General features: G+C 41.6%; 3 protein-coding genes across 6 annotated transcripts; 1 reads left to right on the top strand and 2 right to left on the bottom strand.

The window, feature by feature from the left end:
* Nucleotides 1-11237: 11237 nt before the first annotated feature.
* Nucleotides 11238-26568, bottom strand: RSPH14 (radial spoke head 14 homolog). Its single transcript, XM_078595361.1, has 6 exons — nucleotides 26123-26568; nucleotides 24164-24266; nucleotides 23719-23837; nucleotides 15981-16206; nucleotides 13774-13910; nucleotides 11238-11728 (listed from the first exon to the last, which is right to left on the bottom strand). The coding sequence occupies exons 1-6, from the start codon at nucleotides 26322-26324 to the stop codon at nucleotides 11490-11492; spliced, it is 1026 nt and encodes a 341-aa protein (XP_078451487.1). The 5' UTR covers nucleotides 26325-26568; the 3' UTR covers nucleotides 11238-11489.
* A 1669-nt stretch (nucleotides 26569-28237) lies between these two features.
* Nucleotides 28238-62698, top strand: STK36 (serine/threonine kinase 36). 4 transcript variants are annotated; one of them, XM_078595360.1, is made up of 31 exons: nucleotides 28238-28308; nucleotides 30367-30596; nucleotides 30812-30952; nucleotides 31629-31706; nucleotides 31807-31937; nucleotides 32370-32619; nucleotides 32756-32849; nucleotides 39087-39253; nucleotides 39364-39566; nucleotides 39884-40022; nucleotides 41465-41608; nucleotides 42219-42398; nucleotides 42739-42836; nucleotides 43199-43304; nucleotides 43528-43675; nucleotides 44523-44629; nucleotides 45164-45271; nucleotides 48096-48194; nucleotides 48989-49083; nucleotides 50077-50140; nucleotides 50481-50591; nucleotides 50934-51008; nucleotides 51307-51478; nucleotides 52444-52588; nucleotides 53242-53413; nucleotides 53738-53949; nucleotides 54555-54633; nucleotides 55525-55812; nucleotides 56363-56563; nucleotides 57180-57351; nucleotides 58973-62698. In XM_078595360.1, exons 2-30 carry the CDS (start codon nucleotides 30513-30515, stop codon nucleotides 57336-57338), a joined length of 4050 nt encoding a protein of 1349 aa, XP_078451486.1. In that variant the 5' UTR covers nucleotides 28238-28308; nucleotides 30367-30512; the 3' UTR covers nucleotides 57339-57351; nucleotides 58973-62698. The 4 variants fall into 4 exon arrangements, with proteins under 4 accessions (XP_078451486.1, XP_078451483.1, XP_078451484.1 ...); XM_078595357.1 differs by having other exon boundaries at nucleotides 39361-39566; XM_078595358.1 differs by having other exon boundaries at nucleotides 28254-28436; nucleotides 30411-30596; nucleotides 39361-39566.
* Nucleotides 62699-68529: 5831 nt separating this feature from the next.
* Nucleotides 68530-97322, bottom strand: ERCC6L (ERCC excision repair 6 like, spindle assembly checkpoint helicase). The gene is made up of 33 exons (XM_078595356.1): nucleotides 97148-97322; nucleotides 96211-96298; nucleotides 95957-96079; nucleotides 95351-95538; nucleotides 94924-95049; nucleotides 94599-94761; nucleotides 93554-93682; nucleotides 92986-93078; nucleotides 92328-92515; nucleotides 91875-91992; nucleotides 91286-91407; nucleotides 90713-90788; nucleotides 89114-89239; nucleotides 87228-87341; nucleotides 86859-86995; nucleotides 85145-85246; nucleotides 83927-84075; nucleotides 82282-82379; nucleotides 80811-80967; nucleotides 80237-80352; nucleotides 79785-79854; nucleotides 79329-79406; nucleotides 78931-79162; nucleotides 78752-78835; nucleotides 78022-78085; nucleotides 77791-77880; nucleotides 77357-77438; nucleotides 76750-77229; nucleotides 75935-76163; nucleotides 75549-75641; nucleotides 74425-74488; nucleotides 71661-71838; nucleotides 68530-70424 (listed from the first exon to the last, which is right to left on the bottom strand). The coding sequence occupies exons 1-33, from the start codon at nucleotides 97165-97167 to the stop codon at nucleotides 70420-70422; spliced, it is 4182 nt and encodes a 1393-aa protein (XP_078451482.1). The 5' UTR covers nucleotides 97168-97322; the 3' UTR covers nucleotides 68530-70419.
* Nucleotides 97323-121896: the final 24574 nt, after the last annotated feature.

Here is a 121896-nt window from a genome sequence, read left to right as displayed (position 1 = left end):
TGTGGACCAATCAGTTTCAAAGACAATGCATATATTATCAGAGTATGTTTTTTGTTTGCATTCTGACCACAAGTATTGTGGTTAATGCAGACATGATTCCTTGTAAAAGGTTTCAGTTTGGGGGGAAAACCTATTTACATATTTTGGTACTGGCAAAGGAGTTCCCATGATGATTCATTGATTATTTTAAATGCATGATAGTTGCAAGTGCAACTTACTTTCTAAGCCACTTCGTTGTAAATATTGAGTAAAAGTATACATGGATGATTTTTTTCCCTCATGTATCCAGGGATATGAGCAAAAAAATACGTGTCATGCAGAGTGCTTACGAAGATTGGATGTGCATTGCACCTGTATTCATGAGTGTCAGTGTGACAAATGTCTCCAATTGACAGCTGTCACAAGAATCATCTCTGTGCACTGTGCAGTCAATTTCACACCATAAGGACATATATTCAAATATTTAATTACTCAAGGAAGTAATTTAGCATATGCCTGCTGCTGATATCACTACTCTGAATGTGTTTTTTTGTAATGATGTAAGAAAATAAATTATTGAATATCTATTCAAAATCCCATTAACTATAGTTTAATGGAATAAGTTTATTTGGCTTTTTTTCCATTGAATGAAAATAATCTGTTGAGTGTATAAATTACACTGTGTAACAATTTTTTTTTTATCCTGGGTAGTCAGTGTTATGCCCTCATTGCTTATGCCTCAAAAGTACATAAAATGGCTATTATTCCCCACAAACTTTGCTTTGTGACCAGGACAGTGATATTTTGAAATTGACCTATTTTCAATGAGAAAACGGGCGAATTTGTGTATTTTCGTTCACATAAAGTCAGAAAAAAAACATATTAATATAAATTTACATGTACCCAGGAACAAAAATTGTGTTACACAGTGTTACGTATGAATCTACTCAACCATGAGGGTGTAATATGATTAAGGGCATCTTCCAAGATTTTTACAACTAATTACATATAGTGTTACTATATCCAAAATTAATATGAAAATCGTACTACTAATAGTTATTCGAATGGTCACGCAGATATGTGGTGGTACTGACCTGTTGTAAATAATGGGCATGAGCTTCGATATTTTGCTCACAATGAAATAGTCTGCTCAAATGTACATACCACCATAATACATATGGGAATACAAATGTTTGCTTAAGAAAATGGAGAAAAAAATATATGGCCTGTTTTGTACGGTTAAGGAAACAAAATATGATATACGTAAGCAAGGAAAATAAAAAAATAAATACTTTCCAAAAAAGAGCAGCAGTAGCACCCATTTATTTTGATTGACAGCATATTGAAGCATGCTTTTTTTTGCAACAAGGCTTTCCACACAACAAGCTAAGTGTGACCACATTTAGACACGGTCCAGAGGTTCAAATCGTGGTGGAATTAGTTTATTGGCACTTTTGTGGCCTCGGCTCCACTGTGTCATCCCAGATTTACACAGAAAAATAAACAAAATTGTGCAGTTGAGTAAATTTACAACAAAAAAGGATTTTTATATTCTTAGGTTTTTTCGGTAAAGTCACGTAGGTAAAACATCAAAATTAATGAAAATAAAATAAAATAAAAACAAAAACAAAAATCACGACGTTTCGGAGGCAACACAAGTCTCCGTCATCAGGTGGGACCGTCACAGCCGAATTAGCTCACAGCCGAATTAGCTGCAGCTAATTCGGCTGTGACGGTCCCACCTGATGACGGAGACTTGTGTTGCCTCCGAAACGTCGTGATTTTTGTTTTTGTTTTTAGTTTATTTTATTTTCATTAATTTTGATGTTTTACCTACGTGACTTTACCGAAAAAACCTAAGAATATGATTCCTTGCAGTCACAAAAGCTTCAAATCTAGAAAAAAAAAAGAAAAAAAAAGGATTTGCTCGGCAGCGAGGTCTTATCCAAACCATTTTAAATCTCATGAAATTCTAGCAGAGACCTATGAACCTCTACAATTGAAAACTTACACATAACTGCTTAAATATTGATGGAAATGTAAAGTGGTCTTTTACACATATAATGGTAAATAAAAAATATTCACACGACAGAGTGACTCCAGTAACAAAATGAGGTGTTTAGTGTCAGGGAGATATTGATGCATTGCGTTGTCGCATTTATGTTATACCCGCTTGGTTTAAGAAATCTACTCCCAGTTTAGTATCATGTCAGGCAAGGTAAAAAAATATATTTTTCTATACAAGTTAGGCAGCCTTTGCAGTGTTAGGCCAGAGATTGGAAAAGGTGTTGAAATCATTTCCTTCAGCATACCTATTTGGCATGGGACTCGACCGCTATGTGCGTGCCACCTTTGTCACACCTAAGACACATCGCAAATATCGATTGTAATGCCCGACTAGTTGGCAAAAGGGTAGGGCGATGGATGGAAACTGGAATATATGTTCTCTTGAGATTTCATTTCGGCATGTTGTATTATCCAAGCCCAAAGTGTTTGTGGTCATCTGAGTGAATTGAATTTTGATTTAAACATATTTTTTGTCACGTGTTTTATGTATACCGTTCGATAAATAATGGGGCGGCACAGTGGTTACCATACTGCACTATTAAACTGGCGATCTCAGTTAAATTCTCAGCAGCGACTAACATCAGTGTCAAGTTGTATCTGAACTGGTTCTGAGCACTCCTCTTAACCACCAACTCGCACTGGCCAGCGTGATGAACTGTGGTCGAAGGATCCTCATGACAAACGTGATGTAGGGAGGCCTTCTATTGGAAGTGGATTGACAAAGGGCTGTAAATTAATAACACTCCATACAATCTTCTTGGTTCTTTCGGTAAAGTCACGTAGAAGGGAAGTAATAAAATAATAAAAAAAATAATACAAAATGTTTCATTTATATTATTTTAGTACTTCCCTTCTACGTGACTTTACCGAAAGAACCAAGAAGATGAATCCCTGCAGTCACGAAAGCTTTAAATCGAAACTCCATACAATGTATACAATGTATTATTTATATAACATATTGTCATCTCACACAAAATTCGAAACGAATTTACACGTTATAATTTAGCTTTAACATAGTTAAGTTTGACTGAGACACAATTGGGGTGACTTAGAAATGCAGCTCCACTGACTATGTAACTTGTTAAGTCATACATTACGGACACTAAATCACTGCGCTGTAACTATCTACAAGAGGCAGACACAATGTTTTGAGAATGAGATATGAATATTGCACGTGGAATGAATGTGTTCATAATTACCCATTATCTGTTATTTTACAAAGCTTATCGTTTAAAGTTCAACCGGACGTGTAAATTAACCTCAGAGGCATAAACTTATAACACAATTGTATGCTATTGCATTGATTTACCAAAACAACATCTATCCACGGTATTTTGCGGCAATTTAATACTTTTGTCATTTCCCCCACAAATGTATCCCAATTTTGCTATCAGTGTCACGTTACGAGATGAAAGAATCCATTCAGAGTTCTTCCAGGGCAATGCATCCCGGATGTGTCAGAGAATGGCCCATGCAAGTGCAAGAGATACTACATCTGAAATTCCTTCAAGTGACCTCGGGACTACACAGTAGAGGCAAGCAATTGCCAACCTGCTCTGCATATCAGAGTAATGTTCGTAACATGATAGACAAAACAATAGTTTGACATTCAAACCGAATGTGGCCAAATTCGGCATAGATCCTAAATATTTTAAGTGGTGATGATTGTTTTGGTGTGTGCAGTTATTGGCAACAGGACCGAGACCATCAACTCACACCACCTGAGAACCTGGCTTAATTACAAGGGACAGCCTAGATTTGAATCAAAGATCTCAGGATTGCCAGCTCATCATTCTGACTTCTAAGCCACCCAGCCACCGCAGCAGTGTGGCAGTTTAAATCTGTTCCTTAAAGCAATTGTGTGATTCACCTCTGAAACCATGTTTATCCAGTACCAGAACAAGTGCAGCCATCTCAGACTCTAAAGACCCAGTCATGTGCAGACCCGCATTGGATAAAGATAATTCCCAACACGCACCACCCATCGTGACACGGATATAGTACCAACATGAATAGAAAATCACACGACGTTGACTTTCAACTTAGTTTTGCTCATTAACGAGGTTTTAAAACTCACACGTCACATAACGAGACAACCCGAGGTATTTTCCCTGTAAAATAATGTTTATATTTGGGTTTCTTTAACATTAACAACACTGCAGTGTTCTTGTTGATCCAGGAAAGCCTCATTGAGGCTTAGACAAAAAATGTTGTCCAGGAAGGTCATGCATTGGGATGTCTTATGCATATTACATGCACTTCTCAAATGAGTATGCGGCAGTGCTGCCCTGAAGGCGCCAATGAGTCTCATGCATCTGGTGTGAGCTTTCACGCATTTGCGGCTTTTTCCTGTGCTCTCGTGCTAACGCACGGAACTCGCACACGCTTATCCCAATACAAGAGAAAACTGGTCCACACCTGGATCTGAGATACCCGAAAGTGCAAGCTGCAGGCGAATGACAGCGACCCATCTGCTCTTGACAGCTGGCCGATCGGATCCATGAGACCAAAACACCCTCCCCTGTACCCTCGCTGCCGTCCTTTCAATCAACTCTCACGCAGCGATGGACAACCAGTCGCTCCCACCGTCCACTCCTCTCTCTCTTCATCCGTTTGCCATCTCACAACTTAAGCGCTCTGCCCTGAGCCCGGGTTAAAGGTCAGGTAAAGGTACAGCCCCTGCAATTGCTGCTCACACCACTTCTCGAGATACCCTCGAGAGTAAGGGCTCAACAACCAAAGTAACACGAGGAGACATTTTTTTCGAATTCGGTACAGAAATCAATATTTCAAGGGCCGCAATGCAACGTGAACACATGCGCACAGATGTCTCGGAAGAAATGTGAGTACCCACACTTGACCGCACCACGCGCGACTTGACATTCAACTAACTCTGGCGCACCTGTTGATGCTGCTGGGTACACGGAGGCAGGGTGATATTAAGAGACGGACCCATTGCTTCAACTGCCGCACCCAGGGATCGAACCGGAGACCTCTGGATTGCAACGTCCGGTGTGTTGACAATGAACACCACGGCAGCACCCTCGAGCTAGGAGTAGAAATGCAAAACTCCCATGACGTGGCCATTCACTGCACATAACAACCAATGTGTTGACTTCACATATACATCTAGTAGTACTACATTTATCTACCCTGGAGGGATGGTGGATACAGTCGACTTCTCCCCCAGCCCCCTCCCTAATCGTGGATGATGAAATACTTACGTCCAAAATTGTGCATTATTACTGAAATGCCATGGGATCAGTTATGTGGTATGCATAAAATATTAATTGGGTGGTTTCAAGTTATTACTTAAAAAATCCAGATATTGCAGTATTTAAAAATCATCGTGTATATATATTTTTTATTTACAGCCGTTTTTATGATCTACTTGTTAAATTGCTCATTTTATATGCAGCATTAATTACAGTGACACTATCTGGTTGAATGAGATACGAGCACGCCTTGCAGGTGACATTAAAGAGAAAGGATTTCAGTTCCAGTCTCATCTTGCTCCTGTCAGCACACTGCAGTGTCATCAAGCTTAGTGGGAAAAATGTAGACGTATGAACCAAGCAAGCATCCTCGAGTAAATGACTTGAATACATTGAGGCTATACTGGCATGCAATTGAGGCCAACTGTTATGAAGATGTCTTGTTTCCAGATAACAGTAATAGGTAAGGACTATATCAGAAGTCTATATATTTGTTTGTTTAAATCACGAGTATTCCGCATGCACAAAATGGCTTGCATCGCAAAGGCAATCTGGTATTGAATGATAGTTTGAGATATATTTTAGACTGTACAAAATGTACAGATGGAAAATAAAAATTATCCACACCTTTGTCATTACCACTGCCTAAAATAAAAACATATTCAACACGCAGTAATAGGACACTATTTTGGAGAGCTGTTCTTTCTTTTCCAGTTGTAAGATAGTGATGATGGAAAAGGTAGATTTTTTTTCACTCTGTGCCAATATACCACTTTCGGTTAAATTAAGATGGAATATAATTATTATTATTTAAGATCAAACAAATTATGACACTTTATATTTTTGTTATGTTGTGCTTTATTGTTTAAGACAGATTTAAAATAGCACCACTTTTGAAATGTTTTCTGGCTTTTTCTCATATACTACGGCTTCAGTAGCATTCTAAGTCAAGCATGATTAGAATAATACATTTAAATAATTTTTTAAAAATGAATTAAACTTATATATAGTAAAAAATAGTTGCTGACTTTACCGAAAAAACCAAGAAGATGAATCCCTGCAGTCACGAAAGCTTTAAATCGAAATTGGAAGGGTGCTTCCGATGATATAAAATTATCCTTGATACAGGATCTATATCTATTTATATCATAATGGAGTAATTAAAATACTCAATTTTATTATTATGATTACAATACTGGGAGAATGGGGTATACATTATGCCAAATTTGAAATAACCCACAAATTACTTCACTGGGCTAACAGTCCTTGGCAAAAATCTCCCACAGATTACACCCGTCTGTGAAACATAGCGCCTACATGACAGCCTTGTGCTACGAGAACGGCATGGATAGCCGGTAGTACATATTGTTGTGTTTATTGTTGCTACTCAACTTGTAAATAAATCAAATCAAAGACAAAGGGCACTATTCACAAGTTTCTAGAGGGCCCTAGAGATCTGGCAGCTCGCTCCTTTCTGGCATGAATCAGCCAAACACAGGTGCAAGGGTGTGAATTGGGATTATATCCACCAGGTGAATGTAAGCCGAATTCATGTATTGGCTAGAACTGCCGGCAGAAGGTGATGCAGAATTCGTTTGTGATCTACCAGCCAAGGTGGGTGTGGAAAGGGCATGGCAAAGGGCATGTAATAGCTGTGCCTAATTTACATCTCCCAAGTTAAAGCTGTTGGATTTAAAATATATATAAAAGGTCACTACGCGAAAAGGCGCTTTACCTGACAGAATGATTCAACTTTAATGTAGTCGCAATTTACATCCTGGAAATCCTCCAGCCGTTAGCTAGAGGATTTGTAGCTTGAATAGCAGGCAAGGTGTAACTCACTATTCAGTAGCAAAGTGGTAGAGTTAGGGTTTATGTGATAGAGGAAAAAAGGCACAAACGCATAGAGCACACGGTGATAGCTGAGAGGAAGAAAGGCTGCGGGAGAAAACACAGACAATGAGGTAGAAGCGGAGAGACAACAGCAATCATACTACTTTTCAGATCTCATCAAGCCAGACTAAGGCACAATTAAAATGCACAAGAGCAGGAAAAACACTCCTTTGAAATTTTGTGTCCAAAAAGTCCTGACACTCTTTGAAGCTTTCCAGGTTAAATATATGGCACTATTGTGCTTTATTAGTGTCACGCGAGACTACGGTGGATGTGACAATATAAAGCCTTGTTAGCACAAGCCCTGCGCCATTGGATGTTCCATGCCCCACCTTAATGCGCTCGTTTTGGCACTGGGATGTGCCGATGTCCACGACCCCATTGGCTGAAACTCCTTTTGAGAATCTCAGGTGGATCTGTCAAGGTTGCTCCAAATTGAAGGCCGTAAATAGGAATGAGTAGGCCACGTTTTTTACAGATCCTCCAAAGATCCACCAAACGATGTGAATCGCATCCAATTCGAAAAACGATGGAGACGCACCCATCTCGATGAATGACCATGAGCCATTGTTGGAAATTCCACATTCCCATGGTGGGGGTCAGTCCCCCATTTGGAAAATCACTGTTCACTTCCCAAAGAGGGATGGTGGGCTAAGGAAACCCCTGAGTGGGATTTGTACTCACAGATTTCCAATTCAGAGTTAGGTCCTCCAACCTCATTACCACCCAGCCATGTAACAAGAATAATGATTTATTTTTTAGTTCAGGGTCAATAAGTGGAAATCCAAGGACCACTCTCGCATCACCACCACGCTCTCACACGCATGCATGCATGCAAACACTCACACCACCAACTCACGCACAAAAGAGCATACACAGACGCAGTTTCAAAAAACATTGGGGAGCAAGATTACCACATTCTGGTTGTGCCTGTTTCCTCCCAACTTCCATCGGTGTTTGCAATCCCCTGTGTCACTCTTGCTCCCCAGGGGTGTTTTGGTCCTGGGCCATGACAATATCACTGTCACTTGTCCTGGTTTTCCCAGGATAATTCTGTTTTTGAGGTAGCTGTGCTGGGAAGTCTTCCCGGGGATATTAAAAGTGCCGGTTTTTTGTTAGTTGCCGAATAATACATTACTCAAGACAATGTAATTACATTTAAATGTGGCTCTCCCTCTCGTTTTTGTGATATTCCTCTTTCGCATGATACGTGCTGTATTTTTGGGGCAACCCGAGCTGGCAACCAAAGTTTCCCTTGGGGCTCACTAACGCAGTACCATGGGTACCCAAGGACTCCTATTTGGTCTCGTTGGTGCTGGACTCTGGCACCCCTGGACTTCCCTGGAATTCGATAGGCCTCGATGATTCTGGATTTGGGACTGGTATTGCACCCTGACCCTAATTTCCCCTGGGACTCGTTGATTATCGGCCCCGGCAATCCAGATGTCCCTGTGGCCTCCTCTGGGCCTCATTTGTGGGTTGTTTGACCCTGCATCGTACCCTGTGTTGCCGTGCGTCCCCACTCTCACACCGCATCCCCTTGGCCAGATAGCACATTGTTTTTTTCCCCCATGCTTCCCTCGTTTGTTCCATGGTTTCTGTCCACAGTTGGTGTCCCTTCTGCTTTGTGCAGTCTCGAGTTTCAGTTACATTTGGAGTCTTAATGACAATTGTTGTCGTTGCTGTAGCTGTTATAGCTTTATTTATTTTTCGATTTAAAGCTTTCGTGACTGCAGGGATTCATCTTCTTGGTTCTTTCGGTAAAGTCACGTAGAAGGGAAGTAATAAAATAATAAAAATAAGACATAATAAAATAAAATAATTCTCGCGACGTTTCGGCTACAACGCAAGCAGCCGTCTTCAGGTGAAGAATGAGACACTACCAAGCAATTTTATTTTATGTTTTATTTTTTTATTACTTCCCTTCTACGTGACTTTACCGAAAGAACCAAGAAGATGAGCTTTATTTATGTTAACATTTGTGTAGCTTACACTCCCCAGAAGACCACCATCTGCGTCTAGAAGAGATGCTTCTCGCACTGCAAAATGTTATTTTATTACAAACGTCATTAAAGTGTTAAGACAGCCTTATAAGATTAAGCTATGCCTCCAATTCAGTTCATCTTGTAATTTGCACACAATTCCCCCATCAAATATACACGCCAAAAGGAGAAATCCCTTACTACATATATTCGAGTGAGTAAACATAAATATATATATATACAGTACAATGGCCGCTGTATTTTAGAGGCTTCAATGAGAATTCGAAAAATGCTATTTTGGTTCTTCTAAGGCTTTTTAAAAAATAAAAAATGTCACCGTGGTATTCATTTTTCATGCCTGATGCAATTTTAAACAGTATTACAATAATACAACCTAAACCGCGAATGAATAATGTACTTTTTACGCCCAAAATACCTAAAAATGTATGTCATGTAACATGTCACAGCATTCCTTCAAGCAATGAATAGCATTGAGCTATTGACTCAATATTAAACATCGAAAGATGAGGTAGCTGGGTGGCTCAGGAAGGCGAATGTCCATGTCAGAGTTATGACCTAATATGTATGGGAAGCAAACCCTGCGTACTTACTCGAGCTAGTATTACCTTGAATGGTTTGAGCCCATCTAACGATGATTGCTCCAAAATACTCCTCTAATACCGTCACAATAACTCAGGAGGAAATACTCACCCTCACAGTTGATATATAGTGGATGTAGACTTTTTGAAGATTGTGCTCACATTTTTTTTTTTGGGGGGGGGGGGGGGTAATTCCCTAGAGTGTGGCACAATTCTGTTGCTATAGGAAGTTCTGGAATGGATTTATAGTCACTTGCTATGGAAAAAAACTGGATGGAAAAAAACCCTTACCTCAGAACAATAATTCCCAAAACAACGTTGTACCTGCCATGCTGACACAGGTGAGAACAGCAAATTGTCCTTTTACCTTAAGGTCACACTTATATTGTGATTTGTCGACCATACTTTTACAACAGTTGAATGCATGGTTTGTACGAGTCGTTTTGTAATCCTTATATGCAATATATAATTTGGCTGTTATTAGTGATTGTTAACAGATGTCTGTGAGACAATACTCAATTAGTTATAGTCATATTGCCAACTTAGATTTAATTCTGTTTTCCATGAGTAGTTTAATGTTTGAGAGTTCGTTAAATATGTCTATAGAGTTTAAACACGAAACATTAACACACGTGCCAATTAAATCAATGAAGTACTGTAGGCATATTATCACATGAATGGTGGGTTCGGAGGAATCAAAATAAAACGCATCAAAGTACTGTGTTGTTTAATTTTATCCCAAGAGGGAGCACCATGCTTTGGACACTGATAGCCTTGGGCTGGCTTAAGGCAAGCCAAAAAAATGTATTTTCAATCTCCAACTGCCCTATCCTTTTTTTCTGAAAACACTAGAAAATAGCAAATAGCATTTCAATAAATAATATAAAGTTATAGTAAAGCTGCAGGTGGTGCATTAAAAAAAAACAGCAACGTTGAAAGCTACTGCATATATCAGTAATTTATAATACAGCTCTACATGGCTTGTGGATATTTCGCTGAATCGATTAAAGCATTGCTTTTTCACAAGCAATGCAGCAGATGGCTTGCTGAAGCGATGTGCTCCCATGCATCCGATATGCAACTCACATACAGCATTTCTGTAAGAGTTCGCAAGATTTCCGAAGTGCTCATCCTGGCTATCATTTCATGCAGAGAGAGCAAAGTCCTTGCATAGGAATGAGCAGTCCAAAGAGCCAATGAAAATCTGCAGTTCCTTCTTGGCCCAAACATGATTATTTTTACTGTCCTCCACAATCTCCACTATAGCCAAGCAATTTCCTCTGGTCGTCATGGCTGGGTGAGTCATTGAAAAAAATAAAGCTCGTGCAGACTGCTGATGAGGCAATTAGTATAAAAGCATTTCTGACTGCATTGACTGCTGTGTTGAGCGTGAATCGCTGAAGGCAAGCAGACTCTTTATGCCTCAAATTGTGACATTAAATGATATGCATTTTTGTACTCTGATCTTCAGTTGCATCCAATAAATAATGCAAACGACTGGGTAATTCCTGTACATTTTAATGTAGCCATAGGTTGAACGGAACACTTGTCAAAAAATGTAAGTAAACAAACCAGAACCCCATTTTTTTTACATGAAAAAAAAAAGAGTTGTAACTGACTTGCACCGAAAAAAAATCACGCAATGTTCTGAACCCTTAAGAATTTCAACGCAAGATTTTTTTTCTTCACAAACCAAAGCTAAATTTAACATCACAAATGAAAACGAAGGACCCGTGGCGCCATCATGGCGCCAGCTAAGGCCTCCAGGTGATGACTCGAAGAGCAATGTCGACCGCGTTCGCCACGGCAGCACTCGCGTCGCTCCGGCACCCTCCCAGCAAGGACACGCTGGGGAGCAGAGCCTCGCGTCCCTCTGGGGCCTCTGCCAGGGCCGTGATGGCTTTGATGGCGTTGAGACGCACCTCACTTCGTCCATCTGTCACCAGTTCCACAAGTGGATGCACTGCTTCGGCCCCCAGGGCTGCATACTTGCCTGTAACAACACAATGTGTCAGTCAAGCCAGTCACCTAGCGTCCGGATCAGAAACGTGAGTGTAGAAGTAGTATCTCTCTTGAATCTTAATCGCAAAAGAGAAGAGTCATACTGTTGTGTATTATCGCAATAATTTAATGTGAGTAAAAAAAGACGGTGTTGTCTATCAAACTGTGGCACCACTCGCTTGCTGTATCTATATTTGCTCTTGTTTTAATCCCAACTGATCATCTTTATACTTTATAATCCTACCCTATTCCACCAATCCAAATACAAAAAAATATGTTGTGTAATATTTTGTATGCAATTTTAAATAAAATGGCAAAAAAAATCTAAATTAAGTGGCATATGAGGTCTGGCATTTATGTACCATTAATGTAAATGATGATGTATTATTGTTGTGGATGTTCACAAAGGGCAAATTACAGTTGTACACATGCAGTGTGTATATTTTGGAATTGGCAAGATGGGAGGCAATTATACACATATGGTACCACATCTGCACTTTTGTGTAGCTGCCAGTTTTTGTTGAATATTATCCGTATTAAAGTAGTGTCAGTTGACATGTTCCATTTTTTTTCAATCTAATAGTACTGCATTGTTTTTATTGAAACAACCATATGTTACACTGTTTAAGTGTTATCAGATTGAAACATATATGTACGCCAATTACACATTCAAGCATGCAGGGCAGAGACCACTGATACCAATACCATGTATCATAATTTACTGATTAGATAATTTAGTACTTACACAATATTTCCAAATTTATCAGATTTACCCATATCTATGTGACAAGCTCGAAATAAAAATGGAGCCTTGATTAGCAGCAGTGGTGTGTGGCATAAGGTCTTTGAAACCTGCTTCCTCAATAACAACACTAAACCGCAAGCTGTTTCACATGCAAACTAAAACTAAACTAATTTTATTTTACCAGGTAAGGCCCACTGAGCTATATAGCCCTTTTTCAGAAGCGACCTGGCCACAAATCACTAGTCAACGTGGTGGATTATTGCATGGAAATGTATAGTCGCCAAATACTCTAAACACTCTCAAAGCATGTTCCTAAATGTGGAAGGAAAAACCGGAGGACCCAGAGAAAAATCCACACGGCCACGGGGAGAACATGCAAACTCCAAATATACAGGCATCAGGGTTGGGATCGAACCCACAACCTCCTGCAGTACCAAAATATAATAATAGGTTTTTACCCCTTTTTTCTGGCAACAAAACTGAAACCTTTTTACAAGGAAAGGCAAAGGAGTACTGGCAAAGGTAAATTATTACCCCGAGCCCTCATTACTCTGATAGTGCGTTGTCTTTGAGTCGTACGCCTTTTGGTGTCATCTGGTCGAACACCGTATGAGACTAGGCTCTAAGGAAAGCTGTCTCCGGTGTGGACTAATCAATTGCAAGGACAATGCATACATTATCAGAGTGTGGGTTTTGTTTGCATTCTGACCGCAGGTATTGTGGTTAATGTAAACATGATTCCTTGTAAAAAAAGGTTTCAGTTTTGTTGCCAGAAAAAAGGGGGGGAAAAACCTATTATTATGAAATGTATATGCTTTACAATGTCACATTTTAACCGTCACAAATGCACCCTCACCAATTAAACTCCCACAACTAATTCAGTATGTGCCTGGTAGGATTGTCACTCTGTATAGACGTCGCCAAATCCAACTATTTCACACAATTTGTGCTTCATTATTGTCTAGTAACAAATACGTGCACGATGTAAACTGTTCTTTTTTGTCTGCCTATACCTCAGTTCCCAGTGATTTGGATATGCAACGTCGTACTGTACAGCATATACTGTATAAGTATACACATAACACAAATGTATTTTTTGTTTAGAACCAATGGCAGCCACGTCAATTTTGGAATTGCAATCATAATAAGGAACTGGGGATTTCAAGGCAGTGCCACTGAATAGCTGAACCAAAAATCGGATGAGGAAATTAAGAGCACAAATTGCATCGGTGCAATGACAATTTTAAAGAGAGATGTGTCACTAGCAAAACAAGGAATGAGAAATATGTCACCTTGAGTTGTGACAGCTATGCTCATGATAGCACCAGCTGCATTTCCCCTCACATCAGTCGAAGAGTCAGATAGAAGTCCAACGAGGATGGGCACCAATTGTTTATCACAAGCTTGGTTCTTGCCTTCTAGAGATACTCTGCGAAATACAGACAGCAATAGTTAAATATTGCTATTTCATATCCAGATACAGTATTTCATCGGTATTGCTTTGTTAATGATAGAGAGTAAAATGCATTACATATGATATCTACATAGTAATTTGAAAGACTGCAAACAAATAATCCAGAATTCACCCAATCTCATCAGATTTCAGCAGCTAAGCAGGTCTGAACGACGCATAACAGGTGTTATAGGTGATGAAATGTGGATCTGCATGGTGGACAGCAGAGAGAGAACAGTGCAGCTAAATGCATTGTTGTACTGTACTTCTGTGCTCTCCGCCTTCACGAACCCTCACTGCCCAGTGTGATGAAGTATGGTAAATTATCCCCGTAGCCCTTTTCCAAAGGCCTTTTTCCAAAGGGTTATACTTGTGTACATATATATTTCCATTTTGTACCCCAAAAAAAATTACCCTGCCAACACCAGACATCGGCCACTGCATAGAGTGAACAATGTGTATGTTTCCAATATACTCTCATTAGTAGGTGTTTAATTTATAATATTAATACAAATGTTCATTACGGCTGCTTCTGTCTACTTTGCCCTGTTTGATTTTATTCTAATTGTGCTGTTGGTATTATGTCATGAGGCAAGGTATCCATTCAGATATCTCGCAAAGTAATGCATTATTCTGTGTTATAGAACAACCCATTGAAGCTGCCATCAGAGAACTACTTCTGAGATCCTTTAAAAAGACCTTTATATCCCCATTAGTTGCACTAAAGATTCATTGCAATGGCAGTGAAATTGAGGGGGAAAAAACTTCCTTGCGCCAGAATTTATTTTGCAAAATTACGTGAAAATCCCAATTTTATATTACAATTTTTTTGTTTTCGTGCAATCATTGGTAACTGGATGAGCCCATCAATTCGCTACACTTGAAAACCCGGTTTAATCACAGGTAGCTGTGTAGATTGGATTCCGCGATCTCCTCATTGCCAGTTCAGTGCTCGAAGCACTAACCCACTCGATCACATCACGGCTGATTCTTACCCATAGCTGAGACGCGTAACTTAGAGTTATAAAACTATTTTATCTCAAAATCTACTTCGCAATACGTATTAAATACTGTATGTCATCAATTCCGAAAAAGACCATTGTGTGTATCTCACGAAAACAATTCCTAATGGAACTAAAGGAGACCAGATATAAATTGAAAAACTGTCCATGAACCTCAGTGGGTTACCACTTTTTTGATTAAATCACATTTACACATCATAACACAAGTATGAAATATTTATGGTTGAAATGCAGCATTATCATTTCTCTTTTGTGTACTGATATAGTGTATATATCCATGCACCTTTCCGCCTATGCATCATTGATCTTCCAACCATGTGTTGCTGGATTTGCAGCTATTTCTGCTTTGCAAAAGTCTATTTTTGTACTGCTCCTGTACTCCTGACAAGTTCTTTGTAAAATCGTCTATGACTTGGCTGTAACCAACAAACATGAAATCTATTAGATGAGGTGAACTCAAGTTTATGTTGTGCTTGTCCAGACTGAGTTTCAGAACGCATATTGCAACAGTTCCCGGACGTGGGTGTTAGCATCTCAATTGTAAATTCATTCGTAATTGTTATCTTTACCAATTTAGTGCCCATTACAATCATTTTTATAGAAAAAAAAACATTTTACGATGTTCACACACCACACCAGGTACTCATTTGAGTCTACCGAGGGGAGGCACCTGGTGTTGGCCGTGAGCAGGAATTGAACTGGGGTCGCTGGGTTCGCAGACGCGGTGCCCTTACCGTTAGAAAATATATATACACACAGACACACGTGCATGCAAAGGGTTTAAATGCAATTTTTCGATTTAAAGCTTTCGTGACTGCAGGGATTCATCTTCTTGGTTCTTTCGGTAAAGTCACGTAGAAGGGAAGTAATAAAATAATAAAAATAAAACACTATAAAATAATTCTCACGACGTTTCGGCCACAACGCAAGCAGCCGTCTTCAGGTGAAGACCAGGTCTGTCGGGGAGACAGCGTCTGAAATGCACTCAATGTAATATATAACACCGTTGTTGCACAGCACTTACGTAATGTTCATCGTAGCACGGGCTGCTTTGGCACGTATCCGCTCAGACTCATGAAGAAGCAATGTGAGGAGCACATCTACGGCACCGACTTCAAGCGCTTGCTTCGTATCCACGGCCAAGCAGAAGTCCAGCGTGTCCAGAATTAGCTCGCAGATTTCATTCAACTCCGAGCGCAATTTTTTAACCAAACAAGGCACCAACCCAGCTTCAACTATGCCAAGCGCGCCTGTTAACAACAACAAAAGATGTCTTCATTAACCGACATGTGGGGTTGCACTTACCTCCATCTAGACCTTGTCTGAGAGGGGAGTAGAGACCCATTACAATAATTCATTTATATTTTATAGTGCATCTACAAGAGCAGCATTAGTTCTTGAGTTCTATATTGTGCAGCATGTCAATTATTCTCCAGGAATGACAAGATAGCTTAATTATAGGCAGTGTATATCTGCCACAGTTTCACATTAATCTGTGCCTTAAAACGAAACTAATTTAAGCAATTGAAAAACTAACATTTAATTTTCGTAAATGTTTAAAGATACACTATTTCATTGTTTTGTTTTATAACACGATACGTGACCGACGCTGCAGAATCCAATGAGGCCCGTCCACTGTTAATTATCTCAAAATCGTGCACAATCAATTGCAGCCGCTCCATAACATTACACTGCATGAATAGGGTTCTCAAGTTTTTTTCGTGACAGACTTCATAAAAATGAGTCTCATATCTACCGTCGCATGAGGTTTACTTTACTGGGTGTTTTTTTTAAAGCCTCAAGGGAAACAATGAAACAAAGAATACTGAGAATATATATATTTTTTGTGTTTCTCCATTACTGTTGGGCTTGGCGACAGCATGTTTTCTCGAGCCTCTGAGGCCTAAAACTTGTTGAAATAAGCACATTTCACCTCAGTCCTGCTGATGTCTTAAATATACATTGCCTTATGTGCACAATCCTACAGAAGGACGTTGATCATCCTGCTGTGTACGCTTCCTTCTTTACCTTTAATTTTATTTATGTTTTGCAATAATAGGTAGGCCATCGTACATTGGTGTCATGGTCAAATTCATAGAGGGGGAGGAAAAGAAAGCAGTCTTATTCCTGACTGGAATTTGCTGTAGGGACTCTTGTGGTAAAACATTCTGTAACCTAGTGTAGCATCCTCGTCTATACAGTAACTGCAGTGAAAAAGGAACTTTTTTGAAAAAATTTAAGGAGCGATAAAAACACACCCAAAGCTGGAAATTGTAACGTTTCAAGAATCCACGTAAATAAACTCAACTGAATCCGCGTGTAAATGTTGATGCTGACAATATACACCGCTTAAATCCCCATATATGCAGCAAATGTCACTTTGCAAAGTCAATCATAAATTAAGGAAATGTGACGTGTTAATAGTTCTTCATATACAATGGATGACAAATATAATAGGTGTCTATGATAGCTTGGCAAGTGCCTTACAAATGCTGACACATTAATTGACAGACTCCTTTTCTTTAGATCTCAATATGTAATCCTAGAATTGTATTGCGGGAATCTATAAGATGGTAGTTTTTAGATTAGAAACGTGAAGTGAAATATCTCTGCACGCAATTTTCTGCCATTAAATTGTATATGCTGCAAGCAAAGTAGGAAACATTTTCGAGCTTGCCAAGTGGTCCTATCGAATTGACTTGTCTCTATTTTGCGCTTCAGAGCCAGAGGCACCGGCAAGACTTCAGGCTTGCCGCACACGTGGATACCAGCGGCTCAAGCAAGGGGTACGGTGGAAGAGAAAGATGGTGACTGTCCACAGTATAGCCAAGAATTGTGCCGCCACAGACCCGTCATCGTTTCCAATGGCACAGACTCGGTTATAAACATCATGTACGCCAAAGGCTCGCTGTGGAATTTTTGTACAACCTTAGAATTCCACGTGGCAGACTGCGCTCATAGGAGGCGAAGAGAGAACAAAGGGGAGACCTTGCCTGGTCTGCCGGCCATTATGACAGGACTGCGCAATGACCTTGCAGTCAGGACAGCTTTCAGCGCTCCGGTGAATATCATTTGGACAAAAGCTGACTACCTCAAAGACCTTTGACTGTATTGGTGCATTAGTGTATATTCCTCAAGTTCATTGACATTCTTGAGCCCATATAACCACGGATATAGTGGAGAACAACAATGTTCACTTGCAAAGAGTTGATGTTCACAGCATTAAAAAAAAATGTGTTTAAAGGTCAATCGTGAATTACCTTCTTGGGCAGCTCAGAGGCGGTTATGTAAGCATTATGAAAAAAAATAGGATATATATTTCCATTCTAGATTTGAAGCTTTCGTGACTGCAAGGAATCATATTCTTAGGTTTTTTCGGTAAAGTCACGTAGGTAAAACATCAAAATTAATGAAAATAAAATAAAATAAAACAAAAATCACGACGTTTCGGAGGCAACACAAGTCTCCGTCATCAGGTGGGGCCGTCACAGCCAGATTAGCGCGTAATAACGTGATGCAGCTAATCTGGCTGTGACGGCCCCACCTGATGACGGAGACTTGTGTTGCCTCCGAAACGTCGTGATTTTTGTTTTATTTTATTTTATTTTCATTAATTTTGATGTTTTACCTACGTGACTTTACCGAAAAAACCTAAGAATATATATTTCCACACTGCCGTATGTAAAGCATTTGAAGCCCAGAATGTTTGCTTGGTAAGCACAGGCAGAATTAATCAATTAATAATAAGCATGCGTAAGCTGAGAATTAAGGTCTCGACTACTCAACACAAACACCCTTACCATGGCTAACCTTATGACAATTGAAAAATGTACTTCAAATGGGGCGCGGAAAAACGTGAGAAACTCAGGGTGGCTAAGATAACAACTGTTATCAGTCTTTTGTCTACTGCGCCCAAGCATGAAGAGCAGATCAATGTCGACTGGATTGTATATGAGAGTAGGCATTGAGCTTCTTGGTTTAAATCTACATTTCTCAAAACCCATGAGCATAAAAGGCCACTCAAAGAGGTGAAACCCTTTCTTCATGAACATGTCATAGTAATGGAAACGGAACAATTGTTCAACGACTTACGTTGTAGCTTCCTGCAGTGCAGGCAGGCTGTGCAAACTTGATTTCATATTATTCAATAATAACAGTTTAATTAAATATGCATGATATCAATACAATGTAAATAATTATGCCTAAAAAGACAATTCACAGTGTGTGTACATAACTACCCGGTGCAATTGATTATGTAATTATGCATACATGCATTTAAATATTGTTAGCAGGTGTAGTTGATGATTGCAGTTTATCTATATATATATAAAAAAGGGAAATTTGTGAATGTGTGTCTGTTAGAAATATTTAGTACACTTCCCGACATGCAACAAACTTTAAATTTGGCATGTGGGTAGTTTCCAGACTGCACACAATGCAAAAAGTATGAAAATTTACTTTTGTATTTTGGGAGGGGGGGGGGGCGCAATAATGGATATATTTTGCACAAGTGAGCGGTGACGTCACATCTATGATGTCACCCGCATGCGGCAGCGTCACGCAGTGTGCCTGCTGACGTCACGCACCCCCCCCCCACCCTCCGCGTAGGCCGTGTATTAATCCAAGACAAGAATCCAAGTCTCGGGCGAAGCCGAGTAGTAAAGCTAGTTATAAATATATTAAGATTGGTATTGGCCGAACAGCTTTTCAGATACTCTTTCCTATCTGAAGTTGATTTGTTTATTTTCTCTTAAGATGAATAACTCTAACCCAGTGCTCCAGGGGAGTCATTTTTAAATTGCAAGCAACGCTTGCAGTATATTTGATATATTTGAGTGAATTGTATTAAAACATGCAAATAACATGTCACAGTCCAGCCTCTGGTATTTTGCAAATGTTTATCATTAAATAAGCTCGCGGAGGAAAAAAAAATACGCAGGATTTTGTTGTTGTTGTGTTAACATCTAAGTAAATGCATATCAATTACAGCATAAGTGTAACATCTAAGTAAATGCATATCAATTACAGCATAAGTGTACTCTTTGCCATTGTAATAGCGACTGCAGTCTGGTTGCTAAGCTATCAGAAGCATATACGGTACACAATTATGTAATCAAGTATGCCTGAAATATCACGATAACAAACACCCTAACATATATTATTGTCCAATATACTAACCCAACGTGCTTCACAAACAAAGAAATATGAGTTTGTTTGCGAGTGTTCAAAATATATACACCAAGTGAAATGTCATAACCATGCTTGAACATAAATTTTACATGCAGTCAAACTCCATTAATCCGCGGCAATGTGGGGGGGGGGGGGGGACCTCCCCATAGATCTTGTAACTAACTAAACTATATATTCAAAATATCCATACGGTCTGATTTATCTGAAATTATTGCAAATATTTGCAGATCGACATTTCTTTTATACACAATTCACAAATAAGAGGAAGGAGCCATGAACAGGTGCGACATTCAGCCTATTCTAAAACACAGCAGAGTTAAAAGAGACTTGTGGTGGAGTCGTAAGCGTACTGGATCACGTAAATTAGTATGCTGTTGATCAGTAAAAATGGGGGGGGGGGCGAAAAGCTTTAATTTCCCAAAGGGTAATGCAATTTTTGGCGCTATAATAAAAGCATGAATATACACGAAGAAAATAAATACGATCTAAAATTTTGTGATGATACAGTCATTATAAAACCAATGGAAATAAACTACAGGAAATTATAGAAGACATTAATAAACGAAGCTACAAAGTGTGGCTCAAGGTAAGTATGAGCTGCAAAAAGCCAAAAATCTGTTGGAGGAATGCAACTGGACAACACACGGGAGTATGTTTACCGAGGGCAGTTGTTAAGAACGGATGAGAATCAAAATAATATCAAGGCATGGCCGAGAGCAGGCTGGAGATTTTTTTTTACTTAAATGCAGCATACCAATTCACAACGATCGATCACCATCCCTTCTAAAGTTGTGTCTTGCCCAAGCCCTTTTTATAACATAGTATACCACATATATGACAATAAACAGCTTCTGTTATGAGCAAAGTTAACGTTTATTGACGAGCTAACACATACTTTTTCCATCTTTTTCACCGTATATTGTTTCTCAATGGTAATTTCTATGCATATGTTTAGGTTGTTACAGATACAGGTACAAGTATTGTATGGGAATTTAATTAAAAGTGTAGCAAATAGTTAATAGACTTGGTATAATATAAGATTGCAATGTAAATTCTGCAATCAGGATTGGGTTTTTTTCAGCAAAGCTCTCATGTAAATTGTCTTCATGAAAAACTACCGGCGCATGGGTTATTTAAAACAGTTTCGTATTAGCATGTTGTAGTTAGGACACGAATGATAATGTTGGAATGGTTTAATAATAAATAAGCAATACGGATATGGTTGTATTCATCCATTCTTTTCCCAGTCTGCTATAATCCAATTTGTATTCTCCGTTAAATTAAAATGTTCAGTTAATATTTACTTAAATAAATTAACATCCCCATCTCATTTCTAAATATCAATTCTCTTTTATTGCAGAACGCTCTAATTCAACCGAATTTTTTATGGCATTTCAGCACATTGTGAGCATCTGTTACTATAGTTGGTATAATCACGATACTGGTGGAGTTTCAACCACAATGCAAAAGTGAGTTTTTAAATAAACATTACAGGCAAATGTATCATGGAAGAATTGGAGAAAATGTTGTACAAGGCAATAAAATGCACGCTTGTTTGCGCAATGAGAAAAGGTGTAATGTGTGTGAGCATGAGCCTATTCCCTCTAGTAACCAAACTGCCCTCTTGGCTGACATTTTACTTCTCTTGCTCACCTATTTTAAATCACGCTCTTTTATTGCCATGCTGACTCCTAACTTCCAGACCTTTGAACTTATGTTGGGAGAAAACCTTCATTAAAATGACCATGAGACCAAAAGTCCTTGAAACGTGATGGTTTTCTTCCGATAGCATTCACAAAGGTGGTAACGCCCAGGTAGGTGACCCATAGGATTTTATGTAGCATATGCGCTGCCTCTGCCTAAAATCAGAGTGAATTATTGATCTTCTAAATGTTCAGTGCAATATTATTGACTGACCAACAGAGCTATATCATCTTCAGCATGACCAATGGCAGCCTGCAGCATGATTATAGCATCCAGCCGATGAAGTCCCACTGCCTGGAGCTCCATAACAATGTAAAACTGCCACACATTCTGTTCCGAATCCTCTACAGTGGCCTTCCCTGTCACCATAACATCCACAACTATTTCATGCCTCTAAAAAGATATAATCTGTGAGATTTGAAAATTTTAATATGTGATATATTTAAATAAATTTCATATAAAACACAATAACATTTCTGAACGAGGACCCTACACTACGTGTCCCATTACCTCTTCTGTCCGGTCACATGCCCTCTCGGGTTCACCCAGACTATTTCGTCCTTCCATGCCCCCTCTCTGCATTCGCCAGAGCCATGTCCCTCATGGACTCTTCTTGGTGCCCCAGCACACGCCGCTGACAGAAAGGACCATTTACACCCTGGTTCTCCATGGAACTGCAACTGACACCACGCGCCGTAGTGACCCCACATATGTCACTAGACACAACAATTAAGAATTGCAATACGTGCATGACTGAATTTGATTTCCTCTTACAAAAATACACTATCATTGCTTCATAGAGGATTTACTTTTATTCCCAAGTTTGCTTGGAATTTACTTTCCTAGCAAAATCAATCCTAAGATTCATTGTTTTGTTAATGTGAGATTTACTTTCCGGTCATGAAATGCTCCAAAATTATTTTTCATTTACTTTCATGGGAAAATTTATTTTGCTGTCATAACTGCACCGATTACTTTGTACTTGCTCTCATGCCCAGGTTTTACTTAGAATTGACTTTCCCATCATACACTCTCCCTGACATTAATTTGTAGTTACCTTATGCAACTATTTACTTGTAATTAAATGCCACACGTGGGAACTGGGGTGAGACTTTTTTTCCCCAACTATTTTCGTATTATTAGATTAGTCAAGTAATATAAGCAAAAATTAGTATAGCAAATTACTTTACTCATCCAATAGCTCAACTCTAATTATAACACTTGGAATATAGGCATCTGTGGGACCATAGTGAATCCTTTCACTTTGTAGTATTGACAGATTCAGTGCTAACCCTTGAAAATGCATGGCAGAGATAATGCAAAGTATGTCCATAACAGCGATGACGACACCCTATCACGGATGTCCACAAGCAAGGTTGCCCCTTTCAACTTAAATTATTAACCTCATAGTCAACTTGACTTCACAGGTCTGTGGTGACATATAATTTACCAGGTACTTGAAATCCCTTTATGAGTATAAGCAGCACACACACCATTGTGTTACATCAGTAAATATTCATCAGCAGCAATGCTGAATGTCTCTAGATAACAGGCGCATCATGGATAAGTGGATAATTCACAACCCTGTACATGGATTGCCGTTATATAAATAAGCTATGTATTGTAAGAACACATACAATCATTCAATATTGCTCTGTAGGGCCTGGAATATTTAATAAATTATGTAATAAAGCACGTGTCAGGTTTAATATGTACATAAATATGTATATATTATTTAAAAATAATATATATTTGAAAAATATTGACTCAACAAACAGAAGGAAGGTTTAATTAAGCTTAAGAGTGTTCGCAAGTGTGTATGCATGCATGTGCATACAGAGTGCTGTATTGTGTAGTAATTTCAGTACCGTGAGGAATTTCAGACAGCATTTCCAGGGTCTTGTGGGTATTTAATCGACAGATGTCTACATCATCGTCAAAGAGGTGAGACAGCGGCAAAATCAAATCCATGGACAAAAACATTGTCCTGTTAGAAGCATAAGAATGGACAAAAAGACATGTTAAACATTACAAACTTGGTAAATATTGGTTAATCATTTTCATCCATTGTTTTTATGCAGGACAAAAAAGCATACATTACATGGTGTTCATAATCTGTTTACACGTTGCAATTATAGAATGAGTCTAACCATAGTAATATGTTGTCTTTCTACAAATTGAATTAATCAGTGCAACGAAGAACTTAGTTGGGCCCCTACCGAGATTTTAATTCACAGCCTTCACACTGTGAGCCACACACTCAAACCAATATTCCACCCAGCTAAATATTTTATCTATATGATGCAAATTTACCTGGCAATGCTGTGCGAGACCATAATGGATAGGGCCTCTGTCGCCTTACAACGAACTGTGGCATCTTCGTCAACCAGCAGTGACCTCAGACACTCTAGACAACCTGTAAACGTAACATATTCATTCCCACCACAGCAAAAACACAGGTTAATGGTTTAGCTTTCTATTTCCACATACGGCACCGCTGTGTGGGGAACATTAAGAGTGTGTTTGATGCAGGTTTTGTTCACGTTGATGTTCTGAGAGCAAATGAGGCTGCACTCTGATGGCTTTCTCGTGAAAGTGTCTGTTGCTTTTTATTCAGTGTTTCCATTACCTTGGCCTACAACGTCTTCCTGCTGCTCAGCCTATTTACCCCCTCTAAGGCTGACCTTCTCTGGCTCATTATATGAGCACTTTAATGTCTCGTCTGTCCAACAAACTCTTTCGTATAAGACGTTTTAAACTTGGTTGTTTTGAAACAGACAGAAGAGAGCATATAGGCAAGGGCATGTTCTCCTGCACCATATTGTTCAGGTAGCAGTGATGGATAGTGCTGGTGTTTTTGTAAAAAAATAAGAATACAATATATTGAGAGAAAAAAATGTGGATCCTTAAAAGTTATGTTTGGGATAAAGCATGACATACAACATGTACTTGACCACGCTGGTCAATAGCAATAGCGAAGTTTATACAGGTACCGTGATAAATTTTGATTTAAAGCTTTCGTGACTGCAGGGATTAATATTCTTGGTTCTTTTGGTAAAGTCACGTAGAAGGGAAATAATAAAATAATAATAATAATACAAAAATTCCCTTCTACGTGACTTTACCGAAAGAACCAAGAATATAGGTACTGTGATAACGTCCATGCTGTCAGTGGTGGCTTAAATGTAACTTTCAGAACATAAAAATCTGTGTCCACGCACGATGAAACCATGCCTCTACAGTTTACACCCTTTCATGTGTAATTTCAAACCTCAGTCAGCCTTCACTCCATATAACTAAATGCAATAGTAACATTTGGTGAGTCTCACACAAGTGCATCATCAAAACGTGGCAGCTCTATAGTTTCGATTTAAAGCTTTCGTGACTGCAGGGATTCATCTTCTTGGTTCTTTCGGTAAAGTCACGTAGAAGGGAAGTAATAAAATAATAATTTTATTATGTTTTATTTTTATTATTTTATTACTTCCCTTCTACGTGACTTTACCGAAAGAACCAAGAAGAAGCTCTATAGTTGCCGGTGTCTCGTTGGCGATATACCATATTATGCGTTGACCTATGACCTCTAGATCTTCAGCAGCCATAGTCATTCCAGTCATGGATGAATTCCTCCCCCAAGCCGTCACCAACACCCACCTAGCACCTTCACGCGAGCTGATTTCATAGGTTACTCCATCTCCATCTTCACCTAACCTCTGTCAGTACAACACTAACCCTACCTCGAACCCTTACAGGCTCATTAATGGGAAACAAAATAAACCATCAGACATAGCTCCTTCCCACATCTCTCTCCAGATAAAAAGTGTCAAGGAGAGCCGACACAAGGTTGCAGGGGGTTCGTCTTTTATTCCTTTCCTCCCATCCACACCTGTCCCCAGCCGTCCCAATCTCGTTCCTGTCCGTTCTCTCCCTGATATCTCCTCACCTGCTCCTCCCCCTCCTCCTGTCACCGTCCCACTCCCCCTCCTATTGGTGGTAATCCACCCCTACAAAAGTATGCTTTACACATACCATGTGCCACACCGCCTTCTGGAAGTGTATCTTTTATGCAGCAAACGTTGATTTAATAATACAAACTGTGGATCGATATTGACAATCATCATCTCGTCAGCAAAATCAGAGTTACTTAAAGTCACTGCTGATGAAATTCCCCATGTGTCAAGGCAATGTCTATTCGAAGATGGGTCTGAGTTCGACGCAAACCTATAAAATACTGGCAGGTCCAATCACCCGCGAGGAGTAGGAGGCTCTTACCGACACGCACCGCCTCGTAAGCCATCTCTGGCTCGTGCACCAAGTCGCACAGGGCCATGAGGGCTCGCTGCCGGGTCAGCAGCTCGGGCCCCTGCAACTCCCTGCACAGCCTGGGCAGCGCCCTGTCCCCGAAGGCCAAGGTGGCCTTGGTCGGGTCCACGTCCGGTGGCATCTGAACGGATGACCTCGTGTATAAAGCCATATTGCTAGAAGCTCGCACACACACACACACGCGGACCCAAACTTTGCACTCTACTTATGGACGTTTTGTGAATTTAATTTAGCAACCGTGGACGGGGATCGTATACTTTTAAAGTCTGTATATATATAAAAAGTAATATACCATTAAAAGAACGATAAGAACGACAAGAACGACAAAGATTGACAGCTCTGCCCCCAGCGTCACGTTCACGTGCGTCTGTTCGGCTTCGCGTTGTTTACGCTCCGTTGCGATGGCAACCGAGGGGTCCTGGCCAAGGGTGGGGGTCGTGGTTTGGGGGGGGGTCCTTGAGCTCTCTTTCCCGCCCCCTCCCCTTGACCCCCAACGAATCAGCATTGAGCACCCCCCACAGCCCCTCCCCTCCCCCAACGAACCCCTCCCCTCCCCCACACTACAACCCCTCCCCTCTACGGTGCTTAGGTGCCTTCCGCGATGCCTGATTCACTCAAGGAAACATTTATGTTTTTATAAAGTGCTTAAGGGACCGCTGCCGGTTGCGTAAACAACTTGAGCTGAATTTAACACGTAGGCTTTAGCGACAAATGTTATTAACAATAAATCCAACGATAAAAAAAAGTTTTTATTGTAAAAGTTTTCATTTTATGAACTTAAGTTGAAATGGCTCTTACTTTACACTGATTTGTAGTGGAACATCCGAATGGATGATTTCACTTAAAGTTGTCTTATGCAACCCAACCCCTGGCCCTCATCCTGCAAGTGAATTGATTATGGCTCATGAATGATGATGACAGGGGACTGCAGAGTGCAAGCTCGGAATGAATACTGAAGCTCACCACATCTGTCATAAAAAATATATAAATATACTATAAGTAAGCATTTTAAGCGGTAACTCCTCCTCGGAGTAAACGTTGACATAGGTGGAGACACCGTAGTTGAAAATATATACAGAAAAAAACCCATCTTGCCATTGGCTTGACATGGAAAAGTGTTGAGGTCAAATCAAACTGCCGCCTGAGGACGGCTACTTGCGTTGTGGCCGAAACGTCGTGAGAATTGTTTTATTATGTTTTATTTTTACTATTTTATTACTTCCCTTCTACGTGACTTTACCGAAAGAACCAAGAAGATGGTGCTAAGGCATTGTTTAATTTGTGTAAAGTATGATCCAGTTAAGTCAAAACTCAAAACCATGGTCAGTAATAACAATGCTGGAATACTACTACTGTACCATAAAGGGAAATGTATAAAGGTGTCAGTTTTTTATACTCTTAGTTCTTTCGGTAAAGTCACGTAGGTAAAAAATGAAATAAAAATAAATAAAAATAAAATAATATAACATTTGTCAGTTTTTGTACCAGATAAAAGGATAAAAACCTATTACTATATTTTGATACTGGTAAATGCTTACCCCGAGCTCTTAATACTCTGATAGTGCGCTATTTTTGAGTAGTACGCCTTTTGGCGTCATCTGGTCCAACACCAGTGGAGACTAGGCTCTAAGAAAAGCTGTCTCTGGTGTGAACCAATCAATTTCAAGTACAGTGCATATCATTATCAGAATTGTTTATTTTTTGTTTGCATTTTGACTGCTTGTGTTGTGGTCAATGCAAACATGACTCCTTGTAAAAAAGGTGCCAGTTTTGTTGCCAGATAAAAGAGTAAAAAACAATTCGCATATTTTGTTACTGGCAAATGAGGTTCCAATGGTGTATATTATCAGAGTTGTTTATTTTTGTTTGCATTTTGACTGCTTGTGTTGTGATTATTGCAAACATGATCCCTTGTATAAAGGTGTCAGTTTTGTACCAGATACAAGGGTAAAACCCTATTACAATAACAACAATGGTTCAAGATGCAAGTTACAATTAATTTATCATTTTTATTAAAAATAAAAAAAATCTTGACAGGCGCTCCTCGGACACCTATGGTTTTGGCGGCGATTCTTCGCCATTGGCGCGTGGGGGGAGGGGAAGGAAACTCGCGGCCGCCGCTTCGGAGAGCATCGGTGAACATCTCTTCCCCGCTAACCCCTAACATAACCCCTCAGCGCTGCCACACACACACATTTGTACATTACACTGCTAATTAACACCGTTAGAAGAGAAGTCGCGCTGATGATTGTGATCGCGAGAGGTGTGTGGTGGGGTGATTCGCGCTGCGTTTGTCTCGCCGGTGTCGTTCTCGCGCCTCGAGTGGTCACCAACACCCCCCCCCAGCCTATCGCTACGATAATTATCGAGCCTCGTGCCATTAACAGCGATATCTTTGGGAGAAGGGGGGACGGCAAAAGTTGCCTTCGGTTCTGTACTCGTGAGGCGATAGCCGCGAGGACGACGCGGCTTCCAGTTCTTGCCCCCGAGTCGTAGCAAATGTGACATTGAACCCTGAGGCTTGTGAACGTGTCTTGAACTCTCACAGGAGGGTCATCAAGGTGCCTCGATGTGTGTGTGTGGCCTGTGGTCATCAGGCAATGGGGACGTACTAATTACGAAGGTGCTTTGGTCTGTTTCTGCGAGCCTTGCACAACGAAGCGGAGCTCTCTAAAGGTGTCTTGACTGCGTTATTATATCAGATGTGTGAATATAGTGTGTCGTCTATAGAGAGAGTGTGTGTATGGCCACATGTTGTGTACGTATAGATTCCATGTACGAACGTTTTATTATAAACGAGGCCCCAAGCTTTCGGTAAAGTCACGTAGAAGGGAAATAATCAAATTTTCTTGCTGTGGATTTCACACCTGATGACGATTACTTGTGTTGCAGTCGAAACGTCGTGAAAATTTTTATTGTTTTATATTATTTTATTGAGGCCCCAAGCTGTCGCCCATACGAACTCTGCTGCTGCCGTTGATGGCCCTCTTAGCGTTGTCTAGACGACCGTGGTTTGAGTCTCATAGCCCACGTGCAACAATTTTGCACGGTGTGGCGTTTGCAAGCCGTGTTAAATCAAGCGGTTACTGACAACAACATTATTGTATTATCGCATGCATATTAGCCTAAGGATACGTGCACAAATCCACGCGATTTGGAGAATGTCGCCCGGTAAATGTGTACAAAAAAATCAAGGGAAAAAATGTAAACTGCTGTATACGATCCCGATTTAATCAGCTGTACTGGATTGATCTAATACTGCTGTGTGTAGCACAGCACGATATCGTGCTGTGGTTCGAGTGTTCGGCTGACAAATGTCGCCCATCACAATCTCTCCTTGCGCCTTTGTCAACCATTCTGAGTGTCACCACAATAACGCTTTGAAGGAGAAATGTACAGCATTCGCAAGGATACATGGTGCAGATTTAGTAAACGAATAAAGATATTGCACATACTTCACACAAGAAAACGGTTTTAGTTTCATTTGTCAAATATAATACGAAGGCTTTCGGTCATGTCAGACGAATGAGGGTTTTATGACACACCATTTGCATTTACTTCAGTTTAATTGATTAGGTATAGCCCTGTGAGCCATGGGGCACTTGACTCGGGTGCAACCGCAACAAACAAAACATGAACAAAGAACATCTTAAAGTGACGACGCGCAACAGAAACATCCAGGAAAAAACAGTAAAATCTTCCAGAAAAAAGCACCGTATATCAGCGCTGTGTGCAAAAATCCCAATGGGACGCAAGTCTAATAATAACCATAAGACAATTTAGATGAAGTTAGGCTAACTCCGTACTTCAACAAACATGGCTTAACCATGCGTTTTCGAAATCACAAAAATAAAGCTATAAAAACAATGTAACGGTGATCATAGGAACTGTGATTCAAATTTAACAATAAACGATATACATAACGTGCACGACCAAACTTTGCTGCTATAGCTGGCAGCATGAGTCACTCCATAACAGCAGGAGTATCGGCAGGAGCATCAACACTTCTCAATGCACCTTTCAAGTTCACTTGTGCGATCTAAACTAAATAATCAACTACGATGTATCTCTCAACTTTATTACAACGTATACAAGTTAAATATAACTGGAAAAGTTATCAAGTTAATTGATACTCAAAATCACATCGGTGGCTGTCTTTTAAAATCATAAATGAGCTTTGTTGATCCCTGCAGGCACTGTTCATGCAGGCACGGGTACTGTGATGTCTCATCTTCAGAAAGCAAACTTCCTTCGCGCAATCGTGTGAAGTACATCACAGCGGCACCTTTTCAAGAACAGCAGTAATTCACAAACCTGGGAGCACTTCTGGCCAAGGACCATGGAAAAGTACCACGTGCTGGAGATGATTGGAGAGGGATCATTTGGGAAGGTTTACAAGGGAAGAAAAAGATATACTGGCCAAGTAAGTAATTTTGAATGACCCAGGGTTATAATTATGAATCAAACATGGCGTTTGTTTCAGATAGAAAAAAACCTGAACTGCATTTTAACAATTTACAACAAAGTTTATGCTTTTCTCTGACCTTGAATTCCAGTTTGTCACGCAACACATTTGATTTATAACGTTTCAAGCTGTGTAGTATTTGATCAGTAAGGCAAACACTCTTAATATTTCAGGTTGTAGCCCTCAAGTTCATCCCAAAGGTTGGTCGCTCAGACAAGGAGCTGAGAAACCTGCGTCGAGAAATTGATATCATGCGAGGCCTTCAACATCCGAACATCGTCCAGATGCTGGACAGCTTTGAGACTGATAAGGAGGTAAATGCAGTGGAACCCACTTTTTGTCTTGATAATAACAGAAACGATTCACCACTAGTGTTCAAGACAGTGTTTTTAAATGGGATATGTGATAATTGTTTGCACAAATGGCTGTGTTTATACTACTTTAGAACTAATCAGAAAAGTTGAAACCAAATAAATTTAGTTTTTGACCAAATCCCAACAACAAAAGTGCAATTTTGGTCAAAGTGTTTATTTCGCCGTTGTGCAGAGACTAGATAATAATCTGGGTATATCTCAAACATTGCTTTGGATACAAAATTAGAATTTAAAACAAGTGCATAATTGCATTTTCACACTGGGTGTGCATTTGCTTCTTTGTGCCAGCATTATGCAACCAACATCTGTGCTTTACAAATAAATTAGCAACCAGTGGTTTTTGTTTTAAGGTTAGATTTTTGTAATTAGTTTTTCTCGTTCATACTGGAGGAAGTGGTGATTGACACCTTGGCTTTTTATAAACGCTTTTTGTTGCTGCTGTAAAAGTGGCTTCTTACAATTGTCATGAAAAATACCTGATCGATGTATAGCAGTGCATTTTTTTATGAAGTAGATGTGTATTACAAAAAAACTGCCACAACACAAGTATGTGATGGTTGTGTGACAGAGACCGAAAAAGTTGTGATTGTACATTGGCATGGTATGTTTCCTGTAGGTGGTGGTTGTAACGGATTATGCAGAAGGAGAGCTATTTCAGATCTTGGAAGATGATGGAAACCTTCCTGAAGAGCAGGTAATATCAGTGTCGTAATGCTAATATCACGGGAATTATGTATTGGCACTGCACATTGGTTATGGTCTCGATGACCTAATGATACAAGTTAATTTTGCAGGTCCGTGAGATTGCATGTCAGCTGGTCTCTGCATTATATTATCTACACTCTCATCGCATCCTTCATCGGGACATGAAGCCTCAAAACATACTGCTCGGAAAAGGAGGGGTTGTCAAGCTCTGTGATTTTGGGTCAGTATTAAAACTTTCACTACATTTATGTGGCCATCTGTGTTTCTAGAATATATACTTTTGACTATTACTGTACATTTATGTATACAGTCTAGCATTTTGTTTAAAGTTTAGTTTTTGACATATTAAACGTACAGGTCTTTACAGACAGCATATATTACTCGTAATGACAAAGGCAAATAACACTTTAGAATACTTTTATAAAAAGTGATCCATGTCAGTCAGAATATCAATCGGGATGAAAGGCATGATACACACACACCGCCTCACTGTTTCCTTGGTGCTTACCTGATTTATTGCAGAAGGGCTTAAGAGACTCGGAGTCTCAAGAGTGCTCATGGATCATTTATGGCATCTGAGCAATTTTTTTGGAGAGGTCTGACATGTTATTGAAAAAAGATTTCATCTTACCTGTTTCTGCTGTTTTGGCAGGTTTGCCCGGGCCATGAGCATCAATACCCTTGTACTGACCTCCATTAAAGGAACGCCATTGTACATGTCTCCTGAGTTGGTGGAGGAGAAGCCATATGACCATACAGCTGACCTTTGGTCCATGGGTTGTATCCTCTACGAGCTCTTTGTTGGCACGCCACCATTCTACACCAACAGCATTTTTCAACTGGTCAGCCTCATCATCAAAGATCCTGTCAAGTGGCCTAAGAACATGAGCGCAGAGTTCAGGGTAAGTTATTTTTTACTCTAAAATCATGTTTTGAATGAATCTGGGCACTGTGGTATAGAGGGCACATGTTGCTAAAAAACATTGGCGTGCTTTAATAGCATTGGTTTTACAATATTCACTTAAATGTTTGTTTCAGAACTTCTTGCAAGGATTGCTGACAAAGGAACCGAAATTACGTCTTTCCTGGCCAGCACTCCTTCACCACCCATTTGTGGCTGGAAAAGTTATTGGTATGGTTGCTGCTTACATTTTTTGCGAATAAGATGAGGGACTTGTTTATTGTGAAGTAAATTAAACATTTCCTAATACTTTAGTTGAACAGTTTGAGATGAGCAATAATTAAACTTCGGTCAGAAATAACCGCAAAGCCTTATTATATGTTGCAGGGACAGGAATCGGTAACTGCATGCATTGTGATGTGTGTGATGTCCCTTTCTCTATTTGCATGTAACTCACCCTGCTTTGCCATACGGTACAGAATGAATGCTGCATGCAATATACTGCATGCAAAACATAATATCAAGGTCAATTACAAGTGGTGGAGATGGTCTCATAGTGCCAAGTCATGCTTTAGAAAACATTCTGTATAATAAGAGCCAAATCTGTATGTTTGTATGCAAGTGTTGGTCTTTGTCTGGAAAAAATATCCTATATCACTCCACCATATTAACTGAATGAGGTGCTCTATGATCTATAGATTCAGCAAGTTAGTTGTATTATAAAACGCTATTACCTTTTCCATCATAAGTCGACTTATTGGCCCCAATACTACTTATCCACTCTGCCATTTTTAAGAGTGCGGCATATGATGTAATCCCCACAACCACATTTCAAAATCATACAAACCGATAGGTGTGTTCCATTGGGAAGAGGTGATTGTGCTTATGGGGAGCTATTGAAAATCAACTAGCTTGCTACTATATTAGTTTAAACTGGTAAGTCTGACGAGGGTTCAGGCGAGTGTCACGCCACCCCGTCCATAGGAGAGGCTGCCCACAAGTAATACATAATATCATACATAATACATGCGATATGATGTAGGAAACTGGTCAACTCATTGGTCTAAGAATTGTAAATACTGCATAGAAAACACTGTAGAGGTATTTAATTAACTAAAATATATATACTTAAAACTGCATTTGAATTTTCTATTCACGTAATTGCTATTAGTGTTGTCATATAACTTGGGGAATTTTCTCCAAATACATATATTTTGAATTGATTATAAACTCGGGCCCATACCTCAAAGAGCGGGTCTGGCAGTTCACCAGCTTTGGTGCAAGTGTAGTGTATGTCAACTGAGGCGCACACACACTGTTGTTGGAGGCAACGCGTTTATTAAACAATTCACTATACACCGGATTCTGTTGCTAAGTGTGGCTAACTTCCCTATGCTGCTCACTATGTGTGTTAACTAGCTTGATCCCTGAACGAGCCCTGAATCCCCCTCCCTTGCTGTATCAAGGACGGCGCCCCCGCTTCCGGCCACGTGTCCTTAACTCCTCCAATCGAGGACACCGCTTCAGGTCACGTGCGCTTGACTCCTCCAATCGGGCACCGCTTCCGGCCACGTGCCCTTAGCTCGTCCAATCGGGGCACCCGGCACTCCTCTAGCACTGGCTGGCGCGACCCACAGAGACATCTGACTGAGTCTCTACATTACCCCCCCCCCCCCCTTTACAAAATTTCAGCCGACCCGGCTGTGAAACCCCAAATGGAAAGAGCAGAGGAGAAAAATTTCCAACAACCCAAAAAAAAACCTCCTAGTCTCACAGCCAATTTCACAGCAAGGCGCGGCCTCCAATGTAACGTGAACGGTAAGTGTAACAATAACCCCGACCGACGCGCCCCAACGACACAAAACAAGAGCCATGAGATAAAGAAGAAGGGACGGCAATCTCAAGGGGTGATCAATCCCCCCCGGCAGCCAGTCCTGTCCCACCGCCATACACATGCCTTCCCCCCCCCCCCCACGAGCACAGGATGGGGCCGGGTCCGCCCCCGGCTTCCCCCCGGCTCGCGAGCGAGACTGCCAACCGATGGTGTGCGTGAATGGCGGCGTGCTGGCGAGAGTTAACGAAAGCGGCCAGTTTTCAAGCGCGTGTGACAAGGCTGGCCCGAGGCCCAAGGCCCGAGGCCCGCGGCCCCTCTCCAGGTGGCGAAGGAAGAGGCCGCTCGACCAGAGAGGAAAGACCCGACAATGGTTGTCCGCCCCTGACTTGCGCCGAAACCGGCAACAAGTTCGGCGGCTCCCCAGACCTCAGTAGCTGGGACCCTGAGGGAGAAGAGGCGAAGCATCTCTGAGGCATCGTTCCTGTGGACGCACGCCCCGGCTCGTCGGGCACACCGGACACACAGCCCCCAGGGATTTGAGATGATGAATGAGCTTTGTCCGGCGGACAAAACGGTTTGAGGCGCGACGCATGAACAAACTAGCGCCTTCGACCGAATTGTATGCGGACGCTTTGTGGGCTTTTTACCTCGACGATCTCCACAGGCCCCCGCCATGGTTTGTAGAGCTTAGGGGACATCCCTACGGGAACCTGGGGCCAATGAAGCCACGCTCTATCCCCAACTGCCCATTTGGTCCCAGTCTCCCAGGCACCCACCTGCCGCTCGTTGGCAGCTTGCTTCAAGGCCGAGTTCCAATGGGAGGCCTCCCTAGCCTCCGATAGGCGCTCTAGGGGAACCCGTACGGAGTTGGGAAGTTTCTTTTGAGCCAGATCCGGATTTAGCTGTGTGTCAATGGGCGAATCTTTCTCCCTTCCATACATAAGAAAAAAAGGCGAGTAGCCTGTGGACGCATGGGGGGAAAATCTATATGCGGCCAGGACCCCTGGAACATGCAAGTCCTAGTCGGTCTGTTCGTTAACCTGATGGCATAGCATGGATGTGAACGTCCTATGTAGGCGCTCCACCATGCCATCGGTCTGCGGATTATAGGGTGAGGTGCGGATCTTTTTAGTGCCCAATAGGTCACACACCTCCTTAAGTAGTTTTGACGAAACATTTCTGCCCTGGTCCGTAAGGAGTCGTTCTGGAGCCCCCTTATTCAGAACGTACCCGTGGAGAAAGGCATCCGTAATGATGGCTGCCGACTGGTCCGGCACCGGCCAGGCCATCGCCCACCAAGAAAGATACACTACCCCCACGAGCAGATACTTGTTACCCCGCTGGTTGGCGGGAAACAGACCCAGCATATCGAGCGCGACGAGTTCATTCATCCACGATACATGAATGGATTGGAGAGAGGGGCATGCCAATTTCGGCACATGCAGTGCATCCTCTAAGCACATTTTGGACGTCCGCCGTCATGCGGGGCCATAAGAAATTCAGGCGGTGGGTGGACAGGGTTTTTGCGACCCCTGAAATGCGTAAGACGTCCATGCGTTGCCTAAGCCAACCTCCCCCGCAGGATGGTGCAAACTACGACGTTATACTTTAGTAATTATGCGTCCCAGCGCATGAGGAGGCCCCCTCTCAGAATGACTGTGGCTAACGGTCGTCAATTGTCACCCTCTGCGGAGTCACGAACCCGGCGTCTGATGGCTAACAATGAGGCGTCCTCGGCCTGGAGTCACCCCCACTCGGAGTTGGAGAGACCGAGCGTGTGGTCACATGTGTCAGCTGTGTCCGTGTGCGTGACATCGGCCGCAGCGACGATCTCTCGGGGCGGAGCTGAATTGGCGGGTTTGCACTGTCCCGCCCCCGATGTACACGCGCACTCTTCACCGGTTGGCAGACGTGACAATGCGTCAGCATTCGAGTGGCGGACGCCCTTTCTATACGAGACTTCAAATGCATAGTCCTGAAAGACCTCGAGCCAATGGGACAGCTGGCCGGACGGCTGCTCAACACGCAGTGTGTACTGCAAGGCTGCGTGGTCTGATCGCACCTGGAATTTCCACCCATAGAGGTGTAATGGGTTCCGGAGACACTTGTAGAGGTAACTTCTTTATTACAATACAACACTCCATTCAGTCCTCATTACAGCCTAGGTACACAGCTTAGATACACTACTCGGGCTACGCTCTGGTCCTCCGGCTACAACTACCCTAGGGGAGGCTATCTAACCCGACTGAGCCAAGGTGCGGGTCTGGACTCTGGCTTCCTCGCCCTTACAAGGACGTAGAGCCGGGAGTTCCAGAGTCCCACCACTGGCCCTCACAGCGTCCCTGCCCTTACAAGAACAAGCGGGACGAGGGGGTCCAGGGTCCTAAGATGGCTGGTCTTGGGTCTTGAGCTACAACTGGCCCTGATCGGCCAGGGAGCTGCCCTTTTATGCCTTGTCCCCCACGAGGGGTGGGGTTGTGTGCGCCCCCAGATATCCCACAGAGCACACACAGCCCCCCCCCCCCGTTGGTGGCGCCAAGGGGCTTAAGCGTCTGGGTTGCCTGGGATCCTAGCGCCTGGCGCCGACGGCTTATCTGCCTAGGGTCCCAGAGCCCCCAGCAGCCCCTCCCCTCTTATGTCACTACAGAGGTATGGCCGGTACTGCTGAACAAATAAACAATCGCCAGAAACTCATGGCGCGTAACGCGATAGTGTTGCTCGGCCGTAGAAAACACCCTACTGCCGTATGCGACCACACGCTTTACTCCGTCCAACATCTGTGACAAAATGGCGCCAATACCAGTATTGCCAGCGTCAGTCTCAAGGACGAAAGGCAAAGAAAAATTGGGGTACCAAAGGGGAGGCGCGTTGACCAGGCTTTTGCGCAGCGCGGCAAACGCGGCCTCCTCCGCCCCCCACCGAAATTTCTGGCTTATGGCCGTGAGGACATGGAGCGGCTTTGCGATCGTGGCGAACCCGGGGATGAAGCGTCGGTAATAAGAGGCAAACCCGACAAAACTACGTACCTCACCCGCCGACTTGGGGGTTGGCCACATGCGAACGCACGCAGTTTTGTCAGGGTCCGTCGAAATCCCGGATTTGACGACGATATGGCCTAGGTATTTGACCGATCTCTGCAGGTATTTGACCGATCTCTGCAGCACTTCTGCGGCTTAAACTTCAAGTTAGCAGCCCGAATTTGGGGAAAACAGCCTGCCACCTCTGAAGGTGCTCTTCGAACGTGCGTCCAAACACGATGACATCGTTGAGATAAATCAAACACGCATTCCATTGTAGGCCCGCTAGCACTAGCTCCATCAGCCGTTGGAATGTGATTGGGGCTGAGTGCAATCCTATCGGGAGCCGATCGAACTCAAAAAGACCCTGGAGCGTGTGCAATGCAGTCTTTGGCCAAGAGCTGTCATCTATGGGCAACTGCCAAAATCCCGACATCAAATCCAGCGTGGAGAAAAACCGCGCCCCTGACAACGCGTCTAACGAGTCATCCGTCCGCGGGAGCGGGTACACATCCGCCACAGAGACTTTGTTGAGTCTACGGAAGTCCACGCAGAACCTCAAACTACCGTCCTGTTTCTTTACAAGAACGATGGGCGCACCCCATGGACTGTTGGAGGGAGCGATAATGTCTGCGGCCAGTATTTCATCCACCGCGCAGCGCACATGGTCCTTCTCCGCGGGACTCAGGCGGTACGGGTTTTGACGAATAGGGCCCGAATTTCCCGTGTCAATGTGATGGTGCAATAAAGGCGTGCAGCCAATGTCGAATTTGGATTTACTAAATACATCGCCAAATTCCGATAAGAGCGCACGCAGCTCGAGCCTCTGTGTTTCAGACAGGTCCTTGCTCTCGGAACAGAGCGTGTTTACCCATGCCTCGTCAACGTCCTCACCCTGCCCCGCAGCCGCTGAAACACCTATATTCCCACCGTTTTTATAAACGTCACCTGCGGCCGACGCATGAGCTAAGACAGTGCCCTCTTGAATCACCGACGTGTCTGGACCGACATTCAGGACCTGAATAAAAGGTTGCAACCAAAGTCTGCGCATAAACCAAATTTTGTGTGTGAAACCGCCCTGGTGGAGGGAACCATCAACAACCCGTGCGAAGCCGTTTTGCAATCTAGGTGCTTTTTAAACCGCAAGGGGATCAGCATCTGCGCCCCGGAGAGAAATTTAACCGTTTGGTTTGCCATGGCAGGGACCGAAACGTTCACTGTGCGAAACAAAGTTGGTGATGACAAGAAAGCCATGCGGCGGCCCGACGGCAACTTAATGCAGCCCTGATCCACGAGGATTTTGCATGGATCCTTGCTCCACATATTTCTTTTAAGGCAACTTATACATCCAGTGGGCTGCATACAGCTCTATAAAGAAGTCGCATGCACTTATCATACCACACAGCATCTTGCATGCAGCTCGTACCTCATCGTACTGCATGGTCTAACAAAGAATTTATAATAATTTCAGTGGCAATTGCTCACCTAAGTTCAAGGTTATCCATTCAATATTATTTTATTCTCCACTACCACCATAAAGTATCCCTTATGAGTGTGGAATTGAGTATATGCTTAATGTGACAAACATTTTCTTACTAAAGTTTGATCAAATTGCAGTGTTGGATGACGTCTCTGCCGAGGAAACAAATCCACTGACGGAGGACCTCAGCCCTGAACTTCAGGCACAAAAAGAAAAACAGGCAGCAGAACTGGCACCTACCAGTGGGCAGTCAAAGATTCTACGCAAGGCACGGCAAAAGATGGCAGAAGTAGCAAAGAACAAGGTGGTTAAATTAGGATGCATTTCTCAACCCAAATGGTTACTTTTGAAAAATGTTATCATTTCAAGAAATTGATGGTTACACTTATTTTTTCTTTTCAATGCTAATAGCAGGAAAAAGATAATCAATGTGGAAACGCACCTCAAAGACAACGAGGTGTTTTGGAGGAAAAGGCTTCTTCACACAGTGCATTAGCCTCTAAACATAAATCAATGGCCAAACAAGCTGTAAGTTCTGCTGCCACTTTAGCTGTGAAGCAGGTTGGTGATGCAAGAAAGGATGATTGGCAAATGGAAAATAGGCCACCCACACCAAAGTAAGTGCACACATTGGTATTCTTTTGAGAAGTTTTGTTTCCAGAATAAATATTTATTTTTGGTTAACATTTTGAATCATCAGCAGTGTTTAAACGATTTAAAAACAATTCTAGTGTGCTTGCCAAAAGTGAAATCCAGACAAATTCATTTATATTCAACAGTCATTATGCTTTGCAGTTTCAAATGTAAAATCTTGTTATTTTTAACTTGCAAATTTGCAAAGATATCTCTGTTTGAAAGATGATCATGCAAAAAAGTGTAATATCTGTTTTCAAAGATAGTCATGTAAAAAGTATGAATCGCTTTTTTTTTCTAGGGTAGATCGAATTGGTGCTGATTACGCAAAAGAATTTCCAGAGGTGGAGGTCGGAAGCCGTACCCTAACGCGGCAGAACCCCAGCGCCGTGCCAGGACGTGCCAACGGAAGCATCGACAATGTAGACCTTGACAATGAGGTACACGGTTACAAGCAGAGCTTTGTTACACTTGCTTTTTTTTTCCTTATTCGTAATGCAAACATTTATTGAGAATTTTACATAATGTGCATCTCCATAGCATAACCTATTAAACACGTACAAGTTATATTTGTTTGTGTAGTAGGCCTAACATATTACACCAATGCACTTGTAGAAGAGTAGTGTGATGACGTCATGTCATGGGCGCTGTAAGGAGACACCTTCGAGAACAGGGGCGGGTCCGAGTGAAGGGGAGGAGCCGCCCGAGGGGTACTTAAGGGGGACCCCGTGACGAAGGCGTGGTCGTTGTGGGAGCCCGGAGTGTGAGTCGGCTGAAGGAGGTCTCTCCCGCTCGTGACCGGACGGTGTTGGCTGAACCGCCGTCCGGGGTCGACGAGTGGGAGAACCGAAGAGATAGCCGAGAGTAGGGCTCGAAGGAGTCTGTGAGAATCGGCTGAGAGTGAGTGGGGCTCTTCTTTCCTCGGCCGGGCGGTGTTGAATGAACCCCCGTCCCGGCCCGAGTGAGAGAGTCAAAGGGATAGCCGAGGTTAGGACGAGTTGAGCTTGGGGTTCCATGGGAAGGACCGAGTATAGAGAACACCTACCCCTGGTGTGAGCCGAGTGTTTAAACTGTGTTAATAAACGGCGAAAGCCCTTATAAGAAGTTCCGTCTCCGCGTGGTTATACGACGCAACACACTTATATGTTATACAATTAATACATTAATTTATGGATTCAAAATAAACATAAGGTTGTCTTGTGCCAATCCATCGGCCACAAACACAGCACTTGTCCTTCACAATGTTGTGCAAAATCACGAATATTGGGACCATTTAGAGCTTTGTTTTAAATTAAGCTATGACATTATTGCTTTGTGTGCACAGACTTGTAGTTGTGGTACTATACCAATTGGCAAAAATCATGTTCAGTCCACTTTCGTTTTTTTCTCACATACATATTAATCAGTGTGCTGAGTCCTGGTTGATGGTAATTGAATTTGATTGGGCCCAGTGTGAAACACCTTGAATATATTGTTTTTGGACGGCTGGATGGCTCAAAATAACATTGACCCCATTGAGGTAATGTTTGTAAGGACCTATTATGACCCCTACTATGTTGACATTGGAGTATGTTAATAATGCCATAGGCATCACAGTTTAATATGACCATTTTAAATAGTGAAACATCCTACATCCATGTGAACAAGTCAGTGGTGTAATATTATTCAATAACATTGAATCACACTTTATGTGATTCATACGTTAAAGCTATGTTTTTATTTGGATTGCACGGTTTTGCTTTACACAATACAGATATGAGCTTAATAAGCAAAGACCTAGAAAGTGGATATTCCACTACATTTTTTAAATTTCTTCACACAGTCTCTTGTATCTTATTGTCTTCTTGGACAAAGGTGCTTATAATAATTACTGTTTTCGCAGGAGATGGACAGCGATGACGAGTGGCAGCATTTCATTGAAGCGACGGATCCTACCAACCTACAGTTGACCACTCCCATGACACTTTTGTCAGATGCTGAGTTTTTGACTCGCATTCGAGCCAGGCTGAGAGACTCATCCACTCAGGTAATTTAACACGTTCCTTCGGAGTGGGCAGGTAGGAACTTGGTTGGACAGCGCATTTGTGCGATTCGTGTCATGCGGCGCAAGCTGCGTGGGGCGGCGCGTCACGTGGTGCTGAGTCCGCCCGAAGCGCTCTATGAAATACAAATCGAGGGCGTGGCTATGCACGACAGACAGACAGACAAATAATCCCTGGTGGGCAGTGTGGAACTGTAAACACGTGTATTAGTTTGTTGAGCTGTTATTTATTTGTGTTAGCTCTGTTCATAATAGTAACATTACATTATTATTTAGTTCCATATATGTGCTTTTGTTTTCAAGCGTCTATGCAGATCATATCTGTCACGTTTTACTTCAAAAAATATTTAGAAATATTGGATACATACAGATGGTGATTTTACTACTAACATATAAACAATATATTTACTGTACTAATTTCACTATGCCCTTACCTTTGTTTATTACATCATGTTAGCATCAACAATGCATTACAATTAGAATATCAGCATGAATCTCAGTATGCAATAACGAGGTAACGGCGTATTAGGCAGTAGATATAAACGTGCATAAATTAATTTTGTATTTTTTATTATTTGTGCTGGCTTGTGTTCAGGTTTTAGATGGTATGCTGGAGGGAGCATCCAGACTGCGTCCTGTGCTCCATGTCATTACAAACCTGTTAGCCACTAAGTGTGACTCAGAGCTGCTGTACACATTCTGTTGCTCTCTCGAGCTTCCACATCACTCCCTCATGCTGCTGGAGCAGATCTTGGCCAGTACAAGTGTGCGACAAGTACATAATGCATCTTCACTTTCAGCTTTTACGTAACTCGCTATGCAGTCGTGATGGACGGCATGATGCTATTTTCGTAAATCCCAGAGAAATTGATGCCTTCATTGACCCTGTGATTATATGAACTAATTTCATGATTAGATGCCTGCTGCTCTTGCAACAATGTCATATCCTATCCCTAAACAATTACGATGTTTAAATACAGTGTTTACGTGAACAATCTAAACTCTTGCAACATCCAAGAAATAAATTGCCGTTTTATGCATGCAGTATTAAAAGAGCATTATGCGTGTGTTGTATTTGTGCATTTGTTCATGTATGGTTTTCTATCATCTTCCAGCAACCCTGGTGTCTAGCTGTCCTGTTAGACCTAATCGCATTACTCATTGCTTACTTTGCCAGTGATTTCAACACTAATCCAAATATATGTTCAGAGAGGTAAGCCGTTTAAAAAAATATCATATCACTTCAACCTTTTTTGCAACATGTCATTTGGAAGGAACTCCATTTATTGTAAACTGTTTGTGGCGTAATTTTTTTTTAAATCGAAACGTAATTTTTACTTTAGTATTGTTTTTTGTTAATCATGTATTTGTTGGAGACTCAAAGTACTATTAAAGTATCTTTAAAGTATGTTAAATGCTTTGTTGATAATACGAATACTATTTTTGTATGTCTTATTTTCGATTTGTCAAGGAGAAAGATTTTCTCTCGCTAATTTTGCACATTTAAAGCTGTATTTGCAATCGTTAACTTGTTTTGTTTTCCCTCAACCTCCGTGATATCCTCTTATGTTGCAGTTATGAGAGATTTGGAAAGTCTGCTGAAGAGTACATTAAAATATTGCAGAAGCTGATGAATCAGTCTATCGACACTGATCTTCGCCTCACAGAACAAGCCATGCTAGTACGAATATTTCTACTCTGTAATTGTATATGATATATGCCTTTTCTTTGCTGTCACATAGATTTAAAGGCATCTATATTGACTTTCTCTATAATTATTCTCTTGACTCAATTGAAGACTCAAGGGCATAGGGTATAGGCTAATACAATGCAGGTAATTCAGTAAGTAAAATTGCCCGTCTAATTCTGAAACCTTTGTTGATTTTTTTTCTCCCTACACATAGTGCCTGGTGTACCTGTGCGAGGGTATGGATGCAAACTCATCACCCGTGTCTGCAGATTTTTACTCCAGTTTGCTTTCCAACAACTCCGCTCTCATTCAGATTCTGCTGTATGGTACTCGAACTCAACCAGTTGTGCAGAAAAAAATAGGTTTGCCATTTTACACAGATATAATATATACACAAACATATACGCATTCCAAAGAATCGCAAACCAACTCTCCAATAAACAGCAGTTTGAATGCTAAATATTATTAGTATTTTACAATGCAACCACTTCATTAAAAACGTTTTAAACCAAATATTGAAAAATACCATTGTTGTTGTAGGATTAATATTTGAATAAAAATTTGTATATTGCCTACTTTCACAGCACAAGTTGACACAGTGGCAGTAAGAATGCATTTGTTATTAAATGCGAGGGGTATTATTAAAATATAAGGCATACACAAACATAAATGCTTTGTATTCTCATTACATGAAAAAATTACTTAACTGGTTATTCATTAGAATGTGGTTATCTGGCTTTTTTCAGCAAGGCCGCTATCCTTTTCTGTGCACTTGTGTTAACAGTGTGACCACAGGTAGAATTGCATCACTGTGAAAGGGTTCACGAGCATCGCAATCATTTGTGAACAACATTCGAAATTCAGTGTAATTTGCAAATGCTATTCTTCTCGGCTATCCTTCAAAGGGTCAATCAGATTAATAATCTGAGGTTGCCAGATTTAAACTAGTAGCGAGCGAGGGCAGCACACCCACGTATGACCTGGTATTGTTGTGGTCTGACATTGTCATGTTGAAAAGAGGGTTTTTGCCATTTGTTTCACGACATGACATTGCGATGAATGAATATCTAACATTTTATTTCTGTTCAATAAAAAGTCATGTAAGGAAAAAAGTAGGATGAATTGCTTTCAGGGCAACGTATATTACAGTAGTATTGATACGTGTCTTGGCTACGTTGTGGTGACGTGATAAATTGTCTGCACCCGCAGTTTCCCATGCTCGATTGGACCAGGTTTCTGGAGCCTTTATGGCTGTTATGGCAGCTTTGCTGAACTTTCCGCTTAAAAACCAACCATGTTGTGTGGCCAAGACCAAGGTAGGGCATTCCTTCGAAATTCCCTTGTACAATGTGCTGCTTTAGATTGATAGGTTGCAACATTCTTTGTTGTATTTAATGGATATAGATGTGTGGTTTTTTGGCAAATAATGTTTTTATTACGCAACTATTCTGAATGGCTTAAAAAATGGATAACAGTGACTTGGAAAGAATTGGTGAAGGATACAAATGCAATATATGTTTAATGGCTATGAATTTAGTTACAATCGAAACCTATTATTTTAGTAAATTATATATCAAACCCTATTAACCATCTTATTTTTTAAATCAACCTTTTAAATAAATGCTGTCCAAAATGAAACATTTGTATTGCATATGTCGATGGCAATAGAGGCAACGTGGTCTTATAATGGTTTCCGTTTATAATTCATCCTATATGAGCCCTGTAATAATCAATCAATGCTGTCAGAGTCTTTTTTTCCCTTCTAGAATTTGCATGTCATTGTATTTCAGTCACTTATATAGGCTGCCTGAGCAATGTTTATGCATGTATTTTTCTATCTCCTTTAACAGGTGGTAGAATTTATTGTGGAGAGCCTGATGGAGCCAACACAGCATCACCTGATAGAGGGCTTGGTGAATGACCTCAGCCATCCTCTGAAGGCCTCAAATGCTCTACGGGTTAGTGCAATCCCAAACTGCCAGCATTGTAATTGCTCTTTTGATAAATACCCTCTAAAGTACAATTCCACCCAGGGTGATAGACCCAGAGAGAGGATGTTAGATTTCCATATGATTTGTATGAGATGGAAATTGGATTTATCACATGCTAATGTTGAATTTAGGACATTATTTAATATCAAATTATTTGTTTCATTCACAGACAATTATTTTTACGTAGGATATGGTTATTTTAAGATGACTTCTGGATATCCTTCTGTTCATTTTGTGTGAAAAAGACACTTGTTTTTCTCTCCATTTTCTATCGGTGTCCATTATATATATCACTATGTAACACAATTTTTGTTCCTCCGTAGTAAGTGTTATTTCCTAATTGCTTATGCCTAAAAAAGTATAGAAAATGGCTATTATTCCCCACAAACTTTGCTTTCGTGACCAGGACAGTGATATTTAGAAATTTGCCTATTTTCAGTGAGAAAACGGGTGAATGTGTGTTTTCGTTCACATAAAGTCAGAAAAAAAAAACATATGAATCAAAATTTACATGTATATTTATACTAAAGTAATACAAAAATGACTACAAAAGATTTAGAAGTGAGTAGTTTTTCGAGATTTACGATTACACTGAAAATCAATTTCACGAATCAGCCCCCAAATGTAGTCTCCCATCATGTTCTCATTATACTGTCCTTGGTAGCGGCGTTAAAAGTCCAGTATATCCTGGTGGAAGTGCTGGCCTTGCTCCTCCGAGTACGCTCCCATGATCTTCTTGAATTCATCAAGATGGGCATCAAGGATATGGACTTTGAGGGACATCCTACAGCCCAATGTTCTTCACCAGAGTCTCAACCAGCTCCACGTAGTTTTCGACCTTGTGATTGCCCAGGAAGCCAAGAACCACTACGACAAAGCTGTTCCAAGCAGCTTTCTCCTTACTAGTGAGCTTCTTGGGGAATTCATTGCACTTATCTGTGGTCCGACGAAGACACCGGCTTTGACCTTTGCCTCAGACAGCTTAGGGAAGAAGTCTTGAAGGTACTTGAAGGCTGCCGACTGCTTATCTACAGCTCTGAAAAATTGTTTCATGAGGCTCAATTTGATGTGCAGTGGTGGCATCAGCACCTTCCAGGGGTCCACCAGTGGCTCCCACATTACGTTGTTACTCCCCACAGAGAACTCGGTCCGCTGTGGCCAGTTCCCGCCTGTGGTAGTGCGCCTTGGTGTCCCTGCTGTCCCAAAGGCAAAGATAGCAGGGAAACTTGGTTAAACCGCCTTGGAGACCCATCAGAAATTCCACCATTTTTAAGTCTCCACTGATCTCCCAGCCGTACTCGTCATACTTCAAGGTGTCCAGCAATGTCTTGATGCTGTTGTAATCCTCTTTGAGGTGCACTGAGTGAGCCAGGGGAAGAGACGGGTACTTGCTACCATTATGGAGCAGCACGGCTTTGAGACTCCTGGGTGAGCTGTCAATGAAGAGGCGCCAATCGTTCTGGTTACAGGCGATTCCGATTGCCTCTAACAGACTGGTCACATTGTGGCAGAAGCAGAGCCCATCTTGACTGGTGAAGAAGTTGCAAAAAGGTTGGTAACACTTCCTCTGATCTGCGACTTGCACACTTTCATCCAACAAGTTCCGCTGCTTGAGCCTATACATCAAAAGCTCGGCATTGGACTTGGTGAGACCAAGATCTCTGATCAAGTCGTTGAGGTATTTTTGGTTGGGGTAGTATAGGTTTGTCTCCTCAGCTCCACCTCTGATATTGTCATCTGGATCTACAACGTCTTCCTCGCTCTCTGACTTGCTGCTCTCTTCTAAAGACGGCTGCTCTCTCTCCGGAGGAGTGGGTACGGGGAGCTCATGGCAGTGTGGCACTGGGGCCATGGATGAAGGAAGGTCCGGATACGTGATAGCAGGTGCATTCTTGCCAGTTCGACGTTTGTAAGAGTCCACCATGCAGAAGTTAGCAGTTGCTTGAGTGGTCAGTGGGATCCCACCAAATTCTTAGGATAGCGAACTTCATGGCTCTCTTTTCCCCTCTGTACCATCCTACAAAAATACATTTATTTCACCCATGACTGATGTGTAAGAGATTCTCACAATATTTTTTATATATGATATATTTTTTCAATAACATTGAAAACTCTAAAACATTTGAATATTTAAAACTTTTACAATTTAAAACGTTTTTACAAATTTTAAAACATTAAATTCCGAGTAACAATTTTACCTTCCCAGAGTTTTTTTGCATTGCTCGCAGGTGAAATTGTGCCCAGGGTTTATCTTGATCCCTGACAAGCATGCCGAAATATGCCTTGTCGGCCTCACACATCTTAGCAGCTGCTTCCACAGAGTCCTTTTTCGCTCTTGTCTTGATAAATTGGCCGCAGACATAGCAAAATGCGTCTGTCGGATGCTTGCAGCCTCTTGATGCCATCTCAGAAAAATGCAGATATTTATCTACTTGGGCAGCTGGAACTAAACTGAGTTGGTGGGCTTAAGGCCCCTGTATTTATACTACTATTTATATTACTGGAAAGTTCTAAAATGTTCTCGAAGTTACTCCAAGTTTACTCAGCACTGAATCTATCTGGAATGTTCTGGAAAATAGGTAAATTTCAAAATATCGATTTCCTGGTCACAAAAGCAAAGTTTGTGGGGTATTATAGCCATTTTCTGTACTTTTGAGGCATAAGCAATTAGGAAATAACAATTACTACCCGGGAACAATTTTTTTTAATTGTTACACAGTGAATTATTAGATCATAATACAGTTTGTAGGAGAATGTGTTACATTTATATTTTATGATCTCTCTTCCTTAGGTGCTGTACTCTTGCTGTCAAATGAGTGGATCCATGTGTAAAGTGCTGGCTGATACACCCAAATTCTTCATTTCCACATTGCATATTCTGCAAGGAAAGGTACCCTTAAACAGCTGAGTTCCTTTGATAATTTTAGACTCTCTTTGTTTAAAAATACTCGATTATTTATAACTTGGAAATGTTTTTATGTAATACAGTAGTACCCTGATTTACATCCCTCACTTTTACATCATTTCACAAATACTTCGTCACTTTATTAATACCACTACCCTATTTGTGTCGCTTCAACCCACACTTACGTCGCTGACAGCATCGTCCTTCCTCGTATCTGTCGCCTCAGCCTTCGCCTCCCACCTACCTTGTAAATTGCTCTGATTTATGTAATTTCGATATTCGTCATACCTGTCAGGAACGCATCCCCAATGTATTTGACTTCTATGTACAGTTAAAAACGTACACTTTGTTCTTTTTTAGATCTGTCATGGTGGTCGGTAATTTTTAAATATAATTTGTATAACAAACTGTATTTGTAAACACTCGTTAATTGGCCAATAGCACATTCTATAAATAACCGCAATGCTTGTGCAGTTGTTGATGCTTGCTCACCGCGTGACTGCCTTCCTGTTTGCCTGTGGTTCCTCTTGCCTCTTGAGTCGTTTTCTCTATTCGAGAATGAGTGAATTTTGTGTGCGTAATAATCTCATATTGTGATATCAATATAAAATTACCTCTACATGTTAACAGATGAGGGCTGAGCGAGAGATAATAGCTCTTTTGAATTTCCTTTTTATTGCTTTTGACTTTAAATATTTGGCCGACAGATTTATTTTACAATTGTATTGGGTTTGTCTTCATTTTGCCCTTGTACAAATATGAATAATTGCTGTGCACAGATGGAACTGACCGACATTGTTAGCAGCCAGGCGTTTGAGCTGGTGCTGCATCTGTTCACTGTGCTGCTCGTACAGCTGGGCCAAGTTCCCCCAGAGTAAGTACCGCTGTGTAGAGGTTCCCAAACTCTGTGTGTGGCAAGCCAATTACTTGGTGCATTGCAAGCACAGTGGTTGAGCGTGGCAAAAAAATATTCTGTAACAGAGCACAAGTGACTGCCAGAATAAGAGCTGACAAGATGGCAGGCAAATCCTTGGAATGCCTTGTAGTATAATTTGTATTCATAATAAAGGCTTTTGGGTTAGATCGCGTTCTTTATTAATGTGTCGTAACCCTCCACCACCCGACACGGCCAAACAGTAAAAAATGTGACACGTTTGCAAAGGACAAAATAATTCACTTCTTTAGCCCACCGGTGTGTTGAAGAGCGAATCAACATCATTTAAAATTTGAGTACGACGTTTCACTGGTAATTACATCCAGCTTCATCGGGCGATTTGCCAGAATGGTGAGGCTCTCCTCTTGCTCCCGGTCTTAAATAGAGCAGCAGCAGCAGGGTCACGTCATCATTTAATTCAATAAGGTGCAGTGATTTGAGGCGGGGAGGGTATTGTAATGATATAGATTGGTAATCATTCAATTGTTATTCATTGGTATTTGTATCATTGCACATTATTATTAGTATTATAATTTTAGTGTGCTGAAAATTCACTATAATGTGATTAAAAGAAAAAAAATACAATTTAGTCATGCTAGTTAAGCATTGAGGCAGTAATGTCTGCATTATTGCATTGGGACCAAAGCTACACAAATGTTAAGCATGTTGGTGCTCAATCATAAGCTTATTGTTTGCGATGTCATCAACAATTAAAGCTACCTTTCTCTATTAAATGTTGATATTGCATAGTATTTAGTAATTTTCTAAATGCTTGCAGTTATCGTGTGCATTAAGATCAATGCAAACTGGTGTAAGTGGTTTTGTATGCTGGCAACAGTGAATAAAATTGGGGGCAATTTATATCTCACTGCATAACCATTGATGTGAAATAAACCAATTGTTGTTTTTAAATCACTGTTGGTTGATTTTTAGGCTGGAAGAAATGGCGAAATATATTGGGTCAATATTTGTTGATTCACAATTGATCACCCACATTGTAAGAAACATTTAATTTCTCATTCTTTTAACAATGCAATGATAATACAACATTAAAGTAAATGAAATATTGTAACATTTTTGGATTATTCTTTAAAACTATAATTTATTTTACATTGGAACTTTTTCCCACGTATTTTGGTTTTGTCTTAAATGTGTAGGAATGTGTAACAATTTTGAAAGTGCCTAACATTTTATCTTACAAAATACATTGGTTTTCTTTTTAAAATAACTTTTAGAGTCATACATTCTCTGTTACTGGTTTGTTTCTTGCGTACGTAGGAATACATTACGTGGATGTATTTTAAAACCACAACACCGTGGTATGCTACATTTGACAGTGTGCCACAGGAATTCTAATTTCCCAGATGACAAGCCTGGGCTCAGCTGCAGAAGTCAACTTTGAGGATTTACTCAACTCTTCCAAGGCTGCTCTAACCAGCCACATTGAGGTACACGGTGGGATTTGAGATCAATCTCCTACATATTTATGTGCAGCTCACAAGTCATTTATTATACTTTTGGTATCCTGGTAATTCTGAAGGAGCGCATGGTGGAGTTAGTAGATATGTTGCTTTTTGATTGTGAATATTATAATGTATTATAATGCACAAGCTTAACATTGGACAAAACTAACGTTTATGAGGTTGGAATTTATTATTTTAAGAAGTTAATAATCCACTCTACATTAAAAATGAATGCTTTTAAAAAGAAAGTTTTTTGGCCAGGAAACAATATTGCTTACACTACTTAAAGTCGGACAGATGTATAAACTAAAAGTTCATTTCTTTCAGCTTTTTATACGGTTCCCGTACGGATTTGGAATCTGCGACGGCCTCCTCCAGCTCCTCTTGCAGTTCCTTTGTGAGGTAAAAAATGACCGAGGGCGTTACAAAAAGAGTGCATGCCTTTGCTTCGCTTGGCAAACTACCACACATTTTTGGCGCAATCAGTCTGGCTATATATGTGTTGTTAGGTTTCCCTTGAAAGTGTATGCCAAATATTGAATGTATAATATATCATTGGGAGAGTTCTATTATCCAGCCATATTTTTCTTCTCTTTTTTTTGAAAGAGAGAAAGTAATCTGTAATAGTTTATACATGTGTGATATCTGATTCTGAAAATTGTTTAGCAATTCAGTGTTTTTTTTACGCATTTTGTTCCAGGGTGAGAGGGAGTTGGTGCAGGGCTTTGCGGAAACTGAAGTGTGGAATCTGATGTGGCACCAATTGGCAGTCGGTCTGCATCTCTCAGTGTGTGGCCCTGTGATGGAAGGTGACACTCCACGATCAGATGCCCCAGGCTTGGCTCCTGACTGGACCCTCATCTCTCCTATCGGTATGCAATGGTACTAACCTTAATGCATTGTATTATATTTCTGCCAATGACCATATCACCTGGAATTGCATCCATTCTCTTCAGATTTCAGAAGCCAAGCGCAGTTAAACCTTGATAGTGCTTGGATGGTGGGACCACCACACACACACAGAGGTTGTCATAGGCTACTGCGTGGCTATGTAGTGGTCAGCATAGGGCAGTGCAGCAAAGGCTGTACTCTTGTCCTTCCACATCTGTGTTCCCCAACTTCAACCTGCACTCATCAGCATGTTGTAGTATGGTTGAATATTGTCCACAATCCTGGCTGTTTTTGTTTACCTTATTGTGTCTTGAGGGAGGAAATTTTACATGCCTAATATGCAGAGCTACTATTTGTATTCTGTCATTGAGAAAAAGATGAATTTCAGAGATGTTAAAGTACACATACCAAAACCTGGTTGTAAACATGTATCCATATAACTAGATTGTATGTTTCCAAAAGGTTTTCTCCTTTTTTGGAAATATATTTTAGTAGAATTTTATAGCGGAGAAAATAAATAACTATTTTAAACAGAATCAAACACTGGATGCCGTTACAGCTATATACCATAATGTATATGTTTAGTGCTCAGATTAAAGTACTTTTTAAATATGAATAACTAATTTGGTAGGCATTCTTTGCCATGCTCTTCTCCATATATTAAATTAATATTTGTATAAATGGACACTTTCTAAAAAAATTCTGCCATCTAAAAAAAAATCTATGTTTAATATCTTGCAAGGTTTGTTTCATACCAGTTAGGAAAATTATGAAAAAGTATCTACCCATTGTGTCAAAATTCTGAAATAAATGTTATTTTGTTTAGTCTTTGTTCTTTCATGGAAATATGCATATTTTTCATTTTTTTTTCATCTCGGTGAATATGCAGACATGCCCGGGTTTCTCAATAATCTTGCATTTACCAGTGTTAACTTCTGCCATTCAGGAACACTGGCCTTGTTGAATTTGGCACAGTTTGTTTTTGCTCAAGAGCCACAGCACTGCATTATCCTGCTCTCTCGGTCCAATTCTGTGGTGGCGGCCGTACTGCTCAAGCTTCTTACTCAGGATTTCCTTATTCATCTCAACAGGTACGTGTTATACCACTTAGCTTGCCAATGCAAATTTTATCACCTCTGCCTCATCCCCAAGTTGTTTTAGGATACAGATTATGTATTACATCATATTAAGGCTATGGTGAGTAAACAGGATTTATTATAATTTCATTAAGTAGCATATATAATTTACATGTAATTGCACATCATCAATTCATATGTGCTCACGTGTTTAATTGAGCCACGTGCCTCGATATCCATTAGGTATATAACCACGTGACTTGCCACCGTTTGAGGTTACAATTCCATGCAATTATAAAAACAAAAATGTCATATTAATTTTTTGGTGTTTTATATCACCTTTGTATAGTTTGTTTTCCCCATCAGCCTAAATGTGAAATGTTAACATTATTTTGTGGTTCCACGCATGTATTCATTTTAACACATTTCAATCAATTAATCAATCACTGCTCCATGCCTAACAGTCATGTCAGACCTCACCTGCAAATTGCATTTCAAATTTAACTGCAGATGTAGGCTTGGCACAGCAGAAGGTACTTTGCAGATTTAAAAAACATGTTTAAGGTGCATTAGCATACTCTCACACAGCAGACCATGCAATCCTCTGGCTTAATATGTGAAATTAATGACCGAACGAAACAGCTGTTTCTCCATATTTGTCTCTTCAGCCAAGAAGTAAAGGACCAATACGATCTGAGTTTGAGCTCACTTGTTGGATCAGTGGTGCTGCTCACCTGCCAAATCCTCTGTTTCCCTTTTGCAATGGACGTGGAAGACGCAATGCTCACGGATGTTCTGACCATGCTGCATGACACACAAATTCTAACCCGCCTGATGCAGGTACATCATTCACATCACATTAGGTCTTGCATATTTTTCGGTGACTTTTTTAAGCTTCCATTGTTGCCATTGTTTTTTGAGAAAAATATTATTTTGTGTATGTATTTTCTTACCTTACAATTGCGAATGTAATTACAAAATAATCTTAGCCAAAATCGTGGGAATATAATTCATTTGTAAGTTGCGTTTATTTTTAAAGCACAGCATTTACAAACAGCAGCCGATGCTTGTTGATTGCATATTTGGAAGAGTTTCTTCAACTTAATTTTTTTACTATAATCACCATAAGGCATTTCATGTAATCAAATCTTGTAACCATTGCAGGTGTGCGTGCACCAGCTGTCGGATAAGCAATTGGAGGTTCCTCTAGGACTAGTATCTCGACTTGTGCTCAGTAATGCTGGATTTTTGACAGAGTTTGTGAGGTTAATGAGTGAACAGGAGACTGCAAAATATTTGTCTCGCCTTCTGGCATCGCCTTCTTGCCCTCCTGCCACGCTTGTTGACGTCCTCTCAATATTCAGTCATGTTGCACGGTAAGGGCACACTCATTAGAAACCCACAAAAGTACCGACTTGAAAACGTGTACATTTTTGTACACCACTAAACGACTTTTTTAAATTGGGCAAAAAACATCCCTTTGCAGTAAGAGTAACTTTTTTTGACAGTATACACTGGCACAGAGCAAACATGCTTTCTCTTTGATTACTATTTAAAATCATGACAAATACCAAACGGAAATCTCCTGGAGTATTTTTTTATCACAATTTTTGCAAATGTTTTATTGATGGGTTTAGTTTGCATTATTTTATTTTTGAGTGAACGAATATGAGGTAGTCGATTTGAGACTAACTGTTGACGTTACTAAAAAAAAATTATTTTCTGACCTGAGGTAATGCTTTTATGTTTTTATAAATGGTTTGGGAAATGTGTAGTATATTTTTAGCCTACATGTAAATCTTATACATATTTTATCTGTTTATAGGGAGGTAAAGTTACCACTTTTGAGTTACAGTATTTATTATGATTGCATAACAAAAGGTAGAGCAAACATTGGTTTAAATAGTTGCATATCAGTGATGATTTTTACGTGGGTATTTAGAAGGGTTCTGTAATCCTTGTCTGCAATGTCTTTTAACAGAACAACACCGGAGTGTGTTGACCGGCTCCTTAAATTGTTTTCTGGAAATGAATTGTCTACTGGTTCTTTGTCACAAATGGTAAGAAAACATGAAGCTTAACAAACTCAATATAAACTTAATGCAGTAAATTTACAGGAAATAAAATTATTCCAGCACTGTCGTAATATATATCTGTGATTGTTAAAACAAATAACGTATTTAACAATTATGTGCAGATGATAATATATCACTTTGAGGTAAAAACATATCAATGACACTCATATGCATGTGGTGTTTAGGTAATTGTTGGTTCATTGCAGTTCTTGATATTTGATGAACATGGCATTTGGTGGATTGCGCTGCCATATGTAATTGCATTTTTACACAGTCTGAGGATTATTTTTCAGAAGGGTGCAGCCTGTGATATTTGGCTCTGCCTTTACACAGATGGGTCTTTATATACCGTCTCTTACAGGCAACCCACCACTTATGCCCGCTGGTGTCTTACACAACCATACTCCGTGTAATCCACCAACTGCATGTCCTGAATCACAGATTTGTACCATATATAAGTTTATCTTTTTGAGAAGGCTATTGTCAAATATGCCTTGGCTTTGTGTAAATCTAAATTCCCAGGTGTGAATTATGTTCACTCTTCTGTGCATCATAATGGCACAATGAGAAATGTCTTAAAACCTCCCATCTCTGCCCACCCAGCAGTATAAATGGGTACACCACAGATCCTCAATCTGCAGGTTGCGTATGGTGGAGTAGTGCATGTTTACTCCCAACTTCATCCAAGACGTTTGGCCAGCGGTGAAGCATAGGCCAAAGTACTCTCTGATGGGGAAGCTCCTGGAGGCATTTCCACCACCAGGGTTGTAAACAAGCAATTACAAGGCAGGGGCCTGAGCAAGCAATGTACCTTGCACTCTGTGCATACATCATCATGCGGGGACTGTAAGAGGTTGTCACCGAATGGCTGTTTAGTCTGGTTTCAGCTTGCTGCTCCGCGTGCTGAGCCACGAGAGGAGCACAGTGCGTGCACAAGCATGCGGCCTCGTTGGTAACCTGCTGCGCCACTCTGCGGCGCCGTGTGGGAGCCTGGCGGTGGGCGGCAGTGAGGTTCTGTCACAGCTCACGGCTTGTCTGGCGGACGGCGAGGATGGAGTGCGGCGCTCGGCCAGCCTGGCACTGGGGAATGCTGCTTACCACGGAGCAGGGCTGGATGCGTCAGCTCTGGCTCCAACTGTGCCCCACATCACCAGACTGCTGCAGGTGGTTCGGCAAGACTTAAAAATATCACATCTTTGAGCCTTGTGATAGCCCATTATATGTCATGTTACTATAAATCCCGTAGACAGCACACATAACTAACAATGTGTATTTGGCATAATTACCACCGAATCACGACAGACAGAACGATTTAGCTTGCTGCCATTAAACAAAGAAAACTGAAGGGCTTTTAGGCATGTGAATAGAGCCAGCAAAACTATTCAAAACCCATCCTCTAAGGCATCATTGAGGGGAATATAAAATATCACACCCGAGCCTGACTTGGATTCAGCATACAGGAGAATGGATGGGCTTTTAAACCACGACGGAGGTTGAAGGCAAGATGGAGAGAGATCACCACCACAGTTGCTTATACAGTGTCCCAACAACCTTGTCGTTATTCTGTTCATGGGAAATCGATGGATGGATGGATGGACAGACATTAGATATCATCGGGACATAATATAGCTAAGGCCTCTCTAACACTGCATATTTTAATATCTGTAAACGAAAGCAAAAGCTAACGTCCATGTCCACTGTGTGACGGTGCGAGGACCCCCTGGTGAGGATACGTTGCAATGCTGCAGCTGCGCTGGGGAATCTGGGAGCCGTGGAGGGACTGCGCGAACAGCTGGTGTCCTGCCGGGCGCCCCAGCAGTTGGTGTCGCTGGCCTGTGATGACGTCCACCTATCTGTGCGGGAGGCTGCTCTCGTCGCGTTGCGCAGCATGAGCAGAAGCCAGAAGCTCCGAGAGGTCTGTTTTCAAGAACCGTTTTCAGATTGTGGAAATTTTTCTTTAGCCGGAGTTATTTATTCTTCTTTGCCGTTTCCAATGACAATTACTGACTTATGTTTAAATATAGAAGAGGGTCCACCAATTGAGAAAACGTGCCTGGCCAGTAAAGCCTTGAATAATATTGCGTGTACAGAAATTACAGGCATGTAACCTCTGCGTTTCAGTTTTCATCATTGATGAGGGTGGTAAAGTAGTGTAGGTTTTTTTACTTTGTTTAGAGTCTGAAATGTATCTCTTTACATAAATTGTATCTCTTTACCAACTCTTGCTGACCATTGTGGTGAAGTATAGTCAGACAACCCCCATGGCTAACACAGCATCGGGAGGCCTTCATCTAGCAGTGGGCTCTCAATTATTATTAGGAATAGTATATTCAATAACCTAAAAATACATCAAACGTATCCCATAGAACAGGTAAGAACTCTACACAAATCCTGGATTGATAAATCTAAAGTTTACAGATTTGTGATGTGTAAAATTGCAAGTCACTTTAATATGGGCCATACTTAAATATGAATCGCCAATTGTTTGTGTGTTTTGATACCAAATGTAACTGCACGTGCATTTACTGTAGGTGCTGGTGAACATAAAAGCTCAAGACAAACTTTCTGCATCCATGGGCAGCATGCGGCCCATTACCAGGGCACCGGCTAGTGGCTTTGTCGCTGACCAAAGCAGTGCTCTCGCAGTATCGCATCACTGTGTCAAACTCATCCACGTACTGCAAGCCTGAAGGAGACTCTTAAGTAAGTGTTCATAACTTGAGATTATACCGGTGACATCACAATCTATGACTTCCAAGGTTCCTCTAATTACATTAACTCATGACAAAACATGCAACATTCACGAATGGAACGTCATCAATTCTTACGCACTTGATGCAATACGTGTATCGTGAGCTTAAGCATTTATATTCGTTGATGAATCAATGCACATTTCCATCCTAAATAGAAATGATGGTGGTGATGGTTGCAGTGATGGTAGCATCCGATATTAGGAAGCCACTGGAGTGATGCATTTTTAAATCTAGATAGAAAACTCATTTGTTAAGAACTGATTTTTGTGTTCAGTTTGTCCTTTCCCTGCACTTCCTATTAGCACAGTTGGCTACGTGCAGTGTAAAATACATTCAACATACATAAGTTATGGTGGGTGTGATAATGATAGTTTTTACTTAAAACTTTCGTGACTGCAGGAATTCATATTCTTGTTTCTTTCGATAAAGTCACGTAGATAGAAAATAGAATAAAATAATAAAAATTATAAAAAAATTAATAATAAAAGCAAAAAACCCAAGACGTTTTGATCACAACACAAGCAGTCTTTATTTTCTATCTACGTGACTACCAAAAGAACCAAGAATATAATGGTAAAGGTGAACATGGTGGTGTTGGTAATCACAGTGGCGGCTGTCATGGTAATGGAATGTTTATAGTGGCAATGGCAGTTGTGAAAGTAAGAGTCATTCTAATGGTGAAAGTACTGATAGTGATGATGGCAGTGGTCCTGATTATGACTGATAGTGGTGGTGATGATTGTGACAGTGTTCTAATAATAGTGGTGATATTTTTGGCATTGATACTCATGTTGGTTGTTGCTTTTGTGGTGACCATTACCATAAGTGTGGTGATTATAGTGCAAGCAAATCATGTTTATGATAATGGTGATGAACTTAGCGATGATTGTGATATAGTGGTGACAATGAAGTCGGAGGTGATAGTAATAGTGATACAAAAATATGACTAAGCGCACTCAGAATGGGATGTCCACTTATCTATATGTACGGTTCGTATACATTGTCTTGGACATTGCCTTAAAGCAATGGTTGCCCATGCAAAATGGCTGTCAAAAATATCACAGAAAATTTGAGCTGCTGCATTGGCACGGGTGTTCATGCACGGATCAAACAATACAACTCGCCACATTCTGCCCAACACCTCTGGTCAGCTTGCCTCGCGGACATATCACATGTCAGGTGTCAACTCTGATTTAAGGTAGAAACGAGCCTCGGACGAGCTGCGTAGTCTTCATCCCACAGGGTTGAATACACACATATATATATGTGTCTTGCATTTAGTTAAATCACTTAGACTGCTGAGCATAAAGCAAACCGTTTAGTTGTGTTGTTGTTGTGGAACTCGTAAATACATCAACATGCAGGATACACTTGCCCCCACCTCCTTACACATTTGAATGTTTTGTATAGCATATACACATCATTATACTTACTGTATATACAAGTACGAGCTCTAATCAAAGAGTTTATGTAATTGCTTTATTACAATTAAAGACATAATGAGCTTCGTGTTGTCACTGACCTTCGGTAATGCATACTCCTCCTCTCTCTGCAATTTTGTGTGCACACAGATTCAAGTAATTCAAGCAAGGCAATCGCACAAGTAGGATCTGTCTGTGCATTAAGCGCCTTGTCAGTTAGAATGTACAAGGAACAATGATGCAACATGAAATGTGTGTTAAATGGGGTAGTTGTCATCCAAACCCCTAAACCAAGTTAATTCACAGCTTACGCAGTGAACGTGCTTCACAAAACTCGCCGTGGAAGGAACTCGTGTTGAAGACGAGGACATTAAAGCCAATGTGATGGGGCAAATAAAAGACATTTTAACTTCCAGGACGGCCTTCAGAACCTATACGATTGCTGGCAATGATGTACTGATCTAGAAGGAAACCATTTCTTGGGAGACCCATTTTAGAAACTCAGCCAAATTCCTATGGATGTAAGACTTTCCACAAAAGTTTGACCAGACCCTTTTATATTGTATTGAAAAGTTGTTTTGTGCAGATGTTATGGTGGGCTAGGTGAACTGAGTATTTCGTATTTACATAAATATGGTATTTCCCCAAGAATTGTCAGTTCCCACACAACCTTCTAAAATGAACACAGGATAGCGCTTTCCTTCCTCCTGGCCTGTGCCAACGTGCAGATAATTGTACATCAAAAAGATACAGGCATTCTTCATCGCACACCTCCCCCCTGAGATTGACAACAAATAACTTGAGCTTTATCTTTAATACACTGCCATACAGGAAGACTAAGAAACAAGTGTTACAACAGTTGGCAAAAGCACTTGAAATATGGAATCAACAAACCACTAACAGAATCAATTCACATCTTCAACCACACAAGTGTCTGAGAAGTAAATAACGAATAGCACAGTACATGAGCATGGCACAAAAGCGAATAAAGAATGTCATTGTAACCAACCACAAATGTCGAGTGTTAAGATAACATGTGGCTGGTGAGATTGTGTTCACAAAGGAGAAGTATGGCTATCTAGGTTCCAACGCTGATAGCATCATGAGCATGCCCTTCGGGGCGTCGCAGTCCCCACGAGCCGCCACCAGGCAATCCTATCCTGCGCTAGCCGCCACCGAATGCAAGCCAAGGCTGTAGTGTCGAAGATCGGCCTCAATCGTGCGTGTCCATGTCAGCTGTGGTCTGCCTCGTGGGCGCCTTCAGTCCCATGGTGGGCCATCGCGCACAAGGCTCTGGCGTCATCTGTTGGGCAATATGTTTGAGGAACCTAAGTCTTCTGGCTCTTAACCGTTGCATGCGCTGGCGGGCATCCTGTGTGAAGGCGGACCTCGGTATTGGTAATGTGTTCACTGAAGTGGATGTACCGTCGCAGGCACCACTGGTCGAAGGCATCCAGCTTCCTCATTTTTTTTTAAGTATCAGAGAGACTCGCTCGGGAATCGTTTGAGTCTGATACTGATGGTTGCGATAACTGGGCAATGATCTGTCGGACTCCAAGCTCCAGTAAACTCTGCAATTTAGCATAGCTTGCCATCTGGAGTTAATCTCTAAAGTGCCAGAGACTGCATTGAAATCTCTGAGGTACATAATGAGGTCCGGTCGTTTTGTTAAGTTTACAGACTGTTCCAGAGACTGGTAGGAATGGAATTTGATGTCAGGTGCTTCGTTCATTGGTGCGTATGCCACGGCAATGAATAAATCGCCTAGGGTTGTGCCTGATTCTAGCCATCAGTAGCCATTCTAATAGGGCTGACTTGGCTGTCGGATCAAGGGCAATAGCCACCCCAGCAAGTAGAGGGAGAACCATCAGAAGGCTCCGACCACAGGATGGTGGTTTCCTCCAGTGGTTTCACCAGCGCCACACCAACGTACCTCCTGGAGGTCCATGATATGGATTTTCACCCTCTCAAGTTATTTGACGTGTGTGTGTGTGTTGCACCTGGTTGGCAGAGGGTTGTGATGTCCCAGGTGCCGATGCGAGATGGTTTGCGTAGTTTGAGGTTTTCGTTCATGTCCACCGTAGCACACTTGTCACAGCTGGCCGGTGAAAAAACCAGGCTGCATGCTCCTTATTAACCCACGCGACGAACAATGTGGTATGAATACGTACTTGGTAGTGTCACTCATGGGGAATTCTTGGCAGTTATATTCCCCTGGTCTCTTGCCAGGAGGCCAGGGTAGTTAGCTGGGAGACTTCATGTTGGGTTTTCTTGAGCCTACTACCCAGCTGCTCCTTGAACATCAGAGCAGAGGGAGCTGTTGCTGAGCGTCAGGACATGTCCACACGCCGGTGGGCCCAGCACACTGCACCTACGGGGACAGCATCTGCTCCTTGACCAGTTATATCACCGGACGTTCGCATGTACAGACTCGGTGATGATCAGGGGGGACTGCGAGAAGGTGCCTGTGCACACATTTGGCAGCGGGAGACTCGTGAGAAGCATCACGTCCCCCCCCCCCCACTCTCTGTTGGAAAACATCTGAAAAAGTTACATGAATACATTGGCTGCTTTAAGATTATCCAGGTTCATTACTTGAGAATTAATTTAGAAAATGATTTTAAAACGGCTCAAACTAAAATTAAGCGACAGAGAAGTAACGCGATGGCTTTAGAAACGGTCTCAGTTGGTGTCTAATGTGACGAGCTTGGGAGTGTTGTATTTTTGGTTTAATTCTCTGCAGATCGGCGTGAACTTCCAGGAGAAATTTAGGAGCCTATCTTCAATTAAGATGACTTGGGTAAACTGAATTGAAATGTTTTTTTCTTCCTGGCCTGTATAGGTATAATGCATGTGCATGGTTTTAAAGATACGCTGGTTTTAACCTGTGAAGCTTTACCAATATAGATTTTGTAGAAAAATGTATTTGCAATGAGTCTTGGTGTCCAGGAGGGCGTGGGTTCGATCCCAACCCCGACGTCTGCATGTGGTCGTGTTAACTTTTCTCCAGGTCCTCCGGTTTTTCTCTCCACATTTAGACACGTGCGTTTAGAGTATTTGGCTGCTATACATTTCCACATGATAAGCCACTTCGTTGAGCTATCATTTGTGGCCAGGTCGCTTCTGAAAAAGCGCCATCTGTGGGCCTTAACTATTTTAGCTCGTGGTTTTATCTACAAAATGGCTTCACAGTGGACTCAAAGGCAATTTCATACCTCTGCTACTCTGGCAATATGATCTAATTATGCAAATTGGTCCATAATTTCAATTTACACCAACTTGTTTCATCTTGGACTGTGGATGTTTGGTCCTCATCTGTTTAAAGATCTTCCAACATGTATGTTTTATGATGGAGGTGTAGACCAGTTATGTCAGAGCAGCACTCTAGAGCTCCCTCTAGTGGAGGCCCGCCTGCCAGCAGTGGCATGAGCAGTAATGCCAGGACTGCATCTTTACGTTTTTACCTTAGATCTTTTTTTAAATGTTCATGTCAACTTCCTTCACCTGGGTTAAGATACAATACTATAACGTGTGATGTCTTAAGGGCTAGTACTTGATATTTTCAAATTGATATGTTTTTATGTTGCAAGGCAGCATTAATAATAAACGTGGTGACTTGTGTGATATTTTAAAATATCTTAAGATCTGTAATTTCCATACACATCAACTGATGCAATGGTTCACAGTGCCAGACAGAGCAAATGAGGTTATCAGTTGAAGCAAAATAAATTATCGCAACACCATATGTGCAAACATTCTCCTACATACAGTATATATTTTTTGCTCGTGAGGTTTGTGGGAAAAAATTAATATTGCCAATGTTTTGCATTGAATGTTGTACATTACATGCTGATTTTAATAAATATTAAATACCAATATGAATGGTCAACATTTTTTTGCCATTTTTATATTATTTGGTGAAAACTGAAAGCGTGTTTTCTGTGGCATTGCTTAAAACAGATTAAAGCATTTTTGTTTCTCCCTTCATCTGCAACGAATCAATACCTCTGAGGAATCCATGCCGATTCCACAAACACATGTCATTTTTCTTCAATATATTTCGTGATTATATACCCCGGAGTTTGCAATGTATACCAGTGTGAACTCACGGGAAATTTCACTGGAGGCATTTTATGAAACCGGCCAACTGGCCTCTGCAACAAGTATTAAACATTTCTGCAAAAATATTGTCACCAAGATTAGACTAAAGCTAAGACTCCTTGGAGTATTGGAATGCTTTCACTTTAAAGATCGCGAAGTACTAATTCAGACATTTAAAGAGTACATTTCATATATATTATTACGTGGCACTTGCTATGAAACAAACGTAATACACAAAGTAGGCACCCCGCTCCGTCCTATCGTCTCCACCATTAACTCACCCACCTACAAACTGGCCCGATTTCTTTCTGAGACCCTGCTCCCTTTCACGGGCAAGTCCACCTCAGCTGTACTTAACTCAGCTCACTTGGCTTCTCTAATCAAGGACATCTCACTGTCTCCAGATGATTTGCTTGTCAGTTTCGATGTAGTCTCTATGTTCACCAATGTACCTGTATCTGGCACCATTGCAATCATTGAAGACTTGATCCAACAAGGACTGAATTCAGATGTACCAACTTTGGTAAGGCACTGCCTTACCAACACATACTTCACCTGGAATGGTACATTCTACAAACAAAATGAGGGTACCCCAATGGGTTCTCCCTTATCGCCAGTGATAGCGAATATTTTCATGGAGAAATTTGAGACAGATGCCATCCAGACATCCACCCTACGTCCTTCCTTGTGGAAGAGATACGTGGATGACACGTTCGTCATCTGGCCACATGGCCTGCCAGCACTGAACCAATTTTTCAACCACATCAATTCCATACACCCGTCTATCAAATTCACAATGGAAGTGAAAAAGGACGGCAAGCTACCATTCCTGGATGTTTTGATCGAGAAGAGACCTGATGGCTCGTTGGGACATTCGGTCTACAGGAAAGCCACCCACACGGATGCCTATCTAAAGCCTGACTCCCACCACCATCCAGCCCAGAATTCCCTAATCAAAACACTACACCATAGGGCCCGTTGCATCTCCGACCAGCACCACCTAGCCAGTGAGTTGGAGCACGTACATCAAGCCCTCAGGATGAACAGATACTCTGACCAATCCGCAGATCTGAGACACGGTAGGACCAATCCCTCTACCATTGTCGATCATTGTTTTAACGCTGTGGGCTCACACGAAATTGATTTTTCCAACACGGAGGTACTCTGTAAACCTACCGGCTACCTTCAGAGATTTGTTCATAAAGCCATGGAGATATATCAACACAGACACAACTTCAACCGAGGAAGGGGACAAACTGAGCAATCATTGGAAGGACGTTATTAACCGGGTAAAGTCTTAACGGACTGTGATGTTTTCATCCTACCTGCCGATGTCAGCTGTTATTTCCGACTCTGTGTCTCTCTCTCTATGCCTCTCTCTTAGATCTCTCATGTTCACATGTCCTTTGCATTGCACTCTCATGCCTTTGATTGCACTCTCATGCTCACATGTCCTTTGGATTGCACTCTCATACTAAGCCCTTTGGATTGCACCCATTATTCGCGATGGACACGTTCCCGAGATGTTCGTAATTAGCACATTTCGCAGGTGATATTGGCCTTTTTAATTGCCTTCATAAATACATTATAATAAACATCTAATCTCTTTCTCTCTCGATACAGTCGTGTAGAGTTCCTGATGTGATTTGTGAAAAACGATGGAATGCTGTACAGTACTGTAATTAATATTAAAAAACTGGGTTCATGCAATATTCATGTGTACATTGCATTTATCTGCCTACTGCATTCAATTAATGTGGTTGTGCACACTATGAGGGAGCGGCCGATTCAAAACTTTAGTGTGTACACTTTTATCATTGGTCACATCCCTTATGTACATTCGAAGTGCAAATTAATTTATATTCATTGAAGTACAACAGTGATAGCAGAATGGCCATATGAAAGATAATGTTTGCATGCAATATCTAATCTTTCTAGAAACCGCAGTGGGATCTAATTCCCAAAATTTCCCCGTTTTTGCTCTATATGTAAATGGACGCCATACACGCCGCCACATTCACAATCAATCACAGCTCAATGATGCAATTAGGCAAGAAACAATATATCATGTAGTCATTTGCAATCCACTGCTTGATGATGTATGCCTTCCCACACAACGAGTGTTTTTTTTTTCCCACCATACTTTTCACCATGCGAGTCAACGTGAGTCGATGAAGGGGAGGTGCGGAGCAAGCAGTGTCAGTTCAGATGTAACTCGCCACTGATATTAGCCGTGGCTGGTAATTGAACTTGGGTATCTGGCCGGGGTTCACATCGCATTGTGCTAACCACTGTGCCACCGCTCCACCCGAAGGAGACAACAATGAACGATTCAACTACTGTAGCTTGCTCACCAAATAATAATTGCATTCATTAAACAAATGTTTTGTACATAATACTGTATAGAGCATCGAAATGTTACATTTCAGACAGGTTTGGAATGAACCTTTTACGATACTTGATTCAATGACCATCAAAAGATTTAAGTAAATATAAGTGCGTGGCTATTATTGATCCGCATTTTCCCATGCACCACATGAAAGAACGCATCGCTCTGGATGCTAAATCCAAAGCCTTGCCTTGTCAAGAAAGAAGAGTGGCAGAGTGCCACTGAGACATTTTCAGCTTTACAAGGCAGCAGTCGTGCATCGACGAACACCAAGCCACTTTCAGCACCGCTAACAATGCCAGAGCACCTCTTCCAGCTTCAGTGGGACGACGGCACCGAACAATCCACCCAGAATGTGCACTATTGGCTAAACAGTCAACATTTGCTGGGTTTTATCAACGTGACAAAAGGGGGTAAATGCTTGCAGGACCAGACACAAGAAGCAATCAATAAGCCATTTGGCTATCAGGACGTACGTTGTTGTTGGTTCTTAGTCCATCAAATGAACCCAGAATCTGTGGGAACTGGAGTGCTTTTTACCTTTGTGATTCTACCACCGCGTTATAGAATTGTATATATACACAGACATGAGGAATACATGGTAGAAAATATATGCAGGTTAATGGCACAATTTAATCGGTTCAGAAAATTGGGTTTGGGCAGCAAATGTCGCAAGATGTGATGACCAATGGCAAATAATAATAAAGGAGTGGCAGCCGAGGAATGAAACACATCCAAGAGGCCGTATACTGCAGATATAGAGCAATAAAACCAGTTAATGTGCAGATGCCAAGTGGATCATTACATCACAGGACTGTAGTGGTGGCTTGGGGAGGCCTTTATCCAGCAGTGGATATATCATGGCTAATGATGTATACTATTAAGACATATTCTTAGGTTTTTTTCGGTAAAGTCACGTAGGTAAAAAATTAAAATTAATTATTTTTACTTTTATTAATTTTATTTTTGTACCTACGTGACTTTACCGAAAAAAACCGAAGAATATGAATCCTTGCAGTCACGAAAGCTTCAAATCTAGAACTATTAAGACATATTTAAACTGTTTAACACGTAGGCTTTCGCGACCAATGTCATCCATGAGGTTTTTTGGTTAGATCGCGTAAATATGTTTTTCGCGTGGTCACCATATCTATGCCTCTAAGGAACGAAACAGTAAGACTTCTTCACAAATCTGGCTGTCGCCTGATGAAGCTAGTTGTAATTACTGGCGAAACGTCGTACTCAGATTCTAAATGTTGTGGCTTGGCTCTCCAACACACCGGTGCTGTACTAGTGACGAATTGGCATGTTGTTTACGTGACAACCCTTACTAGTTGGCTGTATCGGGTGGTGGCGGGTTTTAACGCATTTATATATTTACGCGATCTAACCCAAAAACCTCTACTATGGATATTTAAACCGACTTTAATTTGCACATTGCAACACTCATTTTTAAATATGCACGACTCAAAATGGAACCCAACTTTATTATCAGATTTTTAAAATGCATGCAAAAACATTTCGAAATATGAACGGCTTATTAATCTTTTCTATTTTAAATCTTAAACTGCATACTCTCTGGTTATTTCGGTAAAGTCACGTAGATAGATTATTTGGATGGATTCCTGCAGTCACGAAAGCTTCAAATCAAGACTTGAACTGCATGTCCATAACGTTCAAAGATAAACCATGTATATCTAAGATGACTGACAGTATCATCCTCAATGACAAAAAGGAAATGTGCGGCCCTGAAGGGTTTTTTGGCCGACGATTCCACGCGATACAGCCCGCTTGGAAGAAGCATGTCCATTACGTTACCCCATCACACAGGAGCTGCCGATCGACTCTGCTGCACACATTTACACTGCTGGGTGGACATGCATTAAGAAACCTTCCCAGTTTCAACTGCTACGCCAGTAGATTGAACCAGTGACCTCTGGATTCCAAGTGCAGCGTGCTAACTATAAGACAACAGCGGCATCATCATGGGGACCTCCTTTGCCAATACCAAAATATGATAATAGGGTTTTCCCCTTTTGCTTGTGGTCAGAATGCAAACAAAAAACACACTGATAATATGCATTGTCCTTGAAACTAATTGAGCCTCGTCTCAAACGGTGTTATACCAGAGGACGCCTTTTTGGCGTCAAAGGACGCCTTTTGGCGTCCTCTGGTCTAACACCGTTCGTCTCTGGTGTGGACCAATCAGTTTCAAGGACAATGCACATATTATCAAAGTACAATTTTTGTTTGAATTCTGACCACAAGCATTGTGGTTAATGCAGACAAGATTCCTTGTAAAAGGTTTCAGTTTGGTGTTTTAACATTTTAACGTTTTGTTGCCAGAAAAAAAAACCTATAAACAGCAGCATCCTTTTATCCCGAGTGATCCTCAAAATAAAATCCCAATTTCTATTGTCATTCCACAAGGCAAAAGTTCACTTAATTTGACATGATCAAAGGCAATTGCTATATAAATCCCATTTTAAATATAGAAATGTCAAAAAGAAAGCTCTACATTTACTTATACGTTGCTTCCTGACTTTTTTACGTTATATTCTGTTACTATGTATTTGTATTTATTAGTTCGAATATATTGCAAACATTTTTAACTACGCACGCTGGGCAGAGTATGACCAGCCAGCAAAATCTTTTTTCTAAATTTGGTAGACAACCATAAATGGACTTTTTTTTATGTAACTACCACTCGTATGGACAAATTTATAACAAAGCACGCCTCCAAGTGCCGAAACAAATTCTAGCAGAACCCGTTTTGAAAATGCATCGCTTTGTTCATCATTGGACGTATTCAATTTGTTTTCCAAAATTACTTTCTGGAAAATGTGTGTATTTTAGTCTCTGGTGTCAGCGCCCGTGTAGTTGATTAGATTCTCTTAACGCAATTCCTCACAGCAGAAGCTTTAGTCTGCACGCAAGCCAAATGCGTTTAATCAATTACACGAGTGTTGTTCCTTGAGCAACCGTTGGACATGCTCGATGGAGGATTTGATCATTTGAACGTAACACCGTAGACTCGCTTCAACCAGAATGCTGTACCTGCAACTGAAAAATTGTTCTAGAAAACCACGGAGCTTGGTTTGTTCAAGGGTTTTAAACATTTGATTTTATTGTTCAATAGCAATTACCACGATTGAAGGTTACGATCGATTCATGCGATTGTTTAAAAAGTGTAGGATAAATAGTAATTCAGGCAATGTAATTAAAATGTTGTTTTTATTTAAACTGTGATGCCACCTCTAATCCATTTGACAGTCCGTAGTGGGTGCTCGAGCGACAGTTCATACAGGCGTAACATTAATTGAACAATTTTGATGTGTTGCGTTTCGGTATTTACACAAAGTTAGTAATTTTACAGCCTCCTGACTGAAGGTGAAATTATTCAAAACACTCCACCCCCCACTGCCCTTACCTATAGTGCAAATTACTTGTTGGGCCATTCCAAGCGCTCACACATCCTTGGGATGAAATTAGCCAGCCTCCAAAAGGGGGTGTTCTACAGAAAGGTGGATGCTGCCAGATCCCATACAAAACGTGCCGCGGAGGGGGGGGTGGTGCAGGAAATCCGCGGACTCCATTCCCGAACTTTATGCATCTGGGTTTAAAGCAGGAGACGAAAGTGGGTTCGCCACCCCACCAAGGAAGTATGTATTTGTACATGGGCGGGTGTAAATAACTTACAAAACATAAAACCTGGGAGCGTGGGGGGTAAGGTCGGGGTACTCCAACATTTATTAACGGGACACCCTCAAAATAACAGCTTCGCGGTTCAATCACTATCTCAATCCAAAATTTCTTCGCAAAACCACAATCAAGGGCAATGTGTTGCACACCTCTTGAGGACAAGGCAATAAGCATGGTGCTTACATCTGCAACTCAAAATAATCGTGAGTCGTGCATATTATCCATAAGTGTTTTTTTTTGGTTAGAACGCATAAATATAAGTTTTTGTTTAACCCACTACCCCACGATCTAACCCGAAAACCTGGGACCCATATGGAAACTGTCAGTTCTCCAGTATTAATTCTACAAATGACTGCCTTAAAAATGCATGATTTCACGTACATTTATTTGTGCAATTGGACATAATCGTGCGTTACTTTGCATTGGGAATATCTTTACGGGAATGAGAACATGTTTTGTGTGCTTGTATCGATGAATGCGTGCTAGCGGGGGGGGGGGGGAATATTTGAATGCAATTGTGCATGCGTCTGTCCTTGCGATAGTGCACGTGTCCGTGCGCGTGAGAAGTGTGGGCCCTGAGTAATGACAGACTTAAGGCTGGTCCCAATCTCACCCCCCCCCCCCACCAAAGTTCTCCTAACTTAGGCAGTTTGTTTTATTGCTCCCCTCGGTAAATCAGTTAGGCCAAGTGTTAGCTTACACAATTTTGTCAATTGCACAAATCGTTTTGTACTAAAACCACAGGGTTATGTTATGCTACATTCAGTCGGATGTAACACCCCTTTTCTGCACACGCCTCTGCCTCGTTGTAACCTTGCCAGAGGATTAAGCAGTAATGAATAGAAAACGGTATATTCTACTTTGAGCGAAGGAATTTTGATTAAGTTTTGCCACTGTTTGGTTTGCTGCACTAAATGTGTTGGTACATCAGTATTTTCTCTTCATTGCTTCACAATGCCAAGTATGTGCTGCCTTGGTCCTGCTCTTTTTTTTACTCACCGTCATGCGTTAATTTCTGTAAGTTTTGCAATAAAGGAGAATACAATCTTCATAATAAAAGGCCAACATGCCAGTGCCGAGTTTCAATAAATGCACACCGTTGTGGCCAACTTCTTACAGTGGAAAGTTGCCAAACGAAACTCGACAAAGTCGTCAGACCTTTCACTACAAAATAACTAAGTAATGTAGTAAACTGAACATCATCAAGAAGAGTAATTGGACGCAACGTCGCTTTTAATTACCCCAAATTGTGACCTCTAAACAGCAAGTATACTTAATCGTTTAGTGCAGGGGGGAATAATTCCACGCATAAGTTAAGAAATGAAATGTGTAACATGCTGACATCCGTTGAACAATCAGCAGAGCTATCGTCGTCTTTTTCTGCAACCTCCACCTGTTCCTCTCGCTAGCCTGAAACACAGATAAACAAACAGTTGGTTAACCATTACAGCTTTATATTCTTGCTTCTTTCGGTAAAGTCACGTAGAAGGGAAAGTTTTAAATAAAAATTAATTCCAGCTTTGTTATGTTGTGATGGCGACATCTTATAACAAGACGAGGCAACCTCTGCCAGCAGGGGCACGTGTGATTTTGTGTTTAATTCTCTGCAAACAGCAGCTAATCCTACAAGGAATAATTCTAACATTCTATTTGTATTACACCAGGCACCATCACACCGACACACAGGTACAACATTCCTCTTATAACAGTGAAATATTAATTCACACACTTTTAATGGGAAAACGTTAAATGAAGTGAAAACATTTTGAGACTCATTACTTGCTGGGTTTATTCCACAAAGTGGAAATAAGCACTCATTAAAAGTAGAAGAAATCCAGCAAGTCATGTGTTACCTTGTGCAGTTTGTGAAGCTAAAGTGGTGTTCTTTACAATGACAACACAGCTCCACAACTTTTAAAAAGCAAATACTTTTCCCTGCTAATCAGCTACTAGAAATTATAATTGTTTATTATTCACTGTATATTACTACTCTGACAACTTTTAAACACGAATACAGGGTTGTCCATGAAGTCCCTATCTATTTTAAATGGTATATCTTTCATTTCAGGACCCTATGAATATGAATGTACAAGAACGCGTAATAGGGGTAAAAATTTTCCGGAGTAGCTTAATGAACGTTTTCCAAATTTCTGGATTGGACGCAGCGGCAACTGGCCCTGGGACAGCTCCATCTCCGGATTTAACCCCTTCGGATTTTCGTTGCATGGAACTTTATCCAGTCGGAGGTGTATCAAACAGATCGGCAAGATCTGATGAGAGTGGCACAGTTACAAAAATAATAACTCGACAGATGCTGCAAATTGTATTCCGCAATGCAGCTGACAAATTAGCCGTGCAGAGATATTTATGGTGCTCGTGTAGAATCCAATGCTTAAGTGTTATTAATAAATATACCTCTGATCATATTATTGCATAATTTACCCTAAACGGCTTTGATTTCAATAAAATAGGGACTTTATGACACCCCTGTAAAGCAATTAAAATGTCCACTATACAAGACATGAATCTGCAAAAATGCATACCCCTCCAGCAAAGGGAAATGCAAACTGCCAATCAGGTGCAATAACACCTAAGTGGGTCATACTAAAGCCATGACACCGTTTGAACAAAAGAAAATGGGCTTACCTTCGATAGAAAAGTCTGAAAAATCTAAGTTCAAATCACTGTCTCTTAAAGTCGCATATGCCTTGGCATCTTTAGACTCCGCAGTCCGATTCTTTTCAGGCTCAATCCATGCATATTCTTCAATTGAAAATGCCTCTATGCTCGCACTATCTTCTTCAAGATTACTATCTTCCGTCTCCTGTAAAAAAAAAAATGATTGTATCAGTCGATTTATCAAATGTGTATAAAGTTATAAAACGGTGCTTAGGATAATACCATAACTCTAATGATGGTATTTATTTCTCAAAAAAAGTCTTAGATTCAGACAGTTCGGTATGAGGATGTTTGGTCAGGTACCTTTTAAAGGAGCATTATATACAGACCCACACCATACCATAAGCAACAGAGAATGATCCCCTGCATAGCATGATAGACTGCTGGGACAAAAATGCCTTTGACTCGCACCTATTAAGATTGGTACAGTGCAAGAGAGGGTGGTGTGGCCAGCACGACACCCAACAGTCTTTGTTTCCAAGTACTTGTATTCAGGGAGATTACATGGAATGGATGCACCTTGGATGCTGTACCCGAATGATTTAAGTTAAAAATGTTCACATTAGGTTGATATTAAATTGAGAACCTATCACAGTGCTTTCATTAAGAACATGTTCTTCAAGAGAGCAATCAAACCTGAGCAATTGAAGTACTTCTGGATTCATTTACCCTTCGAATAGAACTCATTTTTAAATCGTACGATAATGGAGCAAGTGTGAGTTTGTCTGTTACTGTGTCCGGATTTTTTTAAGCACATGTTTTGAAACGCAAAAATGTTAAACATTTTTATTCAATAAAATGTTGATTTTGTATTTTTTTGTCAGAAAAAAAGTTTTTTCAAATTTAGAAAAAAAATACAGGTGGTCTGCAGTTCACGACACACATTTACATTTATACAATGCCTTTATACATGGATTTAGGACACAAACTTAATTTACAAATGCATATTCTGGTATGACTCCAAACACATTTGAACAGTGATGGGTCTTCCTGTGTTATGTCGTAGAAAGTCAGTGAGTTTTGTTTTAACTCTCAAAAGGATCAGGTCACTTTAGCAGAGGAAGACGACAAAGGTCACTGCCAACTGGGCTGAGACAACTAACGGTCTACAGCTGAATACCGTTGTAATAATGAACAGCTTTCAACATACGAATACAGGATCTCAATGTCAGCTCAAAATTTGGACGTTGGAGCCCACTCGACCACAAAATCTCACTTTAATTTAATAAATAAAAATTGACAATATTCCCCACTTACCTACTTTAATAAATGTAATTACATATTAAATTAGGTACTCATGCTGAACATATTTACTGAGATTAACTTGATTTGAAGCCTTCGTGACTGCAGGAATCCATACTCTTTGGTTATTTCGGTAAAGTCACGTAGGTCGAAAAATAATAGATCACGACGTTTCGATCGCAACACAAGCAATCGTCATCAGGTGACACCAACACAGCAGGAGAACTGCTGACTTGTTTACTGAAATATAATACTATTAGAGAGGAATATTTAATTATAAATTAGTCTGCAGATAACCTTTAAATATGGCATATATGCACAATAACTACCAGCGTAAAAATTACAATTCAACACCTTTATGCTTACTAAACTATTATATTATCGGAGAGTTAGACAAGAAGACACTAGCTGAAGTTATTTACAGGAACAAAATATATTCTTGGTTCTTTCGGTAAAGTCACGTAGATAGAAAATAGCATTAAAAGAATAAAATAAAATTTTAACTAAAAATAAAAAATAATGGGTCTTTAAAATGTTTTTTTCTCTTCTCTCCGCCTGATGAAGACCGCTTGTGTTGCGTTCGCAACGTCGTGGGTATTTGCTTTCATTATTTTAATTTTATTTTAAATATAATTTTATTTAATTTTTTTATTGTGTTTTTTTTGCTTTTATTATTTTCAATTCATTATTTTTTAATGAAATTTTATTTTGATTTTATATCTATGTGACTTTACCGAAAGAAACAAGAATATGAATTCCTGCAGTCAGGAAAGTTAAGTCAGGAACAAAATATATTTTATGGAAATGAAATTGTAGAAGGCATACATATAAATTAGGAAAATATTAACCATCTACAATTTTCTGAAAAAGATGTCATGACCAGTTCGAATGTAACAGGAAAACATGTAAGACCTTAACAAAGTTTGCCAAGTTAGGCTCAAGATAAATGAGCAAAATAAAAGTTTGCCAATAAATTGGAGATTTCTGTCAGAAGGACCACTGGAAAAACACCAAAAAAAAATTGTAAACACCTAAATGTAGAGAAAGATTAATAAATGAGGCCCATGACAGAAGGTTGAGTTCTTTGGAAAACTGAACTTAATAAATGATTTTTTTATCATTTATTAAGTACTATTGTATACAGGCAAGCCTTGCCAAGCATGGGGCATGTAGAACGCCAATTCGTTATAGCGCTCTTTGTCCTGGAGAAAGTGTTCACTAAAAAAAACAAGAATATCCAAAAATATAAACAGCTCTTACAAGTGAGAACACGCAGCAGTGCTGACGGAAGAGACAAAATATTTGTCATAACATAACTAAGGAAACTCATCCTAGGACCTGTTTTCAAAAGTGTATTTGCTCCACATGTCTATTAGCACTGAAGGAAGGTGCAAATAGAGAATATGGGCCATTGTTTCATCATCGATGCATATACTGCTTTTGGATATTCCATGTGTTTACAAACAAGTGCCTTATGGCTTGAACAAACCTCGTTTGCAGACAAAGAGTTCCCATGAACTGTTGCTTGTATGGGAGTCGAAGCATTACTTTGTCTGTAAATGAAAAAAAAGTACCTTAATATAAAATCAAGGTGCAGTCAAAACATTGTTGCATTTCATTTAAAACATGCAATGGATGTGAAAAATTTAAAAGTAAAAGTCCAGTCATTCCAGCAATAATACAATCATGACATTCACCTTTTTAGCATACCAAAAGTTTCTCATTCATTTCATCTCCATATTATATTAGTGACACTTTAATAAATTAAGCATGCTTTTGGTGCTCTACACGTGAATCAGCGTTAAATATTTAACACTGGGGAAAATGCGGTAAGCACCGTGGGGTTAACAGCATGAACCTATCATCCTGGTCCTCCCCCAACCTCTTTTCAAGAACCTTGCACCGACTGGCACATGACATGGAGTTATGCTACAATATACATGTGTCAGGGTAAAAAAATATTTCCATGATCAACATTAATAACTTATAATTTAACGTTTAAAAAAACGAATTCAACCTGTCAGCATTACTAATGCAGTATATTTAACACGTAGGCTTTCGCGACCAATATATCCCCAAAAACCTATATTTTGGATAATGCATTGCCTTAAAGCTTTCGTGACTGCAGGAATTCATATTCTTGGGTCTTTTGGTAAAGGCACGTAGATAGGTTAAATGAAAATAACAAAATAACAAAAAACTACGACGTTTCGATCGCAACACAGGCAATCGTCATGTAATTAATGTATTACCCTGACACATGTATATTGTAGCATAACTCCATGCCATGTGGTTTATTGACCATGACGATTGCTTGTGTTCCGATCGAAACGTTGTCGTTTTTTGTTATTTTGTCATTTTCTTTGAACTTATCTACATGACTTTACCGAAAGACCCAAGAATATGGATAATGCAGTACATGGTTTGACCTAGGGCAGGGGGTCAGGAACATTCTGCTCCGGAGCCACATGCAGCTCTTTAAGGACTGCTTCACGACGTTATTAAGGACCACCAGCTCTACATAGAGGGGGTTTTTTGTTCCTAATTATAACAAAAACGGCTCGTTATTTTAGTTGCCGACCCCTGACCTAATGGTAATCTTAAATAGAGCACCTTTTTATTGGACTTTTCAAAATTGCAGACGTAGCCTCTTCTACGTCATCGTTGTAATCATCATCGTCATCGCCATCACTTTCCAGAATCCTTCTGTAAAGTAAAAGCAAAGTTAACGCACACCGAAAATACTCAGAATGTCAAATACTGTTGATATGCAAAAGAAAAAAACAATTCCAACCTTCTTGGTTCTTTCGGTAAAGTCACCTCGACAGACCTGGTTTTCACCTGAAGACGGCTGCTTGCGTTGTGGCCGAAATGTCGTGAGAATTATTTTATTATGTTTTATATTTATTATTTTATTACTTCCCTTCTACGTGACTTTACCGAAAGAACCAAGAAGATGAATCCCTGCAGTCACGAAAGCTTTAAATCGAAATTCCAACCTTGTTTTGGTCCTTTTGACAATAACGATGCTATCGTCATCATGTTTGGATTCAGAATTAAATGGTCCTTGGCTCTGTCCAGAAAAAGGCAGCTCCGAAGCTGCATCCGCACTCTGAATGTCATTCTCCACATCGGACAGCGAACTTGCAAAGCTTGTCAAAAATGATTGGGAATTTTCCATCATGGAGTTAATGTCAGTATCGTGATTGACGTCGCCAGTGGTACGCTCTAAAAAAGAAAACACACGTGAGAATAACATTTCATTCCAAATATTAGTAACAAGACCTCAAGTACTATTTTTTTTTACATTGATGTAATTATTTTATAAAAAATTAAGAGAATTAGTCTCCCTGAAAAAATGAGGTATTCTTGATCAATAGATTAGTTGTACTTAGAATATTAAACGAATAACTTTGTTTCACTTTTTTTTTATTATCAATAGCAGTACGTTCGAATTATTACTCGATTTTACAGGAGACCTCAGCGAGCAGTGATTAGGGAGGATTTTAACTTTAAAACATTATTTTGTTGTGTGGTGTAAACAAATAAGCATGAAAATGGGTATGCACATGAAATTGGCCGTAATAGTATGCTGCACCAAGCAATATATTAAAATTTTCCTCCTCGCAAATTCTAGGTGTAGCTGTAGGAAGCACAGCAACCCATTACATACAACACAAATTGAAACAGATTCTTACACACACCATTCGAAGAGTGCGAGCAAAATAAACTGTTATCAATTTATGTATCAATTTAGGACTCCGAGAATATTCTCAGAAAATGTACCTTACACAAAGCATGTTTTTATCGGTACCTGGAGAAACATCCACAGCACTTTCCTCCTCTCCTTCTTCCTCCTCCTCCTCACTCTCATCAAGGACAAGATTAAATGCAATTGCCGAGGAAGAAACTGAGCTGCGAGGTGTGTTTTCCAGAGTCTCAGACATAAGCCGGTTCACTTGCAGGCCCATTAGCTGCTGAAAAGGGGACTCATTCTCATCCTCCAACAAAGAAGAAACAAGTCCAAGGCTGTGAATGTCTTTTGGCACTTTCACGTTGAAACCCTGGTTAAAGTTTGGCGTTTTCTCCGTTGAAAATTTATCATCTAATTGCATTGGTTTAAATGAGCACGGCTCATCATCAACAGAAGTAGCGGAACCATTTTTCCGAGACCCACAATCGCTAACAGAAGATTCTAAGTCTTTGCTTGGATAGCTCACGACATCAGCACTCGTGTCAATAGCTGGTGATTCCGCCACATTTCCTCGGTGGCATGGGTGGAGATTATTTTCATCTGGAAGGGGAATTCACAAACATGGATTTAATAGACCTAGTGAAATAAATTAATACAATTAATGCTTTCAACTACTTTAAAATCATTGGTTGACATGACCGATAGAAATGAAAATAGAAATAGTCACCTTTGCATACATCGTTTGACAACTGCATCTTCATTATTGGAGAATCTTCATCTTCAGAAGAGACTTCCAAAGCTTTGCCAAACTAAACACAATTAAACACAAAAGTATTACCTATGCACCTTTCTAAATGCACTTCTAAATAATAATCCGACAACTAAAATTGCTAATTAACTCGCATGTCTTCCCCAGACAAGTGATTATACATTCAAATAGAGTACATTTTCCTTTTAGAAAATGTAATTAACAAAAATGTTGAATTGTATTACTTGTGCATTTGCACCATTGCAAACATTTTATTAGCAATAAGTTGTCTAAATGTTACTCAAGTTAATATACATTTAATATGGTGGGCTGTTAATTTACATAGTTGGGAAGCTAATCTCAGTTGATGCATCTCTACACTTCTTCTAAATAGGCACTGTCAAAGATTGTACCTGGTCAGAATCTAAGATCTTGCAGACGGTAAGATTAGATGACACGGAGCGCCGTCGATTTAATTTGAAGGAAAGCTCAGCTGCCAAAACCTGAATGAAAACATTAAAAATATTACGCAAATAATACAAGTTGTCATTGTGTTAAGGGCATTGTTACACCACGAATGAATATACAGAGATTTTGGATATTCCATGTGTTTACGAAGAAATGGCTTATTGGTTTGAACAAACCTCGCACGCAGGCAAAGAGTTCCCATGAACATTTGCTCGTGTGGGAGTCGAAGTGTGGCTTCGTCTGTAAATGGGAAAAAAGTACCTTAACATCGGGTCAAGCTGCAGTCAAAACAATGTTTAGTTTCATTTAAAACACGCAAAAAATACGTCTAAAATTTTTGATGTAAAAAAAGCCCAGCGAAATTAGAGCAAGAATAAAAGTGACATTCACATTAAGCGCACCAAGTGTCTCAATGATTTCAAATGCATATATCATTTCCACACTTACTAAAATAAAGACGTTTTATTTTCTGGTACTGTTATGTATTTAACAGTGGGAGAACATGGTGGCACTGTGGTTAGCACACTCCATTTATAACCCAGAAATTCAAGTTCAATCACCGGCCATGGCTACTATTAGTAAGGTGTAATACCTGAACCAATCTTGTCCCTGCCAAACCCCTTTGGTAACCCTTTACTGACCACCATGGTGAATGAAGTATGAGCCATAACCCACATGACACGACATGGGGTTGTTATTTCCGGATTTGAAAATCAAGGAGATGTGAGAAAACGCAGGATTTCCCTACAACAGTACAATATTAATGTTTCTTGGTAACATGAATTCTTTAAAAAAGGTCCATTTTAATAACTCACAATTTTACTTTTTCAAAAATAAAAAATCCAACCTGTCAGCAACTACCTAGTGCTGTACATGGTTTGACCCAAGGTAATCTAAAAAGAGCACCTTTTTTCACGATTTGTCAAGAATGCAGACATAACCTCTTGTACGTCATCATCCTCATCATCATCATCGCTACTTTCCAGAATCCTGTTAAAGAAAAGCAAGGTTAAATGGACATGTAAAAATATTAAGGGTGACAAACATAATTTTTAAATGCAAAGGGAAAAAAAGACAATTCCAACCTTATTCGTGTCTTTTTAACAAAAACTATATTATCTTCATCTTCATGTCTGGATTCAGAACTAAATGACGCTTTGCTGTGTCCAGCCAAACGCAGCTCCGAAGCGACACTTTGGATGTCACTCTCCACATGGGACAGCGAGTTGGCATGGCTTTTGACTGATTGGGACTCCTCCTCTATCATGGAGATAGAGTTGATTTCAGTATCACAATGAACATCTCCAGTGGTATGTGCTAAAAAAAACACGCAAGAGAATTACATTCTGTTCCAAATATTCGTAATAAGATGTCAAGTAAAAGTTTATTTTATATTAATATTCATTGTGAAAATCATTTGTACATGATATAAGCTTCCTGAAGAGATAACATATTCCTACACAAAGCATGTAATAATTTGTACCTGGAGAAACATCCACAGCATTTTCCTCCTCCTTCTCTTCCTCCTCACTTTCATCAAGGATGAGGTTAAATGCGCTTGCTGGGGAAGCAAAAGAGCTTTTGTTAGGGGTTTTCCTATCAAGTCCCCAAACAAGCAGTTTCACGTGCAGGTCCATTAACTGAGAAGGGGACTCATTCTCATCCTCCAACAAAAGCAGAAACAAGTCTAGGGCTGCATGTTTTTTTTGGCACTTTCACATTAGTACCCTGGTTAAAGTTTAACGTGCTCCCAGGTTGAAAAATAATCGAATTGCATTGGTTTCAATGAGCATTTATTATAACCAATACAAGTATTTAACGAATTTTTCTGAGACGATCATCATTACACCCATAGTTAAGAGAGACCGTAGTACTCCCAATACAAGATAATAAATACATCAAACAACAAATGAGGTTCAACTTGAAGCACACAACAAACCTTCAACTTCTATGGTGGACTTTTTAGAAAGCGCTCCGATATTTGAGATGTTCGGATTCGCCAGGTCAGCCTGCCAGACAACACACAGGCTCAAAGTCTCAATGATGTCCCTTTTCAACTGATATACAAAAAATATCGATTTAAACCCCTACATTATTCCAAACAATTGCAAAAAATGATTTTTATTGTATTTTATTTACTGGCTCTGCATTGAAACAAATAAAAATGTGCATTGAAATAACGTCCCATTAGCACGGTTGGCTACATTCAATGCGAACTAAGTTTGACACAAAAAATAGATATCATTGTCAGCTACTTTACAAAGTTGATGATGCATAAAGGTCTCTCCAACTAATTACATTTTCATAAAATGCATCTGCAATATTCTTATATTAGTTACTATCCCTTATAGCACACCTCTGGATCCATGATTGCATTGTTGGTTTACTAACCTCATCCTCCAAAGTCAAGTCCACCATATCCTGGCTGATTACAATAACATCATTTTCTTCCTGCTTGTGGCTTGGCTCCTTCAGAGATTCATAAGATCCCATTTCATCCTCAAACTCTGTTAAGATAAAATACGGTGTCATTAATAACATTTCAAATAAAAGCTGTTTGTCAGTCGTGCATCCATGGGACTAAGATCATTGCATTTAGCCACAATAAAAAACACATTCCTGCGGAGGGAGCTGGTAGGAACGTTGGGTTGCTCGGTCAATGGCCAGGGTCAACGGCGGCGTGGTGTATACCGCAAATATGCCCGACTGAGTGCGGGCACAAGCCGGCGTGAGTAGGTTAAACGTTGAGTTTCATAAGGGCACCACGGGGTGACCAGCCCCTCCCCACCCAGCCCCAAACCCTCCCCACCAGCCCCTCCCCACTCTCCCCTCCCCACCTCTCCCATTTTTGGATGCACGACAGACAGACACAATAATCCCCTATGGGCTGGTGTAACCAGGAGGTTCCTACCAGTATAATGTGTTGGACAATAGTGCAACTGGACAAGAAGAACCAAGGACTTACCTGGTTCAGGTTTTGGTTTTTTTTTTCTGGTACTATCCTTGCTTGTTCCTTGGTATGTGTCCAGGCCTCGTGGCGGTTCAGTACCGGCCAGAATTTGCTTGCGGAACTGCTGGTTCACTTCTGATTCTGCTGCCATAATCTCCTGTGCCTTGCGCACCTGTTCCGTGACCAAGATGAACAAACGACACAGTCACACAATAGTGCATTTCATAAGGTCATGCCCTTCTGACGGCGTTATTTTTTAAACTTCATTTTATAAATCGGCCAAATTCATTGGCTCCTTTGAAAAAAATATCCAAAGTGTATTCCACATGACAATCAATGCATGCTCTTAAGAGTGTCTCCCTCTCTACGAGAGAGTTACACCACCAAGAAGGCTGGGTTCAAACCAAATAAAAGATGCTGTGACAAAGTGTTTACATTTCGCATTGCGTGTTGAAGTAGGCTATGAGCAGAAATTAAACAAGGCTGTGGCCTGTGCAGACCTGTCTGCCAACTATGACACCGTCTGGCAAAAAGGCCTCCTGCTGACGCTCTAAGCTACTGCACTGGGAGCAGAAAATGCGAGGGCAATGCTGTCCAACTGCATGTTCCATGTCCAAAGAGCACACTAAACGTGCATTTCTATGGGAGGAGGATCACCCACGTGATAAGCCACTTCGTTGAGCTATCATTTGTGGCCAGGTCGCTTCTGAAAAAGAGCTACATAGCTCAGTGGGCCTTACCTGCAAATATTATACTTTAGTTTAAATACTCTCCAGCTAAGCACTGCGCAGCAGTTTGGGGAAGCAGTTTGCACATGAACCTCATCGATACCCAGCTGAACAGAAGCGAGAATGCCACGTTGCAAGAATACAAAAAGGCCATTACAAACACAACACTACCCATCCACAAAGACCTTGCCCGCCTGCCACCACCGAGGATAAAATCATGCCAACCAACGGACAACAGCAGAGGCCCTTGCTGGCATCAAAACCAAAATGAATATCCTTCGGCTGAACCTCCTAGCTTCACACTATCCCAGCGGCAGTCGGTGATCATTAAAATCGCATTAGGACTTCCCATGGATGATGTACACATGTGATGCAAAAGTGGCGATTAAAAGACAATCAGCACACTACTTTTGTCAAATCTCGAACAATGGAACATATCGTTAACAGTTGCCCCTTGCATTATATTTCCCAGCATGATAACCAAAGTTAACTTTGTATACGACGATGTTCCTGACTTTCTATCAAAACTTGATCCCATCTGAGTAAATGTTGCTATTTACATCTGACAGAAGAATTACATATCCTGTAAAAATTATTTTGTAGTTTGCCTTGAATAGGTAAATGTACAGTCATTGTATTTACCATTTTAGGAAAATTATATTCTCACCTGATACTTAAAGAAATTATTTTTTATTTCATCACAAAACAGCAACAAGGCCTCCCTCACTTCAAGTGGGATGAAAGTACCAAGGCCTTACCCGTTTCTCAATGTAGTCCGCACCTGCTTCTTCCACATTCTCAGCATTCGTTTCTTCACAGGAGTACATAAGATCATGATCGGAGATCCCAAACATGTCTTTAAAACAAAGAAAAGAAAAAAGCATGTGATTCAAAAAATACACCATCAAAAACAAATAGCATATTTTGGATTTATGGTATTAATTTTGAAAAGTTAATGATTGTAAAAAAACCCTACTTATTCAATCAACATTCAGCAGCAAAGCTGCAAGAGCCAGTTTATAAAATCTTCCTTACATAGAGTCCAAAATAATAATTAAATATTGTTCATTTTCCCCTCCCAAATTTTGCATTTAATGCTTGTAAAAAAGAGGTAATTTCATAAATTTGTAAGTTTGCTACATGTAATACATAAAATATGAATTTATTTCCACTGCTGAGCCCCACTGAGCAAGTATTTTTACAAAGACGACCATAATCCAAAGTGCAAACAACATGAGCAAAAACTAAAAATATGTACATGAAATGCCAAAATCGAATGCAAACAAGCGTTTAAAAACGAATTTAAGTGTCAAAAATCTTGTCCCAGACATATGTAAATATGCAGCCTCAGACAGGGCTTGGTTACAGCATTAGAAATTGTGGCAAAGTTAAACCTATAACAGGGCCTTAACATATGCTCAAGATAAATGCAGAATATTAAGATTATGAGGACCTTCCAATATGTGGGTGCTGTGCAAGGCCCTGAGAGCCAGTCTGAGTTCTCGACCTGGGAATGGTCAAAAGGAATTCAAGTGCATCTAATGTTTCGAGGATTTGTTTTGAATGGATGAAGAATGTCAGTTACACAATGAGCCGATCTGGATTTAAGAACATTGTAGATGAAGATCAGCCAGTGTCGATATCTATGCAACTCCGAGTTACATCAGCTGAAGCAAATAGCTCCGTGATGAGTTATATAAGGGGACTCCTAGAGCTGAATGGAAAAAAAACCCATTAACGTATTAAGGGGTGTTTGAAGCGGATCTGTGGGCTACAATCGCAGTAATCAAGCAGAGGTGGGATGGTAGCTTCAACAACCGAGTCCTGAAAAGTAAGCAGTGCTTAGTTCTGGAGAAAAAACTATTTAGCATTTACTTTTTTTAAACATTGTCAATGTGAGTTGAAGGTAAGGGAAATAAATAGCATATTCACAAAACACTTGTGGATCGTAACCTTTGTTAGAAATAAGTGTAAATGTATCGCATTATTCCGAGTTATGTTTATGCCGAATAAACTGTCGTGAATGTCAAGGATTCGTTTGATCATCCATTTTTCCCACAATTTACACCATGCCGCTAACGAGCATTGCTAAGATGGGCCAAACCAAGTGCATTCTCAATGTGCACTGCTCCATTCGTTTTCATGCACATTACAATATCAAAGCGAGAATTTTCAAGGTCACATGTAACAAAAAATATTTCTATAAAGAATTAGCACCTTTGTTTATACATCTTTAGCTTACACAAATATCAGAATTGGTTAAATTACCTATAGAGTTAAACATCTCAAAATCTGCTCATTTTAACAATTTGATGAATATTTGTTGCAAAGAAAATGGCAAAATAAATCTCAAGTGGAATTAAGTCATCACTTCATGAAGAGGTAAACAAAAGGCAGTTTTACCCAGTGTATGGAGGTAGGCAATGTGCTCGTCCAGAGTAGTGTCAGTCTTGCGCTGTGCCGAATGCATGCCCTGAAGATGAATCTGCGTTTTGGACGATTTTGTATCTTCAAGAATGAAGAGCTCCCGGAGCTCCTGCTGAGAGAAATACCTAAAGCAGCCAAAAACAAGGACACAGGGGGGGGTTCCACGACTTACAAACATTCGATTTACGAACTTTCAGAGATATGAACAAACCTGGTCTGTATGTCCAGTTGCCTGCTCGGACTGAGAGTCGCAAGTTCGACCGCCGCACAATAAAATGGCAGCGATTGTTCGGTGTCAAGCACCGGTTTGTTTCGAGTCTCAGGAGCCAAACACTGAAAGGTTTAGTCAGGTGCTGACATCTGTTAACAATGCTATTGCCTGTTACAAGTTGATTTATGAAGAGGAATCGACAGGAGTAAAGTTGGACTTACGACCAACCTTTGGAACCTGACTCATTAGTAAGTAGACGGAGTCCCTGTACTCATCACAACACGATCAATACATTTATCTGCTTATAGGCTTTCAGCCCTTTCACCGGTGTTACAAAAAAGTTGTAATTTTAAGAACTTAGATTAAAAATGCTTTCAAATAGCTGATGCTGAGCTATTCCTGCGGAAATCCTACTCCTCTACCACGATTCTACTGTGGGAGATTTTTTACAGGAACCTTGATTCTCCTATAGGCAATATTAAAATATTATCCATTCAAAAAAATGGTACACTATTCTAAAAGGGTTAGCATGCCATCTAGTGGCAATCGTTACATAATTTTAATGGAGACACAGGAATTGCATTTGAAATTCATAAGTATTCTATAGATGATGCCCTATTGTACCAAAATGTATATTTATTTAAAATAGTGAGTATTGCATTCCATTCAAAATGTAAGGGTTATACTGGACAATCTTTAAGCAGTCAAATAATTCGATTCATTTGAATGGCAAGACAGACATTTCCTTGCTGTAGTTTTCACACCTGATGATGATTGCTTGCGTTGCAATCGAAACGTCGTGATTTAATTTATTTTATTTTATACCTACGTGACTTTACCGAAAGAACCAAAGAGTATGAATCCCTGCAGTCACGAAAACTTCAAATCTAGAATTAAATGGGGGATTCTTTGGCAACCAAGGTGACAAAAACACTCTGGGTCAAAATATAGGTGTACTGCGAGTGACGGAATACAGCTATTACCTGAAGGGATTCTTTTTATCGCCAGTTGTTTGCCTGATCAGAGACTCCTTGAATATTTGGCGGCGGTAGATCTTTTCTTCCATGGTCCCACAGGTAATCAGCCTAGGGACAATGAATAAACAACCTTATTGCACAAGATAATGCTGGGTACAATACAATTAGGATTTATATAGCATCCAAATGTGACTGCGTTTCAAAACACTGGGTACGTTTACATTGAAGGGTACATTTAATTTATGAAAAGACAGTCATCAATAAGCAAAAGGAAAATTAAGGGCATGAGCCTTAACTTGATCAATAGATTTTTATTTCGATTTAAAGCTTTCGTGACTGCAGGGATTCATCTTCTTGGTTCTTTCGGTAAAGTCACCCGAGAACGGCTGCTTGTGTTGTGGCCGAAACGTCGTGATAATTTGTATTTTATTATGTTTAATTTTTATTATTTTATTATTTCCCTTCAACGTGACTTTACCGAAAGAACCAAGAAGTTGATCAATGGAGTCAAAATCACAAATGGCTGGGGGACGCTAGAGTTATATAGAAGACTATGTGAACAAGCAGACAAAAACGAGTGTCCTCCCTATGAGAAGGTTGACTGGGGGATTTAGAAGTCTGGTTCCTGGAGTAGACCGTGTATATATTGGAGTGGAATGAGATCAGAGGGGAGAGGTAGGCAGAGAGAGATGAGTTCAGTCAATCAAGGAGAATGGGAGTTGGTTTGTGGTGTCAAAAGCAGCAGAAAGGCTGAGGATAATTAAGACTATGATCCAATCCAAAAAATATAACGGACCACACATAGGAGAGCAATTTCATTAAAATACCCCTGGCAAAAACTAGACTGAACTGGGAAAATTCATCATGTTAGAAGAGGCGTTCGGTTACAAGGGAGACAATAACCCGATCAAGGACCTCGCCAAGTAAAGGTGGGATTTGAGATCAAACAGAGTATTAAAGAGATGTTCGGGTTAAATGTGTCTTTTTTCAGGATTAGTGACAGCAGTCTTCAGAGCTAAAATAATGGTACCGGATGAGATGGAGGCATTGGCGAAGATAGTAATATACAGAGCCAGGTTGAGTAGACTGAGGAATAAGGTGGGTAGACAACAGAATCAAGGATCGACATGAAGTACCATTAAGATTATCTTAATAATGTATTCATAGTATACTTTCTGCCCTGCCTCCTCCCCCCCCTTCTCTCTTCCCCCCTGAAGCCGACCTCTCCAGTGCTGCTGCGGTGGCCCACTTCACTCCAGTGGCCCGGGTGCTACTGCAGAGTCCACTTTCTGCCCAGCCCCCCCCCCCTTCTCTCTCTCCCCCCTACTGCCAAGGCCTATGTAAACCTCATACCACGACAAATCTCTCGCCTACTTCAGCAGTTTTTTCTTGCTGTGGTTGTCCCACCTGATGACGATTGCTTGTGTTGTGATCGAAACGTCGTGATCTATTATTTTTCTACCTACGTGACTTACCGAAAGAACCAAAGAGTATAGTATACTGGAAATGTAGGATTTTGGCTTGGACAATACCCTCTAAAATGTTACACAATAAAAAAAATGTAAATTATCAACGTGTCAAGAATATCTGTTACCCTTAAGAAAAAATCTAAATTCAAAATGTTTATAGCTTAAAAACATTTATTTTCCACAAGCCATATGAAATAAACATCCCTAGGTTACATATGTTAAGTTTTCTCGCACAAGACCTCAAACTCTACCGGTAGATGATGACATTGTCAGTTTGTCCAATGCGATATGCACGATCCACTGCTTGGGCATCGGTTGCTGGGTTCCAACTCGGATCAAGAATCACGACACGATTTGCAGCAGTAAGTGTCAGCCCAACTCCACCCACCTGGCAAGCAAAGATATTACAAAATCAGTCATAATAATATCGAAAAGTTAAGGTGATTTTACATAGTATAAGTGCCAAATCACTAACACAACCAAATAACAAAGAAATGTTAATTTGCTTTGGCCGATGTTCACCACCGCCCACCACCAATTGTGAATTGGTATTGCCCTTGAAAACAGGTGAAGCCAACTATGGGTATATTCGAAAAAATTGCACGTAACACTCCACTTACCTGCGTAGTGAGCAGAAACACATTGAATGCAGAGTCCTTCTGAAACGTTTGGACGCGTTTCTCTCTTTCACTGATATGCGTTATTGTTCCATCAATTCTCATCACCTTAAAGCCCTTCAAAACATAACAGAACATTTTTAAAAAGCATTCACTTCAAAGTGATGAAAGGTAATGTGATATAATATTCAAAATTATGTTAATTCGTGTTATTGCTTTTTGAGTCTTGGCAGTAAACAAAACATGAATCATGTTAACAAAATGTAATTTTACTTCAGTTTTTTTTCTCTCCAAGGGATACAAGTGATACATTAACAAAAAAAAGCTTCTATAAAAAAATAGGTTTGATAAATATGACCACCAGTGAAGAAAATACATTTACTTGTAAGCACATTTATTACATAGAAAACTTCAGAGTATAGGACAAATTATATTAGCCACATCTGGGAAAAGTAGATTTTATGATCCAGCTATGAAAAAAAAAATTACTTGTCCCACTGGGCAATAGAAGTTAATCTATAACCTCAAAATTCGCTTCAAATGGAAACCTCCCTCACGAGTGCTGCAACTTACAAAAAGACCGACGACTATTAATCCGAATATTCAAAACATAGAATTAATTAAACTAGTCCTGGAGAACAAATCTGTTGCAAAGATTGGTGGTTGCAATAAAATGTCGGTGACAAAGTTATTGTGAACAAGTATCACTGGGAATCCTGCATGCACAAAATTACATTTGGCTTCAACTAAAACTCACATTCATCAATAAAACTGCCTTAAAAAGGAAAACAGACAAATCAGCAATATTTTGGGTAATGGCCCTTCTTCATAACACAGGCCAGAGATACCTCGCACGTTGGCCTCCTACGTGCTCTGGTATCCACGAGTTAAGGGGCATTGGCAGAAAACGTCACCTGTTTAATATTTTTCCAATGTGTTAAGGTTTGCCCAGTTGTGGTTTTTGCACCACTGCCAAAGCAGTACCATCAAATAATTAGGCTTTAATAGTCATATCACTGTAATACGAGAGTTCACCGACGATTGCTGGGATAGGATCCGCCGCCTGGGCCATCAACTAATCAGAGGGTCGAGCCGAAGTTCAAGGACGGAGCTCAAAGCAGAGGTCGCAACCGGTTACCCGATACCCGTACCCTACCCGATACCCGGCTACCCGTACCTGGCCGGGTACGGGTACCCGTTTGCGACCCTGGTGCGGCCGGGTACGGGTAGACCGTGAGTCACTGGTGAGTAACTGTTTGTCACTCATTTCCCAACGTCTTGTCTCTTCTCACAATTCAAGTTCCTAGAATCAACCCACCCACGCCTGCAACATGGCTTCATCCCAGAGGTCGCAATCAGGTACCCGATACCCGTACCCGGCCAGGTACGGGTAGGGTACGCGTACAGCCGGGTACGGGTACGGTTACACGTTTGCGACCCTGGTGCGGCCGGGTCCGGGTAAGGAATCAAAACCCGTTTGCGACCTCTGGCTCAAAGGCTCCAGGGCGTAACCATCTAGAAGGGTCGTGAGAGGGCGTGGCTGTAGGCAGGGCTCGGTGACGTAGGTCAGGGGATATAAGGGAAAGCCAGAAGGGGCTCGGGGTCAGTGTGTGGAGCCAGGGAGCGAGACCACGTCTCGCGCCTCCAGAACGCCAGCGGCCACGTGGCGGGCCAGAGGCTTCCTCCTTGCGAGCCGCCTGCCAGCGGCGGCACAGGAGAAGGTGCGAGCGAGCCGGCGCGAGCAACAACATCTAACCACGCGGAACGGGAGTGCAGCCGTATCAGGGTGAAGAGCACGGAGCTGTCCAGCTGTCAAGGAATGCATAAATAATAAACACAAATTACAGATAGTCGTCGCAGTGGTTTATTACACCACTACCCAATCTCACCTGGTGTTTTAGGATGTGATCGATGATATCCAGCATCTTGAGTGACTGAGAAAACACCAGCGTTCGGTGACCCTCTTGGCGCAAACGCTCAAGTAGTCCAATCAGAAACGTCAACTTGCCAGACTCCTGCAACTCACAAGAACGTCACACGTACACAATTCACATTTGTACAAAACTACCAAAGGCCTTCCAATGTAACTAATGTTCCTAGATGTTATCACAAAATTATGTTTAACATGTCAAGTATTTAACACGTAGGCTTTCGCGACCGGTATTATTCATAATAAAAAGGTATTTGGGTTAGATCACGTTATTTATAAATGTGTCGCAACCCTCCACCACCCGACACGGCCAATCAGTAAAAAATGTGTCACGTTGACAAGACAAATAGTTCACTACTTTAGCGCATCGGTGTGTTGAAGAGTGGATCCACAACATTTACAATTTGAGTAGTACGACGTTTCGCTGGAAATTACATCCAGCATCTTCGGGCGATTTGCCAGAATAGTGAAGCCATCCACCACATCACCACCCAGCACAGAAATCCTCTCTCAAGACACTCATACATCGGGAAAAGACAGTGTCAGATGGTGAAAGTTTAGGGAAAGAGATCAAACATGTTAAAGCACCAAGACTGGATGGCTACAATAATGCTCAAATTAACAGAGCATTCAATGCCAAATCAAGATCGAACAACAATACTGCTGAAAGTGATTATCAAAACAATAAAAATACAATATATCTCAGGAGTTACTGACAAACTAGCCCGTGTTTTGCAAAAGCAAAACATTAAAGTGAGATTTGGTATGGTACACACAATTCAAAAACTAGTGTCTTGTACCAAAGATGAATTACCGAAGTTGGCAACAGATCAATTGCTTATGCGGTAAGTGTTATATTGGACAGACGAGAGGTAACTTTAGCGTAAGATTAAAAGAACATCAAAGGAACATTAAATTCTCCCAAACACAGCTGTCAGTGGTGGCAGAGCATGCTTGCCAACAAGGACATTCAATTGATTATGATCACGTTTAAGTGTTATGCAGAACTAATTATTACTGGCCAAGATTAGTCAGAATCAATTGAAAATTAGAAGAATTCAAAATAATTGTAATCGCTGTGATAATAATACGCTTCCAGGCTGCGCTGAATATAGCTAAGTAATACACAACACATTGCAATTCCTTACAGGTGAGTCGCATGCAAAGTGGCTGATTACTGATCTATTACATAATTGCATACACCCCCACCTCCACCTCTGATCTCGAATCCTGATGGAGTTCAACAATGATGACGTCATCATGCACTATTTAAGACCGGAAGCAGGTGGATGGCTTCACTATTCTCGCAAATCACCCGAAGATGCTGGATGTAATTTCCAGTGAAACGTCGTACTACTCAAATTCTAAATGTTGTGGATCCACTCAACACACCAGTGCGCTAAACTAGTGAAATATTGTCTTTTGTCAACGTGACACATTTTTTACTGATTGACCGTGTCGGGTGGCGGAGGGTTGCAACACATTGATAAATAACGCGATCTAACCCAAAAACCTTTATTATGAATGTCAAGTATTGTATGCAGCTCCTAGTCTTTACCTCTATCAAGGTCTTGGGAGGAACATTCTTGATGCTGGATACAAACCAGTTACTTTCAAGACCCTCCGGTGCAATTCTGAAAAAAAATTCACGTGGGACTTTTAAAATAAGCTTTACAAATAATGAACATTTTAGACACATTAGTAAAATAATTGCATTAAGTTAAAATGCTAGTTTGGTTAATGATATCTTTCAGATATTTCTTTTGCTATACTAGAATGTGGCATGTCATAGGGTCAAACAACCAAGACGTTTCATGGAATTCCTTTAAGAGATTACTGGATAGCTTCGAAACTGCATCGCCAACCTCGTGCCAATTGTGCCAATGGCTCGCACATTGACGGACAGGCAACCCCAACTGCCATTAAAACAAAAACTATGACCGTTTGAACGAATGCAGATCAAACTTGGCACCGTTAATTTTTTGTTTTTATGGTATGCATAGTGATGCGATGTGGTACTTTGCTTGCATCCAGATTTCTTCACTATGTAAGGACTGATCATGTTTCTTTACTCTAATTGGCACAATATTTATATTTTATTACTCGTAACAGTTAAATATTAAACACTGACCTGCCAAACTGCTGATTGAGCCCCAGCTGAGCACAGGCCCTTTCTGGCAGCAGACGCGGGTGAACACAAATCTTCTTGAGGATGCCAAGTGCAACAAGTGGGGAGCGTGTGGAGTCCAGCAGCTAAATGACAAGCACCACAACAAACTGTAATGCTGGTCTGCAACAATTACTTTACTTTTGACTGCCAGTGAACCAGAGGGAATTTTCGTATTGTAATGTTGATTTTACTCTATTGCCAAATGCATGGAAATTAACTGTTACTATGCTACACGATTGCAAAGATGCATCTTATATTTTAGTGCGTGCATTATAATTTCATCCATGTAAGCATCAGTTTGACATTTCTCAAAACAAAAACGTATCATTCCTTCAAAACCATGTGCATGTTTTTTATTTTATACAAAATCGATTTCATACTTTGTGCAACTGATCTCCACCAGTGTTTCTTGAAGTAAATGCTTTATTTGTCCAAAGGGAAATTCCAAGAAATGAAAGTACAAAAAAGGTCTGTTGAACAATTGCTTAGTGCATTGCTTGAAGGATTTCTAAAGGTCTTCAGTTCTAAAGGACAGGCAGGTCTTACATACCTCTTTGATGTCGTCCAGATTTTGGAAGTCTCGATAGATTTGTTCTTGCACTGGGCTTAGGTGAACCCATACAATCAGGTCGTTTTTTCTTGTCAGGGTAGGCATCTCTATTTGAACTCTGGCATCGAAAAATGTATATAAAAGGAAAATCGATTGAATACAGCTTTCATCGTTTCGTTAACAAGATCAATTTTTCAAAGCAATAATTTATTAAATTTCGATTTAAAGCTTTCGTGACTGCAGTGACCCCTCACACATATTCTTGTGTTTTTCGATAAAGTCACTTAGATGGGAAATAATAAAATAATATTTCCCTTCTACGTGACTTTACCGAAAGAACCAAGAATAATAATTTATTAATACTAATAGCACTAAATTATACAAATCTCAAGATCATAAATATCAATGACATTTTTACATGAACAATACACTTCTACAGGAAAGCATTAATACCTCTGATCCACGTTGCCTACTGCAGGATCATTTTCTTTGTTATCCCGGAGCTGCTTCGCACGAAGTTCCTTCGACTGTACTTCAGATTTTGTTCGGCGAAGAAAATACGGCCCAATGAGCTCTTGCAGGTTTTCCGCCATTCTCGTACCCAGTGCTTTCTCACCAACAGTGGCATCCTTTTGGCGTGCCTGAATCCACACACCACAGCCAACAGTCTGTTGTCTATGTGCTCAACTGAAATGCGGTAAGGCAATTCGGTCCAGAAATAAAATATGACAAAGCCAGGACCGTCTTACATACACCATTTTACATAACAGTGCATTAATCCATGAACATCAATTCTTAAGGTAACATTGCATTCACCAAAGAATGTGCATATACATGTTCTTTTATTTATTAATTTATGTTGTATTCAATGGGTCCAAATGATCATTCCAGCCATTTACAGGCTGCTGCATTCACCCTAGTTCTAAAAATAAACGTAATTGCAACCCAAAATGACAACTCAATCCCGCAAGGAAAGTCATCAAGTGGCTATTTCATATCGTTAATAACTATACAGTTTGAGCACACGTTCCAGATTAAAATGTTCAGTTAATTTAATTTAGCAATTTGTACACAACATGTAATTTAAGCATTGCACAGCAAACAAACAAACCTTTGTGATTGGGTTTTCATATTCCATCTTAAAGGTTTTGGATGTGCCCAGCAGTGACCCCTCACACACAAAGTCAAACAATGCCCAAATTTCCTACAGAAGTAAAGGTTAAAACAGAGATTAAGTTAGAAAACAAATGTCAAGCGATAAATTGCATGCCGAATGTCAAATGTTGGTTTAAAAATTGGAGGATTTACAAAAACATGATCAAATTATTAAAGATTCGATTGAAGCCTTTTTATTGCAAATGTAGAATTATAATTAGATGCAGCTGCTTATATAAAACAGTTTGGTTAAGACTGGCGTGTTTAATATCTAATAAACTTGCATGCAGTGAATACCTTAAACAACAAACATTCAGATTAAAATAAAACAATACAGATACTGTGTATTGTGTTTGCAGTGGTATTAAACTGAGAAACAAAACAAACCGCATTCGTCATAAATACTGCCTCGTAACATTTTTCTGAAAAACAATTGTTCAAAACGTTGGCCTGGATTATATATATAGATAAAAGGCAGCAGTAATGATGAAACACAGCGAGTTATTTTTCACTTTCACACCAACCTTTAAGTTGTTCTGCACTGGTGTCCCTGTCAAAACCATACGGAAATGTGCTGGAATGGCATGAGCACTCTTGGCTGTCTTGGTTGATGACGTCTTTATTTTATGCCCTTCGTCCAGAAACATTGCATCCTAGACAATGACATCGTGAGCAAAAAAAATAAAACATGTGAATATTTACAATACTGAACAAAGGGCAAGGTAATATTTTGTGAATTATAATGTACCAACGTATTCAAACCATAATACTATTTTAAACATAAAACCACTGATTTAATATAAAAAATAAACAGATAGAAACATATATCATCATGTTAAATGTAATGTGCATTACTCAAGTACATTTTCAAAGTGAACAGTATAAATTGTCCTGGCTATGCTTTGGGGAAAAAAACCCCTTCAGATAACATGCATGTGACTGACATAATTTTACTGTGACAAGCTGAAATACACTGTACCTGTGAATGTCATTTACTCAGGCACAGTAAATTTACCAGCATGTCACGTTTATGCATCTTGCATTTCTGCCACGTATCCCATCAATAATAGCTAGTAGCCATATGCTAGCCACAGAGGTCACTTTAAACGAGGTAATACATCTCGATTTTGCATTGTCAATGGATGTTTAAGTAGCCAGGCAGTGGTGGAGCATGCCTGTAATCCAGAACCGTGGAGGAAAGGGTTGGCAAATCAAACAAATGTTGCCAGTAGAATGTGGTACGGCATAGTGCGGCCTAATATCGTCTGTTCCTTCTGTGTGGGATAAAAGTGTTGCCACCTCCCACATGTGGGGTTTCTTCAGGTGCTTCAGTTTGATCACACATGTCTACACACTCATCAATTGGCCAAATAAATGTTAATATAACAAGAGGACTGAATCGCTTGGTTAATTGATGGCAGTGCCTCGTTGCCTGGGGGATGTTCTATCGGTCTGCAGTTCCTCAGCAAATGTAAGATGCAATTTTCATGAATGACGTAATATAAAACCAAACATTACCCAAAAACAACAGAGCCAAATTTACAATGCAAGCTAACAACAACTGCTCACCCAGATGAACTCGTGTCCTTGGTATGTGGACAGCTCATGCCAGTTATTCACAAGGAGCTGGTATGAGGTGATAACAACTCCCTGCGTCCGTTGAACTTTTTGCAAGTTTCTCGTTCGCTCATTTTTGGTGCCATAGAACTCTCGGACCACGATTCCTGGTGCCCTGCGAGGCAGAAAGTATGAAGTTGAGAGTATGTTTTCTTCATTACTATTTTAACTGAATAACCAAGAAACAAAATTGTTGAAATTATGCAATTACTGTTAAGAGCAGCAACAAAGCATGCCGGTTATAAAAAAAGCCTATTCTTAAAAATATATAACTCACCACTTATCAAATTCAGAAATCCAAATGCTCATTAGAGTGGTGGGCATGACTAGGAGAACATGGCCAAAAAGTGAAGCATCAAACATGCCCGAAAGAAAAGAAATGACTTGAATCGTCTTGCCAAGTCTAAGAAAAAACAAAAAACACCAGCAAGTCAATACCATCCACCACATTGTATTCATGTCGTACGAAGTGAAATTAATGTTTTTGCATTAATCAAACGTTAAAAACAACCAAATTTGATCAATGCATACGATAACTTAACCTCCAACGACAAAAATTCCCTACACTACACCTTGCTTGTAGTTATACGAAATGGTCACTTTTGACTTAAAACTTTCGTGACTGCAGAAATTAATATTGTTTGGTACTTTATATATAAAAATGGTCACTTTTTTATTTGCAGGAGTACTGGATGTACACTTACCCCATGTCATCGGCAAGTATACCACCTTTACACTTATTCTTGAATAAGTTGTAAAGCCAGGCAACACCCTCAAGCTGATGAGAATACAGCTGGTTATAAAGTTCATGGTATAAATGAAATCCTGAGCCAAGGACGTTGATATGCTCATCTTCTTCATCATCACTGCTGATAGCAGCTTTCAAAACTTCCTGGAATGTAAAGCCATTTCACAGATTTTGTAAACTTTCATCAAACACTGCATTCATGGAAATAACCAAATAATCCTATCCATCAATGTGCAGGAAAGTAATATCCTGTCACAAATACTGGCATGCATTCCTCAAAAATTAAACCCAATGAAAAAGCATGTGTAACATTCAAATTATTGATTCAATCTAAATAGTTTTAATGTTAGCCCGAAAATAGTTTGAGTCGACAACATTATTTTGTATATTTAGGCAACGGCACAAAAGTTATCATATAAATACCTCGTAAATGGTTATATTATAGGCAATACCAAAATAATTACAATGGATGAACACGGCTGCAAATTACATTACATCATAAAAACGTGGCCTGCTGGATTGCATTTCTGATGTTAAAGATGCATGTAAATGCGGCCACAACCTCCAGCGTCTTTATCTTAAGCTCTAGCTTTTTGCTTGCATAGATCTTGTACGCCTTCTTCAAGTAATGCACGGCGGCAGTCAAGTTTTCACTTCGCAGGGCATCCTTGGACCGCATGACATACTGTAAAAAAACCACACACAAACGTTGAAAAAAAGACCCCTTTCCTTTTAATGTATTGAATGGCTGCGTGTGCGCGCGTGTGGATTTGTCATCTCCATGCTGACCCCTGTGGGCAAACAGTTTCACCCCACCTTTCGGTATTTCACAGCGTCAGGGTTGTCCTCTTCTTCTCCCTTCTCACGACCAGACATCTGACCCGTGTCCCTTTCCCTTCCATTGCTTCACGTACACAGAGCACGCACACAGAGAGGAAATGGCCAGGAATCAAAGGACACAAAACATCCCAACAACAAACACGTGCGTACCGTCTAGAATAGCCCACAAAGGTCTGCCGTTGTGAGCCGATCACAAGGTTAGGAGGCACAGCGTACAAGTGGATGTGATAAGGAGCAAACAGTGGTGGTGGTGATATTCCCAATCGATATTATCGCGATGGATTATTTACACCACGACTCCCCCCCCCCGGTGCATTTCGAAGCGCTAAAACCACCGGAGGCTTAACGATACTAATGCCCCCCTTTTACAATGGGAGAGGGGGGTCCCATTTACCGTCAAAGGCTCACACGCAGCGCAGAGGTATCCCGATTTATCGACCATCGAAGGTGATGAGGAGCCGATTCTTACGGCCGATATTTGTATTAAAGAGTTGTGCGCGATCGTAGACGGTGAATCGCCCTGGCCTCATCATAACGTGGCAACACACCACCCCATCCCCCCCTTTGAGTATGTACGTTGAACTCTCTCCATCGGAATTGTTTTTTTTAAAGTTGCCACATCGGCTTCCTCGTATCGCGGCAGAGACCCTTCGAGCGCCATCTGAAAGCGAACCAACTTTGCTCCGAGGCCAGCCACGACGGGCCGCGTCCACTCCACTGCTGGACGCAGATCCACCTCAGCACCCGCACGCTCCATCTCCCCCACATCCTTCCTTCCCCCTGTGGTCGTGGTGGCGACGACGGCGGCGATGTAACGAAGGCATCCCCGACGACCTCATCATCCTCCTCCTCGCCACGTTTCTTATTTCGCGCCGAAACGTCGCCGGACCGCGATCAAACAAAGCTAACGTACCTGGAGTCGCTCGTCGACATTGCCGGTCAAAGAATTCGCCCTCGCAGGTCCGCGACGAAGCCGCCGGACGAGGGAGACGCCGCGCTCGACGCTTTACGAATTTAAAAGTTCACACAAATGGCGCCAATTCGTCACACCGCCTTCGTGGGACCTCCTCTATTGAACGCGAAATCTCGCGAGAACTTCGCCCGAGCCCCATACGTTGCCTTGCGGCTCCCAAGTTATCGCGATACTTGGGGGGGTGGGTTGGGCAGCGAACGTTTGAATTTAATTGGACGACACCAACACTCCCCCCCCCCCACGTGACGTGGCTCGTTGAGAACGTCACTCGGGGTGGGCGATTCCAATGCGTTTGGAGTCGTGATCGAAGAATCGATTGTGATTTCGATTCCCTATGGCAATCCAAGAATATGAATCCCAACTTCCCGGAAAAATACATTCTTCCAGACCATCTATTTTGTTGTAGGATATATTATTATTATTATTGCTCGATCAATATGGCATGGACAATTCAAGAATTAAGTGGTGATAATAACGAACTGTGTACAATCAATATGATAAACATTGACTGAAGGTTCTACATTTGTTGTGGTTACCTGAATGTTAATCAAATATCGATTTAAAGCTTTCGTGACTGCAGGGATTAATCTTCTTGGTTCTTTCGCTAAAGTCACGTAGAATGGAAATAATAAAACCACCTCCTACGCATTTCACAAGTAGTACTAATCCCATATCTGCATTTCCCAAAAACATTCTAAATTCCTATTGATATGCAAATTATTTTGTCAAGGTGCTCTTCCCCCTCCAACCCAGCTTAAATATACGCTCCAAGCCTGGGGGTGTTTCATTCAGACTCTGTCTTCCCGACAGACCTGTTCTTCACCTGAGGACGGCTGCTTGCGTTGTGGCCGAAACGTCGTGAGAATTATTTTATTATGTTTTATTTTTATTATTTTATTATTTCCATTCTACGTGACTTTACCGAAAGAACCAAGAAGGTTAATCAAATACTTTAGGATACCTTCATGAAAAATACATTGGAAAAAAATAACAATAAAGTATTAAAATAAAATAAAACTATAAACATACCAAATTTATGATTTAAAAAAACTAAACAATAATAACAATTCACACAAAAATAGTTGCAACCTAATACAAAATCATATTTCACACAACAAAAATATTTCATACGAACCACCTCACTCCAATCATTTCTTCTTCAACTACAGGTTGTAGTACAGCGAAGAGAGTCATGGTGGCCTGCCTTGCCTTCAGGTATTGAGCCTGTGGGTAATGAGCTTGTCCCTCAAGGTTGGGAGGCATCCTCTCACTGTTGATGACTCTGGCACGCCCAGAGGGGTTTCCAGGCCAAAATAATCAAATCGGGGGAAGGGGGGATTCTGACACGTTCTCCTGTCTGCAAACCCCTACTTTCTGAACACAATGAGTTGCTCATGATTTTGAAAATCTTTTTTGGTTACCAAAATCATGAGCAAACACAAGATCCAGGTCCGATTCAGCACAGTACCTAAAATTCGTGATCTGATCCTATCTGTGAAGGAAGTGATCCCTGACATGCAATACCCCGGTGTCTACAAGCTAAGCTGTGGCTGCGGCAGTAGTTGCATTGGGGAAACTGAGCGACATGTCTCGGACCGTGTTCGTGAACATAAGGCAGATCTGGAACACGGTAGGACCAATACCTCGGCCGTGGCTGATCATTGTTTTACCACTGTGGGCACACAAAAAATCGATTTCTCCAAGACGAAGGTACTTTGCAAATCTACTGGCTATCAACAAAGATACGTTCATTAAACCATCCAGATACATAAACACAGACACAATTTCAACCGAGAAGATGGGTACAAACCGAGCAATCATTGGAAGGACGTTATTAACCAGTTTAAGTCATAACTGGCTGTGATGTTTCCATCCTACCTTCCGACTGTTAGCAGTTATTTCCGACTCTCTGAGTTGCATTCCTCGATGTGGCGGTGGCTACATTGACAAGCTAATCTCTCACAATACAATGGCCAGCCCAACAGCTTTGGGGTGCCCTCCATCTTCTTTCTCTAACCCCGCCCACTTACCCTTGGGCTTGCACCCATCTCAGGCCTATATAACACCCTGCTGCTTCAGCAGTTCTCTTACTATATATTTTTTCACCTGATGACGATTGTTTATGTTGCGATCGAAACGTCGTGATTTTTAATTATTTTTCTATCTACGTGATTTTACCGAAAGACCCAAAGAGTATGGAATCCCTGCAGTCACGAAAGCTTTAAATCAGCTGTGTTGTTATTCGAGATACTGACATAAATTTGATATGACTATATGCACTAGACGTATACGTTGTAGTTTGTTGTGAATGAATATTGATTGTTACTTTCTGTTCCAGGAGATGCCAGATTTTATAATATAATGACAAGTCCTCAAGAGAAAGCAAAAATTGTGAGATTTGTACATAAACGTGGTTCAATCATTCAAGCCCAAATGCGTTTCCAGCGTGAAATGAACAAACCAGCTGAGTTGGAAAATGTTTTCTCAGAGTTTAAACGCCGAATTAGATTGATTATAGTGAATTATGGACAACATGTAGAAGTTCATTAATGATTAGAGAATATCTAATACATACTTTTAAAAACTACAACGTATAAGTCTATTACATGTATTCATATACAATTTCTGTCAGTATCTCAAATAACAAAAACATATTCAACGTTCTTTTTAGTATCTTTATTTTCGGACACCCTGTAAGCTGTGATTTTGTGCCATCACCACTCTCCACATGCCGTTGACTTTTAACCATCTTCCAATTTGAGAGATATTCATTCATACATAACAAAGGGTTGCTATTGTTCTCCGATCTTCTTGGTACCCTCCCCCAAATCGGTCAAACATTACAAATAATTACTCCGGATTACTTCGGGGATGCATTCGTGAAATGTGCGACAAATATCTCAACGACCTCATTCAAAGCAAATTACAGGGTAGGTGGCAGAGCAGGCCGAGGCGACGGATACAAGAAAGGACGAATCATGCCTTCAGCGACGTAAATGTGGGCAGTGGTATTAATAAAGTGACAAGGGGTTGACTCATCGGCAAAAAAATAATCAGCCAAAAGATGTTCCAGCCCAATGTTGCTTTACACGCGTGTATGTGTGGTCAAGTGTTAAAGGTAAAACGTTAAGGTGCAGCCCTGTAATACCTTGCTAAACGTCACTGCTAGCAGAAGTGCCTCCACTAAAGGGAGTTCGAGAGCACCCCCCCCCCTCCCTCCAGCCATCCCCTCAAAAGGGTATTTTGGCCTACTTCTTCACACTAACCCGACAGCATGGAAGAGATGAACATTGCTACACTTTACCCAACCACACCAGACTACCTGATTGACTAACTGCTGGGTGCATGGGCAGAAGTTGAGGATTGAATCAAGTAGCCCATTGTTTAAACTAGTGATGATAGATTTGAACCTTTTGAATGCAAATCTGTTGGCCTAACCAGGACGCAACAGCAGCATTCCCCTAGTCAAATGTAATTGTAGGTACAAACTTTGCATTCAACTAAAGTCTAGAAACAAATGGTCATTTAGGTGCCACTGGTTCTAGCCAGACACTCGACAGCCACGTTGTTTGAGATCTTGCATGTTTACATTTTATTTTGATTCTAAATACTGTACAACAAGAAGAGCCGCAGTAGCAATTTTCGCCATCTTAACATTACAATGCACTTTCAGAAAACCGTTCATTAAAATAGGTATAAACATTGCAGTATTTTATGCCTTAAAAAACATCACAAATCTACCTGCGAGACATTCAATTTTAAACATGTAAATGCAGCATTGGAAATTTACCGATGTTTTTGTATGCGAGGCATTTATTCAAGGACTCAAAATAAATAAACACTTTAATACACCACTTGACAATCCACTTGGAAAAATTAACACATGAGAAGCAATTACATACACAAAAATCTGGTAATTTACAAGACTACCGTATATAAATATGAAATGAACCGAGCAACTTTACCACAAGAGCATCACCATTTTAAAAAGGACCACAGGAGCTTTAATGAAGCGCTAATTCATCCGAAGCAAGCAGTTTTCCCATGCTTGGCAGCTGCAATCCCAGTTAATTTGCCTTTGCATAGGACGCATTTAAATCACAAATAAACTACAACCCGTGCGATATGACAATGGCGAGTGACCACTACTGTGCTGGATGGTGAAAGGGGCCAGCGAGAAGAAAATCGTTGCAAAAGGAAGACACCATCACTTGTGCGGATGGGGTGGGGGGAAAACCACCCCACAGAAAGAAGAACACAAGTAGACGGAGCCGACAACAGTTTATATGGTTGGAGAAGGGCAGCAAACAGCACCGCGGGCGACATTCCGCACTGCCGCTCCCGCATGGACTTCCATTCGCGTGGGCCCGATGGGGGCACTGCCGTGCGCCACGTGCGCGTCTCCACTGCTGCCAGTCGCCTATGGCGCTGTGGGCGCCGTTCCCCAGTCCCCAGCCCACAGCCTGCCGTGTTTTGGCCACTGATCCGTCGCGACGTCCGCCGTGTCAGCAAGCAGGAGGGCGCCCGGTGGCGCTCCAACGTCAAGCGCTTCCCGTGGACTCACGGAGAACGCCGATGGGGCTCGCATCGAGACCGCTGAGCCAAGTCTTTGCACGAAAATATGCTACCACATCGCTGCGAAGCGAACGCACGCAACCTAATGCACAGCCGACCAACTGATCTCACCTAAAGCACACAAATAAACTCATACCTCTCGCACATCGAAAAAGGATGCAAATTGCTACAATCGTACACAAGCATCGCGCGCTTTGAGGTCCGCTTCTGCGGCCGTCTGGAACGCTCTTCCTTCCGATATTAGGAAACAACTGGAGCTATGCACGTTTAACTATATTGAAAGCTAATTTCTTCATAACTTATTATTGTGTTTAGTTGGTTGTCCTTCCCCCGCACTTCCGATTAGCACGATTGGTTATGTACGGTGCAAAAGAAGTTCAACATACATGCACAAACAAAATACACAAATAGATGGTAAACCCGGAACTCAATTTCAAACAACAATGTTGCAAATTGGAGTGTTGTTGGAGGATATCCCCTAATTGCCAAGTGACAAAGTAAACCGTCATTCAGCACTCTCATTCTACAACAAAAACACTAATGCCAAACCAAACTGGAATTCGAGATGGACAATTAAATCAGATGCAAACAACTGCAAAACACACTTTACAAAAATACTATTTTACATTATTTTCAGCCAAAACCCATCAATTACTCAAAACAGTATCATAACAAATCACAGAATTCTTATTCTATGAAAGCTTCCAATCAAGATATAATTCTTATCCTTCTTGAAAACAAAACAGACAATATCACAAATTCAAATCACAACTCCTATAACCCGAGGAAAAACGTATCAATCCGCTGCTAAACTCGCTGAGTGACACTTCAGCATTTTGCTCCAATATCATACGAAGCACAGTAAACAACATCAATCAGGATAAACCCACAGATCCCAACACCTACTCAACCTTCCTTACACGACACTCACCCCAGCAAACGCACACTTGGTGAATTCCAAGCACGTTTAAAGCATACCACTGCGATAAAAAACTGCACTTGACATCAATGACCCAAATAGCTACAAACTTGTAATCTCATTTACCCTCCATTTCAAAAATCCTAGAGAAATTGTTTTCTCACATCTTTCCCCATCACATCAATAGGAACAAATCTTCTACATTGAAACCACGGTTGTTTCGCGCGAACTTTTGCACAGAGAACAGCCATGATGCGTGAAACGAAGCACTTAGAAATATGGATAATGCCACACCCACTGCTATCATCCTCCGTCACCACATAACGGCAGATTGGCACCGTACTCAAGGACTTTTACATCAGGTAGTTCTCAGAGGGTTGACAAATTACGTAAAAAAAACTTCACACCGCTACACTCACATTTAACAACCACACATCACCCCATTTTGAACATTTCCTCTAGAGATCTTCAGGGGCTCTACCACATGACCACTGTCGATTAACTTTTTGATGAAACTCAAATAACTGCCCTTGGATTGCAACAATCACCTCTATGCAGACGACAAACCTCCCTATCACACCAGGATCCACGGATTAGTCATACAATCATCACGGCTCTAAATACTACCAAAACATGGCTTGCAATTAATTTTGTAAAACTAAAAGCGTGCGACAAAAACTTTAACTCCTCACAAACAACCACCAAACAACAGAAGGGGCAAGGTAAACGCCTCTACTTTAGCACGCCTCTTGTCGATACAACCAAAAAAGCCTTCGCATTACACTCGACCAGGAGATCCCAAACTCAATTTCTCGCGACCCAGCACGCGACGCCTTTCCGCGTTTACCAATGTACTCCCCCCCCTCGCCCCAATTCAAAACACAAATCTATGCTGTTTCACGCTTGCACGCCCGACGATTGTTAAAAATGTCCTCGGTTGAGGCTCGAAGCATTTAACGCCGTCTACGTTAATAACGGATTCGAATGAAGATCTAGAGATCTCAGCACGTGCGTGTTGTACACGTGCTCCACGTGACATGACAACGTCGATGGCTGATCGCGTCACAATGGGACGTGTTTAACTTAGAACCACGTCTCTTGTGTGGGAACGGTGGTGATTTGTGGGTGATTATTTTAAGTAACTTAAGAATCTTTAATGTGCTCACATTTCCCCCCCCCCCCCCTTCAGGATTTTTATACTTATATTAAAACGTTTTTTTTGCCGATTTTTGTTGTTGTTGCTGCTGCGTTCAATGGAACGGCGCCTTGGATAGCACAGATCTTTGCCAGGAAGACACCACAAAGTAAATATAGAAATCACATCGACTCGGTTTGAAACTGGCAGCAACAACGATACGTTAAGCTCAATGTATTTTAGCGTCGTGATTGGTTTATATCTCAACAAGTAACCCAAGCAATGAAACAACTGCCGCAAGTGCAGGTTGTAGACCGCGTGTTGTCCAACTGTTTTTGATTTGTCCTACGGGAATCTATTCAGTTCCACTCCCAGCACGTGAAGCAAACGCTGGACCTCATGGCGAACAACACGCAGCACAACCCGAAAACGCAGAGCTAACCCAAGCATAAGTTTTTAGCAGCGATCCATTTTTCGAGCCGCCTTCCTTCTGCCATTCCTTCTGCCCCTTGTACGCAATCTATTTAAGCGTTTCGGTTGAACCGTCGGTAAAGAAATACTGTTTGACATTTCTTCAAATACATCTGCATGCAAAGACACCGCTCCGGCATTAACAGCACCGTATTGGCCTCTTACGCTCAACCCCTTAGTAATCGACGGCTCGAACTTTAGATGCTTCCCGATGCCCCTCTTCCTGCCAAGATGCTTCTTCTGTTGGCCTCTGCGTTTGCCGCCTTCTCGCCGCTTAGACCCGGTGTACTGCCGAAGGGTAGAATTCACCCGCACCTCATTTGTTTCCAAATGATGAACAAAGTTGTCATCACGGTTGCCAAAACCTCTCATGGATTTTCTGCCATGCTTTCGGTTATTTTTCCCGTGCCTTTGCTTGTTCTTGCATGCGCCGCCTTTAATCGTGACACTGGGCTGAAGGATCTCTGGCTCCGTGGTTTTGGGAGGTGAAGTCGTGCCGGTCGTAGCGGGCAACCGGTGGTTATGTTCGGTCGTGGTTGTAACGTCCAGTGGCTGGGCACTCATTGGCGCTGTGTCTCCATCCGTGGGGTCAACGTTGTTCTCAACCTCACCGCTGACCTCAATTCCTTCATAGTCAAAAGGTTTCTGATTTTGCACGGATGCCACAGGTAGCTCCTCGTACTTCAAGCACCTAGAGAAAAAAGAAATCAGTTACATCAGCAATGCTCTGTCTGAAGTGTTTCACTAACTCAGTAATCGGTGATTTCACACCTGATGGCCATGGTCTTGTTTGTGTGTCGTGTAAGGTAGCGTATTTTGTACGTTCCAATAAAATGGGTCGTTAAAATATCAATTGTATTTCTTAATCACTGCAATGCATATAAGATTATCAATTTGTTTACATCTGGGTAGTAACAAATCATTATTTAACAATAGTGGGTTAAGTGTTTGGCACAAGTGCACTATGAACCAAGCGATAGAGGTTCAATTCTCGGCCGCGACGAACATCGTGGCCAGTGATATTGTGAACCGGTCACGTGGTCGCCCTTCCACCAACCCGCAATGACCAGCATGGTGAAGTATGGCTAAACAACCCCCACGGCATGCAGAAGCCTTCATTAAAAAGTGCATTGACAAAGGGCTGCAAATGACCATTATTATCTTTAGTGCCATTATGTAAAAAAAACACCAAGAGTGAATACTGTAACTAAACAAACATTTCACTGGCTATGATGGTCACCAAATGTTTCCATTGAGATGTTCATTTCTACCAACAGGAGAATCAACGTATCCAAAACATGCAGTTTTAATATCTCGCATCAAAATGTTCGGGTAGTGGCAAAGCACTTACTTCCCCCACCACATCCTCTCTGTGCACCGCTGCTCGTAGTGGAAGGTGAAACACGGCATGCCTATGATGTTGAAGTAAGCCTGCCCCACGTTCCTGGATGCTGTGTTGTTGCAGTCGCGAAGACATTGTTTAAAACTGCCATCACACGAAAAGGAATACATTAAAATGGAACAAAAGTGCATTCGCCTTATTTAGAGAGCACTTCACGGCTCTCTACAACTCAGCTTGACATCTCGAATCAGGCAATTTTCACGTTGCGTAAATGTCATTACACGGAAAAAAACGGATGAGAAAAGTCGTATCCACAGTGCGTTGATGTGTGCGCGCTGAAAATTAATGTGTGGCCGAGATTACAGTTGTAGTCCGTACAGAAATTCAGTTGCACGATTGTAAAATGTAAGTACTCTCGTTAATTTTTTTACAGCCGTTGTCATCCCACTGCTGGTTGAAGGCCCCTCACATGCCATGTCGGTCACGGGGGTTGCCGACATATCCTTCACCACTCCCGATCAGTGCACGTTGGCGAAAGGTTTACATTTACTACGGACGCACAATTAGTTAAGACATTTCAAAAGAAGAGACGCATTTACCGGTTAGGGATAACGAATTTGCATTTACATGGCGCTGCTTAAATTCTTCGGCAGCTCAAAGCACCGTGCATCACACCACCTCTCAGCCATTCCTGCTGTTGTCTAGCCGAGGGAACCCCAAGTGGCAGCTGTCCCTATGCTGCACGCAAGGTGTACACACAGCAACCCCCTGCAGGTGGGCATTATAATGCCAGTGGTGGGGGGGGGGGGGATGTTGTTATGATTTATCCCCATTTGCAAAAGTAATTTGCAAGTCCTCTTACACGTGCTCAATTACATTCGGAGCAGTGAAAAGCAGAGAAATCCCATCATTGACCATTAAGCGTTTCTCTGTTGGATGGTCATAATTGTCCGTGCGATCACTTTTCCTTTCACCTTCATCACCAGATCGTTACACAATGGTTGAATTTGCAACATCGATTTGCAGTCACGTAATTACTCTGTGTTTACAATTGTTTGGATGCGTAAGCATCGTTTGTTACAACAATTTAAAAAATATGGGTAGTTAAAAAAACAACTGTGTGTTCAACGTGTGCCTTTCGTTGATCTCTTGCAATGCTGGTAAACAAAAAACATCCTACATATGGTGGTGGTGTTGTTTGTTTACGATAGCAGCATGAGGCCAAAGTAAACCAAGCAAAAGATTAGGGGCCCCGAGTGGGTCAAGGGGCACGGAGTTATGAAATATTATGGGTGCATCAAATATGAGCTCAGAACGCAAATCCTGAACAAGATAAGGCGAATAAACACACAAGCCAATGGATATCTCTCATATCTAGCTGGTCTGTGTCTCTCGAATTTCGTCTTACGACATCTCTACATTTCTCTTATCTTCACTACAATTACCGACTATAATCACCCAGAAATGTCTGTCCGTCCCGCGCGTGACGTCACTCCACATGAGGCCCACCCCCGCGCGTGACGTCACTCCACATGAGGCCCACCCCCCTAATTAATATTCATGAGTGAGTGGATTTTTACACTAACGCAGAGGAAGGTCGAGCTGAATTAAGTAATTTATTACGCAAAGTCGCTTCAAATGTGACGTTTCTTTACAGAAAGTGACGGTAAAAAATAAATCTACACAGCACAGTGCTACATCCGTACGTGACGTCACTTCAAAGAGCCCCCCCCCTTCATTAATATTCATGCCCGCGTGGAAATTTACACGAACGCACAAAAAGTTTGCGTACTCCACATGCCGCACCCCTCCCCAATAACCATGAGGGGGTGACGTCACTCCACATGCCGCACCTCTCCCCAATAACCATTAGCGGGTGACGTCACTCCACATGGGGCAAACCCCCCCCCCCCTCATTAATAATCATGAGCTGAACAATTTTTCTATTGAATATTTCAGATTCACTGAAAAATATACGCCCGTCCTTGGACGTGCAAAAAAGCTCGTTTATATAATCTCCTTTGTCTATATCACCTTCTGTCAGCCCAGTAGGATTTTTTTTATTTAAAAGGGGGGCACGGCCGGGCAGGGTGGAGGGGTCGCGGCAGGGCAGGGTGGGGTGGGTGGCATGCAAAAAATAATTTCTGCAGTAGCAGCACCACGGGTCTTGGGTTACCTGGCGTCGCAGTCGCAGTGCAGGATGGTGTGCCAGCGGTAGTTGCGATAGCTGTACTTGTACTCAAAGGCGCCGATCAGCTGTGGGCAGTGGTCATGATCACGGCAGCAGCGGTCGGTCTCGGCAAGTTCACCTGGAGGCAAGGCAAAGATAAAGATTCACCTCCCCGCGGCCCCCGTGTAGCCTGTAACAGACTGTTGGGGCAAGTGCTGTTAGCGAGGAGCACCCATGAAGGTCGGGCACTTTGGCACACGAGAGGGAGGTGGGTGGCCACCACCACGACCGGTCGCCTTTGTCTCCCTAGTGATGATGTTTACACACCGCACCAGGTACTCATTTGAAGCTGAGTCGACCTAGGGGAGGCCCAAGACCGATTCAGATCATCATCGCTGGTGTTGGTCGTAGCGTAGCGCGCTGACCGTTGCACGACCTGGAGGCAAGCTAACACACAAGCCCACTTTTCGTATATTCACCAGATTTAGTTAAATTGGCACATCTCAGTTTTATACAGGGTGTATATTAAAGCTCAAGTCGTGAGTGCGTCTTATAATCCGGTAGGTGGGTGCATGCGTGAGACCAGATTTTTATGTATTGACACCCCCCCCCCCCAGGACCCCCCCACCCCCGCCCAGTATGTTTTTTTTATAATCTTCGAAAAAAAATGCCGTAAACACAAATTGAATATAACGTAAATTTAATTCGATGCTTCATTTTTATGTTACGTTACAGCGAAACTACGTTTGCCATACGAGGGGTGACTACACACTTGCAGAAAAAATGATGTAGGAAATTAATCCTAATAATAATAACAGTAATAATTCGATTTTATGGTTGACAATCTTCTGCCTGTTAATACAATAATAAACTGCACCCCCCCCTACCACCTCGTGGGCGTTATTTGGCCATACTTCACCACACTGGGTTGGAAAAGGCAAGATTAGGTCAGGTCTCTATAATGATGTTAGCCTCGACAGGGCATTAATACTTAGGCCTCCTTGGCTCACAGCACAGTGCACTAATCACTGTGCCATCACTAATTCTAAGTTTATGTTTTTGTTGCTGAACTTCCTCTTGCCTTGTGCACTACTTTCCACGTGTCAACAAAGCTCACAGTTTGCCAGCTCATAAAGATACCGTTAAACTTTTGCCTACTTCGATTGCTGGCGATATGGTCGTTCGCAAGCGCCTGGCAAAGTTAAAGCACGCACCTTCAAACGGCACGGGGGCGAATATATTGTGGGGTGACCACCTTTGTCCTCCGATCTTATCAAAACTTAGCAGCATCGGGTTACTGTCGGCCGTAGCAAAACATGCGTGGAGGTTTTCGATGCCATGGGCGGTGCCGTGAGGATGGTAGAGTGGGCTGTGCATCAGCACATGTCCCGTTGACCAACCCAAGTTCACTGCTTTTGGGAGGTGTGTCACTGTTATGACGGGGTCAACATATCAGCTGTCATGCCACCAGCACCACCCTGCATCCCAAACGGACCCGAGTCCACACGAGTAACAGCAAGATAGCTGACACTAAGCACTGGAATTAAAAAAGGGAAACATTTTAAAACATGGACAGACAAAGACTTACAAGTGCGCATGGAGAAGTGCCTTTTCGGGATTAGGCAGACACACAAGAGGAACACGTGGATGGGAAATCCTGACCGCTCTTCTTCAACATTAATTGATCACCTGATGCATTTCATTGGCGATAGCGACAAAGGACGGCCAGGCAGACAAAGCGAATGCACTCCCCGCTTTCGACCTTTGTTATAAAACGTTAACGAGTGAACTTGGGCCAGGATGCGCCGTTGGTAGGGTCGATGACCCGGCAGTCGAGACTTACAAGCAAGTGAGGTCCAAATAATGAAACATGCACGAGTTGTACGTGCGACGCGGAGATAGAACGATGCAAAAATCATTTCGTGCGTTGGCGCTAAATGGCTTGCCCTGTACATATGTTGAATTTCTTTCGCACCGTACGTAGCCAACAAGGCCGCGAGAAAAGGCGACGGGGCAGAGCGAGAGTGTCACCCAGCGGTGGATAGATCATGGCTGATGATGATATTGCATAGTCAAATATTTTTGTTTTAAGTTGAAGAGAGTTGGTTTTCATCTGGATAATAGGTCGACAAAAAAGGGCTACGGCTGAGTAAAAAATATATAATTTAATAAAGAATGTAATTACTGCTAAATTTAGATTTTCGGCCATGGTTGACATCACACGGATCGGTATGGTGAAGTATGGTCTAAATAACCCGCGTGACTGACACGGCGTGGGGAAGCCTTCATCCAGCAGTGGATTGGCAAAGGGTTGTACACTAACATTTTATTATTGTGGTTTTACTGCCACGCACATGTGCAACTGAATGGAATCAGGAGAGAGTGGCATCTCTCAATCCTGCAATGACCTTAATCCAATTATATGCCACTGTAAATTAACGTTAGAAGTGATCGAATTTAACATTGATATATTTACGGGTGGAGATGATGTTACACGTCCAATGATGTTGACTGGTGGCGTTATGAATAGCGATGGGTGACCGATTAACGATGTTTCACAATTATGACGATCACAATGATTGCTTGACAACTGAACATTGATAACACTGGTCAACACACTTTTTCTGGCATAAGGTATTTCAACGGTGTTGAGGTAATTTTGGGGTGCTGATTCCAAATCTGGCATCAGTTTTGTCTATCACATCAGGTTTTTGAAATATCAAATATTGCATTTTCAATAAAAACTGCAGAAGAAAAATATTAAATAAATGTGGATATCTACATAAAATGATATTATAAACACACTATCCTAAAAATACAGCACCATATTTTAACACTAAAGCAGTCACTGACTCGCAACAACTTGCAATCATAAGTGACAGAGTTAATTTCGGTTAAAATCAATGAAAATAGGGTATGCCGATAGCATAAAATGAGATGTGATAGAGCAAATCTGCAATCAGATTTGGAATCAGCACCCTGAAATTAGTCTAAAGCAGCTGCAAAAGTCCAGGCCAGAAAAAAATGTTTTTTTTTTGTTGACCAGTGTAATAGGTGGCGATGAGACTCATGTGTAGATATACTAATCGATTACAGGCTTTATAAACCAATGACAGATTTATATATTGCTTTACATGAACCGATTAGTTTATGAATGGATTGATGATGGATGAAGTTGTTTATAGAAGAGAGATAATTTTATTTACGGACTCATCATGGATGTACATCCATTGTCCTATGGACATATGGCTTGCTCTGTAGATTTATTATGTAGATGATGATGATGATAATGAAGAGGATGTTTGTTTGTTGTTGTTGTCGCAAGGCAAAGCGAACGCTCACTCACCTAGGTCATCGTAACTGTTGGCGTTGTTGCCCGCACCGCACCACATGGTGCCGGGGAAGATGAACCCCCTCCTGACCCTACGAAGGGTCGCGTCCGCTCCGGGTTCCCCATCAGAGCCGCCGCCGCCGCTGATCAGACCTCTGGCTGAACCCGACGCCTCAAGGAATCTCCACGATGGGGCCGCGAAAAAATTGGAATAATTGGCGCTCCCGTTTTGAGCGTGAGGTCGGACGGGTGAGTCCAATTTGTCATCGGCAGCGGCACTTTTGCCGAACGCATTTTCAAGCAAAAGTGTTGCAGAAGTGCGCGTGATGACGCCGGCACTGCTAACAACCATCAGTAGCAGCACAAGCTGTTGCTGAGTCGTCATCATCATCAGCAGCAGCAGCAGCAGCCGCAGCAGCCTTGTCTCCTGCTGATAATGCGAGCGAAACAAGGTCGCGATGGAAGGTGGTGGCGATTGTTTTGTTCACGAGGAAGCGGAGCAAAGGTTCGCGGGCGACGTGTCTGCCTTGGGCTGCGAAGGAGTTCTGCGTATTTATAGCCGTGACGGCTCCCCCAGCGCCCATAGCCGGAGCTCCTGGATGCGTCAAACGGGCACGGCGTGGGGGAGGGCGGGAGGGGAGAGAGACGAGAGAGGAACAGGAGGAGGTGGGGGGGGGACACACTCAAAAAATGTTGGGAGTTGACCCAACACGTTTCGTGCTGTTGGCTTATCAACGTAAACACCGCATGGATCGCATCATGAACGACACGACGCGCCCGATGTGCGTACTCTCGAGGAAAGTGCCTCCGTGGATTCATCCCGCGACACGCGGACGCACGAAACGCGCGCGGCGGCGTGGGGCTCTCGTTCCCGTGGCGTCCTCCCGATCAGCTCGCTCAAGTTTTAAACTTTTCCCCCGATTTGCGCGCCCGGCTCAGAGGCGCGCGACATTGTTTCGGCGAATCGTGATGCACTTCGTGCGGCGAATCCCCCGGGGGGGGTCACGTCTCTCCGTGAGGACGGCTGTCTGTTGCGCGAGTCACGGCTTTGTTCATTGAGCACCGTCTCATACAAGACGGCGACGATAAGTGGCTCGTTATTGAAGGTTATATACACACACTCGAATTACTTTCCTTACGTGTAATTATTTTACAATGCTATATTATCTTACGTGTGTACCGCTTTTTTTTAAACGAGTGCCACTCTTTAACCAGTCGAACGTTAACATTACATGGCGATTTGAGCGTTTGTTTATTTTTTTTGCAACCATGATACATTTCTATTTGAATTGGCCATAGCGCAGACCTGCAATAAGCAAATAAATAAAAACCTATCTCTATTATATCTGCACGCAGGAACCAAACGGCAGACGATGATGAGAGCCGAGCCCTACACTACGTTCTGAACGATGACGTTGCCCATCGCTGTGGATAATCCGACGCTGGGGGGAGCGGGTCCTGTAAGTGGCTAAAACGAGGACCACGAACAAACAGAAAACCACATCTCTCGGGATTCTGGCAAAGTCTCAAGCCACTGCCGCGTGATCTATCTTCACCTGCGGGCAGATGTCGTGCAAAGCCAAGAGGCTCGTGTTGCGGTCATAGGCCACACGGACCCGATACGTTCCGTTGATGGAATATTTCGCAATCCAATATACAGGGCGCTTCAAAAAAATGTTTTTTAACATTTCATTTTGCAACAATACCACAAAAAATGTGCCTCCGGGCGTCTGGAGATCACCTGGAGAAAATTCCAGGCACGTGTTGACAATGATGGCGAATAAGTGGAGACTTCGACTTTTTGAAGCTATTCACATTACATTTGTGATCATGTTAGTGTCGTATTATCCGTTATTTTTCCTTGAAAAACGATAGTCCCATGTAAGTGTTCGCATTTTTTAAGCACCCTGTGTATATACCGCATATTTAAAACAAAAATGCACCTCCCTCTACATTTTTTTCATCTCCTACAGGGGTATCAGATCTTAGGAAGACACCAGCGGGGAGTGGAGGGGTTGTGTAGGTTATTGAAACGGTTTATTGAAACATGAGGTTTAAGCAGGTTTCCGTTGTACTGTAATCCGTAATGTGTTTGCAGCGGTGTCAACACCCTTTCATGTCGTCTGTGCTGTGCACCTACCATCGTTTGTTAATGAAATACTTTTGGGGAAGACAACAAGAAATGCACCTCGCGTAGAAAAAATAAATATTAGTAATCGTCGACACACCTGCAGAAAAAAAGAATTAGAACCGTGTGATCGGAATTGTAAGACGCATTCCGCCCAAACTTGTGCCTGGTGTCAAAAGCATAGACAAACCTGGTCACAAAGACAAAGATCCCCCGTCTAGCCTTAACAGACTGTTGGGGCAAGTGCTGTTCGCGAGCAGCACCTATGAAGGCCGGTACGGCACACGAGGGGGTGGGTGGCCAGCACCACGCCCGGCCACCTTTGTCTCCCTAGTAGCGATGATTACACACCGCACCAGGTACTCATTTGAGGCCGAGTAGACCAAGGGGAGGCCCACGACCGGTCCAAATAATAGTCACTGGTGTTGGTCGTGAGCGAGAATAGAACTCGGATCGCCAAGTTTGTGGCGCAGCGCGCTAACCGTTTTACCACCGCTCCACACACACGCACGCGTACTGATTACAAGGCATCGCCCCGTAGCATCCCCTGTATTATAATACAGGGCAGGAGGGAGGTGGAATACATCAAAGCAGAGAATAGGTCACCGGTAATCACGGCCGTTATTTTACCCCACGAGACCATCGCTGCGTCTCCAGACGTATCTCCAGGGGCGGGTTGGTGTTGTGCCCAATTTCATGAATTATTGTTTTCCTTCGTGCAAGGAGGTAACGCTCAAAGTTCCACACAAATAGATTCAATAACTGCTGTGTGTGTGTGTGTGTTGATATGTCTACATTAATTACATGCGTTGTCACTTAGTAGGCGTATTTGTAAATGATTGCCAATATATTGAATCTCACAATTACATATATATCACTGTCCTGCATCACGTGTAAATGTTATATTAAAGTTGTATTTTGCTATTCTGCGTTAGCAATCACGGTGGTACAAAAGCACACGTTACCAAAAACCAAACCCCTTAGCACATTCGTCAATAACACCGCTGTAAAAAAAAAATTGTTAATAATAGGGCAACGTTTCGGGCAATAGTGCTTCTGCATAGCACATATATTCTCAGTTGCTCAAAAAAACACTAACGTCGTGATGTTCACCCCCTGTCCCCAATTGACCAAAGCAATACAGCCATGCTCACAAATCCAGTTTGCGACTCGGGCCCCATGAATGTGTGATGAGATTATGCATAATGAGCTGAAGACGCGATAAATAAACAAGTGCTGATATTTAATTAGGATGAGAGAGCTGGGCAAGTGGTGGAGGAGGAGGAGGATGAGTGGGGGGGGTTAGAGATTAAATTTCGTACCAGAGAGACAAAGGAGGGATGGCTGTGGGGGTCTGGGGCGAGTTGGCACGAAACGATTCCATCGGGGAAAGTTTATTCCAGAATAAACCGAGCGTGATGAGAGCAGGCGAGGAAAGGGGTTGGGCTACTTTGGCTCGGGATGACACGTACTATGAAACGGGTATTAATATGCTAATAAGGGCTCGCAGGAACAAAAGCTTGGCATACAATACACGACTTAGCTGACTTTCCAAGCTTAGACATGGGCTGTGAAAATACATAATTAACCAGACAGAATTCACTGCATCGATTCGACTTGCCAACAAGGTGATACATGAATTGCCAATAAGGTGATGCGAGTTCACGATGATAACGATGATGGATATTGTAGAGGACGGATATTATAGATGATGAGTATGTATTTGGCACATATATATGATAGATGATTGTGCTGATTGATGGTAATTATTTATTGATTTAATAAGGTAGCTGGATAATGTTAATGCTGGTGATAATCATCATTGTTACTAGTAGTTCTGATAACGAATATATAATAGTTGTATATTGTATGTTATGATGATTATGGTGAACTCTTTACACCCGTGTGTGTGGTGAGAATGTGGGCTGCGCTACGAACCCGGCGACCCGAGTTCGATTCCCGCTCACGGCCAACACCAGCGACGAATATCTGAACCGGTCTTGGGCCTCCCCCTAAGGTTGACTCAGCCTCAAATGCGTACCGAGTGCGGTGTAAAAACATCGCCACTCGGGAGACAAAGGCAGCCGGGCGTGGTGTTGGCCATCCACTCCCACGCGCGCCTTGTCGGCCTTCCGTCAAAGGCTATTCGGGGGATCTTTGTCTTTGTAGTGGGAATGGTCAGTGTACATTTTGAGAATGTTATGAGATCGAAATAAAGCACGCACGCGTGGAGTGGGGACGGCGTTCACGCGTCCCTCTCTAACAATGCAACTCCGCGCTGCTGAATAATTATGATGTGTGATCACGGCAGAAGGCATCATGTTTTAGAATTAAATAAAGATACTTCGTTTTTTTTTACATCAGCCCACGAAAAATATATAGTTCAATGTCGTCACATGCGCTCACTTTATCCAGTTTTCCGTCCTGCTAAGATAGTCTGCGTGAGTCGTTGATAAGTTTACATTGTTAGTACATACTAAAAGCTACGCTTGTAGCTGTTCAAACTGCAATGATTCACGAGTGAAATGTGTATTGTTTTGTTGCTAATGTGGTGGCGTAAAACAATGTCCACGCAACACACATTCCTGTACAATGTTTTAGTTGTCGAATCTCGTCCGTAGAGCGGTGGCGCAATGGTTAGCGCACTCGATTTCCGGCCACGGATAACAAAGGTCGACGGCGAATGATAATGGTCTGAACCGGTCCTGCATGGCTCCTCCATCCAGCCCACCAGCGTGGTGAAGTATGGTCAAAACGACCCTCATGGACGGCTCTACCCCGGGGAGGCATTTATCCAGAGGTGGATTGGCAAAGGTTCTGTGAGCGATCATTCTTACTACGACGCGCTACGATAAACACGGACAACTGCAAGAATCCCAAACGACGTTATGAAGCTGGATGAATAGTCATGCGAATTAAAACGATCGCTAGGGACATGCGTGCATTCATTAATCTACGCGCCCGTGCGTAATTCACTTTGGGGGGTGGGGGTGGAATGGGCACGTGTTCTTAAACGACACGCAGTCCCTGGCTGAGTGGAAGTGTGTACTGTATGTTAAACACATTTGTGGTGGTGGATACACACACAAAACGAACAAAAATCGCCCTTAAAATTGAGACGTGAACGTATTAATCTACGCGTCGGACACAATGGCCCGTTTTCATAGCACAACTGTGCACACATCTAGAGAAAACGCAGCGCGGAAAAAAACAACAAACGGCACGCACATCTCTGCGCGCCACATAGAAGGGCCCTTGCCCGAAACGTCGCCTATATTTCACTATTTTCCCTTCCCACGCAGCGTTATTCACGCTTGTGTGTCGAGTGTGTTGTTGTTGTTGTTGGTATATACGCGCACGGCAAAGGGCTCTCCCCCTTGTTCCGCGTGTCCTCGTGGACCAAGGGGGGGGGGGGTGACCCGCCTTCGTGTTTGTGATATTTTATCGACGGCGGCGCTGTTCGCCACGCGATTGCGAAACGCGTCGCGCGTGGCAGATGGCCCCAGCCGAGCGGCTGCGTGGCGTCGATAAGAGGACCACGAGAGCCGTCGCAAAGAGGCGAGAAAAAGGGGAAGGGGGGGGAAGAGTGGAAATAAATCGGTAATTTGCTGCGCGGGACTTAACGCGTAACAAAATACAAACGAGGCGAGAGGCAATGCAGTAATTCGCTATCCTCCCTCTAGCCGAGCCCATAAATAAACCCCCAAGACTCCGGGCGGCGACGCGCCTTACGCAAAGACGCTGACGCTTAGCTCCGCGTGAATATGGAGCACACGTTAAACACGCGTAACGAGTGCTTGACGCGTCTTTGTCGAGCCCCCAGGACCGGTGGGCCATGAACGCCTCCATCACTGATATCTCAAGCTCACTGAGAAATCTCTCTCTCACTCCACGTGTCTCTCTCTCTCTGTCGCTTTCAATTGAGACAACTTCCTTCCAGTTTCAGTGTTTGATGTTTGACGTCCAACCGGATCGCGCGGATGTCTCCCCGTTGTGGCAGGGTTTCTCAAACTACCACCAGGTCACGCTTGCCAACATTTTCTCCTCCCATTCATGTACAAATGAACTCGCTCCACGCCGCACGCGTCCGATGATTGTTAAACACGTCCCCCTGTAACGCGATTAGCAATTCACGCTGTCTGCGTCACGCGCAAACGCGTGCGCGTGCTGAGAGTTCAATCTTAATTTTAAATCTTAATTTTAAATCTTAATTTTAAATCTTAATTTTAAATCTTAATTTTAAATCGGCTCTATTCACTGCTGGACGAAGGCCTCACCAAACTCCCCCCCCCGCCCTCCCCACCGTCATGATCCTGCAATGTAATTGTATGTATGTTGTACCTAACCAACCCTAATACATCTTCTTGGTTCTTTCGGTAAAGTTACGTAGAAGGGAAATAATAAAAAAAAACATAATAAAATAATGTTTTATTTTTATTATTTTTTTATTATTTCCCTTCTACGTGACTTTACCGAAAGAACCAAGAAGATGAATCCCTGCAGTCACGAAAGCTTTAAATCGAAACCCTAATACAGTTTTTTGTGTGTGTGTTAGATCGCGTAAATGTGTGTCGTTAACCCCGCCATAACCCGACACAGCCAATTTAGTAAAGTTTGTCACGTAAACGGAACATGTCGCCCGATGAAGCTAGTTGTAATTTCTGGCGAAACGTCGTACTCAAATTGTCAATGTTGTGGCTTTGCTCTCCAACACACCGGTTAGTGCTGTACTCGTGTAGAGGAGTATTGCGAGCAACCATAAGGAGGCGAAGCGGGTTGTTAGTCAAAGATGACGTCGTGTGTAAGAGGCACCTTCGGAAACAAAGGTGGGTCCGAGCTAGGGGGGGGGGGGGAGAGCCGCCGAAGGGGTACTTAAGGGGGACCCCGTGACGAAAGCGGGGTCGTTGTGGGGAGCCAGGGCAAGGATCGGCTGGAAGGAGCCTCTCCCTCCTCGTCGCCGGACGGTGTTGGATGAACCCCCGCTCCGGGCACACGAGTGGGAGAGCTAAGGGCATAGACGAGAATATGGTCCCGAGCGTTCAGTTAGGATCGTCTGAGAGAGGGTTTCTCTCTCTCATCGCCGGACGGTGTTGGATGAACCCCCGCTCCGGGCACACGAGTGGGAGAGCTAAGGGCATAGACGAGAGTATGGTCCCGAGCATTCAGTAAGGATCGTCTGAGAGAGGGTTTCTCTCTCTCATCGCCGGATGGTGTTGGATGAACCCCCGCTCTGGGCACACGAGTGGGAGAGCCAAGGGCATAGACGAGAGTATGGTCTCGAGCATTCAGTAAGGATCGTCTGAGAGAGGGTTTCTCTCTCTCATCGCCGGACGGTGTTGGATGAACCCCCGCTCCGGGCAGACGAGTGAGAGAGCCCTAAAGGGTAGCCGAAGGCAGGGCCAGATACTGTTCAGTGTCCGGAGTAAAGGACCCAGGTAGAGAGTGCCTACCCCTGGTGCGAGTTAGAGTGCGGTGTGCAACAGGGGTTAAATAAACGGCACAGCCCTTGTCGTATTCCTCGTCTCCGCGTGGTTCTACTGCACAACACCAGTAACGAATTGGCATGTTCTGTTTACGTGACAAATCTTACTAATTGGCTGTCGGGTGGTGGTGTAACGAAACATTTATATATTTACGCGATCTAACCCAAAAGAAAACCTGTGTTATGGATGATATTGGTCGCGAAAGCCTACTGTGTGCTACTCACCAACCGTGCTAATCGGAGATGCGGGGGGAAGGACAAGAAATGAGTTTTGAATCTCGGTGATTTCAAAGTGCATTGCTCCAGCGGCTTCCTAATACACTGGTCAACACACTTTTTCTGGCATAAGGTATTCCAACGGTTTTAATGTAATTTTGGGGTGCTGATTCCACATCTGGCATCAGTTTTTGTCTATCACATCAAGTTTTTGAGATATCAAATATTGCATTTTCAATAAAAACTGCAGAAGAAAAATATTAAATAAATGTGGATATCTACATAAAATTATATTATAAACACACTATCCTAAAAATACAGCACCATATTTTAACACTAAAGCAGTCACTGACTCGCAACAACTTGAAATCATAAGTGACAGAGTTAATTTCGTGTAAAATCAATGAAAATGGGGTATGCCGATAACATAAAACTGAGATGTGATAGAGCAAATCTGAAATCAGATTTGGAATCAGCACCCTGAAATTAGTCTAAAACAGCTGCAAAAGTCCAGGCCAGAAAAAATGATTTTTTTGTTGACCAGTGATATCATAAGCAAGAGCGTTGGCAGATGGCCGTGGAAGCAATGCGGTGGCTTATCCAAAAAGCCGCATCTGCTGCTGCTGCTGCGAGGATGAGACCGGAGTTCGCGTCCCGATGATGGTGGTTGATGCTAATTGACGGGAGAGAGAGAGAGATAAAAAAAAATGTTGGCAACATCGCAACGAGCGCGAAGTGTTATTAGTTTTGTCGAACGCACTCAGCCGCCCAGGGATGGATGATCTAATCCCTCCAAATGGAGACGAGAGAAGCAATTCGGGCTACTCAAAGGGAACATCCCACAACCTCCGTTGCACCTTGACGCAGATGGACGCTCACAGCAAAGTTGTTGACTTAAACAACGTCGCGTCTCTATTTTTAGGCGAAATGCGTAAAGTTTGTCCCGCGTGAGCGCCGATCTATACGCTTACGAGCGGGAGTGATGGATCGTTTGACAATCTCACACCCCGCGGGTGGGACGTGGCAAGACACTTCAACTGAACACAACGCGGACTCGTCTGTCAGATGTCGTCTGCGGGGTGACGGGAGAAACTCCGGCATCAAAGGCGTGCGGCGTGACATCAGTGCAGTGCAGTCGAACTCACTTTTCAATGATCATACGCGCTCGCGGGGAGCGACGTAAATGAGCTCGTGTGCGAGCAAGGTGGAATAACGAACGGATCGTGGGTTCTCGTTTGCACGTCGCGCGGGTGACGTGTGCGAGCACTAGTAAATTTGATGTGGCTGTTCCACCTGATGACGGAAGCATGTGTTGCCTCCGAAAACGTCGTGATTTAATTTAGTTATTTTCATTTTTTTTTCATCTACGTGACTTTACCGAAAGAACCAAAGAGTATGTTCATAAATACGTAGGTCTGATGAAACTAAGTCGTTGTACTTATGTGCCCGTGCTTAATTTGTGGTTCGATTATTTACCTTCTGAAAACATCTGGCCATGTCTCGCACCCCCAGGTTAAAGAACCACCGAATATGAATTCCTGCGGTCGCGAAATTTTAAGTCAAAATTCAAATCCTTATCGTGAGAGATGGCTGTATTGGGGAGCCCTTCATCAAGCAGTGGATTGACCAAGTCTAATGATGATGCTTATTTTTTAACTCTACTCGCACCACACCAAGTTGCAGCTCTGCAGGTTTACCCGTCACACCAAGTTCGCATGTAATGAGTGCCCATCCCGTCAATGTAATGATCGACACTGCGCTGTTGTGAGGATTTGCAAATATTCTAAGCTCGACCGCAAGCAATGCCAGCAGTTTGACAGCATCAGGTTCACGGTGCGAAAGCATGCCGACAGGTGATGCATATTGAGTAGATCGGTGTAATTGCATTGGGTATGTTTTCAAATGATGGCATACTGCATATGGTACTGAAAATAGCGACCTGAAGACCTCGCCGACAGTGGAAAACCAAAATTACGAAGTATCGTCAAATACTCCCCAGGGCCATCAGTGGGAGAGTCCTTCATCCAGCAGTGGATTTAAAGAGGGCTGGAGATTTTTTTGTATTTATATTTTATTACACAGACACTATAAAATGATACTTGTCTTAAATTTTTTTTAGGGATGTGGGTCAAACATTAAACACGGGCATATCACAAAAAACTCAACGTATTCGTTCATAACTTTAAAAGACAACGTGTACACGTGTGTGTGTGTTAAAATAGCGACATTATGAGCAATGGCCCTTCTTCATAGCACAACGAGAGGCCAGACAGATCGACTGTCACAATAGTTGGAGGCGTACAACAACGGCGACTTGTAAAATGGGACAATGCACATTCCGCACATGTTAATTGGTGGGCACAATGGCCCCACGTCTACAAATTAACCATTGAGAAAATCCTGTTATGGCGTGTACCCTCCTTAAAAAGATGAACATCTTCAATTTTATGATTGCAGGGGCGAGCTCATTTAAATGCCTTATTTGCTTTAGATGGCCTTGTGCGATGCGGCGGCGGTGATGATGATGGTGGTGATGATTATTTTATAGAAGCAAGCACACCATCAATATTTCATGCATGCAATTGGCAGACCGAAATGTGATTTACCTCGGGCAATGCGCATGAGAGCCGTTGTGCATAACACGATGAATCACCCAAAGGGACGGGATTTAATCTGCCGAGAACTGTTACCTCGAGGAATTGTGGACCATCTGTGAATTGTGTGCCGTGAACGTATCGATATGTTTCCTGCGGCAGCGTTGATGACAAAGAAAAGTGACACAAGACACAGATAGGTGTAAATTTTAAACGTAATTTTAAAACGATTCCAGCATTCATTCAACATTGGAAATTCCAGCGCCGTTCATCCTTCGCGGGGGAGGAGGGGGGGGGGGGTAACGGGGTGGTTCGTGCACTGTGGT

The sequence above is a fragment of the Lampetra planeri genome, chromosome 6, assembly GCF_965212315.1.
Source record: "Lampetra planeri chromosome 6, kcLamPlan1.2.h2, whole genome shotgun sequence".
Classification (NCBI taxonomy): domain Eukaryota; kingdom Metazoa; phylum Chordata; class Hyperoartia; order Petromyzontiformes; family Petromyzontidae; genus Lampetra; species Lampetra planeri.
Note: the sequence above shows the minus strand (reverse complement) of the source record. Positions and strands in the feature narration are given on the sequence as shown.

Coding starts and splice junctions, on each gene's coding strand:
- RSPH14 (XM_078595361.1), bottom strand. CDS start 26,324: ATGGCTTTATACACGAGGTCATCCGTTCAGATGCCACCGGACGTGGAC. Junction 23,838..24,163: donor GTCTCGCACAGCATTGCCAG/GTAAATTTGCAT, acceptor TGCTTCTAACAG/GACAATGTTTTTGTCCATGG. Junction 16,207..23,718: donor GCTGTCTGAAATTCCTCACG/GTACTGAAATTA, acceptor TGTTGTTAACAG/GCGCGCTTGGCATAGTTGAA.
- STK36 (XM_078595357.1), top strand. CDS start 30,513: ATGGAAAAGTACCACGTGCTGGAGATGATTGGAGAGGGATCATTTGGG. Junction 53,414..53,737: donor TTCTAACCCGCCTGATGCAG/GTACATCATTCA, acceptor TAACCATTGCAG/GTGTGCGTGCACCAGCTGTC. Junction 56,564..57,179: donor GAAGCCAGAAGCTCCGAGAG/GTCTGTTTTCAA, acceptor CATTTACTGTAG/GTGCTGGTGAACATAAAAGC.
- ERCC6L (XM_078595356.1), bottom strand. CDS start 97,167: ATGTCGACGAGCGACTCCAG. Junction 91,993..92,327: donor GTAGGCAACGTGGATCAGAG/GTATTAATGCTT, acceptor TTTCGATGCCAG/AGTTCAAATAGAGATGCCTA. Junction 89,240..90,712: donor CTCCCAAGACCTTGATAGAG/GTAAAGACTAGG, acceptor TGTGAGTTGCAG/GAGTCTGGCAAGTTGACGTT.